Below are 132,813 nucleotides of genomic sequence, written 5' to 3' on the forward strand. Positions count from 1 at the left end.
ATAGCAAAATAAAACCTATACTTTTTTTAAATTTAATTACTTTGCACATCATGGATATCAGGCTTCTAGGAGTTACATTTTTTAAGTTTTCTACTTTTGGTTTGGATTTTGTTTAAAGTTGTTCTGAAGTGTAAATTATTGACTTACTTTACTATTTTATATTTTTAATACCATTTTGCATTTGGGCTTTTGGCCTTTTCACTTCCCAAGTTCAAAGTACCTTTGAAATACATGCTACTGAGCATAGGGGCTGACTATTGATACCAAAAACAGTCATTGGCTTGAGATTAATTTCCTTCAGTTCCTTAGTGATAAATCAGGTTACCCCTCTCTCTACCTGAAAAGTGCCTAACATAGGTCTGAAACATTCTTATTTATAAGTCTGATTCTCTCAACTATAAAACGTGAGCTTTATTTAATTACAAGTAATTAGAGCTAATGAAGCCCTCCTTTCTGCCTTTAAACCTACTCAGGTTTCCCCTTAGCTTTCATATCCTTTTTTTCTAAGTTTTCCTCAATGAACCATTTTAATGATGAAATGTACTAACTTCTTTTTTCGTTTTTAACTACTTAGTCTCCCGTTAATCCACTGCTAACTCATCTATCCTTACTGTTAAACTAAAATCACCCCTTTAAATTAATTATGGATTTTGTGGTCCAACCCAATCTTTAATATTTTTTCTGCCATGTTTTTTGATCACCCCTTGTCTCTTTGAAATTGCACACTTCACTACTGTGTGGGTTCTAACTGTATTTTTCATATTATTCTCATTTCATTTTTCTCACTCTACTATCTTCTTATGTTTTAATGAGTAGTATCCAGACCCTCTTCTGCCTCAAAATTTTTACTTCTTTGTCTTCAACAATCACCTCCGTTAGTGTATCCAGATCTGTTTCTACATCCCTGATCAGTAACCTATCTGGTTTCTCATTTAGTTAATGAGTTAGACATCCCTGGTAGCTCAGACAGTAAAGAATCTGCCTGCAGTGTAGGAGACCAGATTTCGATCCCTGGGTCGGGAAGATCCCCTGGAGAACGGAATGGCAACACACCCCAGTATTTTTGCCTGGAAAATTCCATGCACAGAGGAGCCTGGCGGGCTGTAGTCCATGGGGTTGTAAAAAGCTGGACACGACTGAATGACTAATAGCTTTTAGAGATAATAGTATTTCAGTGACTGTGTAAAAGCAAAAAATGTTAAAAAAAAAATACCGTATTTTGTTTTGTCCCATTTCGTCAAAATCATTCTTTCAGATATGCCTTCTTCAAAAATCAATCCTAATTTATTTTGCTACTTTGTATCTTTTAACCTTGGAAAACTATATAGTGTAAATTAAGTGGACTTTTCTTCTGATGTGTAGCTCTAATATCCTTGTAAAGTGGACACAGAGCATCTGCTGAAGAGTCAAGAAAGTTAGAGAACATTTGCTTTTACTGACTTAGTTCTGAATATTTATTCATTCTTTAAATTAAAAATTCCTTATTATTCCTGCTTTCTTTGGCATTCAAGTCAGAAAGAAACTGAAATTTAAAATAAGTTAAAAAAAGAAAGTAGTAGAGAAATAAAGATCACTTGTGACTATTTTCACAGAGGGTTAAGTAACTGCCAGAGAACCCTAGAGCAAAGTAGGCTGTAAATTAATACAATTACAAAAGCACATTCCGATGATGCAGACTTATAGCCATTAAAAAAAAAATCTGGAAAGAACAGATGAGGCTTTAACCTTTCTTAGGTCATTGTCCAATGCAGTTTCTTACGTGGTAATAGGATTTTTAAAAAACTATTCTCAGATCTTATTCAACAAACATGGTAAAGATGTTAATTTTTTTTCTCTGATATTTCCAAGTATAACTTCCTTGCACCTTTAATAGACTGGTCATTCTAACCAAGGCTACATGTTTTGATATTACATTTATATAGCACCATGCCCTTTGCAGAACTCTTGTTTTGTCATATCATTTGTCAGAATCCTGTGAATTAGAAAAGGAGGGTGGTAGGAGCTCCATCTTTTAGAAAAGGAAAAAGAGGCATGGAGAAGTTGAGGGTCTTGCTGAATATTTAATAAATACTTTAACTGATGCCAGACCGAATTTTTCTGTCTGCCATATCTGTGCTTGGTCAATGAAATCACCCATTGGAAAGCCCTGTTGACTCAGGTTAGTACAAATAAAAATCAGAGAAAATATTCACATAGGTAACATAGTGACAGTACAATTAACACTAATGAACTAAGATTTTGGATATCTTGAAATTAGTACCTTAAATATTTTCAAGGGAAATGAACACTTGTAAGATATTTTGGAGCATAATCTATAACTTAATATTTTTAAGTAGCTTAATTTTCTGTTAAATCTGTGATTATTCCAGTAAAGATAATAGATAGACTAATTATAAAGAAGAGATTAATGGATTTGAGATTTGAAATAACAGTTTGAAAATATTGGACACCAGATAAACTGCTTGCAATTTCTAAATAGCCATCTTTACTGTACATGTAACATGTAAATGACCATGGTTTTATTTGTGTGCATTTTTTCCATGCTTTTTTGTTTGTTTAGGCAAATGACATAATTATTTTCTCAAAGAATTCATGAATTATTATTACTCAAAGAATTATTTTCTCAAAGAAAATAAAATTCACTTTGGATCTTCTGACTCGTAGTTTAGGAATAACAGTGTGGTGTTCAAATAGATAGGAAGTGATTGCCGAAACAAAATGAAAGTGACTTAAAAACTTCAAACGTCAGCCTGATGAATCTTTGTGGTTCTTAGCCTTATCATTATTGCAATATAATTCTGGATGTTTAATTGGAGTACGTGTCCCCAACTTTCCCTCATGCCATTTGACTTTCTTTTTTAGTTTTAAAATAATTCTTTGTATATTGCTATGTCTTATTTAAGAAAATGATTTGTTAGATATTTGACCCCAAAGTAAGTCACTTCTCAGTATAGCTAATGTTTACTGATTACTTTCTGTGTCACATACTGGACTGTACTAACTTTTCTCATTATCCCTCGACAGAGTCCTTTAAGGTAGTGACTGTCATTACCCCTCCCCCATTTTATCTCTGAGGAAATTTGGGTTTTAGAGAGGTTAAGAAATATACATAAGCTTTAAAGTGGCAGATTAGAGATTCACACAGGTCTGTTTTACTCAAGCATCATTGTTCTTACAGTAAGCATATTTTCTTTCTAGCCTTTGAAAATGTTTTATTCATAAAAATGTATTGGATGTTGCACATAATATGTAGGACTGAGGCTTTTGATAGTATTTTTAAGAATACTATTAAGATACTTTATTATTTTATAAATCCTTAGTATAAAATGTTTATCTTTAATTATTAATGCCTATCTGTTAGGGTTTCTTTATAAAAGATATAAAATTTTAAATTACCAAGTACATATGTCTTCTTTGATTGGGCTTCCCAGTTGGCACTAGTGAGATTGTAAGCCAAAGGTTACTCACCATTCTGTGATTTTTTGGTTCATAACATCTGAAAACAGTAACTACTTGGCTCAAATACATCTAAGAATTAATTTTATTTCTTTCTCTTTTTTTGTAATATCAGGTTTTAAATGAGATGTTAAACTATTTTAAGGAAAAAATATGTTTGAGGTGGGATAAAAAGACTTAAACATTATTTCTTTAAAAAAATTATTTTTACATGAAAACTAGATATATTTGTGATGTGTTCAATCAAAAAATTCACTACTGTATCCCAGATCTACATATTTCAAGGTAAAAATGTTCACTTGTCAGCTGAAATTTCTGATTAGAACTAATATTTGTATATTTTTGTGCTTAGAATTTAAATTTCACAGTGGATTTTTTTTTTAAATTGACCTTTAATTAGGATGAAAGCAAGTGATATATTTATATACTATAGGGATAAAAATGGTAATTTTCATTTTTAAAAAACTACCAGTGTGATTATGTTTTTAGTTCCTTTTACTCATGTTTAGCATAGGCTTTTAAGTTTAAAAATACACTGTGGTCTGTATTGACCCAAAAAGTATTCCATAAATTAAACAAATATATGGCAAGTTTTTCATAGCTAAATCTAATTCTTCTAGAAGGAAGTTATTGCCTTCTATTTAATTACATTAATTGAAATGTGTTTAAGAGAAATGTTTTCAGCATATTTTGTATACTAAAAAACAAAAGGGGTTAGTATTGGGCCAATGGCCAAGAGGTAATGTTACTACCTTGTAGACTGTTACAGTTCAAATTGTCCCACTCCCCCCAGAATTTTAGAAACTAGAAATCTGGGAGATACTATATCAGCTGTAGTCAGTTGACTCTAAATGCTGTAAGCTGTATTCATCTTTTGTTACTGTGTGAGATGGGAAAAATGCCACATTGCAAAAGATGCATAATTTCATTGTATAATGATTTATTTTAGGCATATAGTATCAGGAAGCTTTGTCTTGTGTGTTTTGTCTTGTATTTCCTCATAGAACTAAAGTAAGATTTGGGGAAATGATTTTAAAATGCTTTCTGACTTGACATGCTTGGTCAGAAATTGTTGGCATTGGTGGGTAGGTTCTAACCAGTTATTTTAATTGTGCAATAAATAATAATAGAGTGTGAGACTATGTTTGGGCACTTACTATTTGTTTATATTAGGTATTAGCCTCCATTGTAATATACTTACTAAATTTCCAAGTTGAACAGTTCTGTAGTTAATAACTATTGTTGCTGTACCTGTAACAAAACATACTTATGACAGTAAAATGAATAGAAGTGCCCCCAAATACTATTTTTTAATTCACTTGTAACTGTTCCTCTTGTAATTGTGTATGACAAAATCAAATTTGTAAAAATTTTAGCATGAAAAATAAAATTTGTATCAGTCAAGTGTCTTGGTTATGCTTTTGAAATTGATTTTTTTCATCTGCTTCACTTCTAATTTGTTGCCTAATACTGTTTAGTCTACTCATATCTCTGAAATCTGTCTTGTAGTTGAAATCTCTGTTGCTATTAGTCCCTAGTTTTTTTACTGAATGAAGCCCTAGTCCCAACTGTGATGTTGGGAATCTTTATTTAATCTGGCCACAGCCTCCAATTCACAGTCTTTATTTCCTGTCATTGCCCCTCCCTTATGTCCCAGGCAAACTGAGATATATCCCATTCCTTGGAAACATTCCTTTCCTTTGTCCACACTTCGCTCATTCTTTTTTCCTAGAACATTATTTAACCATTTCTTTAGTCTCCCAAACTTATTTTCCAACACCCAGCTCAGGTATCCTACCCTGCTCTGCTTCTTTTCCTCCAAACTTACTGAAATATTTGGCGACATTTTTCCATTTGTGTACTTTTAAAAGAATTGCCTAATCACAAAGAATATTTGTTATTTTGTTTTTGAACTCTTTTTGTTTTGAACTGAACTTAAAACGTGTTTTAAACTTTTAATCATTATTCAAATGCATTTTGCTAGCTTAGAATTAGTGTTTTTAAAGGTTTTAAAAATCTTGTATCAAGTTGCATGATCTGCAGTTAGATGAAATGTGATCTGTAGTATCTTGGTGAAAAAGAGATTTATTATGTGCATGTGCATTTCCTAGCCAATTTCTCAAGAAAGAAGAACAAATTCATGAGGTGTTTTTTTTTTTTTTTTTTTTTTTCCCTGATAGATGTCTGTTTTTTGCTCAGTGACTTTCAGAATTTTTTTTTAAGTTCAGTTTAGTTCAGTCTCTCAGTCATGTCCGACTCTTTGCGACCCCATGAACCGCAGCACACCAGGCCTCCCTGTCCATCATTACAAAACCTATTTTTTATACAAAGTCTTATGTATAACCCCAATAGGTGGTAAAACACAGCCACTTTGATGTCATTGGGGGAAGACCCACAATCCCTCACTACCCATCTTCCACAATGGACCCTGAAACCATTGGTCTAGAGTGTGATGTTCAGTCACTTCTTTAATGATAACAGTGCAGTTTAACAAAGCTGCTCTGGCTAATGACTGAAACATATTTCATAACTGGGCAAATAAAACCTTAAATTTATGTTTTATGTTTATATTTTAAAAATAGCTTTGAAAATGACAAGGGAAAAATATATTTCAAATGGTTAGTCTTCAAAGGAAACTTTAAAAGTTTGGGAACTGTATCTTAAAGTGATTTTGTAATGAACAGTTGAACATATATTTTCATTTTATGAGTTTCAGATTCTAATAGAATATATTGATGATAATATTTTTAAAAAAATTTCCACAAAGAGTTTAGAACCACCAAGAATTCTAATAACAAATCTGTTTCAGGTATTTAATTCTTAAATATTAAAGGGTACATTCTAAATAAAACTGACTTTTTTGTCTTAATAATTTGTGAATAACTTCAGAATTAAAACAAATGCTATCTGTAAAAACCTATAAAAAGTCAAGAATGAGCTTAAAGTCAGATTTTTTAAAATAAGGTAATCGGTCTGCATTGGGATGATCCCCTAGAGAAGGGAATGGCAACCCACTCCAATATTCTTGCCTGGAGAATTCCATGGACAGAGGAGCCTGGCCAACTACAGTCCACGGGGTCGCGAAGAGTCGGACACGACTGAGTGACTTAACACTTTCATTTTACACTCAAATGTAAGCTTTCATGAATTTGAGATAAAGTCTTTTATTCCAGAAGTTATTTGTTCACATATAAAGTATAATTTTTTAAAAGTCACACTCTTGTTTATATGTTAATTTTAATTTTGTTCTTGTGGATAATCTTGTGTTTTTTGAGTTAAGTAATATGGAATTTCCTAAAATTACATTTTGAATATTCATGTTACTTATCACAATGTTAAAAGCATTGCCTTCTTCAATATCTTTTCCTTCCTAAAATACTAGCTGACTCTTTGATAAGCTGTGCATAGGTTTAAAAAGGTAGAAGCGCTTTCAACACCCTTGAACCATGGAATTCCCATTTTTTTTCTCATGCCTTTTACTTTCTTGCATAGCATCTATCTCTATGTGAAACATTATACATATTTACTGATTTTCTTATTGTCTGTATACGTATAATTAGAAGAGATATTCTTGCCTATTATATTAACTGCTGTAGTACTCATTCATCTACCACTCCAATTACTTTCCACAACCCCTGAAAGGAGTTCAGGGTGGAGAGCAGAAATGAGGCACTCTGCTTGGGAAAGGGGTGCGGTGGGGACTGACAACAGGTCTTTAGATAGTTAGATTTGTTTTCTCAGGAGCTGATTTTATGAGCCTAATTCTTACATTGCCCCATATCTAGAAAAGTACTAAACTCCTTTTCTTGGTGACAACTGTTTGTCATTACTTACAAAAGCTTCATGAGACTAGCAGAAATCTTCTGGAAAAATATGTGCTTGATTGCATGTATTCCCCCATCACCAGAATCTTACATATACTGACCTTCCTCCCTGCTGCTTTGGAGAAGTTGCTCAGAGCTATCTGAGGTGCTGTCTCCCAGGCTGTAGTTCTCATGCACCCAATAAAATTTAACTCACAACCTGCACATTACGTTTTGTTGATTTGGGCGGGCTTTTTTTTTTTTTTTGCTATGCTGGTCTATGTTTTGTGTGGGCTTTTCTCCAGTTACAGCAAGCGGGAGATACTCTCTAGTTGTGGTAAGCAGGCTTCTCATTGCCATGGCTTCTCATGTTGCAGAACACACACTCTAGAGCTTGTAGGCACACGGTTGTAGAGGTTGTGGCACACGGGCTTAGTTGCTCCTTGGCATGTGGGATCTTCCCAGACCAGGGATCAAACTCGCATTGGCAGGTGGATTCCCTGAACCACCAGGGAAGCCCACATTGTGTACTTTTTTAAGTCAAGAGGACCTAGATGGGTAGAGGAAAATTTCTTCCTCCTCAACTTTATTTATGAAGTGAAGTGAAAGTCACTGAGTCATGTCCGATCCTTTGTGAGCCCATGGGCTGTACGGTCCATGAAATGCTCTATGCTGGAATACTGGAGTGGGTAGCCTTTCTCTTCTCTAGGGGATATTCCCAACCCTTCACATATCTTTTTCTGGTACAATTCTGACTCCTGCTGTGTGAATATCTTTCTTGTTTTAATTATACAATTGATGCTATTTAATTACAGAAAAAAGAAGAACTATACACTTAATTTTATAATCGCTAATGATTACTTTGAGAGCAAATTAAAATGTACCATATAGACAGTCTTTATTATCTTTGCAATACAGATATTTAATATGTCTCTTAAACTTAGATTCACATTTTCATTTTATTCAGTGCAATATAGAACATAAAGCATACCTATTATAAAATCTATTTTCTAAATGAAGACAGTTTAATGTTTCATTTTCCATAGTAGTGAATTTCATGGAGCAAAAATCTAGATAACTTAAGGTTATGGAAATTAACTTGATACTATTTAGCCAATCTTTATATAAAGTATGCTTGCTGAAACAAACATGTCATTTATGAATTATATACAAACAGTGTAATGTAGGTGAATCATGCTGACACAGTAGAGGTGATTATAGTATTTGGATTTATGTGTGCTCAAAGAACAGAGCAGCTAAAGTACTAATAAATTAGCTGCCCTTTGTGTGAATGGCTTCCTTATGCATTAGTCATCTATCTACTGGGACTCATGATTCTAATGGCACATTTCCTCACAGAAATAATGTTAATCTCCTCTGTTGGAGACGTCTTGTTGCCTCAGAATATCCACTCTCCTCTTTTACAGAGCTCTGAGTTTTAGGTGGGTCCCTTGTCGACAAGTGAGGCTTCCCCAATGTCTCAGTCTGTAAAGAATATGCCTGCAATGCAAAAAAACACAGGAGATGTGGATTCAATCCCTGGGTAGGGAAGATCCTCTGGAGGAGGAGATAGCAACCCATTCCAGTATCTTGACTGGAAAATCCCATGGACAGAGGAACCTGGCAGGTTACAGTCCATGCAGCTGCAAAGAGTCGGACATGACTGAGCACACAAGCTTGCATGTACCAACAAGGAGACGGCAATGGCACCCCACTCCAGTACTCTTGCCTGGAAAATCCCATGGACGGAGGAGCCTGGTGGGCTACAGTCCATGGGGTCACTAGGAGTCGGACATAACTGAGCGACTTCACTTTCACTTTTCATTTTCATGCATTGGAGAAGGAAATGGCAACCCACTCCAGTACTCTTGCCTGGAGAATCCCAGGGACGGAGGAGCCTGGTAGGCTGCCGTCTATAGGGTCGCACAGAGTCGGACACGACTGAAGTGACTTAGCAGCAGCAGAACACTGCCTTTACCAGCCTGCCTTGTGCCTAGATGTGGCATATGACTAAATCTCAGCCAATAATAATGTAAGTGGAAGCACTGTATATGAGATTCATGGGTAATTTTTGAAGGAAAAGGTCCTCTTCTATCCTCTTTTCTATTGCATGGAACCCGGACTAAATGACAGGAGCTCTAGTGGCTCTTTCAGATTATGAAGTAATTGTGAATTAGAAATCAACACTGAAGGTGATAAACAAGAAATAAAGACTTGCTCAAACAAACAAACACTGAGAGAATTTGTTGCCAATAGGAACTGCCTTGCAAGAAACATTCAAATGATTTCTTCAAAGAGAAGGTACAGGTCAAAAACTTGGATCTACATAAAGAAGAACTTTAGAGATGGATAGACCTTTCATTTGGGGCTTCCCTGGTAGCTCAGATGGTAAAGAATCTGTCTGCAATGCAGGAGACCTGGGTTCGATCCCTGGGTCAGGAAGATTCCCTGAAGGACATGGCAACCCCCTCCAGTATTCTTGCCACAGAATCCCATGGATTGATAAGCCTAACAGGCTACATTCCATAGGGTTGCAAAGAGTCGGACAAGACTGACTGAGTAACACACACAAGAGAAGGAAAGGTCATTGAAGACGGTGCTGAGTTGGGAATATCCCTTGGGAATTCACTTGTGACTCCCCACATGCAGGCCCATTATGCCGCAGACCTTCTATAAGCGTTTCCCAAGAAGTGAACACCAATACCTGGAATTAGAAATCTTGAGACTCACAGTTAAGGAAACTGCCAGAGGAAGATCATCTTCAAAGCAGTGCACTTTTTCATCATTTCCTACTCTACCTTTGGCATTAGTATAAGTTCATTGGAAAAGGAAAATGGTGAGTTATACAGATGAATACTTTTACATCAGGAAATAAGCAAATAACCAAAAACTAAAGCTAGAGTTACCACTCCTTCTTCTCTTCATCCTTCTCCTCTAACCGTCCTTTATACCGTAGCCCCCACTTTAAACAAAGCCTGTGAAAATGGTACACAGTAGGTCTCTTGAGCTTTAGGCAGTTGCCATTGTTCCCTCTATGAAATAAAGTTCATATTTTATGGCAAGACAAGAAAACTACACATAAAAAATTTTCCCTGCCCTTTGGCCTCTTCTCTCCTACTCTGCATCATGTGCATTATGCATCAACTGAACCTCCTCATCAGCAGAAATGTCTGCCCACCAACATTCTCCTAACACCATCAAGATAGTTCCTTAAAAGATAACAGTTCTTCTTGATCTTATGACGGGCCAAGATGATGCTTAGCTCAGATCAGGATTGTGTAAATTGTTGATACAACATTTAATGTAGGGCCCTCTGCCTCAAACGGAGAAGGCAATGGCAGCCCACCCCAGTACTCTTGCCTGGAAAACCCCATGGACGGAGGAGCCTTGTAGGCTGCAGTCCATGGGGTTGCACAGAATCGGACACAACTGAAGCTACTTAGCAGCAGCAGCAGCAGCAGCCTCTGCCTCAAAAAGTTATTTGACTGTGCCTTAAGGCTATGGATTTTCCTGTGGTCACGTATGGATGTGAGAGTTGGACTGTGAAGAAGGCTGAGCGCTGAAGAATTGATGCTTTTGAACTGTGGTGTTGGAGAAGACTCTTGAGAGTCCCTTGGACTGCAAGGACATCCAACCAGTCCATTCTGAAGGAGATCAGCCCTGGGATTTCTTTGGAAGGAATGATGCTGAAGCTGAAACTCCAGCACTTTGGCCACCTCATGCGAAGAGTTGACTCATTGGAAAAGACTCTGATGCTGGGAGGGATTGGGGGCAGGAGGAGAAGGGGACGACAGAGGATGAGATGGCTGGATGGCATCACTGACTTGATGGACGTGAGTCTGGGTGAACTCCGGGAGTTGGTGACGGACAGGGAGGCCTGGCGTGCTGCGATTCATGGGGTCGCAAAGAGTCGGCCACGACTGAGCGACTGAACTGAACTGAACTAACTTCTAATGGGTATAAGCTTCTCAGAGCTTTCTGAGATGATACCCCTGAGTTATAATCTTCAGTTTGTCTCAAATAAAATTTTCTGTTTCTTCAATTGACTGATTAATTTGTTGTCGACACCACTGACCCTCAGCCACAGATTCTATCTGTGCTAGCCTTCTCCTAACCAATAATTTCCATGATATCACAGTTTGGTGGAGAAATCGTATTGTTTTAAAATTATACAGTCATTACATTTAAATCTACCGATGTATAGAGAAACACTGTCCTGTTCCACTGTTCACAAACATATCACACTTTGGGAAATTGGGTTAGGACTGTTCACAAACGTATCACACTTTGGGAAATTGGGTTAGGGTATTGGGCTGGTTGTTAGAAGACCAGAGGTCTAGAACTTACTCTGCCCCTCAAGGAGCTGTGCTTTTGGAAAGTATGTGTGCTTCAGTTGTGTCTAACTCTGTGACCCTATGGACTACCTGCCAGTCTCCCCTGTCCATGGGGATTCTCAGTGGGTTCCCAAGATCCAGGGGATCTTCCCAACCCAGGGATAGAACCTGCATCTCTTACATCTCATGCATTTGCCTGTGGGTTCTTTATCACTAGCACCACCTGGGAAGCCCTAATAAGCTGGGAAACATAGGTAAATGTTTCCTTGAGCTCTGTGAGCCATTCTAGCAAATTACTAAATTCAGGGAAGCACTCATGAGAACCCGTTTTAAGCCCATGAGTCAGAAGTACAGGTCACAACCAGGATTTCAGTTGGTGTCTAAAGTAGGGGTGGTCTTACAGGACTGAGCCCTAACCTGTGGGATCTGACCTATTGTTACCAAATTAGACAGCCTATCTTACAGTCCTAGCTGAACTGAAGCCTTCTGGCTTGGTAAAAAAGTTCTTAACTCCTCAGGATCATATTGCCAATAATAAAACTGAGTTTGGTGCAAGCAAGGCAGGCTTTTATTCAATGACCAGAGAATGGAGAAGGGGAGCTCATGCTCTAAAAGCACCTTCTCCTGAAGGGATGAAAGTGGGCGACTTTTAAGCAGTAAGTGGCAGACAGGTAATCAGGGCTCTAGGAAAAGTGTGGAGATTTCCAGGGGCAGCCGCGGGCAGCCCGGGCTTTTGTAGTCTTCCAGGCTCCAGGCATTCCTGTAGAGAAATCAGGGCTGGTTGAGGGTGGTTTACCACTGTATATCTCTGAAAGCACACCTCTCTCAAAGACAAGTGCAAAGCATCTCTGCCAAACACCAGGTACATTTGAAATGAACACAGAGATGAATCAGGGCGTGTCGTTCAGTTCTTAGGGGTATAGAGACAGAAAGAAAATAAATGAAGGCAAGGGATATGCTGACAAAAAAAACAAGCAAAAAACCAAAAAGCAACCCACAGATCTGTGGCCCGGGCTGCACAGTACAGGTGATACCATCTCCGGGTGATACTATCTCTATTTCTCTGTTCATGAGACATGGTGTTGGGAAGCAAACCATGCACTGATTACTTTGCATCTCTCAACTATTTTGTCTCTACCCTGTATCTCTAGAAGGAAGCAAGATGGCCTTTCACCTAGAAGGCTTGCTAAAAGCTGGGTGAGCCCTATTTCTACTATGCTACTTTCCACTATCCAAAGTGGATAATGGCCAGTAATTCACAAGAGACGATCCTAAGAAAAATGAGCTAATTTTACAAAGCTGAAATGTGAACTCTCAGATACTGAATATTAAAAAGCCGATGCTTTCTGCAGGAGCCATTCAGCGGCACTCCAGGGGACACTTGATTTGTCTGAATAATAATAAACTATAATGATAATAGCCAAGAGCACCTCACAGGAGTACTAAGCTTTAATGATTCAATATTTGTGGAACCCTTTGAGCACCTCCAAAGTTATGTAAGCACAAATGAATAGGTAGGGACACCATATACCATTGTTATTTCTACATTAAATCTCTCTTGGTAATTTCCTATCTTATAATGTCTTGTAAGGTAGGTACTGTATGAGACTAATATATGAACAAAATTATGGAAGAAATAAAGTATAAAATAATATATAGTAGTGATTTCCAATGAAATTATTATAATTTCATATTAGTGAAAGAGAATGGAGTCGTTAATAGCATCTCTAAAAAGTCATTCCTAGGTTGTAAAATAGAAAAATGAAAATCTGGAATAGACCCTTAAGATTTAAATGTCTGAAAAGAGTTTGAAGACACACTTGTTATTTTTTCTTATGAAGGAGACACCTAAGATTTTAGTTGGTTTTTTTTCCACACTGAAGAAATTATAATGATGTTTTCTCTGTTTATTTCCTAGTAGAAATTGTACACATTATTTTCATACATCTGTCTTTTCATCTTCTCCTCCATCACCAGCATAATTTATGCAATGTGATAGTACATTTAATATTCCTAGTTTAAAAAATATATCTTCACAATTCTGTTATCCTCATATTTTCCAAAATGCACCATTGTGATTTTGATACTGTCCCTAACTTCCATGAGGTAGCTATGTACAAACTGCATTGACCCAGTCTCCAACAAATTTTCCTCTAATACCAGATCTCCACCAACGAAAGACTCATTTCTTCCAGTGAGTACTGCCTATAAAAACTCCTCTCAGAGGACACCGTGAAAGAGAGTGTTCTTCCTGTCCTTGCCTTTTCCCTTTCACCTAGCTGACATCACATTCTTTAAGACCCAGGGTGTTTCCAGGGGTGATGAGGAAAGGAAAAAAGAGCAAGGTTACCTCTTTGAGGAGAGTAATTCTGAGTAGGACAACACTGCACCAGGTTTTGAACAGGTTCCTCATCCTGAGAGAGGGAAGAAGGGACAAAGAGAGGTTGTCGCCGCTACGTCGCTTCAGTCCTGTAGGACTCTGCGCGACCCCATAGATGGCAGCCCACCAGGCTCCCCCGTCCTTGGGATTCTCCAGGCAAGAACACTGGAGTGGGTTGCCATTTCCTTCTCCAATGCATGAAAGTGAAAAGTGAAAGTGAAGTCACTCAGTCATGTCCGACTCCTAGCGACCCCATGGACTGCAGCCTACCAGGCTCCTCCATCTATGGGATTTTCCAGGCAAGAGTACTGGAGTGGGTTGCCATTGTCTTCTCCACAAAGACAGGTAGGAGGACATTAATACAAAACCCACATGCTTTGTGTTCTAAGACCATGTGATGGCCTGCAAGCATCGGTCATAGGATTATTTTCCATTCACTGAATATTCTTGTCAATGTTCTGCCTTTTCTTTACAGCATTGATATTTTGTACATAGTTAATATTTTTACATCCTAATACCCCGTTGAACCTCCTAAGTTTTGTCATTCCAGTAGTACTTTTTTAAGATAGCCATTCTCTTATTTATTATATATGCATTTATTTACTGGCCTGGGCCGGGTCTTAGTTGCGGCACTCAGGATCTTCTATCTTTGCTGTGGCATGGGGGATCTTCTTAAACTACCTCATGTAGGATGGTTTTAGATGCTGAACCTCTGTTTTAGCTGGAGCATGCGAACTTTTGGTTGCAGCCTGTGAATTCAGTGGCAGCATGTGAGATCTAGTTCCCTGACCAGGGACTGAATCTGGACTCCCTGCATTGGGGGCACAGTCATAGCCACTGGACCACCAGGGAAGTCCCAGTCCAGTAGTACTGGGATCAACACAACTCTTAGACTTGGACAAGAGGGGTGTCTATTCCAGCACATACAGAAGCTGCCATTTTCCACGTCACAGCCCGTAGGACCAAAGGTATGTGACCACTCAGAGACGGTGTTCCACCTTCTAAACCATACCATGGTACCTGGGACTCTGAATTGTCTGTTCTACAATGCCTGAGCCCATTCTTCATCTCTATGGGAGCTCTTTCCTGGAGTCTCTCTTCCTGTTGACCTGCTTACAGTGGACGTCTTCCTCCCTAGACACTAGGGGTAGAGAGACAGCTGTTAGCAAAGATGTCTATGGATCCTAGTTGTGAGGGTGCCTTGTGGGCATTGGAGACCCCTCAAGTGTGAAGTGATACTGGGGTGGGAAGAGACAAGGAGGAAAAATGGATGGTGGAGTGGGGAGAACTGGAGGCAGGGGACATGCCATCATCATATTCAGTTGTAGAACACAGAAAATTCTGAAAAGTCTCAATTAAAACCTTACCTCAGCCTCAGACTTTTTCCACGAGTTTTTAAAATGAGTCCTGGAGGTAGGATCTGAGCTCATCATGTGGGCAGAAAATTCCAGGAATGTACCAGATAGCATGGGCTTCTCGAGTGGTGCTAGTGGTAAAGAACCCACCTGACAATACAGGAGATACAAGGGATGCGGTTTCTATCCCTGGGTCAGGAAGATCCTCTGGAGGAGGGCACAGCAATACACTTCAGTTTAGAATTCCATGCACAGAGAGGCCTGGCGGGCTACAATCCACAGGGTAGCAGAGTCTGACAGGACTGAAGTGACTTAGCACGCAGGCAGCAGGTGGCATAAAGAGAAACCTCATTGCTTTTTTCTCCTTTCCTGCCTTTCTTTTTCTCTTTTTTCTTTTCTTCCAGATTCTCTCTCTTTTTTCTTTTCTTCCAGACAAAGAAAAGCTTCCTCTTTTGATCAAAGAATGGAGACGCAAGCACCTGCTTTACAATATGTGCTCTCCCTGACAGGCTGCTACGGGGATCCTTTACAGGGGTCTTGTCAGCAGGGTGATGCCATCCAACCATCTCATCCTCTGTCGTCCCCTTCTCCTGCGCTCAATCTTTCCCAGCTTCAGGGTCTTTTCTAATGAGTCGACACTTCGCATCAGGTGGCCAAAGTATTGGAGGTGCAGCTTCAGTCCTTCCAGCGAATATTCAGGGTTGATTTCCTTGAGGATTGACCGGTGTGATCTCCTTGTTAGCAGCAGGGAGGGGCGGAGTTCTTGCCGATTGGCCCGGGCGTGCTGTTGGCTGCTGGAAGCTCCCGGGAGCGCAGGCGCAGCACCTCTTCGCACAGCCCACCGCGGCCATCTTGAACTGAGGTGTCCGGTGTCGCCATTGCCGTCTGAGAACTCTGGACCAAAGTGCTGGGTGCGAGGCCTCTTGTACACGGCTTCCTTTGAGCAGATCAAACAAGACTAAGCCAAAAGGAAAAGAAAAAAAGGTTAGACTTTATTTTCTCACCCACGTTCTATTTTTATTTTCTGGGTATTATTAATGGGCTTTGCTAGTGACAAATCCCCCTTCTGCCTTTTGCCCTGCCCCTCATTCTTGAGGGGCACTGAGGGGCACGGGTTGTTTTCTGTAAGTGCTTCCTGTTGAGTGTAGACGTTGTCATCACCCCAGTGGAGCAGCAGAACTTTCCCCCAGCTGCCTTTAGATATGTGTGATGGTCCCAAGGCCTCAGCCAGAACTCTCTATCCCTGAGCGACCACCTTTTGTCTTACCTTTTGGAAACAAAGGGCATCAGACAATTTAAGATACTTGGCCCAAATAATAAGAGAATAATGGTCATATGTCATATTTTCCTTAAAGTGAAGGTATCTATGTCTTTTACCCGTAGGCAAGTGTCCCCTGACATTGAGACTCACTGCTGTGGCCAGAGTATCCCTGGTCACACTTGGGTTCTGTTCTGGAAGAGAAGCTTCAGATCAGAAAGAGGTTCACATGCATACTCAAGGCGAGTCTGTTGCCCCAGGTTGTTTCACTGGAGGTTGGGGCTCAGGAGCCTCTTCCCTTGAGTTTGATGACCCCCCAGGACAGAATGGGTGGTTAGCATCACCAGGTGGGGGCCTCCTGCCTGGTATCACTTGTGCCAATAGAATAAGACTGAGTGGTTCAAAAGCAAACAAAAGTTCTGTGCTTTGATTAGAGAATGGAGAAGTGCAAGCTTGAGCTCTGGAGGACAAGCTTTCCTGACAGGCACCCAGTCCAGCTGCTTCATATTGTTCCCTTCAGTGGGGACAGGGCCAGAGTTCTGGTATGTGTGTGTTTGGGCGGGTGGGGAGCAGTTTGCTGCTCAGTTCTAGGCTGCCTGTCTTCATCATGCTGTTTGTCAAGAAATAAAACTAATTTTGAAATTGTGCTATTAATTTTCCTGTTCCTTTACCCCATGAAAAAATCTTGTTGTAAAGCTATATCTGTTTTTTAACAAAAGTAGAAAATATTTAACAGTTTGTAGTTTTGTTTTTTGTATCTTTTATATTTGGACAAGCTGGATCTAATTATGTAACAGAGCCCTCACCTCTTTCCAGGGTACAGTTTTTCGTATAGGATTGAGAGGAAATTAGGGGGCTTCCCAGATGGCAATAATGGTAAAGAACCCACCTGTCAATGCAGGAGACATAAGAGAGGCAGGTTCGATCCCTAGGTCAGGAACATACCCTGGAGATGAGCATGGCAACTCACTCCAGTATTCTTGTCTAGAGAATCCCATGGACAGAGGAACCTGGTAGGCTACAGTCCATGAGTTGGACATGACTGAAGCGACTTAGGAGCAGCAGCAGCAGAGAAGAAATTACTGGTTTAGATGAGTAGTTTTATAACCAGACGCAGTGTGCAGCAATGAGAATAATGTAGTCAGTCTCTATGCTAATCAAAATATAGAATATTTTCATGCTACATATGAAAAAGGGAGAGAGAATGGAGAAATCTAATGCATACTATGATGTGTTCTTTTTCTTTCTTTTATTGGGAATGGGGGAACAGAAAACCACAATTTATTAAAGAGGTTTAAATTTGTTATGTAAGTTGTAACAGTGATCTATGACCACTATAAGGCTGGATAGCATGCTCCCTAATATCTGGTGGCTTAATACAAGTCTAGGCCTAGGGACATGAAAGAGAAGTAATGAGGATTCCAGAGCTGCACTAGTAGTTTAAAGAGAAGCCCCAGAAGCTATGATGTTTTCTTAAAGTAGGGGGTGCGTGCATGCTCAGTCATGTCCAACTCTTTGTGACCCCATGGACTGTATGTAGCTCACAAGGCTCTTCTGTCTATGGAATTTTCCATGGAAAATTCCCCTTCAGAATACTGAAGTGGGTTGCCATTTTCTACTCCAGGGGATCTTCCCAAACCAAGGATCAAACCTGCACCTCTTGCATCTCCTGCATTGGTAGGCAAATTCTTTACCACTGAGCCACTGCCACATATAGCAAAATGGCTCTCTTTTTCTCATAGTTAGCAAAGAACTCATCTATGCATGAAATGAAAAGCTGATTAAATTTCTAATAAGTGCACCTATGTAAGTGACTACTATGGAGAAATCATGATATGGTACATTAAGAAGTTATTGTGGAACTTTCTCTAAGCAATAGAATGGAATAACTTTAGAAATAACACTTTACTTTGTATGTAGAAGGAAGTTAAAAGCTTCAGCCAGTGCTCTGTAATTAAACAGCGTTGATGCCAGATTCGTAATATAAGGAGCTTTCTGCTATAATCACTCCCAAATGACTGATCCATCATTATTAATACAAATCCCCAAGATGAAAATTGATATTGTGTACATGTTGTATTTCTGTTAAACTAATGTAAACTTCCCCTTGTTCCATATCTCTAGATTCCTGGTTTGCTACACTGTTGCTAAATTGTTTAGCTGGAATTGACTGACTAAGCAAATATTCTGCAAACTTAAGGAAAACTATATACAAAGGGTTAACTGGTAGTTATGATCTTTTGTTCTTAATTAAAGGACTTGTCACTAGTCAATGAGGGGATCACCAAATTAGACATTTTAGTTGGAGAACAATATTGCAACGGAAACTTCTATTCAAACTAGAAATGTGTTTGCTTTAAATCTTTGACTAGTGTCACACTGCCACTTCTCAATATTTGACCAAAAAAAAAAAAAAGTAAATAAATGGAGGAGATGGTTCTGTATAACTTGGCAGGAGGTAGATTCAGTTTTTTACAACATGAACAATCAAAAGGAAGCTTAATGTTATTATTATGAAAAATAATATTAGCATTTAAACTTCAAAGAAAAATATGCTTTATATTTTGAAGATAATATTTCTCTTTGGCCTATGCAGCAAGACAAAAAAATTGATTGTTCGAGGAGCAAAGATTTCAACCTTATATTTATTTCAGTTGATTGGAAGTGGCAATGTATCTTTTTAAAAAAATTGGGATATAACTTACCCAAAATAAAGTGCTCAAATTGTAAAGATACAGTTGATATAGTTTTATACGTTGATTCATTCATGTAACCACTACCCTAATCAAGATACAAAACACTGTAGACTTCCTTGAAAATTCCCTCCTGTCACTAACCAGACAGTACTCCCACCACACACGCACCACCATCCTGATTTTATCACCATTTTAGTCTCTTTTTGAACTTCCTGTAAATAGGCTCATACATCACATACTCCTGTGTCTGACTCGACATTTTCTTAGATTCATACAGGTTGTTGGGTGTATCAGTAATAAGCTGTTTTTCATTGAAATTGGTAGGTTGAAGATTATGTTTGGCATTTGTTGGAAAAGGTAGATATTTTCCCAGATTGCTAATACCAGGAAAAGTTCTGTTTGCTCCACACCTTCACCTATTGTCTTTTGATATTTTTTAATTTACCTATTTTGGTGGATATAGAGTGGTTTTAACTTGTAGTCCTCTGAAAACTAATTTTTTGAGGATCTTTTTATATACATTTATTGGCCACTTTGATATTCTCTCTTTTAGGAAGTATTGTTAATGTCCCATTAACAGTTGAATGGCCTCTTTCTCATTTAATAGGAATTCTTCTTATGTTCTGGAAATGAGCTTATTGATACCTATATATATTGAGGTTATTTTCTTTCTGTTTTGCCTTATCTTTCATTCTCTTAATAATTTATTTTAGTGAACCAAAGTTCTTAATTTTAGCAAATCTCGTTATTTTTATAGCTACCATGGATATATTTTACTTGTATTCATGTAGAGGCTTGTTTGTTTTAGCTTTCACATTTAAGTCTGTGACCCATATTGGAGTAGTTTTGTATGTGATTTAAAATACAGCTCCAGGTTCTTTTAAATTTAAATATGCATTATTGAGAAGATTGTCATATGAAATTGTAGTAGAGACACATGAAAGAATCGAGTATAGACATAGTATTTCCTTTGGATGAGATTGAATCTCAAAAAAAAAAAGAAAAAGGTAAAAGGGACATTCTGAGAAATGTCTCTTTATTTGATATTAGGGACATTTTAGTTTTGGCTTAAGAGATAAATTCTGAAAAAGACATATTAATGTTATAAAATAAAAATGTTTATTTAAAGATGTATGCAGATTTCCAGTTTCAACTCTGACATGCAAGGAAATTAGAAGTCATCATTCTTACCCTTATAAGAAAAATGATGGGGAAAAAAATCTGAAAATCAATGACTTATCATAGGCTTATCAAAGAATTGAGGTTACAGGGCAAAGTGAAAATTGAAAGTGTTAGTTGCTCAGTCATGTGCAAATCTGCGACCCCATGGACTATAGCCTGCCAGGCTCCTCTGTCCATGGGATTTCCCAGGCAAGAATACTAGAGTGGGTTGCCATTTCCTTCATCAGAGGATCTTCCCAACACAGGGATGGAAACTTGCAAACCACTGACCAAAACCTGGAAAGATATGCAAACATAAAAAGTCATAGATAAGATAAAGTTTCCTGGGACAGAAGCTGCTGTAGCTACAAGCTGGTTTCAGAAACACTTAAATGTCACTTTTGATGAATTGTGGGAGGCAGACCTAGTGTGAAAAGGAGAAACTTCTGAAGGCCACAGCCTTAGAGAAGATCCCCCACACTTTTTTGGAGGGGTTAAAAGAGCTTCTTGATGAGGGTGAAAGATGAGAATGAAAAAGCTGGGTTAAAACTCAATGTTTAAAAAACTAATATCATGGCATCCAGTGCCATCACTTCATGGCAAATAAAAGGACCATAAGTGGAAGCAGTAACAGATTTTATTTTCTGGGGCTCAAAAATCACTGCAGAAGGTGACTGCAGCCCTGAAATTAAAAGACTGCAGCTCCTTGGAAGGAAAGCTACGCCAAACCTAGACAGCGTATCAAAAAACAGAGACATCACTTTGCCAACAAAGGTCCAGATAGTCAAGAGGAAAGTCACTCAGTCGTGTTTGACTCTTTGCTACCCCATGGACTATACAGGTCATGGAATTCTCCAGGCCAGAATATGGAATGGGTAGCCATTCCCTTCTCCAGGGAATCTTCCTAACCCAGGAATCGAATCCAGGTCTCCTGCATTGTAGGTGGATTCTTTACCATCTGAGCCACCAGGGAAGGCTCGACAGTGAAAGCTATGGTTTTACCAGTAGTCATGTACAGATGTGAGAGTTGGACCATAAGAAAGGCTGAGCACTGAAGAACTGATGCTTTCAAATTATAGTGCTGGAGAAGACTCTCGAGAGTCCCTTGGACTGCAAGGAGATCAAACCAATCAACCCTAAAGGAAATCAACCCTGAATACTCATTAGAACGACTGATGCTGAAGTTCCAGTACTTTGGCTTCTTGGTGCAAAGAGCCAACTCATTGGAAAAGACCCTGATGCTGGGAAAGATTGAAGGCAAAAATAGAAGTGGGTGGCAGAAGATGAGATGGCTAGATAGCATCACTGAATCGGTGTACATGAATCTGAGCAAACTCTGGGAGATAGTGAAGGACAGGGGAGCCATGCTGCAGTCCACGGGATCGCAAAGAGTTGGCCATGACTTAGCATGACAACAGTCTCTATACTCACTGATCTTGTCTTCTCTGTTCAGTGTGCTGTTAAAGTTATTCAATAAGTTATTAATCTCGGATACCATATTTTGGTGTTCTGTTGTTCTAAAATGTCCATTAAGATAATTTTATAGACTTTAATGTTCTAAAAAAGATCGTTTTTCATTCCTCATTATTTTCTATTATCTTTAATATATTACTCACAGTAATTTTGAAGTTGTTTTCTGCAACTCCATTTCCTTAATCATTACTGGGTTTGAACCTACATCTTGAATATGAGCAACTACCTGTTGTTTTTTGCTTGTTTAGTAATTTATAATTGTTTATAATAAATATTTGAATTATTTTATGTGGGTGTTTATGGTTATATATATCCACCTATATTTTGTTATATTTTGCTCTGGCAAGGAGAAAATTACCAGCCTCTACTTTGAATGGCTTAATTTAAGAACTTATAGTCCTGGTCTATGCTAGTTATCCTTTTACTCCTAGCTTTTTGTCCTCAATTGCAAGGCTGACCTTTCTAGATGAAAAACCCTGTTTGGAAAAAATTTCTGTTCTAATGGGTCCAAAATCCAGTCTGTGAAGCTTCTAAAATCTCTACTCAAACTTTCCATATCCCAACCGCTATTCTCTGCTAGATCTCCCAGTGTTTCATAATAAACATGCAAACTTTATGAGTTGGCCAAAGACCAGAAGAATATGTTTTTTTAAACTTTTTATTTTGTATTGGGGTATAGATGATTAACAAACAATGTTGTAATAGTTTCAGATGAACAGCAAAGGTACTTGGCCATACATATATATGTATCCATTCTCCCTCAAACCCCCAGCCATCCAGACTGCCACATAACATTGAGCAGAGTTCCAAGTGCTATATTGTAGGTTCTTGTTGTTATCCATTTTAAATATAGCAGTGTGTACATGCCCATTTCAAACTCCCTAACTATCCCTTCTCCCTATGCTTCCCGCTAGCAACAATAGGCTCGTTCTTGAAGTCTCTGAGTCTGTTTTTGTTTTGTAACTTCATTTGCATCATTTCTTTTTAGATTCTGCATATGGGGGATGTCATACGATATTTCTCCTTCTCTGTCTGACTTACTTCACTTAATATGACACTCTCTAGGTCCATCCATGTTGTTGCAATAGCATTATTTCATTCTTTTAAATGGCTGAGTAAAATTCCGTTGTGTATGTGTACCACATTTTCTTTATCCATTCCTCTTTGAATGGCTATTTAGATTGCTTCCATGTCTTAGCTATTGTAGACAGTACTGCAATGAACATTGGGGTGCATGTGTTTTTTGGACCATACTTTTCTCCAGATATATACCCAGGAATGGGATTGCAGGGTCATATGGTAGCTCTATTTTTAGTTTTTTAAGGAACCTGTGTACTGTTCTCCATGATGGCAACGGCAGCCCACTCCAGTGTTCTTGCCTGGAGAATCCCAAGGACAGAGGAGCCTATTGGGCTGCCGTCTATGGGGTCGCACAGGGTCGGACACGACTAATGCAACTTAGCAGTAGCAGCAGCATGCTGTTCTCCATAGTGGCTATACCAATTTACATGCCCACCAACATTGTAGGAGGGTTCCCTTCCCAGAGGGAAATTTTAATGCATATTTTTGGCCTCCTTGTGTTGGTCTTCTCTTTAGTATTCTGATCCTCTAATCCCAACCAGTTATGTAACCCAGAACTCTGATTTTTATTTTCTCCACCCAGTGAAACAGCACTCTCTGATTGTGTTCTATTTTCCTGGCTAACAGTTTGGAAAATGCCTCACTGAAAAAGCCATTGAGTGTAGGGCTCACCTCATCCTCCTCTTTTCTCTCAAGGACCATAAATAGCCCTGGGTGGTAGCTTTTCAAGGCTTACAAATTTTTTATATATATGTAAAATTTTCCAGTTTTATTGTATTCATGATATAAGTTTAAATTTGTTCCTAGTTACTCCATGGTAGCCAGAACTAGTCATTAAAATTTGAAAATGAATCTCCTACAAGAGAAAATTTATTTTAATATGTATTTTCAATCTGATAGTTATTTTAGGTATTTTGAATCTTTTGTGTTTTAGTCAATGACCTTTTTCCTCCTAAAAAACTGTAAGATGAAATAGAGAACAGGAACTCAAATTTTCAACAATAATGCAGAGTGTTTGTTTCCTTTGAAATATAAAACAATTATAAGAAAATGTCATTTTAAAACTAGGTCTTCTTATGAAAGATTAATTTTATGTGAATACTTGGCCCCAAACCACTGAAGTTCTTGAGAAGATAAATGGGTGTTTGAGCTAGTCAGTGGCCTAGGAGGAAAATAATAAAGTAATACATCCAAACTGGGTAATTTGTGGAGTGTTTAAAAAAAAATGACTGTTTTTGAAAAGCATGTGGATAAAGTATAGGGAAACCACAAGAAGTACTGCACCTGAGACTGGTGAATCATGGCACTAATACCACCCTTAGGGCAGAAGGAACAAAAAAACAAAAAGGGCTATTTCGAGAAAAATTCCTCAATAGGAGCTGAGGTCTTTAGTCAAGGGGCTTGCCAACACATTTCACTCCACAAGAAAGAAGCCAGGAAGAAAAAGTACGTTCAGATCTCATTTTCCTCACTTACCCTAAACTTCTGCTGGGCTTACCCAATTGAATAGAATGTCAGAGGACAAGGGAGCTTGTTAATGTAATCCACACAAGTTCAGTATTTCAGAATGTGGAGTAGGGTGGAGATAAGTAAGGAGTATCTCTAGTTCAGCAAACAAAGACTGTCCAACACAGCAATGACAGTGTTTTCCGCCTTAACAATAATTCCAGCTTGGATTTATTTTTCATCTCAAATGAAATAATAAATTTACAACACACCTGTGTAATATTTGTTACACCTCAGTTAAGTAATTAAAATGAAGTTTAATTTGGGAATATAGTAGCTAATTATTTAAGAATTTATTAATTACCCACTGAACTAAACGGTTTTATAAACTGAAAATGAGAATTGCTATTTATCCTATTTCAACTTTCTAGCTGATTTGAAGTTGTCAAAATAGTTAAATATTCTTTCACCTTACTTTTGACCTCTCTCTACTTTTCCCTTTTATTAAAATCTCAGAGATTTGAGGCCTGAGCCCAGTGGGTCTGTCTCTTCAATTATAATCTACTCAGAGTCTTAATACTTCAGGAAAAGACTTCCTATCCTATAAGGTCACTTAAAATACAGAATTACTTTCACAATACAAGTAATCTGTATAGAATATTTTGTACCTAAGAAAAAGATTTCACAGGAGGACAAATCCTTATAGCCAAGGATCCCATTTTAGTGGAGTTTAAATTGTTCTCCAAAGTGATCATAATTTGTGTTGAGACATCATATTAAAAAACAAATCACTCTGTGATTCTTTTGATTATATGGAAAGTTCCAGGTTTTTTTTTTTTTTTGTAGTCTTCAATACTTCTCAAACTGTTTTTTATCTGCTCCTTTAAATAAGGAGAGAGTATTCTATTCAAGTTCAGAATCATCAGGGCCAAAGCCATTATCAAATGGAATCTATTAATTAATACGGTTATTTTGTTTTCTTATATTAATTTCTTTACAATTACAGTCTATTAAGAGCAAATTCCACCTGTTTAACATGCTTTGAACTGATTTCTCTCTTGTATAGATTTAAGTAAAATAAGTCACTTTAAAGAAAATTATTAAGTTAATAGTAGTATAGACAGCATGAATATATATGGCAAACGTTATTAAGGTGATAATGAATGACTAAGGTTTCAGGGAAATGGGCAGAGTCTTTGTTCTTGTTCACTGTTGAATTCACAAGTCTTTGAACAACCAACACATATTTTGGTGACTGAATCATTAATTGGAATTTAAGACAGAGCAGCAAGTAGGAATGTCCTTGGAGAAACACCCTCAAACTATATCATATAGACTAATCTATATTTTTTGTGTCCAAGAGATTGATCCTACTTGTTAAGAATGTATTGCTTATCTTCAAATTCTGTCTCACTATATAATTAAAAACATTTTTGAAATATAACAAATTTGAAATTTGTGCTATTACTAGGGACTTTTTAATACCCCTTAAAGTTTAATAAGTAATGTCTTACTTAACTGACTGTTTATCGGAGTAACAAAATATGAATTTTAACAATTTATGTTAAAAATAATGACTTTATAGATTATTTTGATCATTTGCAAGGTAAATCACTACATATTTCCATTACACCTAAGCTTTTATTACTAAACCACAAAAATTAGCAGACTGTTTGACTACAAAATTGAATTTTATTTCTTATAGTCATAAAATGATACAAAAATTAACTGCATGAGAGGGCCTTATTTTATCTTTAATTAGGCATCAAAATATGTTTAAATTAGGAAGACAAAGCCTTTATAGGTCATTAAAGAGCAATGAATTTTCAGGGCTTTATACTAATTTATCTATTAGTTAAAGGATTTTTTTAAAAAGAAAAAACCAAATGGCCAAATGTAACCTATCCTGTAAATATATATTATACTGAGGATGCTGTCAGTGGAAGGATGGTTAAAACACACCTGTCTTTTCTTTCATTCCCTGTTTGATACAGCTAACATTTCATCAGTGGTTTGATGAATTGAACTCTTTCTAGTAAATGATATTAAATATGAGATATTTCTTACAGCATTCATGAGAAATTAACTTTTGATTGTGTTAGACTACTTAGATTTTACCATGGTTTATTCCGACAGCATTGCTAAGTCTATTTTGACTTATATAGTGTATGTAATATAATCTAATATATTTTAATAGTTAGAGTAAAAGACTTGGCCCAAGAGAAACCTCATACCCATTAGCATTCACTTCTTATTCTTTACTCCCCTTGGCCCTTGGCAACCACTAATCTAGTTTCTGGTAATATAGATTTTTTCTATTCTGGACATTTCATGTAAACAGAATTATTCAGTATGTGACTGTGAATGACTTATTTTACTGAGAATAGTTTTTAAAGGTTCATTCGTGTACTTCATTCCTCTTAGAGCTGAATAATATTCCATTTTATGCATATATTACATTTTGTTTATTCATTTATTTATGCACATTTGGATTGTTTCTATTGTATTTTTCAAGTTAATGCTTCTGTGAATATTTGAGTACAGTTTTTTATATGAACATATATTTTCAGTTCTTTTGAGTCTATACTGAAAATTGGAATAGCTGGGTAATACAACTCTAAGTTTACTTTTTTTTAAAAAAACAATGAAGCCATTTCCAAAGCATGTGCACCATTTTACATCCCCAGCAGCAATTTATGAAGATTCCTGTATTTCCACATTATCACTTACACTTGTTACTGTTCACCCTTTTAAATACAGACATTGTGGTAAGTGTAAAGTGGTATCTCCTTGTGGTTTTGACTTTGCATTTCTCTAATAACTAGTGGTATTGATTATCATTTCATGTGCTTCTTGGCTGTTTGTATATCATCTTTGGAAAGATACCTCTTTTGATCTTGTGTCTACATTTTAATTGGGTCATTTACCTTTTAACCGTTGAGTGGTATTTTTAAAATGTATTTTGGATACTAGTCCCTTATCAGAGATGTTCAATAGAAATATTCTCTCCCTGTAATTTGATTTTAATTATAGAAAAACTTAAAAAGTTAGCGTGGGTGATGAGATGGGAGCGATGAGGGAGGAAGAAGGAAAAACAATTATGACCTTACTGGAAAAGAGAGAAGTGACGAGGCAATAGTGATACAAATGGAGAGGAAATGGGGGAAATTTTAGAGTTATTTTTCTATAGGATTTGATAATAACATGAAATAGATAAAAAAGCTGGCTTTGTTGTGACACAGTCTAAGTTGTAATCTTTGCTGCTCTGCTTCCTAGCTGAATGATCATGGTGCTTATGGTGTTTGGAGAACATAAGTTGTACTCACAATTTTTATCTTAAAAATGGCTCATAAATATTACTTTATTGTTCAAATTTGCTCAAATAGTGAAGTTTGTGGGACATTTTAAGAAAAAAATTCTGAAGTGCTATGAGCAAATTTTAATGAAAACTATGCTTCTGGGAATTTTGGAAGAAAAAGTGTATGTAACACCTATGTTCACCTCTGACTAGCTGTGTGATCTTGGGCAATTAATTAAATATCTTTGGAAATCAGTTCTCTCATCTGTGAAATTGGATATTTCTCCCATATGGCATTAGAAAAAGTAATGTGGTAGTTAATAGCATCATTTTTGAACTCAAACTTAGGCCAGCTATGATCTGTGTTAACTTTGGGAAATTAATAACTTACTGTACTTCAGTATCACCTGGAAAAGTGGAAATAGTGTTTAACATCAAAGTGATGTTATGAAGACTGAACAAATAAAAGTTAAACTCAGTATGGTATATGATAAATATAATTCCTGATGAATATTAACTATTATTATAAATGTTACATAAAATAAGTAGAGTACTGATTTTAGAGTAATCAATACATGCTTGGTGCTATCCTTACAATAACCATTATAACTAGATGTCAGAGAAAGAAAAATTGAGAGGTTGGGGATGAACATGGATTCTAGTTTGATAAAGATCATGCTGTCATTTGTTATTAAAGAAAAGTAGCAAGCTGAAAAGAAAATAAAGACAATGTTTGAGCATATTAATTCAGATAACTTGGTAAAATGTCCAGTAGACAGCTGATCATATTCATGTAAGGTATACTTAAAAGTAGAACTTTAAGACCACTTTAAATTTTTCCAAATTAGCAGATTTGTCATTCTAGGCTTTAGTTGGAGAGAGGGCTAATGTAATGGGAAAATACAGTATGTATGATCCTTGGTTCACTTGGAGGAAACGGGGAGGATGAGAGGGGAGAAACACAAAAAAAGAAGTTCAAGGTAAACTGATCATAAAAGTGATATGAGGAAGTAGGGAAACTTCTGTTCGAAACTTTGGTCATCCATCCTGGATTTATAGGTGAAGGAGTGTGTGTCCAAGGAAGTTAACTGTAATAATTGTAAGTTATGAATTCAAAGCAATTATTGGCCTTTATAACTTTTCTAGCTTTTGGGGCTTCCCTGGTGGCTCAGCGGTAAAGAATCCACCTGCCAAGTAGGAGACGTGGGTTTGATCCCTGGATCAGGAATATCCCCTGGAGAAGGAAATGGCAGCCCATTCCAATATTCTAGTCTGGGAAATCCCATGGACAGAAGAGCCTGGCAGGCTACAGTCCATGGGGTTGCAAAGAGCTGGACCCAGCTTAGCAACTAAATAGCAACATGTTTTTTGTAATAGGGAAAAGAAATATACTTAAAGTAATTATGTTAGTCAGGGTCCTGGTAAGACACACATGTGGATTCAAGTTTGACAGTGAAGGAGAATTTAGCAAAATGACTCTTTAGAATGGTGAAAAATCTTTAGAAATATTTAGAAAATTTTTAGAATTTCTAAAATTTAGAAAATTTTAGAAAATTTTTAGACTCTTTAGAAAAATCAAGGTGGGGCGGGGGCGGCGGGGGGCGGTATGCTATGCTTATGCAACTAACAACCAGAGTGCCTTTACTAGCCATAGATTGAAAGAGGTAGGGGAAGTAGCAATGATCAGATCCTGGAGAAGGAGGTTTATAAAGAAAGTGATGTGTCTGCTGATCACAAACAACATGGGGGAATATGGAAGAATGAGTATCTTCACACTAATCCCTGCCCTGCTCCCAGCTCTCTTGCATCTCCTGGCTTTGTCTCAATGGCTGAGGCCAAAGCCTGTGGGCAAGGAAATTGATGCCTACTAGGTTCAGCTCCCTGGGCCACAGAGAAAGATGGAGAAGGTATCTACAGAGATGTAAAAGTTAGTCAGCATAGCAATGGAAGCAAAACTTCAATATCTAAAACAAATTCCTGCCTCACACAGGAGAAAATCAGTTCAATGTGTTAAAATATACAATAGTGGTTTAAATGAGGTTTCAAATTAGGTTTAATTTACTTTACCATACAACTCTCATGTGTCCCACAACTGAAAAATAAATTCATGGGAAGATTTAATCAGAAATACGAAAATTACTTTAGAAAAAAATCAATCTTCTTAATGGCTACATAATAAGCCAACAGACTTTAAAGTGTGGCTGCATAATAACCAACATGCTGTGATTGTCCAAGCACTGCCGGGTTCAATATGAGTGCTGTGAAGTGGAATGAAAGGATATGGTGAAACAGAATTGATTTTAATAACCTTTGAAATTAAAAATAGATGTTCTCTAACAAACAAATTTCTCAGTTTTCTATTAAAGACTTATTACACTGTAGTTTTTCAAACAAGTTCTGGTATTAAAGAAAAGTGGATTTGTATATACAACTTATCTCATTTTTATTGTACAGTATCCATAACCCATTTTCTAATTTAAAAAATCATATTCCATAATGATAATGGGTTATCATATAATCAGGTAAAGTAATAAGGATAACAATTAAATTTCTATAAATTTTGATTGAATTTAGAAATAGTTTTTCCTTAGTATCTTAAAATTGTTTTTATCAATCTAGCATCACACTTTTCAGTTTTTCCCTTACCCATGTGATGACTGATTGTGCATGGTTTATTGTCCATTCACACTTACCACTGGAGATGATGAGGCAGGAAGAGATACCCAACAGAACCATCTAAATTTCAGACATATTTTTCCCTGTGCCTGTCACTAGCACCAACCTTACCACTTTATGATAACCATGTCCCATTACTTTTCCCAGGATAGTGACTTTCTCTTGCCTGCTTGTGTTTTGGTACCAGGAATCCAAAATGTCCAGGTGGCAACCAAAGCTGTAGATTTAGTGGCAAACCCTTGCTATGTCCCTGATAGAAGCATTCCATCTCATACGCCTTCTCAAACCAGTGTCTGTAATCCAGTGGAGGCTAAAGTTGTGGGAGAGTTGAGCAAACATTCCCCAAGTGGGTTAGTAGCAGTGATGATGAGGGAGCCGATCGTTATGCCCATACCTTGGCCCCAACCCTAGGTATTAAGCTTTTGAGAAAATATCACCACACAGTGGCTTTTAGCTTAAAGTATATACTGAATCTTGGGAATTCCCTGGTGGTCCGGTGAATCCATGCTTTCACTTAAGAGTTAGGACTCCACTTAAGACTCCATGCTTTCACTTCTGAGGGCCCCAGGTTTGATCCCTGGTTGGGGAACTAAGATCCCACATGCTGTGTAGCTTGAAATGAAACTAGTATATATTGAATCTTGAAGAACAGTATCCCAACTTCCAACCACTCAGAGTGATTGGGCATCCTGGCTGAAGACTCAAGTTGGGCATTTAAGAGGCCATTAAAAATGTTACTAGCTTGGATGCTTTTAGGTGATAAGGTATATAGTAGGACCACTGGGGTCCATGGTCTTATGCTATCTACTGTACCTCTTATGCCACAAAAAGGATCCTACGTATCAGTTACAGCTCAACCCTATAATTATTACTAACAGTCCTTGAAGAACTGCCATTTTCCACTTCTTTCCATGTGCATCTTTATGGATACTTGTCATGGATCCCTCTGGACAGACTGGGGGATATCTCCTATACCTGCTGTGGTGTGACAGAGTCCTCCCTTAATGTTACCCACTATCCCTTTCAATTGGGAATGAGAAATGGCTTAGGTCTAGAAACTGAATAATGGATCAACAAGTTTTCCATTATTGCAGCTGACATCAGCCTTCTTGACACATGCTTTTGATATTTCTGGATTATATATCAATAAATCAAGAAGTGCTATTACTAGTTGTTCCTCAATCTTGCTCCTAGAACTACCATAATATATAAGCCCTACTTCTGATCATCAGCATGTACATTTATTTGCCAGAGGAATTTTTCTGGCTTCTTTACTTTGCCCATGCAGACTGGAATGCAGGTTAACTAGTGCTTGTCTCTCAGTCCCCATAACATTCTTCAGACAATGACTACAGTAGTGGGAATTTGTAGATAAAGACCACTGCCCCTTGGGCTTCCCTGGTGGTATAACGGTTAGAATCCATCTGCAGTGCAGGAGATGCAGGAGTCATGGGATTGATCCCTGAGTCAGGAAGATGCCCTGGAGAAGGGCATGGCAACCCACTCCAGTATTCTTACCTAGAGAATCCCATTGCAGGTTACAGTCCAAAGGGTCACAAAGAGGCAGATATGACTGAGTGCATACTCACCCACCACTGCCCTCTCAGTCTCTTTTCCTTTTTTCTTCTCTTTCTCTCTCTCTTTTTTCGTGGTGGCAGCATGCAAGGTCTTAGTTCCTCAACCAAGGATAGAACCCAAAACCCCTGCAGTGGAAACACAGAGTCTTAACCACTGGACTGCCAGGAAAATTCCTCATATTTTTAAAGAATAAGTTTTAACTGTGAATCCACTCTGTTAGATCAGGCTCCAGGTGACTGCAGTAGTAAATTTCTTAGTTAACTTTTCTTCGCTGTCTCATTTTTCCACTGAGCCTAAAGGTATTCATGGGTCCACCTCCCGGTAGACTACTAGCACTGAAATCCTTGTTTTAGGGTCTACTTGGGTTGAAGAAAAGTGAAATTAAATGCCAACAGGGTCCCAGTGCTGGTGACAAATAGTGCCTGGGATTCTGTAGCATCACCAAGACTTTCATTTGTGGTGAACTGGGATGACATTCAGGTGGAAAGTGATGCGTGGGCTTATATAATATTACTAGCACTTGAGAGATACGAGATACATTATTATAAAGATTGTGGGGCTTGTTAATTGCCATTAAGTTATGGAAGGAAGAAAATGGCAGCCTTACATCATCCAGTTCTTAAAGCATTGCATAGTGGAACAACTCAAAAGTATTTAAAAGAACTTCACCTCCCATAACGGAGAAGCCAATGGCACCCCGCTTCAGCAGTCTTGCCTGGAAAATCCCATGGAAGGAGGAGCCTGGTGGGCTGCAGTCCATGGGGTCGCTAAGAGTCGGACATGACTGAGCAACTCCAATTTCACTTTTCACTTTCATGCATTGGAGAAGGAAATGGCAACCCACTCCAGTGTTCTTGCCTGGAGAATCCCAGGGACGGGAGCCTGGTGGGCTGCTGTCTATGGGGTCACACAGAGTTAGACACAACTGAAGCGACTTAGCAGCAGCAGTACCTCCTATGAATCTATTTTGTGTCATTTCTTTCCATCGTGGTACTGAAAAAGCTCTAAAAAATACCAGTGGACAACCACACTAAAACTTAAAAGTTGTGATGATGATATGCACAAGGCACAATAATGTGAAAGAAAAGATCCCATGTCAATCAATATGGCTAGGACAACGCTCTTAACTCTACATCACCCATTATAAAGATGTAAAATAATCATTTCCTCTTCTGATGTAGAGTGAACTGTGTACACATAAAAATTTTTTGCAGCTTCTTTTTGCAATTGTCTACTCTAGGGTACTTTAGAACCTAGAAACAGCTTTTAGTTTTTGTCATTGATAGATAACACTTTGTATCTAAAAATTGTTGGTATTTATGTTTTGTCCCTCTAATAAATAGTTCCCAGTCCCAGGGAGAACAGAATTCATATAAAGTGATTTGTAATTTGACCTCAGAGTCTTTGTGACAAAAATCCTACATGCTTGTCAGATTTTAGTATGATCACAATAAGCCAACAATTTGCACTGGGTACCTGAGAATCCTGCCTCTTTTAAAAACCTGTAACAACATTTGAATGAGTAAAAGTTAATATGAGAATCACCTATATTTTTTCTTGTAAAAATTACAGCTAGTTTCTAGAAGTTACATAATATGTTTTCTGAAAAAAGAATGTGATACTCTAAAGATTAGCATTAATTTATCATAATAACCAAGTGCTTATTAAAAAAGTACTAATTTAAAAAAATCTTGTGTCGGTTTTAGTATAGTTAAAATGCTCTGCTGATTCCTTCATGAATCCACGTGACATTTTCTGATCATCTCCTGTATATGAGGCTAATGATTAAATAGAGTATGACACCACAGACATTGAAAATATGCACAAGGCTCTAGAAATGCAGATACTCAAGCTATCTGGAGGAGTAGTAAATTACTATTAAGAAAATAAAACGAGCCCAAATTAAAAGGGCTATAAAAGTTGGTCAGTGGTTTTTCAGTAGCTCAGCTGCAAGTATTAATAGTTCAGCCTGAGAGGATGGAGGAAGAGAGAAACCTGGAGAGGAAGGAGGACACCTGACTATTTGGACAAGATCTGAAGGAGGGCATACTATGTCAGAGAGCCTGCACTATCGGAGAGCCTTCATTATTCTCCTTTTCCTGCCTTGGACAGTTCTGCCCGCCACGTCAGGAGTCTGGGCATTAGCCTTCCACAACTTTCTAGGGTTTACCTGAAGATGTTTCATTCCCCCTATATTTGGATATTGAAATGTGGGCAAACAGCTTCCGCAAATTCTTGACTTTGATCCCAATGATTTCCTTATGATAACTGGCCTGAGAAATTCTTTCCTACCACTCCATTTTTTGGGCTACTTGCTAATAAAACCTAGCTTCTCTTCTACCCAAGGCATGATTTTGCCAATAGTTTTTCCCCCTCAAATGAAAATGGGTGAGAAATATATCATGTGTGATAGACACATTGTTCCTTTTGGTTTTATTCTCTTCTGAGTGGTTTAATAAATATATATATTAACTCCATTGTTTTGATTTAACTTAGAGTTATGTAATTAGCAATTTAGTTAATTGATTTTAAAAATGATATTAAAAGACTAGGTTTTAGTTTTTCCTCTTCCCTTCCATGAATAATTATAAATGTTAAAATAATTATAATGTTATAAATATGATATAGTTCATAATTATATATGGTATTCTATATTTATAATTAAATATTATTCCAGAGAAACTTATCCTTCTGCGATAATATTCAGTGCAAACAAAAATGTGAAAATAAAGCTATTCATATATTTCAAAACTAAATAGCAGTCACATTAGAATTTTTAACATAAAGATGCTACTTTGAAATGTGAAACTTAGCTGGTTAGCAAAATGCAAGAAAACTTTTAAAGCTTAATAAAAAAGTCAACAAAAGCTCTTCTCAAATTAGAAAGCAAAGTGCAGATTAAAAAGAAAAAAATCACAAGTTTCTGAAGAATTTTCTAGGACTTTGAAACTCAAGTCATCAGATGGGACTTAAAAATACAGAACTTTGTATTAGAAGTAGATTTTTTTTTCCCCTGTAAATGGAAGGAACATCTGGGCAGACTCAAACAAAAACAGAATGCCACAATCAGCTTATAATACAAGCCAATTCAAATGGAAAGAGACGATTCTCAAAAAAGAAAACCCATTTTGAGAATAAAGGAACATACTCAAAACCTACAATTTATTCTTAATGATGTTTCATTTTTCATTTGCTGTATAGCAGCCTTCTACCCAAGGGGCAAAGATTGACAGACTATTCCTTAGTCCCTTAATTTTAGCTGTCCCCTAACTATGACTCTGGGGCTGGAATGCACAAATAGAACAATAAATCAAAGGAACAAAGAACCTTTAAAACTATAAGGCAGAGGGGAGAAGGAAAGTATACTGAAAAATTCCCTTTACATGCATCCTTAATAATTGATAAAAAGTATCTAGTTTGCTGAGTCTAGTTATACATTTTTCAAGACAGATACATTTGTTCATTGTTTTCCCTAACTTTCAGCAACACAGAGAGTGCTGTTTCACATTTCCTCTTTCATGTTTTACTCTATCAAGTTATATAGAGTTGGAATATGTTGGGTTTGGTTTTATAAGTATTCATATTTGCCAAGTCCTCAGCACTTCAAGACATAAAGTGTACACCTTGTAGGTTAGAAGCAAACTTTCATTTAAATGTCATCTTTTATAAAGAGATAAACTGACGCTTTCCTCTTGAATTTAGGATTTCTCTTTAGATAAATGTAACACTCTCTGATTGCCAGGAGAAATATCAACAACCTCAGATATGCAGATGACACCACCCTTATGGCAGAAAGTGAAGAGGAACTAAAAAGCCTTTTGATGAAAGTGAAAGAGGAAAGTGAAAAAGTTGGCTCAAAGCTCAACATTCAGAAAACGAAGATCATGGCATCTGGTCCCATCACTTCATGGGAAATAGATGGGGAAACAGTGGAAACAGTGTCAGACTTTATTTTGGGGGGCTCCAAAATCACAGCAGACGGTGATTGCAGCCATGAAATTAAAAGATGCTTACTCCTTGGAAGGAAAGTTATGACCAACCTAGATAGCATATTCAAAAGTAGAGACATTACTTTGCCAACAAAGGTTCGTCTAGTCAAGGCTATGGTTTTTCCAGTGGTCATGTATGGATGTGAGAGTTGGACTGTGAAGAAAGCTGAGCACCGAAGAATTGATGCTTTTGAACTGTGGTGTTGGAGAAGACTCTTGAGAGTCCCTTGGACTGCAAGGAGATCCATCCAGTCCATCCTAAAGGAGATCAGTCCTGGGTGTTCATTGGAAGGACTGATGGTAAAGCTGAAACCAATATTTTGGCCACCTCATGTAAAGAGTTGACTCATTGGAAAAGACTCTGATGCTGGGAGGGATTGGGGGCAGGAAGAGAAGGGGAAGACAGAGGATGAGATGTCTGGATGGCATCAACGGACTCTATGAACATGAGTTTGGGTGAACTCCAGGAGTTGGTGATGGACAGGGAGGCCTGGCGTGCTGCGATTCATGAGGTCACAAAGAGTTGGACACAACTGAGCGACTGAACTGAGCTGAACTGAACTGAACACTCTCTGAGGCCAGATTTGTTTGCCACCTCCAAAACATGAACAACAGTGCTTTCTAGACTCTTGAATTGTTAGAGACCAGATGTCGTTAGACTTTTTCCTGATTTAAGTGTTTTATAATTTAGTAGTTGAGCCGTGTTTTATATGTGCTGAAATATTATAGTTTGCTTTATACAGATAATAAAGTATCCTAGACCTAATAACTGCTGCTGCTGCTAAATTGCTTCAGTCATGTCCGACTCTGTGTGACCCCATAGACGGCAGCCCACCAGGCTCCCCCGTCCCTGGGATTCTCCAGGCAAGAACACTGGAGTGGGTTGCCGTTTCCTTCTCCAATGCATGAAAGTGAAAAGTGAAAGTGAAGTCGCTCAGTCGTGTCCGACTCTTAGCGACCCCATGGACTGCAACCTACCAGGCTCCTCTGCCCATGGGATTTTCCAGGCAAGTGTACTGGAGTGAGGTGCCATTGCCTTCTCCAACCTAATAACTAGGTGCACAGATATCAAGACAAGCTGGTGTCATCCTAGTGTTCATAACTATTTTCTTTCTGTCATTGTAGGATGGTTAAAAAGCACAGTTAGGTCAGATGGAATGCTCAAGAGTAAGCTGTGGATGGTTGTTGATCTTTGGAAGCTCAAAAATTATTAGAGGTGCTTTAAATTGATCAATTTGACCTAGTTATTCACTGTTTCAAGAACCTTTGTTCAAGACTTTGACAGGTTAACATTAGTAAAATGATCATTGGATAGAACTGGGGAGTCTTGGTTAAGATTTCCTGCTACAATCTCAAAGTAGGAGTGTTGAGAATGAGAAAAGATGCTCTGGAAATTATATACACACGTGTCCACTGAACTTTTCAGGGAAACTGAAAATAAGTGTGGACTATGCCAGTGCCCATTCTCAAGTTTATTATAAATTTAGCTGGTTAGGGAATAATTTTAAAATATAAATTGGGTGAAGAACTTTTGTGCCAATGCAGTGATTTTTGTGTACAGTATGTAAGTAGTTTCTTTAAGAATTGTTATTCTTAAATTTATAAGTTAACTCACAATCTCTCTATGTTATGTATGCCATTAATGTTGTAGTCAGATCAGATCAGTCACTCAGTCGTGTCTGACTCTTTGCGACCCCAGGAATCGCAGCACGCCAGGCCTCCCTGTCCATCACCAACTCCCGGAGTTCACCCAGGCTCACGTCCATCGAGTCAGTAATTCCATCCAGCCATCTCATCCTCTGTCATCCCCTTCTCCTCTTGCCCCCAATCCCTCCCAGCATCAGAGTCTTTTCCAATGAGTCAACTCTTCGCATGAGGTGGCCAAGGTACTGGAGTTTCAGCTTCAGCATCATTCCTTCCAAAGAAATCCCAGGGCTGATCTCCTTCAGAATGGACTGGTTGGATCTCCTTGCAGTCCAAGGGACTCTCAAAGAGTCTTCTCCAACACCACAGTTCAAAAGCATCAATTCTTCGGCGCTCAGCCTTCTTCACAGTCCAACTCTCATATCCATACATGACCACAGGAAAAACTATAGCCTTGACTAAACGAACCTTTGTTGGCAAAGTAATGTCTCTGCTTTTGAATATGCTATCTAGGTTGGTCATAGCATTCCTTCCAAGGAGTAAGCGTCTTTTAATTTCATGGCTGCAGTCACCATCTGCAGTGATTTTGGAGCCCCAAAAAATAAAGTCTGACACTGTTTCCACTGTTTCCCCATCTATTTCCCATGAAGTGATGGGACCGGATGCCATGATCTTCGTTTTCTGAATGTTGAGCTTTGAGCCAACTTTTTCACTCTCCACTTTCACTTTCATCAAGAGGCTTTTTAGTTCCTCTTCACTTTCTGCAATAAGGGTGGTGTCATCTGCATATCTGAGGTTATTGATATTTCTCCCAGCAATCTTGAATGTTGTAGTAGTTGCATGTAAATAAGTAATAAAATATATGGAAAAGTAGCAAAGCATTTTTATGATTATCATCTTTTATTTCAGATGGGAAAAAAAATCATGTTAGCTCATAAATTCCTTTTGGCAGTTTTTAGTTTTTCCTTTTCTGAAAGTTTTACATCACATTATGCCAAATCTCTAAACATTTTTTTTTCTTTCTTGTAATCAGATTCTCCATCTTCATTCAACAATTCCCATTCTGTTACCAGATGTGATACATCTAAAGAGAATTGCTCTGCTTCTCTTCTTTAGATTGGAAAAGGATTTGCTTATTTATCTTTAACATTCTTGAAGCAATTTCACATAAAGTACTTAGTGATGATGGGCATGGTAATATTTAGATGAGGCAAAATGATTTGTTTTTCATGGTTATTTTGGAATTGTCATGATTCAGAAGAAAGCAGTTCAGTATTTGTTTAAGAAAAAATACCTTTTGTGCCTTTCATATACCAAGAATAAATCCCAGCTTCATAACGAAGTAAAATGTTAACTCTCTCAAAATGCAAGTGTTATGATAACACAGGGAGACAAGAGGGGACTCAGTACCTGACGTCTCCCTCCTCTTCCTCCTGAACTTAGGTCTGCTGCTGATGGCTCCCCTTGTACTGGCTTCGCCAGAAACTTTAGGGAAGGAGCCTAGGTGGGACACTGTAAAGATCAAGTGCACTGTGCAGAGTCAGGCACAGAATGCCTAATCAGCAACACTTGCAGATGAAACAGCAGATTAGACAAAACCCAAAAGATAATTAGTGATTCAGAGATAGATCTGCAAAATTACCCAGCAGCACATAGAAGCAAGGATTTGGAAAATAGGAAAGTAGTTAACTGACATTTAGACTGGAATGGACAGGTGCTTTACATTCCTAATGGGTGTCCTAGAGGAAAGAATACAAGTAATGGCAGTGGTGGCGGGCAATATTAAGGAGAGGATAATAAAAGTTATCATTATTCAGTAACAATAAAACACAGACATGGTATCAATTATGTACAAAGTACTGTTCACAGCACTTGACTTTCATTAACTAAGTTCATGCTTGTAACAACCTTATGAGTAGGTATTGGATGAATCCATAGATACAATAAATATAATACTTACTGAGCAGTATAAATTAAAAATAAAATGACATTTTGACACCTTGTAGTCAAACTACAGAACAAATAAAAAAAAGAAGAATAGGATAAGAACCAGAATAAAACAGAGTAACAACAATTAGGTTGATAATATAAATTTTAGAAACAGTGAAATAATAGTTTCAGTGAATAGAAGGAAAATAACCATAAAACCAGAATTAAGTATCCAGCACAACTATTTTCAAGTAAGAGGGAATCATAATAGTACTTTAACATAAAAATAGAATATTTACCATCAATAGAAATTTACTAAAGGAACTTGTAAATGAATGTGCTTTGGGAGAAAAAATTTGATTCCAAAATGAAGGTCAAGAGGCAAGAAAGAATGAAAAGCAAATTAGTAAACACTTAATCAAATGTTGTCTTTATAAATAATAGTAATAATTTCTAAATTAGAGTATAAAGGAAGATAAAATTAAACAATAGCATGTAACGTGGAAAGAGACTGACAGGAATTAAACTGTTGAAAAAGTTAAATTTTTTGAAATGAGAGTGAAGAGTGACTTATATTTTGTTTTTCAACTGTGAATTTCAAAGGCAATAATCATAAAGATCAAAATATATATTATGCTCAGGCCAGTTAAAGGGAAAAGAGGAAGCAAAATCCAAACAAATACAGCATCTCAATCAATCCAAAACAAAGTATGAAGAGAGAAAAAATAGCAGAAGTGGAACACCTAGGAAAAACCAAAATGATAAGAAATAAGTCAAAATATTTGTAATTCATGATACACAATTTCTCCAATTAAAAGGCAAAATGACTAGTAGTTAAAAAAAAAAAAAAAAAATCAGCCTTGCATTGAATTCCAGAGGCACACATAAAACTTAAGGCTAGAGAAGCGTTGAAAGTACAGTAGAAAATGATTAGCCAGATAAATATATTTTTTCAGGAAAATTTAAATAAAGATGAGTAGCTTTCAAAATAATTTTTAGGTAACCTTTAATAACCATTCAGTAAAAAGCATTAGGGATAAATAAGTCACAACATATAGTGATTTACCAAGAGTTGTATGTCAACTATTGTTGTCTGTGTAAAAGTATCAACTTGTTTAAACTACATTTAAATCCAACAGATAGGTATTATTTATATTTCCATTTTTTTTAAGATGAGGAAATGAAGGGATGGAGGTTAAATAATTTGCTTCAGATCACAGCTTGTAAGGAATAAGATTAGGTTTCAAATGCAGAAGCCAGTTTATCCCCAGAGTCCATCCACTTAACCAGCATGTTATGCCACCTAAGAAAAGGCCTGGTATACTAGAAACGTCTAGGCATCTAATTTAATGGCCTCAAGTATATAAAGGGAAATTTGATAAAATTACAAGGAGAACTAAGCCAATACAAAAAAGGAAAAAAAAAAAAAAAGATTTCAGTACCTTTCTAAATTATAGAAGATTAGGCAGATAATAAATTCACAAGATGAAGAATAGAGTTTAAAGTTTGGATTTAACAGAAATTAATAAACTTTTTGCTCTGTATCAAAACTTTATAAAGGTAAGGATAAACATTTGTTATCTAACAAGTTATTCCAAAAAATGGTGACTCAGAAAAACATGCTTTTCTTACATCACATTACCTGTGGGTCAGGAATTCAGGTGTGGTTTAAGTGCTTTGGCTCATGGTGTCTTTAGAGGTTTCAGTCAGGATGATGGTGTCATCTCAAGGCTTGACCTGGGGATGATCCACTCAAAAATCACTCTTGTGGTTTTTATCAAGATTCAGTTCCTCCTGGGTTGTTGGCCTCAGCTCTTCCTGGGTTGGCTGGAGGCTTCCCTCAGTTCATTGCTATATAGGCCTTCTTATGGGCAGACTGGTAGCATGGTAACTGGCTTTTCTCAGAGATGAAGAGAGGGAAAATGAGGAGAGTGGAAGGAGAGAGAGAGAAGGGAAAGGGGATATGAAAGTAGGGAGAGAAGTTAGGTATCTTATAACCTAATTTTAGAAGTGACAGTCATTCCTTCTATCATATTCTGTTGGTTACAAATGAATCACTAAGTTCAGCATACCCTCAAAAGAAAGGGATCACATAAGGGTATTAGTATCAGGAAGTGGTGGTCATTGGGGATCGTCTTAAAGGTTGCCTGATACGGTGCTAGTGGTAAAGAACCCAGATGCCAATGCAGGAGACATAAGAGATGCAAGTTCAGTCCCTGAGTTGGGAAGATCCCCTGGAGGAAGGCATGGCAACCCACTCCAGAATTCTTACCTGGAGAATCCTATGGACAGAGGAGCCTGACAGGCTATAGTCCACGGAGTCTCAAAGAGTTAGACACGACTGAACCGACTTAGCATGCATGTACAACACAGGTTATGAACTCAAAATACAGGACAATAATTTGGAGTGGGGAGAAGCAAGATTATAAAAGGAGAACAGAAATAGGTGCAACTGTTTTGTCATTGGCATATTTCTGAATTGATTGAGTTGTAGGTGTCCATTTTGGTATTCTTTATCACTTCAGAGATACAGTGCCATTTTCTTTTGTATGTATCAAATATTACATATTTTTTCAAAAAGAAAGATAGTCGTCATTTTCTGTAACAAACTTATAAGTAGAAAATATACTTTGTGGATTTTTGGTCCCATGAATTTAAGCACATGTAAGCTTTTTACTTGAATTATTCAAGTAGTAAACTCAAGTGTTTGTTGTAAGTGTGATCTCTAAATGTTAGAACTATTGCAAACAAAAGAACTTGGTTCCATCGTTTTTATATGGAGGTTTTTTTTTTCTGCCCACCCACTTGCCTGGTATTATCAGAAGACAGTTTGATAACAAGAATCAAGCTAATAACATTAGCTTATGACTGATTAGCTGTCCAGTTTGGCCTCAGCTGAAAATTCTGAGCAATTAATTTTAATCTTATGATTATACTCAGAGGACTGTAAACCATTCTCCTTAATTTAAATACAACAGTTTACAACTTTAATCCATATGCAATAATGAGTTAGGAAAATTTTTTACTCTGAAAAAAGTACCACAACTGAAATTTTCTAAAATAACATATTAAATTTTTAATTAATTTTAATTGCCCCTTTTCAGTTAAGATAAACTGCAGTCCTTTGATTTTCAATTCATATTATTCTGAATGTCTCTTTCTTGGTATTTCAAGAGAGCAGCATTGTTTGAAGCTAATTGAAGATTCTGCAAAAGTATACATTACAAAATTAAGATCACTAAAAAATTCTAAGCAGATGGTACAAATATATATAAGAAGTAATAAGTAACATCTATATAAATCATTCCTCAGCTCCTAATCATACTTTCTTAAGGTAACCAATTAAAAAAAATTATATGTCTTCATAGAAATTTTGTTATTAAAAACATATGTGCATGCAAACACACATTTTAAAATGAGTGTAGTAGGATTGTCTGGAGAAGGCAATGGCACCTCACTCCAGTACTCTTGCCTGGAAAATCCCATGGATGGAGGAGCCTGGTAGGCTGCAGTCCATGGGGTTGCTAAGTGTCTGACACGACTGAGCGACTTCACTTTCACTTTTCACTTTCATGCATTGGAGAAGGAAATGGCAACCCACTCCAGTGTTCTTGCCTGGAGAATCCCAGGGACGGGGGAGCCTGGTGGGCTGCCGTCTATGGGGTCGCGCAGAGTCAGACACGACTGAAGTGACTTAGCAGCAGCAGCAGTAGGATTGTCTAAAAGTTTGCCTTTTCATATTTTTCATTTAATATAGCCATCTTTCAAAGATGTAAGATTAAGTTCTGCATGACTTACTGTTTCATATGGTCTATAGAAATTTCATAGCTGAATATGTAATAACTTTATTGATGTCACTTAAAATATTGTTATTCAAAGAGTAGTATATCAGAGGTTATTATTTAAAATTTTTATGTATTCTCTTAATTGGCTATATCTCTCAAGATTTCCACTGACAGGTCCCGTTTTGTAGCACTGCTCTTAAAAGTGGATGTGATAATTCTTTAAATTTGGATCTCAATGAAATATTACAAATCTTGATTTTAATTTTCATTTAACTCAATTATAATTACATGTTAGCTAAAGTATTCATAACAATATGTCAATTTCAAGTCAAATGAACAGCTTAAAAATAACAGTTCGTCTTAAATATTTTATCTATTTTAGCATTAAAAATTATAATATGGTAGTGTTAGAATGTTTACTCTTCTCTGACACTTTTGTAATTATGATAAAAAATTTGCTTTTTGAAAAATAATGAGTAGCATCTTAATTAATTGCAATGTGGCTTTTACAAAGAGCTTGAGGCCTAATTAGTTAAAATCTCACATATGTATTTTCAGCACGAGAATTCTGTCAGAAGTTACAAACTGCTTATCCATCATAGTTTCAACCATGCTTGCCAGTGTAGTTTTCCCTGAGGGATGGGGAATGAAACAACTCCCTTTCTAGTCAGTTGTCTCACTAGGTTAGTTAGGGCTGAGTAATATAGACTGGCAAAGCCTGTTATCAACCTGCCTGTATGGGTTAATGAAGGAATTTTCTGTTTCAGTGGAAACTCAATAGATACTGGTTTGGAAGACTATCATGATGTTCAAACAATTAGAAACAGGACATTTCTCTTAATCATTTGGTTTAACAGCGACTGGAAGGTAAGGTCATCTAAGCAGAGCTGACAGGTAGTACAGTCTGGGATCCTTGTTTTCTCATTTCAGGAGAAAAACACCTCAGTGCATCTCCTGGCAGCCCCCTCCTTTTCAGTGAAAATCTAATATTGGAAACATTTTAGAATATATTATGCTTCAGGACTTTATCATTACCCATAAACTGCCTTCTGTTTGCTTTAACTCATTGCCCTTCTTGATTCCAACCATATGGCTCTAGAAAAATCCCACTCTTGCTCTGCAGAGCCAAGCACACAGCCGTATGCCAACCCTCAAAATGAGCAATTCAAGTTTTATTTCTGGTAAGGTCAATTTCCATTTCCTACAGCTGTTTCTTCTTTTCTGGGGAGAAAAAGAAAACTAAAATATTTTTCTATCACTCATGTGAGACATGATACAAACGCTATGAGAAGGTGCCCCAGTTTTGTGTTTTTTTTTTTTTTTTTTACGAAGTTCTGCTACTGCTTTATGTTTTTTTCTTGGTTTGAACCATTCTACTCTTCTTTGCAGGCCACTGTGTAGAAAATGAAGGAGTCAGACTATCCATAGCATTTCTGATGCTTGCTTTATTTCACTTGTAATGCTGCAGGCAAGGTGCATTGATGATGACTTCGCACTGAAAATGGCTTGAATCTTTAATATGGGGAGATAGATTTCAGGTCAGCTCCAAAGGAAGAATTGACTGTTGTCACAAAAAAGAATTTGAAAAAAAAGTCCTGTTTATTTCTGGAGTCCTCAGAAATTGCAAGTCATCAATGAGAGTGCATCAGCAGAGGACACTGATATGGCAACAAAGGGGTTGCTTCATAGATGAAGCACCTTGAAGCTGCCGTCTCCATAAACTAACCTAGGGGATATCATCAAGATCGTCCTTAGAAAAGAATGGCAGGTCTTTTTTTTTAATTTATTTATTTTAATTGGAGGCTAATTACTTTACAATATTGTAGTGGTTTTTGCCAAACATTGACAGGTCTTTATGGCTAAAAACACAACTTGGAGGCATGGAAACACAAACTCTACGAATTTCCTTTGATTCATAATCAGAGCCCTCAACCAAGAGAGAACATCTCAGCTCAGGCAGAATTGAACCAAAGCAGTAAAGAAAATGCAGACAAAGATCTCGAGATCTTAGAATGAGAATCAAAACTAGATCCTAACAGTATCTCTTGGTCACATTAGCAAGGGCCACAGTTACTTGGTGAGCAAGATTTAAGTTCGATATCAGAGTCTACTATATATATGTATAGTAAATGATCTATTTATCTTTCTGCCTATCTGAGGGAGTTGGGAAATAAAGTGGAATTACTTTCACTGTACTGTTTTTGTCCAGTAAGTCTTAATACTTTTCTCAAGTTTCTAGTCTTTCAAGTCAAAGACTTTCCAGGTATTGTCATATGTAAGACATATAGCTGGGGGGAACCTGCTTACTTCAGATAAAATTACAGTGCCAAGAAGGAGTATATTCAGAAAACCATCATCCTTTACAAAGCCTTTTTTTCTCTCAGGGTGTACCACATATGGGACTTATGATTATTTGTCAATAATAGGAGAAAACATTATAACTTTGAAATACATGAAAGTACTGGCCATTTGCATTTCTAGACTCTTCCAAGTTCAATGTACATATGAAAAACAAAGGTTTTCTGCTTACCCTAATAATTCTCACAGCATTTTAATCTCATATAGATGGTCACTAAATCTTCAAATGTAATTCATCCTTTACTAGCACAATGGGAATTGTTAACTGCAGTCAGCCAAGTGGCTGAAATTATTGATTTGGTGTAACAGATTATTGGTGTAACAGATGTCTAGGTCACAAGAAATACCGATACTGTGTTAGCAAAGAAATTTATTTTTGAAAGATATCATGCCTGCATTAAATGTTTAATAAGCTGTCTTACCCAGTGGTCGTTTTGCATTGCGTGTGTGCTATCTGGGAACTGAGGATCTAGCACCATCTGCAGGTGAAACTCTGCTAATTCCATCTGGCAGTTACAACATTTTTAAAAGATTGACAGCTGAGGTTAGTTGGTTTTCACATTGATGGACAAGACTGTCCTCAATTTTAAATAACTGTATGCCAGAGTTGACTGAAAATTTACATCCCCTTATTTTATCTTGCTTTTGACTCACATATTGTTTAATCAGTGCTTTTTAAAAGTAAACTCTTTAGTCAGAAACAAGAAACACCAATATACAATAATCATTGGAAAACCTAAAACCCAAATAGAGGAGTCTGTCATCTTTTCCTCAGCCTAGTGGTTCCACTAATTCATTTTTAGCAACATATAATAACACTCATATATTGGGCATTTATTAGGTGACATTGTGAAAAATTATTTATAATTATCTCATTTTAAATTAAAAATTATCCACTAATCTCTGAAATGAGAATTATTTATCCCTATCTTACAAATGAAGGAATTAAATATAGAAGCTCTTTGTGCAAGTCCACATAACTGGGAAAAGATGGCATGAAGATTTGGGGTTGAATTAAAACCCAAGTCTCCCAATTCTAGAGGGTCAAAGAAAGGTTAAGAATATTTGATAATTCAAATATTTCATTTAAATGTTAACACGAATAAACACAAAATAGCCAAGCATATTAAACAATGTTTAAGATAAGAATTCATTTTTGGAAGATAACATAAACACTGGAACTTACACATGTTGAAGTACTTTTGCCTAAATTCTCAAACACATTATCTTCAAAATATTCTCCAAATAGATTTTGGATAAAAGATTTTTCAAGTTAATAGATGTGAAAATATAACCAAGAAATAAGAAAAACTTAAATTACTTCTCCATAAATTTATCAAATTACTTGCTTTTCAAAGTTCACATTATATTTCTGAAAATTACTTCTATTTGCATGAGTCATTAGCTTTCATAAGGAATGCTTTTATATAAAATCTGTAAGCTGTAAACCATAGCATTTCTTCATTATTAGCCTATACGGGTCCATTACATCTATTATAAATGCATAGTCTACTGATTAATATTTTAATTGCAGCTTGAGAGTCTTGGTGTGGATCTAGAAAACGTTTATAAAGATTTTAAAATCCTGGTTTAGACATTTCAAGATAAATACTTGAGCTATTATAACTTTTTAACTATAAAAAATATACATTGAAGATCAGCTTAGTAAGTTACTAATAAAATTGCAATACTGTATACTGAGCAAAGAAGGCAGAAGCAGATATAAAAATTATAGCTATTTCATTATGACAGCTTCTATAGGATTTTTAATTCTAGTTATTAACTTTAAAAAATTGTTCACTTTCATCTAAAGTACTTTTTTCTTTCTAGCACTTATTTTCACAACAGATTACAAATTTAACCACATATAAATTATTAAAGGTTTATTTTGCATTTGTATTTCTATATTTTTGGTAATAAAATAAGACATAGTAAAACATGTTATATTCTCTTAAATGATTCTTTATCTTTCAGCAAAGATGAAATGATAAAATCTCTTTAATTCTGACACTGAATGCATAGATTCTTATCAAAGTTAGGCAATAATTTTATTCTAACAATGTCTTACTTTGTCTTGTAATTTTAGACATGGCCTAGGACTGCTTAGTCTTTCCATTTAAAAAAACAAAATGAGTTTTGTAAACTCATATGATTTAATAGGCATGTTCAAATTAAAATAAAATGTTTTTTGAAAAAGATAATGAAGTTTGAGGTCAAATATAATAGAGAAAAAGAAGTGTTATAACTCTAGTTAATGTATAATTATTTGCATCTGTGAAATAGAGCTTTCAGTTATTTATATATTCTTTGTTGACATTCCCACTTCTTTAACAATCATGTCAATCTAATTTTCTTTTATGAAGTATTCAAATCTCTTTTGATATTTATAGGCGGATTTGATTTTGTGACAGTTTCTCTCATTTCTGCATCAAAATAGATGATGGTACCGAAAAGAATGGATGAATAAAAGACCTTTTCACAGAAAACACAGAAACCAAGTGAGTCTTTTAAAACTCCAAACTCCATTATTTCTTCCCCGCTCTCCAGAAATGGTACACGTCAGAACAGCAGAAAGAGTAGAGATGAAAAATAAACAGACCAAACTAAACATGGTTTTTTATCACTGAAAAGTAATAACTTCATCTCCAGAATAGAGTCCAAAGGAGTAAGATGCAGAGCTTTCAGTATGTGCTGTGGGAGCTCGCTTTTGTTCCCTTGGCATCCCTGTCACTTCCTCCTAAGGGTAGGAGCACATTTTCCAGAACCCCTTCTCTGTGTGGTTCTGGGTTAGAGTTCACCATTGAAAAGAGCCTTCCAGAGAGTTAGAAGCTGGGCATGAATAGGAAGCCATTATTTCTTCAAAGGTGTTTGCTGTTAGATGCTTGGAATTCAAGTGACATCTTCATTCTCAATTTTTCTGACCTTCAGCAGCTGCTTTCCTGACCTCTTCCCTAGCCTCCCCCATCCCCATCAAGGCTCTTCCAACAGTCCTGAGAGTTCCTAATTTTGCATTAACACTTTATATCTGGATATGTCATATGCCTTCTATGATGCCGACTGGTCCCAGATGATAAAGACACTGTCACAGTAAAGACAGGGAAAATATTCAGTTTATTAAATATTGTGACTGTCAGAAACATCATTTCAATATGTTAATAACAAATCACATGTCAAAGTAAAAATATGATTATCTGGATTTCTCCTTTCCTTTTCTCTAACAATGACAACTAAGACCAGTCTGTTTATTAGTTTCTTCAACCTTTAAAAGAGCTTTAAAAATGATGTTCAAATAAACTTCAAGTATTAATAGTTAACTTCAACTTCTGAATAAAAATGTCCATTCTTATACTTGATATTACTCAATATTTGACCTGCAGTAGAAAGAGGGAAATCAAGTTTCAAAGAATATTAGAAAACTAGGTAATTCTGACTTATTATTTGCTACCTTCTTCCTCCTGACATAAAGCACTAGAGACTAAGAACTGCTCTCACAAAATTGAGATCTAATCAAGATCATATTTAAATGTCAAAATACTTGTGACTTAATGGAGCTTGCATACAATTGTATATGATTCCATCGTGGAAGAGGGTTATATTCAAGAAATATCCATGCTCAATAAAACCAAATAAGTATTTTTATATTCTCTAGGAAAAGACTTTTGACATTCATGTATTGCAAAATTTCCTCTCAAGTCTCTTTGTCCATCCTTTTCTTTCTCCACCTCTCTCTATTCCTCTATTCAGTGTAACCACCAACAAACTTACATAGTGTTCTCTACATGCCAGGCACTGTTCTAGGTACTTCACATATTTTAACATATTTACTCCTATGACAACGCCATATAAGCTCCATATTACAGATGAAAACAAGTAAGGCTCAGGGTGGGGTGTAACACCTTGCCCGAGGCCACAGAGCAAACAAGCGGCAGGGATGAGGGATGGAGGAAGCACACTTGGCAGGTAGGCAGCAGGTTTTGAAATCTCTCAAAGCTGTTCATCACACTACCCTCTTTAGCACCTCCCTTCCCCATTTCCTCTTTCTCCATGTCTTCTTCCTAGCTAGTAATTCTTTGTCTCTTTCATTGAAATTCTAGCAACCCATGAGAGCTTGGGAGAGCAGGTTACAACAGAGCAGGACATGTGGTCCTTGAGCTAACTCTTCTTGTTTCATCTGCCCCGTGACCTCATGTTTTTTCTTTCCTTAATATGGTCCAGACGGATCTCAGAAACATAAATGGGGATGATGATCTGCTAGTAGTCATATGAGGAAGGATTCCAATAGTAAAGAAATACATAAAAATAGAACATAGACAAGTAGTTTAGCATGTCAAAATGGACTCAAAAGCTTTTGAGGTCATAGGCTTTTCTGTGCCATAAAAAAATCTCAAAGTATATTCAGACTGCCTTAACTCAAACTTTTATATTAAAATATTTATTTTTCTCAATAATAGCTGATCAAATACTCAGTAACTTTTGTTTTCTAGCTTTCAAACCATAATACTATTATGATCTTGTTTTTCTCAAAACGGAGATCATATCCTTCCATGAGGAACACCAGTTCTAGGAGAAAGATAAATATACATATCCACTTTGCCACCAAGCCCGTCTGATTCAGTATCTTCAGGAATAAAATTCCTTATCATTTTTCAAAATATAATATACTCCAGAGTACTTTGATATTCAAGACCCTTGGATTTTTTGAAGTGTTAAATAGCATATAATTGCTTTTTAAAAGGAAATCTAATAGATAGTAGCTCAGTTGATAAAAGAATCTGCCTGCAGTGCAGGAGACCCAGGTTCGATCCCTGGGTCGGGAAGATCCCCTGGAGAAGGAAATGGCAACCCGCTCCAGTATTCTTGCTTGGAGAATCCCATGGACAGAGGAGCCTGGCAGGCTACAGTCTGTGGGGTCACAAGAGTCGGACACAACTTAGCAACTAAACCAATAGATTAAGAAATTTTTGGAGAGTTCTGCAATTGCGATTGTGTAGGAATCAGGACTGAAAAAATACCTTGGCTGGTGATATTTAGAAATTTAAAATTGGAGGCCTAAAAAATTCAATTTCATTTTACTAGTGCTGATACAATCATAGAAACTTTTAAAATAGATGTTTACATAGCACTGTCTTTATAGTTTACATGGCGGGGGGACAGCTTCAGAAACTGCAAGAAAGTCTTATTGCTTTATTGATTTTCAAAATACAAAGAAATCCTAATTCTAATGATATGAAGAGTTTTTAAAATTGTTTTCCCTGAAATGGTTTTTTGGCAACCTGCTCCAGTTATTTTTGCCTGGAAAATCCCATGAACAGAGGAGCCTGGCGGGCTATAGTCCACAGAGTCACAAAGAGCAGGACACAACTGAACATACATCAAGTAAATGAAGAGAGGGGCTTCCCAGGTGATGCTGGTTGTACAGAACCTGCCTACCAATGCAGAAGACATAAGAGATGTAAGTTGCATCCCTGAGTAGATGTGAGTTGCATCCCTGAGTTGGGAAAGTCCCCTGGAGGAGGGCACAGCGACCCACTCCAGTATTCTTGCCTGAGAAATCTCATAGTCAAAGGAGCCTGGCAGGCTACAGTCCATGTTTGCAAAGAGCCAGACAGGACTGAAGTGACTTAGCATGCTTGCATGCAAATGAAGAGAGAGAACTATTATCAAGGAAAGGAATGAGGATATTCAATGCTTCAGTGGCATATGATCCGCCGAACATGTTTAGAAACACGCCTCCCCCCATCAATGAAGTAGTGATTCCCTGATGTAAAGGTGGTGAAATTTTTTTAAAGGGTGAAGGTGGTCTTTTTAACTAGTATTTGACCAAATATAAATTATTGGTGTCTTTTTTTTTGTACTTTATAAATTTTATTTTATTTTTAAACTTTACATAATTGTATTAGTTTTGCCAAATATCAAATCTATATTGTGAGATACTTGCTCTCTTTCAGCTCTGGTGTCATGAAATATTATATAATGTTTGATGGTTGTTATCTACACGCTGAAATTCCATAAGCGCACATGAAAATTCTACAAGATAACTCTATAATGACACAAAAATGATACGATTTCTAGTTTTAGAGGAAAATAGTAAAATCTTGTATATTTTCTATTTTAGAAGTAAAAGAACAAAAAGCATTAACAGGTATAAATTACTGTATCTATCAACTGAATATCCCAGTTGATGGCAGGTGTCAATGTCTAATACAATCTTTGTTTAAACTGTAAAATACCTGTATTTTCTTTTCACATTTGACTCCAGAATATCCAGTGCGGCAAGAACATATGTTGGGGAGTACACATATGCCTCCATAAAGACACTTTTGATTGCAAATTGCTGTAATACACAAGTTTTTACAGTTACTGTCTTTTAACACAAATGCTTCAGACAATTCCAAAGGCCTGAAGCAGTTCAGCAACTTGGCTATAAAATAGTCATAAGAATCAATGAATGACCAATTGCACTACTATATTTCTGCAACCAGTGTGCAACACAACAGTTTTACTATTTCATAAAGATATCAATATTATTAAAGCAAACATTTTCATTGGCTATATTTTAAAGTATTTAAAACAGATCTTTTTGTTTTCTTTAGAGAGGAGATTCAAATCAGCATTCATAATTTGCTTTTTAATAAAACTTTTTTAGCAAAAATTTAAAAGGGGCAACTCAGTACTGACCAACATATAGAAAAACAGACAATTTTATGTACTACTAATGGAAGTTTTATGTACTACTGATGGAAGGCTTCCCTGGTGGCTCAGAGATTAAAGCATCTGCCTCCAACATGGGAGACCAGGGTTCAATCCCTGGGTTGGGAAGATCCCCTGAAGAAGGGAATGGCAACCCACTCCAGTATTCTTGCCTAGAGAATCCCATGGACAGAGAAGCCTTGTAGGCTGCAGTCCATGGGGTCACAGAGAGTTGGACACAACTGAGCAACTTCACTTTACTTCACTTCAATGGAAGTTTAATGTGAAACTACTCTATTGGAAGCTTCCTAAAGATTTTCATATTATCTGTACTAGAAATTTCTTCTTTAAAATCTCTTCCTATGCAGCTTTAAAATACCTATATCTATTTGAATATCTGTTTATCTTTTGTCTTTTTTTCCCCCCATCATTTACCTGCCTACCCACCTATAGAGAAAAATTCTTATGATAGTAGCAGTTTGTAAATAACAGAAATGTTCAACATGAGAGGAAAGGTCAAGTGAATTATAGTATTTATATTATGGAATTTAGTATATCTTTTAAAATTATGTTTCTAAGGACTCTGAAACACTTCTAAGTAATACTGACTAAATATAGGCATAATGTAAAATTGTATACAATACAGTTATTTTTCACGGGAGAAGTATCTGTTTAAATAGCTCATATTTGAAGCTTGCACATATAAGAATAATACTCCCTTTAGTATAAATGCAACATTGAAAGGTATGTTTTAATCAGAGCTATTGTGTACAGCTGAGCAGGTCGTGTAAAGGATGAGGTTCCACAGCTAACTAAACACTGTTCATATCACAGACATCATAGATTTTAATATTTATTACAACAATTTTTCCAGAAGATGGCAGTAAAACAACTTGTATAAATAACATCATCAATATTTAGACAGTTTCCAGACAGAAGTAAAGCATTTTGAGGAAGGGGACTTTTAAAAACTCACACAGAAGCTACAAGGTGCAAAAACAGGGTGCACATCTTCAGACTGTGCTCAGAGGACCTGAGTTCACAAGCACTGGAGCATATTTTCACATTCACGTGCTTTTAGTGTCTTATCATTCTCTCATAGTCCACACAACCCCTCTCCAGAATGAGAAGGCCAAATCGAGGTTGAGTGTTCCTTTTTTTAGCATTTTATCACATCTAACTTTCAATGTGAATTACTGATTTTTGAGCACATATTTCTTACATAAGTACTAGCACTTAATTATTTCTTTGAAAATATTTTACTAGATTGAGAAGTGAGTAGTGATTAATAATAAACTATAAGAGTCATAAAAATTATATGCAGAATCTCTGACAAATGGAAATGAGTGGTTCAAGCATACTGAAAAGCAGAGCAGGTATTTTTAGTAAAAAAAATACAGTCATTTTACAATTGTATAATTTCAGTTTATAATACATTTGCATTACCAGTTTTTATATTATGTAGTTATTGAACATTTGAAAGTACTTTGAGGAGATTTTCTGTTTTTCCCATTAAGTCAATATTTGTTAATATTTTAAGATGTTATTTCAAGTTTACATAAGTTTCAAAACTGCATAAAATTTGATTTTTCTCTTTAGCATGAAATCCCATCTATGTAAAAATTTATGACTAAAAGTGGAAATAGCTAAGATGATAAAATCAAGGCAGAAACTAGTTCTGGGTGAAGGAATTTGGAGAGATTTATTTTTTAAAAATTTTTCATATTTTCTCTGATTTCCATGATAGATATATATCTACCCTATAATATAGAAAAACATTTAAACTGTGTATTAAAACCTTCTTCATCTAATTCCCCCTTGGAGGAAAGCAGTCAAAAGTTACAGACTTCTAGTTAAATAAGTACTGGGGATGAAATGTACAACATGATAAATATAATTAACACCGCTGTACATTATATACAAAAGCTTATAAGAGAGTAAAATTTCTCATCACAAGGGAAAGATACTTTTTAAAAAAATTCTTTAATGTTGTACCTATATGAGATGAATATTCACTAAACATTGTGGTAATCATTTCATGATGTATGTAAGTAAAATCATTATGTTGTACACCTTATACAGTGCAGAATGTCAATTATATTGCAATAAAACTAGAAGAAAAAGAAAGAAAGATCTTTTAAAATGAAAAACAAAAAATTCTTAAGACCACCTAAGAGGAATTCACTGACACCCCACAGACTACTTTGGATCTTTCTAAGTTACACAAAACATTAATATAACATACCATACATTCCTTTTTAAATAGGTATAGAAATGGATAAGACATCCCTCCATTTCTAAAACTTTAATGAATCAGCATACTGGGATTTATATTTCTATATATATTTCTCTTAAAGCTATACTTTATTTAATAATTAGAATAGATTCAAATTCAGAACACAGAGTAGAAAGTGAGTTCTGTAGGCTTAGGTGTTTGACAGTGTGCTCCTGCCCGTGTGGTAGGACGATGGCATATGCTGGGAGCAATACATTCACCACCATTTTTACATTTCTGAAAGCAGATTGCTGCAAATGGAAATATAAATAAGTTTAAAACTTAATTTACTAGTCAAATCCTACCATAGGCCACAACAATTTTCATTAAAGAAAAAAGAGAAATGGTTAAAACATCAATGATTAAAGAATTTTTCCCCTTACCTTTTTCCCATTGTTAGACTTTTGTGGAAAAAATGAAATATTTGAATGAGAACTGCCATCATCTCAAAAACTAGATTGAAAGCAATAAAACCTCTCAGGAGGTTCTGAACTGGTCTGAGACAGGGCCAAGAAATCAGTAATTTTTTAAAAAAACTTCCCCTGACTCCTACTTATAACTGAAACCAAGACTTAAATACATGCCATTTATCCTGGGAACTGTATTGGCTAGACTGGAAAATACAAGATACCCTGTACCTCTGCTAATTAGAAAGACAGAGTTCAGAGGAACTGGCATTTTACTCTATTTTTAAAAGATATATATATATATTTTTTTTAATTAAGTGATTTATTTTGATATAAGGCAGAGGAGTTTGTTTGATGTTGACATTCCAAGAGACATTTATGGAAAACAGTTTTAAAGTTGAAACACTGATGCAACTGATGCTAACTGTATTTCCTAGGAAAGCTTATACATATTTTGTAATATGAAATTAGGACCTTTTTGATTTAGAAGTTTAGGCAAGTCCAGTAATAAACCAATGGAAGGAGGATTGCTTTGCATTGGGAAATGGAAGAAGAGTGAAATAAAAAAGATTAATTCTAAAAAAAAAAAAAAAAAGATAAATTCTAAAGTAGGACTAAATAAGAAAAAATAAAGCAAGGAAACAAAAAACAAGGAACACGCTCTTTGTCTGAAGTCCTGCTTTACGTTCCCATGTGGACTTTAGCATTTTAAGGGCATTTCCCTTACATGTGTTGCACTGTTTCCCTCTCCAGCCAGAAGGACAAGAGCAAAGGCTTTGTCCCACACACTTTCTTCCATTAATGCACATGGGAACACAGAAACCTGGAGATAAAGGGATGAAGTATTAGTCCTTAAATATCAATAGTTTTGCTATTAATACGTTTGCTTTACCTGTAGCTGGCAAACATATTTAGTAGTGTCTTACTTTTTTGGCATCTCCTACCAGTGTATCCTTCAGGACAGACGCACACATTATTTCTCATGCAGTGACCACCATTCTTACAGGGAGGCTGGCAGATAGCTAAAATAACATATGGCAGCAATCTGTGAATATCACATATTCAATTATTATATGTTGCATTATGTGTGTGTGATCTATGGGGACATAAGGCAGAGAAATGAGATGGTAAAATAAAAGATCACAACTGCAAGTTGTTAAAACCATCATTTCTAAATCATAAAATACAATACTTATAGCCATACGTTGCTAGTGGGTTAGCCTTCAGTATGATAGTACAAATATTATGAATCTAATCTTATGTTTCACCAAACTCTGAAGTAAAGAGTGAAATGACCTGGGCAAAAAACAAGAAAATAAGTCAAAACCAAGCTCAAAATAAAACCTGTTCCTATGGAAGTTAGAAAAATTGGTCATACAATTGGTCATATGTTTATAAAAAACTTTAAAGTTACTTTTAGGTACCTACTGAGGTCATAGAGACAGAGCTTTATATGTGACTTATTCCTGTCAGGGCCTGGGAAAAAATCTTTTTAACAATAAATCCTCGGCTTTTTCAAGAATATTTATTGGATAATCCTGAATACAGTATACTAGTAACTTCTATGTATATGGTTCTGTCCCATGGAGTTCAGAAATTGATGTTTGTATCTTCTATAGGATTTTTCTTGCATCATACTTCTTCCTGATGTGACAATTAAATTCAGTTATTTAAAAATAGTAATTCAAAGGCAAACTTGCCTGTAAATTTTTAAATTTAATTTTCCTTAAGTGATGATTAAGTGGATTTTAGTTTTTGTTGTAAAAGTGAATGCCCAGTTGTTTTGTTTTGGTAATAAGGTATTTGTGGACAGATTCCTCTTTTGAAAACTTCCAAACACTAAGAAAAATTCAGCTGATTTCAAGTAGATTCATAGGTGAAAATAATGTAACACTTTTTGTATAAAAACAATATAACTGAAAGATTTTAGCAAATGAATAATATCCATTATTTTAGACTGAGCCTTTTTTGGTTAATGATTGAGTTCCCTTTCTCTGGCATTTTTATTGGTACTTTTTATAATGGAGAAATGATCTTAAGTTTTCTGCTTTCTAATCCTTACACTGGAGAAGGAAATGGCAACCCACTCCAGTATTCTTGCCTGGAGAGTCCCATGGACAGAGGAGCCTGGTGGGTTACAGTCCGTGGGGTCACAAAGAGTCAGACACGACTGAGCGACTGAACAACAACAATCCTTATTGAATTTAAGATTATTTCTATTATTCATTACAAAAACACCACAAGAAATACCTGTGGTTAGGAATTTAACACTTAAAAATAAAAAGAATAAAAGACCTTTTTATAATGGGCAGTACTCATATACTCTATAAAACTTGATAGAGATAAATACTACATCTATACAAAAAAGTATATATAATTAAACTAATACAGAGAAATGGCATAAAACATGGACTTCATTGTGCCACCCCGAATCCCATTTCAAGAAAAGGAGGTTTAGGAGAATACCCAGTCATGTATATATATTTATGAGATTCTCCAGTCTCAGATGGATCTTCCATCAAACTCCAAAATGAGCCAAGTAATCTGGCCTTACTTTGTATATGGAAAGAGCTCATGGCATTTAAGGGATGAAGGAAATTGGAAGATATGAGGCAGAAATATCAATAACCTCAGATATGCAGATGACACCATCCTTATGTTAGAAAGTGAAGAGGAACTCAAAAGCCTCTTGATGAAAGTGAAAGAGGAGAGTGAAAAAGTTGGCTCAAAGCTCAACATTCAGAAAATGAAGATCATGGCATCTGGTCCCATCACTTCATGGCAAATAGATGGGGAAACAGTGTCAGACTTTATTTTTGGGGCTCCGAAATCACTGCAGATGGTGACTGCAGCCATGAAATTAAAAGACGCTTACTCTTTGGAAGGAAAGTTATGTCCAACCTAGATAGCATATTCAAAAGCAGAGACATTACTTTGCCAACAAAGGTCCATCTAGTCAAGGCTGTGGTTTTTCCTGTGGTCATGTATGGATGTGAGAGTTGGACTGTGAAGAAGGCGGAGCACCGAAGAATTGATGCTTTTGAACTGTGGTGTTGGAGAAGACTCTTGAGAGTCCCTTGGACTGCAAGGAGATCCAATCAGTCCATTCTGAAGATCAGCCCTGGGATTTCTTTGGAAGGAATAACGCTAAAGCTGAAACTCCAGTACTTTGGCCACCTCATGTGAAGAGTTGACTCATTGGAAAAGACTCTGATGCTGGGAGGGATTGGGGGCAGAAGGAGAAGGGGACGACAGACAATGAGTTGCCTCATTGGAAAAGACTCTGATGCTGGAAGGGATTGGGGGCAGGAGGAGAAGGGGACAACAGAGGATGAGATGGCTGGATGGCATCACTGACTCGATCGGACGTGAGTCTGAGTGAACTCCGGGAGTTGGTGATGGACAGGGAGGCCTGGCGTGCTGCGATTCATGGGGTCGCAAAGACTCAGACACGACTGAGCGACTGGACTGAACTGAACTGAACTGAGCCTCACATTTTGGGCTTCCCTCATAACTCAGTTGGTAAAGAGTCTGCCTGCAATGCCGGAGACCTGGGTTTGATTCCTGAGTCGGGAATATCCCCTGGAGAAGGAAATGGCAACCCACTCCAATATTCTTGCCTGGAGAATCCCATGGAGCCTGGCAGGCTACAGTCTATGGGGTCCCAAGAGTTGGACACAACTGAGCAACTAAGCACACACACAGCCTCACATATTAAGTCTTGCTTATTAATAGTTAACCTTTCGTGTTGTTTTCAGCTCAGTGTCTGTCTCCCTCTTTTGAAATGCTATAGAATACACAGTATATGCTCCTTATACTTATTTTAACCATATTCTGCCTAATTTATTCAGTGGCTTTCAATATGTATACCATCTTCCCTTCCCTCTATTTGGGCTCAGAAGGGATATGACTTAATAAAAATAAAGATCATATTTTTTTCTTGCACTTTCTATAACGTGTCTTATAACAATAATACCATTACTTAATGCCAAGTGCTGACTGTACTTGTATATGGTCTACTGTGGTCTCATTCACACTTGACAGCAACTCTCTAGCTCAAACTTGAAAGTAAAGAGGTCTGAGGCCTGGAAACTATAAATTTGCCGTATTCATGCCACTAGGACATTGTAAATACTGATAACTCCAAAAATTTTAACATGACATATGTTCATTAGACAATTTTTAGTTCAATTTAGTAATTTAGAGAGTCCCTGCTTTACTTAGTTATATAGTTGGCATATACATTTTAGAGAGTAAATTTTCTTACTAAATCTTACACCTATTGCAAATAGCATTAGAAGCATAGCTTTTTATTTCCTTTCTCACATTCTCCACTCAAAACTCTACCTAAAACTCTTAAACATGCATTTAGTAATAGTCTCCTAATTTTCAAGATCTGCCTTAACCTAGTCTTTGCATTCTGTGTTCATACCCTAGCTCCTTAACAGAAATCTGAATTAGAAAAACGCATTTTGAATGCTTAATATATCTAGTATTAGAGTGATGGTTTCTTCTCCATCTCAGTGTCAATCTTAGAATCCTAACCTACCTCTAAGTGAAAAAACAAAACAGAATTGAAGTCAAACTGTAACATGACAAAGAAAGTTTGTATTTTAGAAGTTAAATTATCACATAAAATAAAAAAATCCACTCTATATTCATATAGGCTCAAAACTACTAAGATGCAGAAAACAGATTTAAAACTTCATTTATTGACATTATTTCATGCCTGTGTGCTCAACTTCAGGTCATGCCCATTATTCTGAAAAAAAAAAAAAAAAAAACAGCTTATAGCATTAACTCTATGAGTGAAAGTGTTAAAGTCATGGGCCGTAAATGGGGTAAATGGTACATCTTTATGTCTCATATTACTGGGCACACTGCTGTGTGTAGCTGGCTCTTCATAAGTGTTTAATGAAACTAAAGTCAAGAGAGATCATGAGATAAAATTAGTAGTAGACATTAGATTGACTGTAAATAAAACATTTTTGCACAGAAGGCAACAAAAATGACACCATTGCACACGAAAGACTGCAAGAGAGCTTGCTTATTTGTTTCACACCTTGGTCCTACAAATGTGCCAAGGTTGTGAGCCTAACATAAGTTGAATAAGTAAACATTTTACACAATAACTCATATATTTCTGTGAATTGGTAATTTGGTGATCAAAACTGCAATGTCACAAGAAATAGAGAAAATAAATAAATAACATCTTCCCCTTTGAAAATTGTCTTATGTTTGTTTACTCAGAGCTCTGTTTGTGTCTAACTTTTCCTTTGCCTTTTTATTTATAAAGAAAGAATAATTATCATTCTGACACTGTGTACCAAAGAATCCATTTGGACAGGAGTTGGTGATGGACAGGGAGGCCTGGCATGCTGCGATTCATGGGGTCCCAAAGAGGCGGACACGACTGAGTGACTGAACTGAACTGAACTGAACTGAAAGTGTTTGGTTTATTACAGGAACCACCATTGAGGCAAATGGGGTTACACAAAGCTGGTAAACAGTAGGAGGGAGAAGGACCATAAAAGTTTTATTATTTAAAAAATGGAAGCTGCCCTGAAGTACAGAATCGTGCATAATGAAATATTTTATTTTTACTGCCATTTAAACCCATAACCTATAATTAATTAGACTTTTCCAAACATAAGAGGAGAGGAATGACCAGATAATAGCTTTGAAAGTTTGTTCATTAAGTTAACAAATACTACCAAGCAAGAATGTAGAGGCTGTTGTTAGAATTTAGAATGCCCTTGGTAAGCATTGTTGGTAAAACAATTGGAAGTTAAGAGAAAGCAATTCGATAGCACAAACAGGATAGTCTGTAATCTGCTCAAATACATTCAGTCATGATTTTAAGTCATCTTCCCAATTCAAATAGGAACACTGCACTCAAGTCCTAGCACACTCGAAAGCACGCTTTGTTTTTGCTTCTTTCCCTTTGTTCCACTTTGAAAGTCACCCCAAATTCCATTTTTAATCCCGATTTTGCCAATTCTCCAAAGCTTACAATTTTATTCCTAACTGCACCTGTCAGAATGAATTTCTCTTTCCTCTGCTTCCAAAAAGGTAAACATTTATTATGTCACTTGTTACCCAACTTGTATCATAGTGCTTTTTATAATTATAATCTGTATCTCCTTCACTAATGATATGCTACTTGTAATGGGAAAAAATCAAATTGATCTTTATTTCCCTTTGCATCATGCTTCACACATAGTTGTCAAGCTATAAACACTGAATTAAATTTATGTTGAGAAAAGTCCTTAGATCACAATGGATTAAACAGATATTGGCAAACACCACTGCCAAGGAATTAAGCCTGATACTGTAATAAATAGAATAACATTATGATGTCCAGTTAACTCAGAAGTGCTTGAATATTTAATGAAACAATGTCTGCATTGTTCCTTTCAAAGAGACCTGAATATGCAACACAAATATGTTTCTCTCCACCGTAAGGCAGAGTATGAGGGAAAAATAAAAGCCAAAAAAGAAAGTATTGGTTGGGTTGGATAAGATTAAAGCTGGAATACATTCTATGATTGTATACAAAGATAAGGAATGAAGATGAGAGACAGAGTTTTAAAAATCTATCTGAAATAAAAACTCTATACCAATCTCATCTGATTAGTTTTATGTTTTGCAAGTCCTTATCCTTAAGCCATTGATGCACCTTAAACCACTGATGCACCTTAAATTTCTTTCAACTGACATATTTATTGAAAATATTTCTGATTTTACCTGTGCTACAAGTAGGTCCATACCAGCCGGCTTACACTCACAGACATCTGGTTTAAGACATTTGCCTCCATTTTCACAGTGCCTGTTACAGACAACTAAGATCATAGGATAAATTAAAAGAAAGGTAAGTTAGATGTGGTACTGGTCATATTATTGGCTATGACTTCAGTTCAGTTGCTCAGTCGTGTCCGACTCTTTGCGACCCCATGAATTGAGGACCCCGTGAACAGTATGAAAAGGCTATAACTTAGTTGCTCATAACTGCCAACCACAGTCTAATGAATAAGATTAAAGAGAAAGATAAAAAACATTTTATTTTTTGGCTTTAAATAGTTTGCAGTTTTCATATTCAGTTACCTTTATTGTTTGCTGCTGTTAATAGAGATGGAGAAAGTAGAAAATCACTGAGATGAATAGTAAGCAAGAGTTGACTATTTGTGAAAACTGTTACTAATGAAAGTAATAATAGACATAGATTAAATGAGATCAATTTGTATACAAGCCAACAAATTAGAGGGGCTTCCCAAGTGGCACAAGTGGTAGAGAACCCAGCCACCAATGCTGGAGATGCAAGAGACATGTGTTCAATCCATGGGCTGGGAAGAGCCCCTGGAGAAGGAAATGGAAACCTACTCCAGTATTCTTACCTGGAGAATCCCACAGACAGAGGAGCCAGATGGGCTACAGATCATGTCGCTACATACTTGCTACATATATGTCGCAAAGAGTTGGACATGTCTGAGCGACTGTGCACACACAACAAATTAGAATTCTTATTATCTCAAAGTAATGGTCATGGACTGAGTCCAGAAAAGAGTTGTTTCTAACAACAAGCTTCTTTATCTTACTTACTACTGGCACCCAGTGCTCTCAGTGGTATGCAGAATGGTAATCATCATAGCAAATCATGAAGGCATATATTTTGCATAGGGTTTGGGTTTATCTCAGCATTAGAGCAATCAACTCTTCAAGGAGCAATTTCATTATACTAGACTGCAAGAGAGCTTTGCTTACTTGTTTCACACCTTATTCCTACAAAACCATACGGGCAAAAGCGGAGGTTTCCAGCTAAGCAGGTGCCACCATGTTGACAAGGTGGTCTACAGCCTTCTGCAGACACAGATTGTGTTAAATCAGCTCCTAATTTGGAAAAAGTCAGTTTATGTTTATGAAGCACAAGCACAATAAAACCTTCTGCTATGAGCAATTTGTAGTAAACTTAGTTCTATTTTAGCATGAAATCTAGTTCTGTGGGATTGACTATGAGGTCACACTCTGTAGACAACCTATAAATCATCAGCATGTTTTGGTTTATAAAACTTTTGGTTAACTGGATGGAAATACACAATCAAGGTTTCTTCTGAAAAGTGAGACTTGGAGTTACACATTCTTGCCCTACAAAGAGAACACTTCTATATTTCTATAATTATTTTCATATGCTATTCATACTGTTTCTGTTAGTTCATTCTGTGTTTACTGTAATTTGTTAATTTGTGCCTTGCTTTGCCATGAAAACACAATAGGCTCTCAGTTTATTAATAATTATATATGTACAACCCACTAATATGTATTCTTTAAAAGTATCGCTTAAAAAATAACGATTTTTTTCTTTAAAGTATTATCCATTTTAGGAATGCCATTTCCTAAACTCTCCATTTAAGATTTCAACCAAGGCAATGAAATTATATGGCTATAAACATGTTTTTTAAAATGATTTTTTAGGTTTATTTTTACTACCTGATACCTTCTAATTATATGGTAATAGCAGTTCCTTGGACCCATGTTTGAGAAATTATTCAATAGGCAGATATCCTTTGTTTGAAGCTAAAATATTTATAGGGATATGGTTCCATATAACTAAATATCAAAAAAATATTTCTGCAGATACTTTTACCAAAGATGTATGAGCTATTGCTTTTTGGCTTTCTGATTTGGCAAATTTAAATTTTTTAAATCTTCAATAAAATGTTTTTAATAAACATTAACAAAACTTAGACTCCCTCACCAGCATTAATACATATTAATATGTACATATTAACATATACTGTGTACATATTAATATGTACACAGTAAAGCTGAATTACCTTTAAAACACTTTTAAAAGATTGCATTATTTTGGTTTTATTATTTGATTTTTAATTTGAATTATCACCTTCATCACAGATTGTTCCATGTCCTGGGGAACATTCACAAATGTTAGGCTTAATACATTTTCCATGGTTTTTGCAGTCAGGATGACATACAGCTGTAAAAAATAAAGCTCATGGCTTAGAAATATTACTTATCAATTAAATTCATTATGCAAACTAATAAAAGCTATACTTAATCAGTTTGGCAGTCAGAACCAGTGTAACCAGGTTTGCATTTGCATATGTTTGTGGCAACACACTCTCTGTTTCTTCCCCAAGGATGTTTACAAATGGCTGAAAAAATCAAGACAAAAAGGCTGAATTGTAGATACAGTGTATACACATGGCCTGTAAACTTAATTCTGTAATAAAAGTAAAATTCTCTGAAATTGAAAAATTTGAAATTGCTATTAAACAATAATGACTGCAAACATTCACAAAATTATTTTTCCCCTTATATTTGTTTTACTACCAGGATGACTGAGGTAAATGATTAATAGGGTAAGAAAAACATACCATACGAGGAAGTTAGTCCCATAGAAAATCTGCTGTTGGACATGGCTGCTAACCATAAAAGGGATTACAGTCTTTCAGAGAGCAGTTTAGTGTCAGATACTAATTAGCTAAATGCTGGTGAATGGCAGGGAGAATCAGAATGTCAAAGAGCAAAATGCCAGCAACACATCGTAAGCTTATATGTTCTTATTTCTTAAGCTTCTTTGACAACCCAATATACTCTATTAGGCATTTAACACTTTTTGAAGTAACTGAAATGATTGAGGTTGTTTTACTTGCTAATAAAAAGGAGTTTTATGTTATAAACATGTAAGAATTACAGGTTATTATCATTATTCCTACAGAAAAAAGAAAACAAAGTTCCTCAAGGTAACTCAGAATAAAGGAACACTCTAACAGCTCTGTTTCTTAAGCTGGTCTCAAACAAATCAAAACACACACACACACACACACAAAACAAAATAATATGAACACTAAAAAGTAACTTCTATGCCAGAAGTTTTATTTGTATCAAAGAAAACTATGCTGATGATTGTGAAAAGAAGTAAACAGTCCTTTCAAAATTAAAGTGATGCCTAATTTGTTTTATTGTTAAGAGCTGGAGGCATTACAGAGAAACTTAATTTATACAAATAATGCAGGATTAGTCATTTAAAGGCTAAATACCCTCTGTGAGCTGAAAAGAACCCAGACCACAGTGGTATTCATACTGTTATTTTATATCTAGCTGCTTGCTACCAGGAGTGTCGGTTGGCCCTGTACAGTTGTGCTTTCTTTTCTGTATAACAGGAAAAATAATACCTAGTACATGGTGTCCTTGTGGATTATATGACATAATAGAAATGAAATATTTCCAAAGGCCCTAGAACAAGTAGGTATTTAATTTATATATTTGTAGTGTGTTATATAGTTATAATGTTTTTTAATACCAACATTATTAAAAATTTGAGCAACACTTGTGTTAATTTTTTTGAAATGTGAAGAGAATATACCCAAATAATAAATAAAATGAGTAGAAGTTAGTGAACTAAATGGAGTAAACAAAATGTAATATATAGAAAGGTGTATCTTCTTAAGCACTTAACAGTGAGTAGACAGTTTTCTTTGTGACATTTGAAGAGTTGTCACACTACCTCTGCAATTGCTACCTTCTCCGTAATATCCAAAGGGGCAGCGTCCACACTGGCAGTGACCATCTGTGGTTGGCACACAGGAAATACCAAGAAAGCAAGGGGATTTCAGCACAACTTGATCTTTTGGTCAATCCAGGCTTTTCTGGCAAAACATTGATGGCTGTAGTAAGTGATGATGTAAACCCATCCTTTTATACTGTGTATAACCTTGGCAGACCTGTTAGTTTGAGAATTATACTCTCCTGCCTCTGTTTGGATGAGACTCTGGGTAATACTTCACCATGAGAACTGTTCAGGTTAATGCTTAAAGAACTATGGTTGTTTGTAGGAACTGCCAACTCCTCCAGGAAGAGGTTTGCACTAGGGGTATAAGCCACATATTCAAATCTGATATCTGATGGGAAATAGCCTTCTTTGAATGATTAATTTGAGCTGTAATTGATTTTAACGAGAAGTGTGAGAGGTAGTTGGTTGCAGCCAAGAACATTTTCGTAGTTGCAGGACTGTGGATTGACTCGCACCAAGTAGTGAATGTTCTGTTGACAGTTGATGCAAATTTATGGCTAAACAACCAAAAAAGAAAAATGTTAGTCACAGTTAGCATAATATTTATTAATGTTCTGCTCTACCTACAGAGGGCTTCTCTGGTGGCTCAGACAGTAAAGAATCTGCCTGCAGTGCAGGAGACCTGGGTTTGATCCCTGGGTGGGGAAGATCCCCTGGAGAACAGAATGGCTACCCACACCAGTGTTTTTGCCTGGAGAATTCCACGGACAGAGAAGCCTGGCCTGGTACAGTCCATGGGGGTGCAAAGGGTTGGACACGACTGAGTGACTAACACTTTCTGTAGTATTTAACATTAGGTATTTCATTCCTTAATTTGAAGTCTATTACATGTACATCACTCATTATTAGAGAAATGCAAATCAAAATTACAATGAGATAGCACCTCAGTTCAGTTCAGTCACTCAGTCGTATCCGACTCTTTGTGACCCCATGAATCGTAGCACGCCAGGCCTCCCTGTCCATCACCAACTCCCAGAGTTCACTCAGACTCAACGTCCATCGAGTCAGTGATGCCATCCAGCCATCTCATCCTCTGTCGTCCCCTTCTCCTCCTGCCCCCAATCCCTCCCAGCATCAGAGTCGTTTCCAATGAGTCAACCCTTCGCATGAGGTGGCCAAAGTACTGGAGTTTCAGCTTTAGCATCATTCCTTCCAAAGAAATCCCAGGGCTGATCTCCTTCAGAATGGACTAGTTGGATCTCCTTGCAGTCTAAGGGACTTTCAAGAGTCTTCTCCAACACCACAGTTCAAAAGCATCAGTTCTTCAGTGCTCAGCCTTCTTCAACTCTCACATCCATACATGACCACTGGAAAAACCATAGCCTTGACTAGACGGACCTTTGTTGGCAAAGTAATGTCTCTGCTTTTGAATATGCTATCTAGGTTGGTCATAACTTTCCTTCCAAGGAGTAAGCATCTTTTAATTCCATGGCTGCAGTCACCATCTGCAGTGATTTTGGAGCCCCAAAAAATAAAGTCTGACACTGTTTCCCCATCTATTTCCCATGAAGTGATGGGACTGGATGCCATGATCTTCGTTTTCTGAATGTTGAGCTTTGAGCCAACTTTTTCACTCTCCACTTTCATCAAGAGGCTTTTGAGTTCCTCTCCACTGTCTGCCATAAGGGTGGTGTCATCTGCATATCTGAGGTTATTGATATTTCTCCCGGCAATCTTGATTCCAGCTTGTGCTGCTTCCAGTCCAGCATTTCTCATGATGTACTCTGCATATAAGTTAAATAAGCAGGGTGACAATATACAGCCTGGATGTACTCCTTTTCCTATTTGGAACCAGTCTGTTGTTCCATATCCAGTTCTAACTCTTGCTTCCTGACCTGCATACAGATTTCTCAAGAGGCAGGTCAGGTGGTCTGGTATTCCCATCTCTTTCAGAATTTTCCACAGTTTACTAAAAAGGAATGCATTTGAGTCTGTTCTAATGAGGTGGACAAAACTAATGCCTATTATACAGAGTGAAGTAAGTCAGAAAAAGGAATATAAATATCTTATACTGACACATTTATATGGAATCTGACAAAATGGCACTGATAAATTTATTTTCAGGGAAGCAATGAATAAACAGACATAGAGAACAGACCTATGGACATGGTGGGAGGAGAGGAGGGAGAAGGGGAGATGTATGGAGAGAGTAACATAGAAATTTACAATACCATATGTAAAATAGATAGCTAATGGGAATTTGCTGTATGACTCAGAGAACTCAAACAGGGGCTCTGCGACAGGCCGAAGGGTGGGATGGGGTGGGGAGGTGGGGGGAGATGGGAGGGAGGTCTTGGAGGGAGGGGACATGGGTGTACCTGTGGCTGATTCTTGTTGATATATGACAGAAAACCACAAAACTCTGTAAAGCAATTATACTTCAATATCTGATCCCAAATTAAGCAACCTTCTCATTCAAGGCATTCATCCTCGTATATAACCTAAATTCAGGATTCTTTGCAATGTTAGCATATTTTCTCTGCCTTTGATTCTCTTGTTAGAGAATCATTCTAATGAGGTAACTAGTTTCTGTTTGGTAACGTATTAGCAACCAATTCCAGATCGTTTGTTTTCATCTAGATGTGAGGTCTTTCTTTTATTCCCCCAATAGTCAGGACACTGGTGTGAAACACATTTGGGAACTTGATTTGTATAAGAATACCATCTTTAATAAGATACTGCTCATCCTTTTCTTTTGGAGAAGGAAATGGCAACCTACTCCAGTATTCTTGCCTAGAGAATCCTGTGGACAGAGGAGCCTGGGGGCTGCTGTCCGTAGGGTCGCACAGAGTCTGACACGACTGAAGCAACTTAGCATGCATGCATATTTCAATTAAAAATTTTTTGTTTAAGTCTATTACATGTATAAATGCTATTCTAGGAGTCTTACAGCATTAAAAAGTCAACACATGATTCCTGCCCTCTGAGAACTTGTAATATATTTAGATACACAAGATAACACAGAATATAAAACAGTATAGAAGTATTTGTTTAAAGTTTTAATATTTCTGCATAAAAAGACAATATAGATAAGGTAGGCCATAGAGATAGAAAAGATACTTTCAAGTACACATTATGTAAAGGATCAGTGGCCAGAATAAACTCTTACAAAACAACAAAAAGTCAAAGAAAAGTTATAAACAGATAAACAACAGAAAAGCAAATTTCAATGATTATTTGAAAAAAAATAATTTGATGACTTTTGGCAAGTTCTATCCAAAAACAAACAATGGAAAGATAAAACTAAGCAACTCTGTAGATAAGAAAACAGAAAAGATACATACATGAAAGTAATTTTAAACTATATAATAATACATATAATTTTAAACTAAGAATTTGAAATCTCGAGTTTTTGCAAAATATAAATGAACTGAAGAAGATAGAGTAGATGACAGAAAAACTACATTGAAAGAAATAGAAAAACAATCTAAAATAACCTCCTAAAATGATGTCAGGACAGCTGATCTAATGGAAAAAAATTTTTACCAAATTTCAAGGAAAGACTATTTTGCAAAACTGTTGGAACATGCACAAAGAGATGAAACATCAACATTTTATCAGAGTGGCATAATCTTATAGTCAGCATTATTTTTGAAAATACACAGAAATTTAAAATGAAATACTACCCTTTTATTTAAGATAAATCAAGTGCAGCTGTGTAGTTATATATTATCACATCAGGATGAAATAGACTTGTATCTCAACTAACAATTTATTAAGATACAAGTGAAAAAATTAATGTTAAAAAGTAATTTGATACACCCATTTTTGTAAAAAAAAAAATTCTGAAAGGGCTTCCCTGGTGGCTCAGTGATAAAGAATCAGCCTGCCAATGCAGGAAACATGGGTTCAATCCCTGTTCCTGGAAGATCCCACATGCCATGGAGCAACTAAGCCTGTACACCACAAATATTGAGCCTATGCTCTAAAACCCACAAACCACAACTACTGAGTCCACACACCACAACTACTGAAACCTGATTGCCCTAGAGACTGTGCTCTGAATCAAGCAAAGACATTGCAATCAAGAGAAGCCTGGGCACCGTAACTAGAAAGGAGCCTCTACTCTCTACAACTAGAGAAAAGCCCCCACAGCAACAAAGACCAAGCACAGCCAAAACTAAATAAATAAAAAAGAAAATTATGAAAACATTCTGAAAAAGTTAATCCAGGGGACAGACGTTATAGCACATAGTTATGATAAAAAGCATTTGATAAAATGTAAAACCCACTCCTGACTTAAAACCAGAGAATTCTGAGAAAGCAACCAATAAAAGGAAAATTCCAGCAGAAACCTGTAGTGATATCATACTTAGGGGCAAAACATGGAAGAATTCCCACTAAAACCATTAAGAAACAAAACTATTAAGAAACATTCCTGCACACTTTGCACCGGAGGTCCCAGCCACTACAATCAGAACATAAATTTGAGAGCTGGAGGAGGGCTGTTAGATTGCTCAAGTTCAAGTTTTGCCTCTGTAATTTAAGAACTCTGTAAACATATTGCTTAACCCATCAGTGCCTCTGTTTGCTGTTGCTGCTGCTAAGTCGCTTCAGTCGTGTCCGACTCTGTGCGACCCCATAGATGGCAGCCCACCAGGCTCCCCCATCCCTGGGATTCTCCAGGCAAGAACACTGGAGTGGGTTGCCATTTCCTTCTCCAATGCATGAAAGTGAAAAGTGAAAGTGAAGTCGCTCAGTTGTGTCAGATTCTTAGCGACCCCATGGATTGCAGCCTACCAGGCTCCTCCATCCATGGGGTTTTCCAGGCAAGAGTACTGGAGTGGGATGCCATTGCCTTCTCCTGCCTCTGTTTACTCATTTGTAAAATGGAAATGAGTTACTATATATAGCTATTATGAGGATCAGATGAAATAATGTATTAAAAATATTTGCTTAGTGTCGGTACATCATAAAGTTAGACTAAATCTTAGTTACTATAAAAAAGTAAATAGAGACACACTCACCATTTGCAAAAATACTATGTTTTACCGACAAAATCAAGACAAGAATAAACCATAGAAGAGTGTAAATAGCATTAAATAAGGCAACTGGGTGCATGAATAACTTTAAAATTAGGATACATTTCCTATATTGCAATAATCAACAATACCTTGCAAAATGAACAAATGCAATATCTTGGAAGATAAACAGCTGACATCACAGTATGCAAAGGCATAAAGAAAAGTAATTAGAAACATGCAAGAATAATAGAGTGTTACTGAATAAAACAAGAGTTATAAAGAAAGCACTGTGAAGAAGAAAAGGTCTTATGAAACAATGAGTTTCACATTTGAGTAGGGTTTGAGTAGATGATGAATGACCAGGAATTTATAGAATATGAGTTTGGAATGATCACTTCCAACCCTAAGTTTCTCTAAAATCACCTTAAATAATTACATAATTTGTTTCTAATACAACATGACTCATTTATCTAGAATATAAACCAGAGAATTCAAAAGATTAGCAAGAAAAAGGATAATCTGTAAAATGCATTATATAATCTTAGAACTTTTTGAAAATAAAAATTCCTGAGGGGTAAATATGGGAATCTTCTGAAAAACAAATGAGAGATAATAGTTGTCATTAGAGTTTAACTAAAATAATTACTTAATAAAGGCATTTCCATTTGTTGGCTTAACATTCCTCCGTCTCTGGCATATATACCATCCTCTTCCTTAGTTACACTGTTGTCAGACCTTGTGAGAACCACAGTATGTGCAATAAATTCATTTAAAAAGCGTGTTTCAACTATAAATGTATAAATGAAAAACAGATCAGAGTTAAACTTATGAAACCAAAGCACTGTGAATAAGAACATATAAAAATGTCATGTGCATTGAACTCCTTGCAAATTACACATCACCTCTTCAGCAGATGCTTCTCTAAGGGACTGAATTGTGTTCCCCAGAATTCATTCGTGGAAGCCCTAAACTTGAATGTGGCTGTATTTGGAGATACTTTTAATGAGGTGAATAAAGTTGAATGAGGTCACAAGGCATGAATCCTATAGGACGTGGAGAGAAGCCAGAAACCAACCCTGCTGGCAACTTCATCTCAAGCTTCCAGTTTCCAGAATTGTAAGAAAACAAATTTCTGCTGTTTAAGGCACCCAGTCTGTGGTATTCTTTTATGGCAGCAGAGCTAACAGATGTTCCTATGGTCACACTCACCCAATCAATGTCAACCACCTGTATTCTTTCCTAGAACTTTGTTCTTCACACGTATGTGTCTCTTTCCTACACTACTTAGGAACTTCAAGAATAAGAACTGCAATTTATTTACTTTTATAGTTACTGATTTTTGTGTCTACCACAAACTAAGTAAACAACAACCAACAATAAAAGATCAAGTTTGTATTAACAAGCATCATGGAGTACAGAATGAAGCAGGGCAAAGGCTAACAGAGTTATGCCAAGAGAACGCACTGGTCATAGCAAACACCCTCTTCCAACAACACAAGAGAAGACTCTACACATGGACATCACCAGATGGTCAACACCAAAATCAGATTGATTGTATTCTTTGCAGCCAAAGATGGAGAAGCTCTGTACAGTCAGCAAAAACAAGGCTGGGAGCTGACTGTGGCTCAGATCATCAACTCCTTATTGCCAAATTCAAACTGAAGTTAAAGAAAGTGGAGAAAACCACTAGAACATTCGGGTATGACCTAAATCAAATCCCTTATGATTATACACTGATCTCAGTAGCATATTAGGCACCTACCGACCTAGAGAGTTCCTCTTTCAGTATCCTATCATTTTGCCTTTTCATATTGTTTCATACTGTTCATGGGGTTCTCAAGGCAAGAATACTGAAGTGGTTTGCCATTCCCTTCTCCAGTGGACCACATTCTGTCAGACCTCTCCACCATGACCCGCCCGTCTTCTGTGGCCCCATGGGCATGGCTTAGTTTCACTGAGTTAGACAAGGCTGTGGTCTGTGTGATTAGATTGACTAGTTTTCTGTGATTATGGTTTCAGTGTGTCTACCCTCTGATGCCCTCTTGCAACACCTACCATCTTACTTGGGTTTCTCTTATCTTGGACGTGGGGTATCTCTTCACGGCTGCTCCAGCAAAGCGCAGCCACTGCTCCTTACCTTGGACGGGGAGTATCTCCTCACCACCGCCCCTCCTGACCTTGAACGTGGAGTAGCTCCTCTCTGCCCTCCTGTGACCGCGCAGCCACCGTTCCTTGGATGTGGGGTTGCTCCTTTCGGCCGCCGCCCCTGGCCTCGGGTTGGGGGTAGCTCCTCTTGGCTGCTCCTGCGCTGTCGCAGCCTGGCACTCTCAGCTGTCGCCCCTGACCTCGGATTTGGTGTAGCTCCTCTCAGCACGCTTCTGCCGGGTCCGTCGCAGCCGGCGCGCTTCTCCAATATGCTACTGGAGATCAGTGGAGAAATAACTCCAGAAAGAATGAAGGGATGGAGCCAAAGCAAAAACACCACCAGGTGGTGGATGTGACTGGTGATAGAAGCAAGGTCTGATGTTGTAAAGAGCAATATTGCATAGGAACCTGGAATGTTAGGTCCATGAATCAAGGCAAATTGGAAGTGGACAAACAGGAGATGGCAAGAGTGAACGTCAACATTTTAGGAATCAGCAAACTAAGATGGACTGGAATGGGTGAATTTAACTCAGATGACCATTATATCTACTACTGCAGGCAGGAATCCCTTAGAAGAAATGGAGTAGCCATCATAGTCCACAAAAGAGTCTGGAATGCAATATTAGAATGCAATCTCAAAAACGACAGAATGATCTCTGTTCAATATCACAGTAATCCAAGTCTGTGCCCCAGCCAGTAACGCAAAAGAAGCTGAAGTTGAACGGTTCTATGAAGACCTACAAGACCTTTTAGAACTAACACCCCAAAAAAGATGTCCTTTTCATTATAGGGGACTGGAATGCAAAAGTAGGATGTCAAGAAACAACTGGAGTAACAGGCAAACTTGGCCTTGGAGTATGGAATGAAGCAGGGCAAAGGCTAATAGAGTTTTGCCAAGAAAATGCACTGGTCATAGCAAACACCCTTTTCCAACAAGACAAGGGAAGACTATACACATGGACATCACCAGATGGTCAACACCGAAATCAGATCGATTATATTCTTTGCAGCCAAAGACTGAGAAGCTTTATAGAGTTAGCAAAAACAAGACTATTTAAGGGACTAGATCTGGTAGAGTACCTGATGAACTATGGACAGAGGTTCATGACATTGTACAAGAGACAGGCATCAAGACCATCCCCATGGAAAAGAAATGCAAAAAAGCAAAATGGCTGTCTGAGGAGGCCTTACAAATGCTGTGAAAAGAAGAGAAGCGAAAAGCAAAGGAGAAAAGGAAAGATATAAGCATCTGAATGCAGAGTTCCAAAGAATAGCAAGGAGAGATAAGAAAGCCTTCCTCAGCAATCAATGCAAAGAAATAGAGGAAAACAACAGAATGGGAAAGACTAGAGATCTCTTCAAGAAAATTAGGGATACTAAGGGAACATTTCATGCAAAGATGGGCTCAATAAAGGACAGAAATGGTATGGACCAAACAGAAGCAGAAGATATTAAGAAGAGGTGGCAAGAATACACAGAAGAACTGTACAAAAAAGATCTTCACGACCCAGATAATCACGATGGCATGATCACTGACCTAGAGCCAGACATCCTGGAATGTGAAGTCAACTGGGCCTTAGAAAGCATCACTATGAACAAAGCTAGTGGAGGTGATGGAATTCCAGTTGAGCTATTTCAAATCCTGAAAGATGCTGTGAAAGTGCTGCACTCAATATGTCAGCAAATTTGTAAAACTCAGCAGTGGCCACAGGACTGGAAAAGGTCAGTTTTCATTCCAGTCCCAAAGAAAGACAATGCCAAAGAATGCCCAAACTACCGCACAATTGCACCTATCTCACATGCTAGTAAAGTGATGCTCAAAATTCTCCAAGCCATGCTACATCAATACGTGAACTGTGAACTTCCTGATGTTCAAGCTGGTTTTAGAAAAGGCAGAGGAACCAGAGATCAAATCACCAACATCCTGGTGGATCATCAAAAAAGCAAGACAGTTCCAGAAAAACATCTATTTCTGATTTATTGACTATACCAAAGCCTTTGACTGTGTGGATCACAATAAACTGTAGAAAATTCTGAAAGAGATAGGAATACCAGACCACCTGACCTGCCTCTTGAGAAACCATGGACAGAGGTTCGTGACATTGTACAGGAGACAGGGATCAAAACCATACCCATGGAAAAGAAATGCAAAAAAGCAAAATGGCTGTCTGAGGAGGCCTTACAAATGCTGTGAAAAGAAGAGAAGCAAAAAGCAAAGGAGAAAAGGAAAGATATAAGCATCTGAATGCAGAGTTCCAAAGAATAGCAAGGAGAGATAAGAAAGCCTTCCTCAGCAATCAATGCAAAGAAATAGAGGAAAACAACAGAATGGGAAAGACTAGAGATCTCTTCAAGAAAATTAGGGATACCAAGGGAACATTTCATGCAAAGATGGGCTCAATAAAGGACAGAAATGGTATGGGCCAAACAGAAGCAGAAGATATTAAGAAGAGGTGAGGAAGCAACAGTTAGAACTGGACATGGAACAACAGACTGTTTCCAAATAGGTAAAGGAGTACGTCAAGGCTGTATATTGTCACCCTGCTTATTTGATTTGTATGCAGGGTACATCATAAGAAACACTGGGCTGGATGAGGCACAAGCTGGAATCAAGATTGCCAGGAGAAATATCAATAACCTTAGATAGGAAGATGACACCACTCTTATGGCAGAAAGGGAAGAAGAACTAAAGAGCCTCTTGATGGAAGTGAAAGAGGAGAGTGAAAAAGTTGGCTTAAAGCACAACATTCAGAAAACTAAGATCGTGGCATCCGGTCCCATCACTTCATGGCAAATAGATGGGGCAACAGTGGAAACAGTGGCTGACTTTATTTTTGGGGGCTCCAAAATCACTGCAGATGGTGACTGCAGCCATGAAATTAAAAGACGCTTACTCCTTGGAAGGAAAGTTATGACCAACCTAGATAGCATATTCAAAAGCAGAGACGTTACTTTGCCAACAAAGGTCCGTCTAATCAAGGCTATGGTTTTTCCTGTGGTCATGTATGGATGTGAGTTGGACTGTGAGGAAGGCTGAGCACCGAAGAATTGATGCTTTTGAACTGTGGTGTTGGAGAAGACTCTTGAGAGTCCCTTGGACTGCAAGGAGATCCAACCAGTCCATTCTGAAGATCAGCCTTGGGATTTCTTTGAAAGGAATGTTGCTGAAACTTAAACTCCAATACTTTGGCCACCTCATGCGAAGAGTTGACTCACTGGAAAAGACTCTGATGCTGGGAGGGATTGGGGGCAGGAGGAGAAGGGGACGACAGAGGATGAGATGGCTGGATGGCATCACTGAATCGATGGACGTGAGTCTGAGTGTGAACTCCGGGAGTTGGTGATGGACAGGGAGGCCTGGCGTGCTTCGATTCATGGGGTCGCAAAGAGTCAGACACGACTGAGCGACTGAACTGAACTAAACTTCCCCTGTATGTCCTTATAATACTGACTGATTTTAATTTCTCCACCTTTCAATATGGGGGTCTTGGAACAGATAATTCAATGCCCTTTATATCTTTGAACATTGTGAATTTATGATGAATCAGTCATAACAAAGCCATTAAAAACAGACACCAATTCAGAAGTTACATTGTGTTTCTCTTATTTCTTGCACTAAATTCTTCCCCACATTTCTACTGTCTTCCCATAATATCCCAAGTCTTGCACCTGAGCAATGACTCATATGGTCTAACACAGTAATGAAATTTGCACATTCAATAACGTACATGGTGACATTACAAAGCACTATGTAAATATAAGGCTTTATGACTCCTTAGATAAAATTACATGGGACCAGGGAGTAATTATATCTTGTTGTATTTTGTGATGCCTGTCCTTATTAAAAAAGAGAATGTGAGAAACACCTATGTCGAATCATACATGGCTATATTTAAAGAAGTAAAGAAATTATATGGTACATGACTATAATTTGGGTAGTTTTTTTAGGTGGAACAAAGCATCCAGAAATCATCCATACCCAATATTATGCTCAGAATGTCACAGAATAATAGCACTGGGTTTGTGTTCTTTATTACATATTAAAATAAAAATCCCATATCTATTGTACTACAATCATAGAGATTATATATAATGAAAACATTTCATCTTATATTTCCTTGCAGCAAAATAAATTATGCAATTAAGAAAAATCCTAAATTACACAGTATTCATCTTAAAAAAACATTTATGTAACCCATGATTTTAAATTGTTTTTAAATATTTGGATTAAAAAGAATAACTTACTTTCTAAAAATGAACATGTAAATTTTGAAATTTTAGGTCTACAAATTGAACAAGGGCTGGTAGGATTTTTATCCCCTTCAATGTAGCAGAGTCCATTGATAATGCAAACATTTTCCTAATGGAGATATTTTGAAAAGGAAAACACCAATCAAGATACAACTAGTTAGTGTTTAGGAAAAAAAAAATACACAATACATAAAAGAAAGCAGCATATATGTTGATGATTCCAACAAATGCAATTTATAAGTCTGTATTGATTAGCAAACTTTTTTTTCACTTTCGAAAACATTTTTTTGTATATTCTGATCATAAATGCATCTTAGAAAACAAATAATTTCCTCTATGTGTTAATGGAACTGATCAATATGAAAGGAATAAGAAAATGCATATAATTGTACCTCTGTACAATTATAACAATTTATAAATAACATGGGAATAAAGCATCACTTTTCTTTCTATCTTTTTACTGCTAAACTCACACAGGAAGTGTTTTATTTACAAATAAAAACAGACTCTTTTCCCCTGCATATCTAGGAATCAGATTGGTTTATAGTTATTCTCCCTTCCTCCAGGAGCCCACTAGTCCTTTGAACATGGCAAGACTAAACTAGATCCCTGGCATAGTCATCCATACTTGCTAATGGATGCTATTACACAAATAGTGGAGAGAGATGCTGACATGCAAAGAAATAATCATAAATGTAGAAATCATTTTTAACTTGGGAAGAAGATCAAATTTTGTCCAGGATATATAAACTTGCTCATTCTACCAAATCTCCTTGACATCACTTGGAACACTGCACAAAAATGAGAACAAAATAGCCCCAAGAGGTTAAAACAACTGTGAATAACAACATTTGAAGAGTAATTATTTCAGGACATATGGAAGTGTAATATTTGGAGGGAAAGAAAATCAAACAACTTCTCAAAAACAGAAATTTCTTATTGATGTGATCTGATTGTTAATCTCAAGAAGAAAATTTTAAAAATCTGAGGAAAGGGAGGCAAAGGATGAGGTGGTTATAGTATTACCAACTCAATGGACATGAATTTGAGCAAACTCTGGGAGATAGTGAAGGACAGGAAAGCCTGGCGTGCTGCAGTCTATGGGGGCACAAAGAGTCAGACATGACTTAGTGACAGAACAACAGATACATAATGTATCTGTTGTTCTGTCACTAAGTCATGTCAAAAATAAAATAAAATTTAAAAAAAAAAGAAAGGAAAGAATAAAAAAACAAAACAAACAAAAAAAAACTATTTTATATGCTTCTTAGTTCTGAAGAGCCAGGTGATATTACACACATGGTATCACTTAAATCAGCAACTGACATAGAAAAGAAACCTGTTGAGAAGCCTAGTGGACTGGATATAGGTTAAAAAGGATATGGGTGAGAAATTTCAGCCCAGGCTGTGCTGTTCTGTTATCCCGCAAGTGGTAGATATTTGCATGGTTCAATGAGCTTAGCGGCCACAGGAAACTCCCTTTGAAAGTGTTACCTTCACATTTTACAAACTCTGTCTAAATGCATGTCACTTGCCAGAAAGAAGATAAAGTAACCATAAGGCAGCAGTTTATTGGAAAATCACTATTACTACTTTAAAAATGTATGTAGGAAAGGAAATTCAACCTGAACCTCTTGTTCTGATGTTTCAGGAGTAAACCTGTCACTTCAAAATTTTTAAGGCAGAAACTCAGCCATTTTAACAGGAGTTATAGGCAGAAGAACAATTTTGATTTAATCTTGAATAACCTTGAAGAAGGCTTTTCTCTATTAGTATTTGTGATATGAAAGTGAAAACTTACATTAATATTCCAGCAGCACAGGAAATGAAAAAGCTATGATGCAAATGTGAAAATAATGGAAAAGTTACATACCTGGCGGCTGTGATGGGCGCACCATAGCGCAGGCGGCTGCGATGGGCGCGCCACGTCTGAAGTCAGGGGCAGAAGCCGGGAGGACCCCATGCCTGAAGGGCGGCGGCCAAGAGGAGTTACCCCACACCCGAGGACAGGAGCAGCGACCGAGAGTACCAGACTGCGACGGCACAGGAACGGCCGAGAGGAGCTACCCCGCGTCCTAGGTCAGGGGGGGCGGTCAAGAGGAGATACCCAGAGTCTGAGGTCAGGGGCGGCAGCCGGGAGGAGCTACCCCACGCCCAAGGCCAGGGGTGGCAACGAGAGGAGTGACCCAGAGCCGTGGCTGCGCGGGCGCAGGAGGGCCTAGAGGAGCTATCCCACATTGAAGGTCAGGAAGGGCAGCGGTGAGGAGATACCCCTCATCCAAGGTAAGGAGCAATGGCTGCGCTTTGCCGGAGCAGCCGTGAAGAGCTACCCCACGCCCAAGATAAGAGAAACCCAAATAAGACCGTAGGTGTTGCAAGAGGGCATCAGAGGGCAAACACTGAAACCATACTCACAGAAAACTAGTCAATCTAATCACACTAGGACCACAGCCTTGTCTAACTCAATGAAACTAAACCATGCCCATGGGGCAACCCAAGGCGGGCGGGTCATGGTGAAGATATTTTGACAGAATGTGGTCCACTGGAGAAGGGAATGGCAAACCACTTGAGTATTCTTGCCTTGAGAACCCCATGAACAGTATGAAAAGGCAAAATGATAGGATACTGAAAGAGAAACTCCCCAGGTCAGTAGGTGCCCAATATGCTACTGGAGATCAGTGGAGAAATAACTCCAGAAAGAATGAAGGGATGGAGACAAAGCAAAAACAATACCCAGCTGTGGATGTGACTGGTGATAGAAGCAAGGTCCAATGCTGTAAAGAGCAATACTGCATAGGAACCTGGAATGTTAGGTCCATAAATCAAGGCAAATTGGAAGTGGTCAAACAAGAGATGGCAAGAGTGAATGTCAACATTCTAGGAATCAGCGAACTGAAATGGACTGGAATGGGTGCATTTAACTCAGAAGACCATTGTATCTACTACTGCGGGCAGGAATCCCTCAGAAGAAATGGAGTGGCCATCATGGTCAACGAAAGAGTCCGAAATGCAGTACTTGGATGCAATCTCAAAAACGACAGAATGATCTCTGTTCGTTTCCAAGGCAAACCATTCAATATCACAGTAATCCAAGTCTATGCCCCAACCAGTAACGCTGAAGAAGCTGAAGTTGAATGGTTCTATGAAGACCTACAAGACCTTTTAGAACTAACACCCAAAAAAGATGTCCTTTTCATTACAGGGGACTGGAATGCAAAAGTAGGAAGTCAAGAAACACCTGGAGTAACAGGCAAATTTGGCCTTGGAATACAGAATGAAGCAGGGCAAGACTAATAGAGTTTTGCCAAGAAAATGCACTGGTCATAGCAAACACCCTCTTCCAACAACACAAGAGAAGACTCTATACATGGACATCACCAGATGGTCAACACTGAAATCAGATTGATTATATTTTTTGGAGCCAAAGATGGAGAAGCTCTAGACAGTCAGCAAAAACAAGACCAGGAGCTGACTGTGGCTCAGACCATGAACTCTTTATTGCCAAATTCAGACTTAAATTGAAGAAAGTAGGGAAAGCCACTAGACCATTCAGGTATGACCTAAATCAAATCGCTTATGATTATACAGTGGAAGTGAGAAATAGATTTAAGGGCCTAGATCTGATAGATAGAGTGCCTGATGAACTATGGAATGAGGTTCGTGACATTGTACAAGAGACAGGGATCTAGACCATTCCGATAGAAAAGAAATGCAACAAAGTAAAATGGCTGTCTGGGGAGGCCTTACAAATAGCTGTGAAAAGAAGAGAAGCGAAAAGCGAAGGAGAAAAGGGAAGATATAAACATCAGAATGCAGAGTTCCAAAGAATAGCAAGAAGAGATAAGAAAGCCTTTGTCAGTGATCAATGCAAAGAAATAGAGGAAAACAACAGACTGGAAAAGACTAGGGATCTCTTCAACAAAATCAGAGATACCAAAGGAACATTTCATGCAAAGATGAGCTCGTTAAAGGACAGAAATGGTATGGACCTAACAGAAGCAGAAGATATTAAGAAGAGGTGGCAAGAATACACAGAAGAACTGTACAAAAAAGATCTTCACGACCCAGATAATCACGATGGCATGATCACTGACCTAGAGCCAGACATCCTGGAATGTGAAGTCAAGTGGGCCTTAGAAAGCATCACTACGAACAAAGCTAGTGGAGGTGATGGATTTCCAGTTGAGCTATTCCAAATCCTGAAAGATGATGCTGTGAAAGTGCTGCACTCAGTATGCCAGCAAATTTGTAAAACTCAGCAGTGGCCACAGGACTGGAAAAGGTCAGTTTTCATTCCAGTCCCAAAGAAAGGCAATGCCAAAGAATGCTCAAACTACTGCACAATTGCAGTCATCTCACATGCTAGTAAAGTAATGCTCAAAATTCTCCAAGCCAGGCTTCAGCAATATGTGAACCGTGAACTTCCTGATGTTCAAGCTGGTTTTAGAAACGGCAGAGGAACCAGAGATCAAATTGCCAACTTCTGCTGGATCATAGAAAAAGCAAGAGAGTTCCAGAAAAACATATATTTCTGCTTTATTGACTATGCCAAAGCCTTTGACTGTGTAGATCACAATAAACTGTGGAAAATTCTGAAAGAAATGGGAATACCAGACCACCTGATCTGCCTCTTGTATGCAGGTCAGGAAGCAACAGCTAGAACTGGACATGGAACAACAGGCTGGTTCCAAATAGGAAAAGGAGTATGTCAAGGCTGTATATTGTCACCCTGTTTATTTAACTTATATGCAGAGTACATCATGAGAAACACTGGACTGGAAGAAACACAGGCTGGAATCAAGATTGCCGGGAGAAATATCAATAACCTCAGATATGCAGATGACACCACCCTTATGGCAGAAAGTGAAGAGGAACTCAAAAGCCTCTTGATGAAAGTGAAAGAGGAGAGTGAAAAAGTTGGCTTAAAGCTCAACATGCAGAAAATGAAGATCATGGCATCCGGTCCCACCACTTCATGGAAAATAGATGGGGAAACAGTGAAACAGTGTCAGACTTTATTTTTCTGGGCTCCAAAATCACTTCAGATGGTGACTGCAGCCATGAAATTAAAAGACGCTTACTCCTTGGAAGGAAAGTTATGACCAACCTAGATAGCATATTCAAAAGCAGAGACATTACTTTGCCAACAAAGGTTCATCTAGTCAAGGCTACGGTTTTTCCTGTGGTCATGTATGGATGTGAGAGTTGGACTGTGAAGAAGGCTGAGTGCCGAAGAACTGATGCTTTTGAACTGTGGTGTTGGAGAAGACTCTAGAAAGTCCCTTGAACTGCAAGGAGATCCAACCAGTCCATTCTGAAGGAGATCAGCCCTGGGATTTCTTTGGAAGGAATGATGCCAAAGCTGAAACTCCAGTACTTTGGCCACCTCTTGCGAAGAGTTGACTCACTGGAAAAGACTCTGATGCTGGGAGGGATTGGGGGCAGGAGGAGAAGGGGACGACAGAGGATGAGATGGCTGGATGGCATCACTGACTCGATGGACGTGAGTCTGAGTGAACTCCGGGAGTTGGTGATGAACAGGAAGGCCTGGCGTGCTGCGATTCATGGGGTTGCAAAGAGTCGTACACGACTGAGCGACTGATCTGATCTAGTACACAAGTCCGTTTCATAGAGACCACAAACTTGACAAGCTCCATCATATATGATCATTATTTTGGGATTACTGAACCTATAACCATTGTTAGATACCTGCAAGATATATGTAGTTCTATAATCAGATAATTTGTTCTAAGTATAATATTATAAATTCATTATGAAATTTTAATACATACATATTTTATTTATAAATATGAGGATATCTTTTCTTTTTTTTAATTTTATTTTATTTTTAAACTTTACATAACTGTATTAGTTTTGCCAAATATCAAAATGAATCCGCCACAGGTATACATGTGTTCCCCATCCTGAACCCTCCTCCCTCCTCCCTCCCCATTCCATCCCTCTGGGTCGTCCCAGTGCACTAGCTCCAAGCATCCAGTATCGTGCATTGAACCTGGACTGGCAACTCGTTTCATACATGATATTTTACATGTTTCAATGCCATTCTCCCAAATCTTCCCACCCTCTCCCTCTCCCACAGAGTCCATAAGAGTGTTCTATACATCAGTGTCTCTTTTGCTGTCTCGTACACAGGGTTATTGTTAGCATCTTTCTAAATTCCATATATATGCGTTAGTATAGTGTATTGGTGTTTTTCTTTCTGGCTTACTTCACTCTGTATAATAGGCTCCAGTTTCATCCACCTCATTAGAACTGATTTGCCACTTCATGATTGGTTTCTCACCCATCATATCTATGGTACTAGACTGCTGAACATCAGCGGGCAACTGACAATCAACAGTCCTGCTGTTTTGAAAAACAGTGTATGTGTAGAGGGCTTCTTCAAGGACCCATTTACTGCTATTAAACTGAAAGCGTAATGAAAAATCAATTAACCTCTGTTAGATCATGGGAATGCTTTGCCAGTGAGTTACATATAACCAAAATATAAATTTTAAAATATGTGCCTGGTATAATGGAATGCATAATGAAGAAATAAAACTGACATTGACAGTTTTATTCAGAATACATATGCATCCGAATTTGATATAAATTGCTTTTAATGACTCACACATTTCTTGTGGGTTCAAATCAAATAACTTACCAATATTAGCCATAAATAATGGATCCCAAGTAATGACTTTTGTAGCAAGAAGAAACATTTTTGACTATGTAGTTGACACATAGCAGACTGGTTTTCTACCCAGAAAATCCTTCACTTCTCTTGATCCCATCTTCTACTTGAAACCACCCTTTCTGCCTCCATATACATGGTTTTCAAAGGGCTTCTCTTTTTCTTACATGACCCACCTCCCTTGACTACATCTGACTGGTCCATAGGTGGACCAAAGCTATGCCAATGCTTATTTCAGATGTTTTAACTTCGTACCATAGAGGATGTTAAGACAGCCTGGAGGCTTGAGTTACAAGATAAAAAGCTATGGAGCTGTTGATGGCCATGTTTACCACTACTTGGAGAAAGGTAATACCTAGTGAAAGGGAAAAATGAAGCTGACAAACAGAGACAAGCAGGACCATGACAGATACACACACACATACAAATGCAGACAAACTGAGTCTTCATGGTGTTTAAGTCCCAAGTTTAATTCTTTTTTTCCTGAGAATTCAGCAGTCAGGTTCCTATTGGGATTTTGTGAAAAATGCATTTTCCTCATAATATAATTTTTGCTCAAGCTAGTTCAATTTATGTAACTTAAAACGAAATAAATTCTAACCAATTCACCACATTTAATAACTCAACATCATATCATACTTAAACTTTAAATACTATTTTCAGTATTGAATTGCATTGGTATCTAAAGAAGTAAAGAAAGAATAATGTTCTGGTATGTAACAACACAGAAAAAGGATATATTTTATTACTAAAATTTAGGTTCAGATATTTAAAAAGTTTATGCCTTGGAATGTTTTTAAGGGCTCAGAAATAGGAGTATACTGATGTTTCAATATTACAGGTCAGCAGGGAAAAAAAAGCAAGAACATACTAGTCTGTGGCTAACAGAAGCTATCTTGCTGAAAGAGTGAGCCCCATAACACATGTCCATGTTTAAGGGACTGTGTACAGTCTGGCCTAGCAGATAAATGAGTGGTTCCCTTCCAGCAGAGGGGGATGACAACAATCATCAGAGGGTAGTCATGATATTGACACTTAGATGGATGTATGGACTCTTGTTTTGGTTTTGGGTGTTGAAACAAGACTCCAGGCAATGACCAGGAATACAGGGGTTATTTCCACTCTTCTGTTTAGAAAGCCTACTCCAAATGAAGAATAAACAGGGTTCTCTTTCTTTTCCATTCAACAGTATTTTGTGAGCATCTGTATGGAATCCCGAGTGGCTCAGACGGTTAAGAGTCTGCCTGAATGCAGGAGACCTGGGTTCGATCCCTGGGGAAGGGAATGGCAACCCACTCCAGAATTCTTGCCTGGAAAATCCCATGGACCAAGGAGCCTGGTGGGCTAGAGTCCATAAAGTCACAAAGAGTCAGACACAACTAAGTGACTAACACTCACTCTCTTTCATATGGAATGAGAATATTCTAAAAGAAAGAGATCACAGAGGAAAGAAAAACAAAATACTTTCTTATTGTTATAACCAAGATTCAAATAAGGTGTAATGAGAGAAAGAAGCCGCTAAGTCTAACTAGCGTGGTCAAGGAAGGCTTCAAAAAAGGAACAGCACTTCTCTTGAAAGTGAAAAAGGAGACTGCCTTTTGGATACTGGGAGCAGAAATAGATGAGTGCAATTTAGGAAGCCTGGAGGGGGATACCATGTGAAAAAACAGTAATGCAGGAAAAAGCATGGGATTTTCCTAGAGTACAGGAAGTTCACACCTGGAAAAACAGACAATAGCTGGATCATGAAGGGTCATTTGTTTCTAGGATAGCAACTTAGGTTTAATCCTATCAGTAAGTGATGGGATTCTTAATTCTGGATAACTTAAGTGATCCAGTTCTTAAAAATTGGATTCTGTAAAGTCCTAGATGCTTTTAGAGTGAATGAAGAAAATGACTGGGTGGATGGAGCTCTAGACAAAAACTTGTTAAAAATGACTACTGCAAAAGTAAAAAAGAACATCTGTATTATGCTACCATTCATAGGAAAAAAGAAATTTACATTCTCCTCTGTGCAAAAGAAATACAATAAGAATAAACTAAAAAAACAATGGATGCTTTCCGAAAATGGATGGGAACAGGATGGAAAGAAGGAGCAATGCGGAGAGGAACACAGGGATGAGAAGAAAGTGACACTTCTCTGCAGTGTATACCTTTTGTATGGCATCAACTATTAGAACCACGATAATATATCACATACCTTCCAAATAAGTATATAACTAAAATCAACCAGAGTGTGAAGGAAATTCAAAGTGGAATACAAATACTATAAAAAGAAATCCAACAGTATTACAAATAAAATACATAAACATTCTAAACAGTGTGAGAAAGAAAAGTTAATGTATGTAATTTTGATTCTTGTTGATGAATATATATATTTTTTTCTATAGTTCTGTATAGAGTTAGAGAATTCCAGAGTATACTCTTTATCAGATATTTGGAGGAGGGAAGTAGTATGAGAAGAAGTATCACAGTAAAAAGTATATCTGAAAGAACAAAATGTACTTTCCAAGAGAATATAAACCTATAAAATTCTCTCATCAGATGACTTAATTGAAGTGTGATGATCACATCTGATGTGATATGATATGATGTGATGATAACGTGGTTTATTCTGCCAAGAACAATATAATGACAACTTCCGTGAGCAACACTAAAGTGAATGAAATAATATATATTACATTTTCTATTACATGTCTTATTATTTCACTGAGGTTAAAATAGTTCATGGCTCATTTGGAAAGGCTCTACTCAAAATCTTGCAATAAGCATAACTCTTACGTATAACTATTTGACAAAGACACATACAAAAGTTATTTCCTCCTTAAATTCTCAATCTCAGAATGAATTGAGAGAAAAGTAAAAAAAAATGCTAAATTATGATTTACTATTGTAAGCTTCTAGCTTACCCAACGTAATAAGTACTTTATAAATTTAAAATGCTCTTTAAAATTCCACAAATAAAAGGAAGATCATATAAATATCATCAAAAATAAAGTATAATTTGATGCACTAATATTAAAACTGAGTGACCATGTCTGTCTTATGTGGCTTCAAGAAAGAAAAATACTTTTTTTTTTTTTGCAATTTTCCCATATGAAATCCATAATAAGGGAAATATAAAGGATGAGCACAATTATTCCTAATTTTGGGGTTTGTAAAAGGGAATTGTTCATATCTCTAAATCCTATAATTTAAGCAAAGTGTCTTCGATTAAAATGACCTCCATTCATTGTGTTTTTACATTTCAATAAAGACGCTGATATCATTTGATATTATTTTAATATTTTATTGAGACTGAAATAGTGAGCTAATGCCTCAATAAAAATGATAAAAAACAGGAGAAGCTTTATGGTTAAGCAACTTAACAGTTTTCCTGTTCAGCTCTCTGAGGATATGACATCCTTTGAGATTATGTTGCTAATTGATACTCCAAACTAAAGAAAATTAACCTGAATAACTCATGAACTTAATTGTTTTTGACATTATAATTAACATACCTTCAGTTTAGTAACTTCACATTTAATTGAAGGTGATTCTTTGAAGCCTTGACCAAAAACTCTCACCATCACACAGTTATATTTTCAAATATTACAGAATCCAGCATTCTCAAGTTCTATAATCTCAGGAACCTTGTCTTCAGAAAAAAATGATTAAAAAAATAGAACATATTTTCTTTAACTCCAGAAAAAATTATTTTCAAGGCCAAAATTAAAATTGTAATTTTACATATGTAAAATAATATTTTAAAGTCTATCCCCAATATTATTTAGCACATTAATTAAACAGTTACATGTTAACTGTAATCTAGTATTAAAAGAAGTACTACCTACTATTCAGCCAATAGAAATAGCATTACAGATATTATCAGTGTCCAATTATACAGGTTTAATTAATATTTTAATACTTGATACCAAATAATACAAGTATTAACAAATTACTGCCACCTTGCGTATGTTTTGCTTTTGCCATTTGGTTTATGTCATAGAGACACATTACAGAAAAAATGCTCTTATAAAAATAGGTTATGAAAAAATGCCCTTGTAATAAGATAATATATTTAGCAATGCAATGTATTAAATTAAAAAACAATTCTTAACATAAGTTTTAGGAAAGAATTATCAAATTTTGTGCATGCTGTTGTCCCAGTATTGTTGCTATTTTTATGTATTATTGCTATCATACTTGCTACCATAATCTTAGGTATACTTCTCAGTCGTAGGAGAAAATAATTTCTTTATCAGTCAGAGTCAAATGACCTTCTTATGGTATTTCTCTCCTTCTGGTCATGGTAAGATTATTCATTATCTCTATCAGTAAGATCTAGTGGTTAAAATAGATAAATGCATTATCTATTAAAAAAGATAAATGCATAAAGTCATTGAATCCTTTAAGAACTGTCAAGATCTATGTGAATATAACTTTAAAAGCAATAGGATATAAAAATCCTGCTATTTGTATTTAGAGTTCTAAAATATTTATGAAAATTTAGAAAAATAATATTCTTTTATATATTCAGATGTTTACACAGCAACTTCTATTTTTCTGCTGTTATTCTAAATGTTGGAGATATAATCACGAACAAAATAGTCTTGGCCTTCCTGATACTTACATTCTATTACTGGAGGACAAAAAAGAAAAAATAAATATGAAGTGTATCACATAAGGCAGTGGAGGAAAAAGTATATTTTCAAGACAATGGAGAAAATGTATATTAACTATTAATACATTAAGGGAGATAAATGCTATGGGGTTGTGTGAGAAAAACTATTTTATTTAGAATGACCATGGAAGGATTTTCTATGATAATATGATATTTGAATAGAAAAGACAAGGAAGTCAGTCATGAAGATATGTGGAAGAATGTGTCAGTGAGAGGGAATGATAAGTCCAAAGGTCCTGAGGTAGAAGCAGGCTGGCCTTTACTAGGAACAGTAAAGCTTCCACTAGAGAACACTGGAAAGTAATGACCTATGGAGGAATGGTGGATGAGTTCAGTGAGAGAGGAGTCTCAGATTATACACGGTCTTCTAAGCTATAGTAGGGCCTGTCAATTTTACTCTGAAAGTGATGAAGAGCCAACAAAGGGATTTAAGCAGAGGACTAATACAGTCTGACTTATATTTCAAAGGAATCACTGCATGGAGAATAAACTTTAAGAGAATCTAAAATAATTAAGGGAGAGATAATGGTGGCTTGGACTAAGTTGGTAGCAGGGAGAGAGATAAAATTCTTTGATACTAGAGGTGAATTTGCTTCTGATGGATCAAACATGAGGCTTGATATAAAAAGAAAAGTCAAAGTGACTATGAGTTTTTAACATGAACAATTGAGGAAAGAAGTTTGCATTTACTGAGATGGAAAAGAGCAGGTTGGTGGTGGTAGGAGGAAAATCAGGAGTTATTGGTTTAATGATTACGAGAATCAAACTGACTTTCTAATGTCTTCCTCTAATTTACTGGGACAAAATAATGAGTACCATTTAGACAGATTAGAAAAAAAAACTAAGCATATTAGTAAAATGACCAAAATATAAAGTTTTATCTTAATATATTTTATATATTGAAGTTTAATCTCCATATTGATCCTTTCACTGAGATATTTTGTTTATGCTCCTTTTGTTAAATAATTTACACTAAAGCAAATATTTTATACAATTAAAACAGCTAGAAATGTTGAGGATAATATTTCCAAAATAATATCTCTGATAATAATTATTTCATGTAGAGCTAGATTGCCGAGTAATTAATTTACACAGATAAATATAATTCCAGAGGAGAACAGATTCCTGTGGGTAATCAGTATTCTCTTGCAGTCAGTAGGTAAATAGAATCAGAAGCCAAATTATACCAGAAAGTTGCTTGGGCAACTGGGAATGGGAGCAAGGGGGTTTCTTGAATCATCTTAAGAGCCTATGTCATCCATGAGCCTCCTCACAGGAGGATCACCCCTCATCCAGGTCAGGCGCTTTGGTGCCTGTGTTGAAGATCACTGAAAACACACCACCTGTGTTTTGTTCCTCTGACTCTCCTTCCCTTTTAAAGTTTTAAATTTAAAAACAGAGCTTTTCTCCTTTGTATGAAATCAGTTAAATGTTCACTGCAGAAAAATATTATAAAAGCAAACAAATTTTACAGTACTATTCAATCTGAGGTAGCTAGTATATCTTAATGCAAGTGCTTTGTAAACCTCTCTTATATTTCATTAATATCTTCTTCACCTGTCAATAAATCCACATTTACTCCAAAATTTTCATGAGTACAAAACGTTCTATTATGTGACAGCATTATATTTAGGGTTTTGGTTAAATGGTTTTATTCATCACTCATTAATTGTACTTTTTCCCTCTTGGAAAAATATAATGAGTATCACTAGGGTTCTGTACATCCTTGATTATTTTACTTTGACAAATTTTCAGAACTAAAATTTCCTGAAAAAATGGCATGCACAGGTTCAGATCATAATATATGAATAATACATATGTTCTCTGGAAAGTCTGTAACTACATGGTCTACACTTGGTCTTGCATGAGAGGTGTTTGATCTGCGTTTCTTTGATAAACTAATGAGGTTGACATTTTCATATTTTTGTTGATTATTTGTACTTCTGGGTATATTAGTCAGTTTTATTTCTTTGTGAATTGCCTATTTATATTTTCTCATTTTAATTGGAGTGCTGACTATATATTAGTGAATAATGAGTGCTTTCTATATTAACTATGCTTTATATGTAGCAATATTTTCCCTTTTTGATTTGCATTTTGGTTTTTAATGACAATTCAAATATATAAAGCTATGTTAAAAATTCTTACTCATCTCAATGCTATAAAAACATTTACTTAAACTTTCTGTTGCAGCCTGGCAGAGCAGAGACCAGAACCTGCCCCATGACTCGAGGGTGCGGCAAACCGCGCCCTCGTGATTGTCCTAGTAAGCATGCCGACCTGACATTTTTGGGTCAGGAAGAGCTCTCTCTTCCGCTCCACTGCCTAACCCTGTGTCCATCTCCATGGAAACAAAACAAGTTATTCCTGTATTCCTGATCAACAGCAGAGCCTGCTCTAATCAAACTCCCCAGTATAGCTATTCCCTAATGATCTCATGTGACTTCTGCCAATAAAAGTGAGGGCTGGAAGGAGCCATTTTGTCTTCCTGCCATGGACAGCAGGATGGCCCCCTGACTCCCCACTTGCCAAATTATATGGGTCTGTCTTCATTACGGTGCTCGCCCGTTTCAGGTCTTTCTCACCGGCTGTGCTGGACCTGGCAACTTCTACTACTTTGATTTAAATTTTAAATTTCATTCACCTGGAATTTACTTTTTTGGAAGATGAAGGGAAGGTGACCTTAAAATGCAAATAATCAGTTCACAGATATTAAGTATTATTTTAAAATATATAACCTTGGGTCTATTTCTTGATTTTCTAATCTCTTTCATGTATCTACCAGTTTATTCCTGAAGCAGAATCATCTGTATTCATTTCAAAAATAGTTACTCGTGAATATTTATTCTTAATTATGTATTTCATCTCTGCCTAATATACTGTTTATTGGATGTTATAAAAATATTTTTTATGAATAATCCACTGTTATCATACTGAAATCTTAAAATAAGGCACTTAGATTTGACAGTTTGAACTTTGTTGTGTCTATTTGTATGGTAAGTGAAAAAAAAAGTATTCTGAGATCAGTGTTAATTGGTAAGTTATTTTCTTAAAAAAATTAACATTGGAAAATAATAGCACCTAATTTAATATAGATGAAATTCAGATTTGAATCCAAAATCAGTAGAAAAAAACAAAAAATACTTTTTCAGTGAAGAATCATACATACTGTGACTTTTCTTCCTAACATTCACTTATCTTGATATTGCTGGTTACATCTTGGCTCTTTGCAAATAAATATGGCTGTGATTCATGTAGCTGACCACTGCACATATCGAAAGTAACTACATCCCCTTCTTCTTTGGCAACAAAGCCGCAGTTACATGACACAGGATAGTGAAAGCTTCCACAGTCCCACTGACGTACATGGACTTCAAAATCACGTGACATACTCTTATAAAGCACGAATGTTCCAGTCTTTAAGTTATCATATATCCTATCATTAACAGAAGTCAATTGCATTAAGAATTGGTATAAAATATCACAACAGTATGTTATAAACTAAATATACATATTAAATGTATTTATATGCATTCAATATATTTTGATGCAAGAATGGAAAATCTGTATTCTAATAGCTTTATACATCACAACAATTATTTGTAGAGTACTAAATGAAACAAGGTAGTAATAAACACCCAAATCTCTCTCAGTGCATTTTTCTTCTGTGTCATCACTTCAGTCAGTCCCCACTTTCAGCCTTCTCTTTGTGACACTGCTTCCTTTCCCCTCAGATACACTACACCTTTGTCGTGCGTGTCTCTCTCCACCCATACAAGCGTAAGCCTCATGAGGTCAGGGGACGTTTGTCTGTTTGTGCACTGCCATACTCCAGCGCTTAGAGTGTGGTTTTCCACTTAGTTGTTACATGGTTAATATTGTTGAATGATAACGAATTAAATTAATAGCCACTATGCTTTCTCCAGGTTTTTCCACTAAAGCTTCTAAGTTTAGTTATAATCATAAAGAATTTAATTTAATTTAATTATAATCATAAAAGATTGTTGTATGTGGGTTACCTCCTACAACCTTTCAATACCTTTTCAGACTTTTGGAATTTCACTTGTTATTGGTGGGGGGCTCTACATATTCTTGCTGATACTAAATAATTTTATTAACAATGATCACATTATAATTTTTTAAAGAAGAAATGACCTTCTATCACAAAGAATATTATGACTCAATGAGGTGGTATTCTTATTATTTCTTTAGCAACATCTTAAAATCATGTATTTCCCAAAACAGTATAACTGAGTTTAAATCCTTCTATGCAGGTATTAATAGCAAGCTAGTTTAGGTTACTGTTGGGTCATTTTGCTCAGTTTACTTTAAGTTCCAAAGGCAGACATCCAGATATTCACGATAGCTACAACAGTTTTTCCCCTGAGTATTCTTGCAATGAATTAGAAGTGGTTAATTTTTGAAATAATTATATGTGTTAGCTTAATCATCTTACCTAAACATTCAATATTATTATTTCAATATCATGTAGAAATGTGATACAGTACATGTCTCTAGAATAGATAATTTAATCATTATGATAAGTAAATGGTCAAGCTAAAATTATTGTATTTATAAGAATCTTCATTTTTACAATCTCAGCTTCACAATTATTCTGTATATTTACAAAGAACTAGATTTTAGGGCAAAAAACATTTCACATGAACAAATATTTAGAAACAAAACAGTGATGTCCATACATGCCTTCCTTTTTAATCTTTCAGTGAAGAGGACTAAGAAAAAAAATAGTATAATGTTTAAAACAAAGCAACAAAATCCAAGAAAAACACAAACTACCAAAGGAGAAAGCTTTCAGGAACCTACCTGCTATCAAAGGTGATTATATGTGGATCAGCAAATGAATAGCAGTAAGCAGTTGGGACATCTTTCACTCTGATCTTAAAAGCAAAGAAATTTTCCCTAAATATTACTATTAATTGTTATTTAGAGATATACAATACATTTTCTAACAAACTCAGTGAATTTTTAATTAGCTACTGTTTTATCATAGTTATTAAGGTAGGAATCATTTAAAAACTGAAATAGCTCATTAAATAATTTTGAGATGAAAAGTTTATAAGGTATATTGATAAAATACATATATTTTTAAAGCTTAGTTTATAAAAAGATTTTTATAATTTGTAAACCTGGATGCTGTCTGGAATATAGCTGTTCCACAGGAAATTCTCATGAACTATAGGTTCTACTACAATATTTGTGACTCTATTCCCATCTTGTGAAAAATGTGTAACTGCAGTATAGTAGACAAAAGCACGGCTGCAGGTTCCGTCAGCACAGGATGATGTCCCACAAAGGTCCACGTGACGGGAAGACAGTGCCAAATTTAAGCCTAGCTGTTCTGTACCTATTTTAGTGAAAAAAAATACACAGAAAATTTTCCTAAGAGAAACTACCAACCAAAATCCACAAAGAATTCAGAATTTATTCTTAAATTATTTCCTCTTTCTTAAAAATATATTGGTAATTTCTGTCTGAATAAACCAAAGCTATTGAACTCTACCTGATCTTTACAAATAGTTAATCAACATGTGTGTAAACATATATACATACATATTACTATTTTTCATAGGTTATAAATTCATATGCTCTTGGAAATAATTTAGAAGCAATATAAAATTTATTTTTGTTTCTGTAAAGAAAACAATGTAATTCTAACACTATGAAACATAATTAATTTTTTTTTTCTAATTCTTTTAGGCCTTGGGTACAGATAAATCTTAGGGCTTGAATTTACATTCTATCTATCCATTGTTGAGGGATAGCAATGATTACTGAAACAGAGTTCACCAAGCAGATTTAATTATTGATACAGAGTTCATCATTTTAAAAAACAGAAAAATCAAAACTAAGTAATTCCACACCAGAAATAAATCCTCAATCTCTTTTCACCTTCCAAATGTCCCAGTATATTCAGAACCTTGAGATGCTTTTTGCCTTGGAACAAAAAACACACAGAGAAATAAGTTGGAAAGAAAAGAGGAGGAAGGAACTCTAGAAATTTGTATAACTAAACAAAATGGATAGAGTCCACCAAAAGTCCATCTGAGATAGGCTCACTGCATGGATTCTAAGTTCCTGAAAAAATTTTCTCTTCATACATTTTTTTTCCCTAGGAATATATACTTTTCCCATATACATAATAACAGAAACATCTAAACTCTTAGCCATCTCCCTAAGGTGAATATGAAATATATCTTGCTTAGATAGAACCACAGACATAATTTCTCCTAGTCTATGACATGAGGGCCAAGTACTGTTCTTTTTAAGACTGTGAAAAAGCAGTGGGGTCTTTCTAGAAATATAGTGCACGTGTGTGCTCAGAGACGCAACCATCTTTGACTCTTTGCAACCCTATGGACTGTAGCCCACCAGGCTCCTCGGTCCATGGGATTCTCCAGGCAACAATACTAGAGTGGGTTGCCACTTCCTTCCCCAGGGGATCCTCCTAACCCAGAGATCGAACCCAGGTCTCTTAAGTCTCCTGCATTGGCAGGCCAGTTCATTACCACTAGCTCTACCTGAGAAGCCCAGAAATATGGTAGGAGACACCAACTTCTGCTCTATAGGAGTAGAGATATAATGAAAATATACTTAAAGAAGATGAGATGAAGACTACCAGGATGAAACAAATTTTATCCAGAAAAAAAGGAAATTGTTTTTAATTGACAAATAACAGATAAATTTCTAAAATGTAGGAATATATTTAGGCTGTTTTTGTATTATTTTAGCAGTGCTTATCGTGTTGAAAGAATTTAGAGCAAGCAATACTTTACACTTGGAAGAAAATCTTTGCCTAACACAATTTTGGAAGATGTCAATAACACCACCCTCTTCCTATTATTCCCCATAAACTTTAGTAAAATTTGCATATTATGCAAAAATACACAATAAGCAAATAGCTTGAGGTAGACATGTCAAACAGCCTAGAAGAGAGGGTTTAATTTCCTATTCTGGGTTGTATTTAAAAATAAAGTATTGCTTATGTTGCTCCTGAAATCCAAGGGAATAGTTGGGTGTTACCTAAGCCTGTTGAGTGTCAAGCATGTTGGGATAGCTTCTTTTGATTCTTTTTTCTATCTCTGTAGTCATCTCTTTTTCTGGGTGAGTACTTCCTATAAGGCAATCTCTCTTAGCATTTTTATCCTTTTGTTTCTCTGATTTAATTAGGCGCAATACAGATGTGAAGACCTAGATACATTGCACTTGGTGTATTTAGTAAATAAAATTTTATGCCCTATGGTGGAAAAGGTATTATTATATGAACAGAGTTATAATCTCTCTTGAAAATTATTTTATTTATATTTTACTTGATTGGTCCCAATATCAGAGGCTTAAGGGAAAAACAAAGAACCCAATCAACCCAGTCACTGCTATAGACAGTTTGTGCTCTCATAGCCTGTCTTGTTCTGAGGGGGAATTTCAGCTCTCTCTGTGGCGGTGGCAGTGACATGCCTGTGACCGTGTCATACAATCTCCATAACTAGTAATTCAAATGGAAGAATTTGAGAGCAAAACATCTCAAACATGAGCTTACATTAGAGAGCAGAGTGGGAAGAAGGCATTATGAGATTTGTGTTACATAAGCTTGAACTTTTAGCATAACTTAATCACACCTTCCTCATTAGGGATGACTTGGAAGATCTTAAAGACCCGTGTGTCCCTCAAGCTCTGAAAACAAAACAAAGAGAAGAGTAAATGGAAGGATGAGGAGAAGGAGAAAGAGAAAAAAGAGGAGGAAGAGAACGATAACAATGTGGAGACTGTTTATTATTGTCTTTTTTTCCTAACTTGTGCTTTGAGCCCTGGAGGGATGAATGTGGACTGCAATATAGATTGCTTTGGCAATCATAAATTTGGCCCAGTATTATTAACATGATTGAGTTGTAAAATGATGTAAACATGCAATATAATTAATTATATGAGTGCACTCCAGTGACTTCCTGAAGGGAAAAAAGGACTGGTTATTATTTGAAATCTAATAATGAAATGGATTTAGCTTATTACCTTGATCAACAGTTGTCAGTTTTAATGAGATTTTGCACTCCTGATCAAGCTCACTGAATCTAGTAGGACAAACAATAGGAACTGTGCTCTCTATCCTCAACTGGTGTTCATTCCCATCTTCAGATACAGTGCTCAGGTTGTAACTGGTGTAAGAAAACATGTAAAGCAATCATGTTAAAATATAATTTATTTCTAAGATATAATAATTTTGAAAGGGCATTCCCCTCTGTAGCTCCTGTTTTGCTGAGTGAGCTGATGATAGCAATAAACACTAGAATTTTTTAACTAAACAAGATCAATTAAAACCAAACCCTTAAATACATCAGCAATGCACAGAAGAGTTCATGGAGTTGCTGTAATGTTTAGAGTTTAGGCACAGTTTGGTTCCACAACACATTTTGGGCAGTCTGGTTGAAGCCTGCCTTCATGATTCTGGTTCAAGGCAGACAGAATTTTTTTCTAAAAGAAAAAAAAAAGGCAAGTTTATTCCAACTGTAGTTCAGTAACAGGCCCTTAGAGCTCACTGGCACTGGAATTATTTGAGCTATTTCTCAAAAAATACAAACTCCTGGGTCTCAGCATGGAGTCTGTGATGTGGTTCTGGAACCAGCAGCCACAGATCACAACGTGGAAAACACAGTTCCAGAGGAATAATCTTTCAAATCTACACCCACTGCTACATACCTTAATGCCGGCAAAAAATTCTCGGCTTTCGATGGCTAAACTTTGTACATGTGGGTTCTCCAAGAAAAAGACAGAAGCGCTACAAAATATCTATAAATACAGTTAACAAATAGTCATTTACCAACACAATTCTGGAAGACATATGGATAAATTATTAAAATACTTAACTTTAACTTTTGGTAGATTGTGCATAAGATATAATAGAAAAAAGTAATTTAAAAGCTTGCTTGAAAATTGAGAAAAAGTCCATTATAAAATATTAATTATTTAAACCTCAACATAAATCAGTGTTTTGTAGACTTTGTACTTAAGATGTTTTTAAAGGTGGATAATAAATGATATTATCATTGAAAAAATAGAAACTTTTTTCCAGAATAAAATTATATTTTAAAACAAGAAAGGGACATAAATTCATAAGGGTTCATTGATAATAATCAGTGAATTACTAAAGCAGATACTCATATAAAGTCACTAAGATTACTGATTAATCCAGTTATCACTGGAGTTGGCACAACTTCCAAGAAAAAAATTAAAAGAAAAACATTGTGCTTTATATCCTGAGGATAAAGCTTATATTAGAATATATATATATATTTTAACATTTTTGTTTTTCATTTTTCTTGGAGTATAATTGCTTTACCATGCTGTGTTAGTTTCTGTTGCACAATGAAGTGAATCAGCTATAAGTATACATATATCGCCTCCCTCTTGGACCTCCCTGACCCTCCTCACCCATCTAGGTCATTCAGAGCACTGAGCTGAGCTCCCTGTGCTTTGTAGCAGGTTCCCACTAGCTATCTATTTTACATGACTATATATGTGTCAATGCTAATGTCCCAATTCATCCCCACTTCCAATTTTAAAATCCATTTTTTAAAATTAACACATTTATGAAAATAAAAGAAAATCCAACTTTTTGAACATACCCTGTCTCCAAGTCTGAGATTTATACCATCCAATTCTAAAAGAGAGAATGCCTGAACTGTGGTCTCTTGTTTCAGCTCTTCTTTGATTTCTTGAGAAGAAAGCCTAGACCAAGCTATGTGAAATCCCACCAAGTTGTTTGTAGGGAAAACATCAAAAGCACACCTACAGAAAAGCCTGGACTCAATAAGCTCCACCACAACCTCTGGCCTTCCTGAAGGTGGTGGTAATGAGACAGACAGCTGACCTGGTGGGAGAAAATTTGTAGTTGCTCATCTTAAAGAGTTGTTATGGGAAAGCTCATGAAAACTGTAACTCAGGGATTTATATTAAGGAAAAGTAAAATACATTTAGAAAAATAATTATTCTCTAGCAATCAGCAAAGTACCATATTCTTACTTTGACTCATAATCTCATAGATATTAATAGCAGAGAAATATGTCAGCTTATCAAGCTTGTATTAATGCATGTTGAATATGACTACTCTTGAAAAGTCGAGCTCTTGAAAAGAAAAGGAATTTACTTTCTGTTAAGCAATTATCTTTTCTAAAAAAAAGGAACAAATAAGATTTCTACTTTATAATTTCCTGTTATAAAAATAGTCATGATGATGCAAAATCAAATGCTTTACCCTTTTACTCTTATAAATTACTCTCATAACCCAATCCATCATTACTCTGGGTTGAAAGAGATGTTCATTACAGAAGTGATTATACGATGTTAGTGGGAAATATTCGGAGAAGGAAATGGCAACCCACGCCAGTATTCTTCCTTGGACAATCCCAGGGACAGAGGAGCCTGGTGGGCTGCCGTCTATGCGGTCGCACAGAGTCGGACACAACTGAAGCGACTTAGCAGCAGCAGCAGCAGCAATAGTGAAAAATATCAAGTGTTAAACAATAGTCATTCTTTTCATTTTTCTGAGGTTAAAAAAGTTTAAAGTTTCTCGAGGAACTCAGGAAGATTTTACAATTTTTAGCCCTGGGCATTGTTAAGATTAAATCGGGGGAATCTAAATGTTTCAAAATAGCTTTTGATTTTTTTGTTGTTGTTCTATTTTAGAAAAGAGAAAAATATCTGACTGATAAATATTAAAAGTAAGATTTTTTAAATGTCCTAAAATATACAAATATTTTCTATGATATGCACTGTAATTAATTTATGATAATCAAAATAATTTTCTCAATTCTGTAATGTAGATTTTGGAAAATTCTGAGACCTTAGTCTAAATGTGAGGGGAACAAACTTATGTAATCTCAGATATTTTAAAGTATTATTTGTTAGACATCTAGTTACAAAATCCCAATAACAAATGAACCATCTTCAAATTAATCTCAGTAATAATTATTTTGCCAAACATTTTAAACATTAGGCCAAATCATTATCTAGATTTGAAGGAAATAATAGACTACTTTGGAGTATATATGATTTTTGAAAAATTACATATCTGAATGAAAATTTTCTATTAAATAAACTAAAAAAAAAAATGTTGAATTTATTTCCAAATAGGGAAGAACTATCTATGGAAATGATTCCTAGGAAGAGATAACAAATGACTGAAAAGAAAATAAATCATGAAATTAATTTTTGAATCAATTGGCATCCTCTATTTGGGTAAGCTAATCACTGTTTGCAACAATGTAGATCAAAAAACATTTGCTAAAATATAAAGAAAAAGATTCCAAAAACAACAACAGATAAATTATTTCTGCTTGAAAGGCACAATTATCACTTTGTCAATTCTAACAAAGCACCTGCTGTAATGTATTCTCTATTTTCTCCTGAAGCTGTATCTGTTGATTTTTGACTCAATATTTTCATTCAAGTGTTACTTTCTCAAATTGTGTGTGACTTTGTACTACAATTTTTCCAATTAATTACACAAATATTCTGAGTATCATAACAGGTGGCTTAAATTTATTGTTTATTCAAGAGGGAGAAGAGATTTTACTTTAATATAAGTGTATCACAAAGAAAATCCAAGTCTATAATGCAGAAAAAATTATACTTTATGGTTAATGTTTCTATTATTAAGGATATTATTTTATTCTAACAGGGTCTAATCAAACTGAGACTTTGGGATACAACAATTGCTTGTTTAGAGAGCACTAGGAAAATGGGCTGGAAAATCCATTTGCAAAGGAAATAGGGCATAAAAAAACAACTTTGAGGATTATTCTAGTACCACTTTTTAAAGACAAAGAGCTGGTATCTAAATTTTATATTATTTATCCTGATTCATTTATTGTCAATATGGTTTATTTCACCATTAAAGATACTTCTTTCAGATACATTAATTATATGTCAACAATTCCTCTTTCATTCAGTATATCACCATATAATTATCAATATATTTTATCAACAAACCACACAAAAAGGCTAATGTTTCAATAAATAATTTTAATTTCTGCCCCCTATTAGCTAGACATCATAAATTTTATTAGATGAACTATTTAGAGTTTTTTATTACAGGAAGGGGGCCTTAACATTTGAAATAACTTTTAAAAATTTAAATTAGAAAATGAAAAGTATAGATTGGGTGGGACAACCATGAACATTTTTGGGTTTATCTTTCAAGCTTATTTGGTACAAAGTACCAAGACTACTACTAAGGTCAAAGTATGTATTCTTGCATTATAATAGAGTTTACAGGATATTTTATCATAATGCATTCATCAAAAATATTGAATTAACCAGCAGGAACTGGATATGTGCAATTTTTTTCATATTATTTGAAAAATGCTCCTATAACTAACTTTAAATATTTCTTTAGGTAGATTTTGAAAGTGGAATTCCTAGAAATAAATACATGTGAATTTTTAAGGCTGTTGAGATGAATTGCCAGATTTTCTCATGAAAAGATTCTACCAATATACACATATTTCTGTAGGACATGAATATACCCAACTCTCTATACCTCTGCCAGTTCCAAGACTATTTCTTAAAGGCATAATAGAGTGATTTTTATTTTTGATATCCACTAGACTATTTGTCGCATATTACTGTAATTCAACACATAAAGTAAGCTACAGAAAATAAAAACCTTTTGAAATTATTGGTTTATAAATACATTGTTAAAAACAAACTGATACAAACACAGTCACCTTCAATTTCAGTTTCATCAGGGCCACATGAATATAAATTTGCCTCAGAAACAGCTGCAAAAGGATAAGGTTTATAGATTTATCCAACTGATAAGATAAATAGTTAGGTGATAGATATCTAAGAGGACAACTTTTTGAGAAGTATGTTTTAATATAGGTTAAGATTTACTAGTTCTTTTTGATATTTGGCAAAACTAATACAATTATGTAAAGTTTAAAAATAAAATAAAAAAAAGATTTACTAGTTCTCATTTTTCTAATACTTTTTTTTCTCTTTTCAGGGTGAGATCAAATGAAGATCATTTAGAATCATATTTTGAAACAGTTTTAGTGTTCATATCTTGAATTCTAAATTTTAGTCTGCATTATTAAGTAATGAAACATTACAACTCCAGAAATTTATAGCAGTCACCTGGACATCCCTTCCTTAGGAATTGCCTCCTCCATAGTCATGCACAGGATTATAAAACTGAGTCTACCACCATCATGGTAGTACTCATACCCCAGTGCCAAGTTCCGCACATTATGAACAAAGATAGGCTCATCAGATTGCTTCCCAGAAGAATTTAGAACTAAACAGAGATGAGGAGTTGAAAGCTGAGACAGGTTAATAATGGAGCTCTATAGGGATGTCTGTGTGCGTGCTTAGTTGATCAGTCGTGTCGGACTCTTTGCAGCCCTCCCTATCCCCCATGCGCCTTCCACCCAATGGACTGTAGCCAGTCAGGCTCCTCTGTACATGGGGATTCTCCAGACCAGAATACTCGAATGGGTTGCCATGCCCTCCCTGAGGTAATCTTCCCAACCTGGGGATTGAACCCAGGTCTCCCACATTGCAGGTGGATTCTTTACCGTCTGAGCCACCAGGCAGATTCCTACAGCTAAGATTATGGAGTTGCTCCCTTGCCCACACTTTCTGAGGGATTCCATTTAACTCTTCCTCAGATTCAATGACGTATCCTAAAACCTTTTAGTGTTGATTTTCTTTTTACATTATTTCTATTTGTTTTCTATTATTTGCAACCCAAATCACCATGTGGTTTTTTTCATGTGCAATTTGTTTGGTCATATGTATTTATATTCATGAGGGATGTTGCTCCATAGTTTTCTTGTAATGCCTGTATCTGGTTTTACTTTTGGAATAATGCTGACATCACAGAAGTTTAGTGGAAACCCACTCCAGTACTCTTGCCTAGAAAATCCCATGGGTGGAGGAGCCTGGTAGGCTATAGTCCATGGGGTCGCGAAGACTCAGGCATGACTGGGAGACTTCACTTTCACTTTTCACTTTCATGCATTGGAGAAGGAAATGGCAACCCCCTCCAGTGTTCTTGCCTGGAGAATCCCAGGGATGGGGGAGCCTGGTGGGCTGCCATCTATGGGGTCGCCCCTCTCAGACACGACTGAAGCGACTTAGCAGCAGCAGCAGCGCAGAAGTTTAGCTGTCCCTTTTCTATATTTTTCGGAAGAGTTGTGTAAAATTGGTAGTATTTCCTCCCTACTTGTTGGGAAGAATTCCTAAGTTATCTGGGCATGAGTTTTTGTTTCCTTGTTTTGTGTAATAGATTTTAACTAGAAATACAGTTTATTGAATAGACATTAGGTCGTTGAAGTTATTTTGAATGAGCTTTCATTTTGCGTATTTCAAGAAATTTGTCTGCTTCATTTATGTTGAGTTCATTGGCAGAGTTATTCATAATAATCCTTTCTTGTAATATATGTAGAATCTGTAGTTATATTATGTCCGTTATTCTATCTTCTCTTTTTTATTGATTGAATTGGCTAGGAACTTATTAATTTTCTCGAATTTCTCAAAGAACTACCTTTTAATTTTATTGAGTTTTCTGTTTTGTGTATTGTTTCAGTGACTTTCACTCTGATCATTATTTCCGTTTCCTGCTTACTCTGGGTCTCATCTGTACTTCTTCTAGGCTCAGTGTATAAGCTGAGGTCTTTAATTTGTGACTGTTTTTCTTTTCCAATATAAATGTTTAGTAGGTTTTTCTTTTAATTAACTTCAAACTTTTTCTAATATTCTCATTTCCTTAATTTAGAGCCCGGAATGTGTTATATCTCAGTAAATGCTTCATGTACAATTTGTAAAAAATACCGATTGCCTAGCCTCCTCCAATTTTGCAATTTGTAGATAATATGGATTTTCTAGTCTCCTCCACTTTTGCTATTGTTTCTATATGCTCAATTATTGACAGATGGGTATTAATCTCCAACATAGACTATAGATTTGTATATCTCTTCTTGAAGATGGATAAGTTTGCTTCATATATTTTGAATCTCTGTTATTAGGTACATTAAGGATTTAGATTTTTATGTTCTGTTGTTCAAGTGACTCTTTTATCATTAGGAAATGAATGCTGTCTTTCCATGTAATATTCTTTGCTCTATAATCTTTGTCTATTAATTTAGCCACTCATATTCCTTGTGATTTGTGTTACCTAAGTAGATCTTTTTCTGTTCTTACACTTCCAACCTCATTTTTAGAAATCTTTAAAGTTGGTTTTTCTAGGCAGCCCATAGTTGTGTCTTACTTTTCTATCCAATTTGACAATTTCTGACTTTCAGTTGAGACTTTAGACCATTTTTGTTTAATTTATTATTGATATTGTTTAAATTTAAGTTGATAGGGTTTAAATTTACCATGTTGTTGTTTTCTGTTTGTCTTATTGGCACTTTTCACATTTTTCTGCCTCAAACAAACAGTATATTTTATGATTCCATTTTATCTCCTTGTTGGTTGATTAGCTATGCTATTTTATTTTTTCATGGGTGCTGCAGGCTTTCTAGAATACAATCTTAATTTCTCATAGCCTATTTTCAATTGATATGTTGCTTCTTCATGTATAGCTCAAGGACTATTTTGCTAACTATGAAAATGTGAAAAATATTTTTCCATGCATTATTCTAATAAAAGCTTTCAATCTTTTTGTTTGAATGACACTCTTTACAATTATAATCTTAAATCAATGTTTCTTTTCTTATTTGGCTTCTAAAAATCACTAAGGGTAGATAAATTGTGTGAAAATGACATATGAATTATAAAAAAGAAAACCTAGTCATGAGAATATACTATTAAAGTGAGATTTTTTTTCTTAATTTTTGCTTTTTTGATGGTTTTTAAGGTAAATATGACTGACTCTTGCCTACCCAATCACCATAGGTTTGGGGTAGAAATACATCCAAGTTAAAAAACATTTCATAGTCTCACTGAAGATGAGACTGAGAAGAGCCAGGGAAATCTGAAATACTTGTGATAAGGTTTTTCCCAAATAAGCTCCTTAAAAGGGGGCAAGTTTCAGTTACCACCAGCCCTCTTTCAGCCTTTGGGTTTTTCATTTTATTCTGTCTAAAAGCAGATAAAAAGGTTAAACCTGGACCTTCACCCTATCACCGTGCAGGAAGAGCCTAGAGACTCACAGACACCGCAACCTGGCATTGAAAAGTGGCCAAATCACCATCATTATTGAACATTTGTCCCAGATTCCTGCTAAGCACGAAAAAGAAATTCTTAAGAGGATTAAGTGACATTTTTGTTTGCTATCTATGACGTTTAACTGAAGTCTAAATGGTACTTCAAGGTAAGCTTTTACTGGCATATCAGAGAGGATAATTATGTATATGTATGACTAACTTGTATATTAAAAGTAAAAAATAACAATCATCTCCCTTTCCCTAAAACCAGTAAGAGGACTCAAATATGGAGAATGAGAGAAATAATTCTGAATATTCAGGCTTGAGAAAGTGAATGAGTAGTAATATCAATTACTACTTTGAGACTTCCCTGGTGGCTCAGATGGTAAAGCGTCTGTCTACAATGTGAGAGACGTGGGTTCGATCCCTGGGTTGGGAAGATTCCCTGGAGAAGGAAATGGCAACCCACTCCAGTACTCTTGCCTTGAAAATCCCCATGGATAGAAGGGCTTGGTCCAGGCTACTATCCATGGGGTCGCAAAGAGTTGGGCACGACTGAGCGACTTCACTTCACTAGTAATATCAATAAAACAGGAAATATTTCTTACATTTTAAGGGCATGCTGTGAAATGCAAATTTTAAATACTGAGTTTCTAAATTCAATGCAAACAATAACAAAATTTCTGTTGAAGTAATTATTTGTATGTTATGCTATTCTCTGGAGTAAAAGTTTTTTGTTTTTTTTTTTAAATTTTAGACAGTTGCCACTATGTCTTAAACTGATGGGGCTTCTTTTATATAGGTCAGTCAGTAAAGAATCTGCCTGTAATGCAGGAGACCCAGTTTGATTTCTGGATTGGGAAGATCCCCTGGAAAAGGAAATGGCAACCTACCCCAGTGTTTTTGCCTGGAGAATCCCATGGACAGAGGAACCTGGCAGTTTATAGTCCATGGGGTAACAAGAGTTGGACACAATTTAGTGACTAAACCACCACCACCACCAATGTTGGTAAATTGTTGGTTCTTTCCATGGAAACATCTGCAAAAAATATATATATATATTTATTTACATAAATATTTGATAACATTATTTGAAATTTTATAAAAAGTATGTTAGTCACTAAGTCGTGTCCGACTCTGCAACTCCATCAACTGTAGCCTGCCAGGCTCCTCTGTCCATGGGATTCTCCAAGCAAGAATACTGAAGTGGGTAGCTATTCCCTTCTCCACGGGATCTGCCCGACTCAAGGATCGAACCTGGGTCTCCGGCATTGCAGGCAGATTCTTTACAGTCTGAGGTACCATGTGTAAAGAGTGCTGAAAAAAATATGGTGTAAAGAGTACTGAAAAATACTTAAAAAAGAAAACACACAATATTTTTCAAAATATCTTAGCTTGACCACTGAGTGAAGCTAATATGTCTCTCTGGATTTTCTCCTTTCCAGTGAAAGACACGAGCTTTACTAGCTGAGCAGATGCTACCCTTCCCTACTGAACATACGCCTGCAGCCAGGTTTAGTTGGCCAGCAGCTGTGTAAGGAATGTGAACATTTACAAACTAACTCTCTCAGGATAATTCTCCAAAGACTTTTCAGTGCACAGAGAATGAAATGCAGAGCTCCTTAAATATTAGGCCCCACTGCCCTTCCAAGTACATGTTTTATTATGTTCTCACTTGCTCACTGAGATCCAACATCTTTGTCCTGCCCTTACTCTTGTGAGTATACCCTATCCTAATCACATTAAGGCCATCCATGTATTACTGTTGCTATCTGGGAAGCTCCTTCCCTCAATTTTTATCTGACCAAGAGCTACTCACTTTCAAACTCTCAGTGTCAGTGCCCTGTGCTCAGAAAAGCTTTCTTTGACAACACCACATCATAAATTTTATCCTCTCCTTACCTCCAGTATTTACAACTTTTAATCTTTTCGATTGTAATTTACTGAAATTAATTGTAATTTATAATGTATATTCTTTGCCATTGTTTTGCTGTATCTGTGTCATTTGGGGTTTTCTAACTTGGTGAGTCTAGTAATCTCAGGATGAAAATGCCATGCGTGTGTGTGTGTGTGTGTGTGTGTGTGCATACTGTCATTTCAGTGTGTCCAACTCTTTGTGACCCTATGGACTGTAGCCCATCAAGCTCCTCTTTCCACAGGATTCTCCAGGCAAGAATACTGGAGTGGGTTGCTGTGCCCACCTCCAGAAGATCTTTCCAACCCAGGGATCAATCCCTTGTCTCTTAAGTCTCCTGCATTGGCAGGTGGGTTCTTTTCCACTACTGCCAACCTAGGAAGCCCAGATGTTACCCATACAATTATTATTTACTGAAGCAATGTTTGCTTACTGATCCACAGCAGTATTTCCCAGCATTTTCAGTCTCCTACATATGGATGAGATCAGATAATAAATCAGAAGGGGACTGGTTTTCCCCCATAATCTGGTCACATATCAGCACACTACCCCCTATCTTCCACCAGGAATAAATCCCTCCTTTATCAGCTTCATACTTGTCTAAGCCCCCAAAGTAAAAAAAAAAAAAAAAATCACCATTATGTGGTTTCTATTTTTAGTTCCTTGCAGCTGAATCAGGCCACTAGTTCTATTACATACTGCTATTGATGTAAAGAGTACATTGTCTATTTTCAAAGAATTCAGAGTCATAATTTAGCTATAAAAAAAGGAATGGAAAAATTCATTAGTTATCAATTCTGAGCTCCATGACAGTATATTTTGGGGGCTCCCAGTAAGGGTCCTTATTCTCCAGTATCCTTAGTCAAAACCATGATCAGTGTCAAGGTCACAAGTCTGATGTGTATTTTACATCTGTATATCTCAGGCCCCCTCTTAGATAACAGGCCAAAACATAATTCTTGATTCCTCTCTCTCTCCCCAGCCAGTGTGTTTGTACTCAGTCTGTCCCATCCCAATTACTCAAGAAAAAAACCTAGATGTTGTTCTTGGTTTCTCTCTTTCCATCTTCTCCCATATATAATACATGAGCTTCCACCTCTAAAAGACATCTCAACTCAATACCCTCTTTCCTTTTCCACTAGTCTAAGCCATTTTCACCTCCCCCAACCCCTAAGCCACCACCGTCTTTCTACTGAATGCAATAGCCTCCTAGATAGAGTCTTCTACAGGAATAGTAGCCTTTTGAATACAATCCTCAGATCACATTATTCACCTATTTAAAATCCCATTAGACTTTATTGCAGCTATGACTAAATGTAAGTTCTTACCATGGTCTACAGGCCCTATAGATTCCTCCTTCCAAATTCATCTCATCTGATCTCACCTCCTAGGGATCATCCACTCAGTGTTTCTGCCATGTTGTTTCTCCTTCAGTTCCTCGAGTGTCCATCTTTACAACTGTCTAAGGACATTCGCATTTGTTGTTCTTTTTACCTGGAATGCTTATTCCCACCTTTCTCTTCATTCAGAGTTCAGTTCAAGTTCATCACCCATTCAGAGAGACATTTCCCAGGTCAATCCCTATTGCATTCAGTTTTCTTTGCTTTCCAAAATAATTTTGGTTTGTTTTGTGATAAGCATTTTATTTTTAAATGATTTATATTCACACAAAGTATGCAAAATAATACACAGCTATCCCTTATAATCTTTATCCATGTTCCACTAATGTTCACTTATTAAAAACCGTGATACATTTGTCAAAACTAAGAAATTGCCTTTAGGACTCTACTCGTAAATAAACTGAAGTCTCTGTTTAGATTTTTACCAGTTTTTCATGAGTGTTCTTTCCTAAAAAGTTCTAGTTACTCAGTCCAGGATATCTTTATAATGCATTACTCATGCTTGCTTAGTCCTCTCCAATATTTGACAATTTCTTACTCTTTCATGGTTTTCTTTGATTTTGACACTTCTAAATAGTACTATTTACATGTTTTGTAGAATGTTTCTCAATTTGGGTTTATGTGAACTTGCTGATGATTAGACTGGGGTTATGACTTTGAGAAAGCTAAGCGCTGAAGAATTGATACTTTTGAACTGTGGTGTAGGATAAGACTCTTGAGAGTCTCTTGGACTGCAATGAGATCCAACCAGTCCATCCTAAAGGAGATCAGCCCTGGGTGTTCATTGAAAGGACTGACACTGAAGCTGAAACTCCAATACTTTGGCCACCTGATGCGAAGAACTGACTCATTAGAAAAGACCCCGATGATGGGAAAGGTTGAAGGCAGGAGAGGAAGGGGACGACAGAGGATGAGATGGTTGGATGGCATCACTGACTTGATGGACATGAGTTTGTGTAAACTCCAGGAGTTGGTTATGGACAGGGAAGCCTGGCGTGCTGCAGTCCATGGGGTCGCAGAGAATCGGACAGAACTGAGTGACTGAACTGAACTGAAGAATACCATAAAGGAGAAAGGTACTTCCTACTGAATGTTATTAGTAGATAAATGGTATTACCATTGCTGATATTAACTGTTTACACTTACACATTAACAAATAATTTTGACGATTTAAACATCTTGGCAAAACAACCCTTAACAAATCTGACCAATTTAAACCAGAAATTTAGCCTCATTTTAGCAATAATAGTAAATGATATATCTTACTGAGATTTACATTAGCTCCATAAACCCCATCCAGAGGGTGGCACAAACACACGAATACACAGAGTTCCAACACTAGCAATTCATGTGCATTCCATGTGTTTTCTTACCTTCTGCACAATATCCCATGCATCCTTGAGTGGGTTGTAGGAAGTACACAAAAAACTTTCAGCAGTTTCTTACAGAAACCAGGATTTGAAAAAAAAGAGCAGCCTTTCACAGTGCTGAACAAAACTGCCATGTGGCACAAGCTGTCAGTTGCTTGATTTCCCCAGGTGGAGGCAATGTTTCTGAATCTTTTCAGAGACAGCCACATGGGGGCCAGATGAACCACAGTGGTTCATCTTTTGAAGCAGAGAAAACAAAAGTGGAAACACCAATTTGTTTTCATACATGCTAGATATGTCAATTTTACATCTTCTTTTAAACAACCTTTAAAATATTAAAGTTCAGTTCAGTTCAGTCGCTCGGTCATGTCTGACTCTCTGTGAACCCATGGACTGCAGCACCCCAGGCTTCCCTGTCCATCACCAACTCCTGGAGTCTGCTCAAACTCATGTCCATTGAATCGGTGATGCCATCCATATTTTAATATTTAATATTTAAAATATTAAAGTATCAATCACCAAAAAAAATCTAATAACTTGTGCCTGTACCATAAAAGAAAAGATAAAGTCATAAATAGTATATTTAAGGGTATGTGTTTGTGTCCTCAGTCATTTCTGATTCTTGGTGACTCCATGGACTGCAGCCTGCCGACTCCTCTGTCCATGGAATTTTCTAAGCAAAAATACTGGATTGGGTTACAATTTCCTCCTCCAGGGGATCTTCCTGACCCAGAGATTGAACCTGCATCTCCTGCCTGCATCTCCTGCATTGGCATATGGATTCTTTACCATGTGAGCCACCTGGATAGCCATAAATTTAAGGGTAGCTTTCTCATAATTAATACAATCTTTTTTCAATTCAAATACTTTTTATTACATTTATTATTATTCATTTATATTGTGAACAAGAGAAATTCAGTATCAGTGAATTTACTGAATAGCTGATACATCTTAAGACAAGTCAACCTGAAGTTATCTTAATATATAGCACAAAGATAAACTGATCTTGGAGATTTCTTGAAAATTTTCTGAAAATAATATGTGTAAGATGTTAGTGCAGAGTAGAGAAGGCATCAAAAAATCAGGGGAGAAAGAAAGGATTGCTCAAAATCTGGTGATAGACCAACTGGTTAGCAATTAGGGGAAAAAAATGAAGGTAAAGCCTCACTTGAAGCCAAATTTGGATATCTTTCCCAAGTTCTTTCTATGTTACATACCAAAAAAAGGAAAATAATTCCCACTTTAAAAAAATTTTTAAATGTGGGTATAATAATTTAAAATGCTGGGTAACGATAAAGAAAGGACTTCCCAGGTGGCTCAGTGGTAAAGAATCCACCAGCCAATGCAGAAGATGCAAGAGATGTGGGTTCAATCCTAGTGTTAGGGAGATCCCCTGGAGAAGGGCATGGCAACCAACTGCAGTATTCCTGCCTAGAGAATCCCATGGACAGAGGAGCCTGGCAGGCTACAGTCCATAGGGTCACAAAGAGCCGGACATAACTGAAGCAAGTTGGCATGTACACACGCAATGATAAAAAAAAATGACATTTATATTAAGACATAATCCTTCTATTAAGCAGGCAAGAACGCAGGCACTTAAAATAGGCAGGATTTTACTATTTGCAAGTTACTGAGGTTAAGTACACAAACCTTGGAGATTGACTGCCTATGATCAAAACTTGGCTATTTGACCTGCTATCTAGGTGACTCTAGAAGTGTTAACCCCTAAAAATATATTTCTTGTATTATATGGTGAGAATAATGATGATAGACTGTCTTCTATAAACATTGTAAATAAAAACAATTGGTGGACTGTTGGGCATTACACTAACTATTATTATTATTGTCAGAATAGAGAAGTATGGGAATACTCCCTCAGATTAACTTAATCTTGATGAAAAATTAAAATATTGCAGTGTGAGTTATAAATTGGTTGTAACAAGATTCAATCCTTATAGCAAAAAAATACATAAGAAAAAGCACATGGAGCTAACATTAATGAGTTGATACCTCAACACATTTGGTCGGCATCTCAGCAGGTCTATCAAAGAGCAGAAATCGATACCATCCAGGAGAAAGGGAATGGTCACATATTAGGTCTTGAATGGCTGACTATTGGAGGTGCAAGGAGTCAAAATGGACATTTTTATAAGGGCTCTGAAGAAACTGGTGTCCCCCAGGAAAGCACTCCCAAGCAAGATTGGAAAGATAGATGTCTTTATAAATTTTCTTCATTGACATAGTTCAGTCCTCAATTAAAATTGATTCCCAAAACAAAAACAGAGCAAATAAACCTACAAATGCACATAAGACCATCTGATATATATCATGATCGCTTGCTAAAACAAAAATGACTTAATATGCCCTTTCCATAAATACGATCAGCTAATCAACAAATTCTGTATAATGTGTTTTTGAGATATTTGAGCTTCAAGGACTTTATTTTCATTAAATCCATTGTTCTGAGGGGTTTTTTGGCCATGCAGCATGTGGGATGAGATACCCCATGTCCAGGGTAAGAGAAACACAAATAAGATAGTAGGCGCTGATAGAGGGCATCAGAGGGCAGACAGACTGAACCCACGATCACAGACAACTAGCCAATCTGATCACACAGACCACAGCTTGTCTAACTCAGTGAAATTAAGCCATGCCATGTGGGGCCACCCAAGATGGATCATGGTGGAGAGGTCTGACAGAATGTGGTCCACTGGAGAAGGGAATAGCAAACCACTTCAGTATTCTTGCCTTGAGAACCGCATGAACAGTATGAAATGGCAAAAAGATAGGACACTAAAAAATGAACTCCCCAGGTCAGTAGGTGACCAATATGCTACTGGAGATCAGTGGAGAAATAACTCCAGAAAGAATGAAGGGATGGAGCCAAAGCAACAACACCCAGTTGTGGATGTGACTGGTGATAGAAGCAAGGTCTGATGCTGTAAAGAGCAATACTGCATAGGAACCTGGAATGTTAGGTCCATGAATCAAGGCAAATTGGAAGTGGTTGAACAGGAGATGGCAAGAGTGAATGTCGACATTGTAGGAATCAGCAAACTAAAATGGACTGGAATGGGTGAATTTAACACCGATGACCATTGTATCTAATACTGTGGGCAGGAATCCCTTAGAAGAAATGGAGTAGCCATCATAGTCAACAAAATAGTTTGAAATGCAGTACTTGGATGCAATCTCAAAAACGACAGAATGATCTCTGTTTGTTTCCAAGGCAAACCATTCAATATCACAGTAACCCAAGTCTATGCCCCGACCAGTAACACCGAAAAGCTGAAGTTGAATGGTTCTATAAAAACCTACAAGACCTTTTAGAACCAACACCCAAAAAAGATGTCCTTTTAATTATAGGGGACTGGAATGCAAAAGTAGGAAGTCAAGAAACACCTGAAGTAACAGGCAAATTTGGCCTTGGAGTACAGAATGAAGCAGGGCAAAGGCTAATAGAGTTCTGCCAAGAGAATGCATTGGTCATAGCAAACACTCTCTTCCAACAACACAAGAGAAGACTCTACACATGGACATCACCAGATGGTGAACACCAAAATCAGATTGATTATATTCTTTGCAGCCAAAGATGGAGAAGCTCTATACAGTCAACAAAAACAAGACCAGGAGCTGACTGTGGCTCAGATCATGAACTCCTTTTTGCCAAATTCAGACCTGAAGAGTGTAGAGAAAACCACTAGATCATTCAGGTATGACCTAAATCAAATCCCTTATGACTATACAGTGGAAGTGAGAAATAGATTTAAGGGACTACATCTGATAGACAGAGTGCCTGATGAACTATGGACAGAGGTTCATGACATTGAACAGGACACAGGGATCAAGACCATCCCCAAGAAAAACAAATGCAAAAAAAACAAAATGGCTGTCTGGGGAGGCCTTACAAATAGCTGTGAAATGAAGGGAAGCAAAAGGCAAGGAGAAAAGGAAAGATATAACCATCTGAAATCCAGAGTTCCAAAGAATAGCAAAGAGAGATAAGAAAGCCTTCCTCAACGATCAATGCAAAGAAATAGAGGAAAACAACAGAATGGGAAAGACTAGAGATCTCTTCAAGAAAACTAGAGATACAAAGGGAACATTTCATGCAAAGGTGGGCTCAATAAAGGACAGAAATGGTATGGACCTAACATAAGCAGAAGATATTAAGAAGAGGTGGCAAGAATACACAGGAGAACTATACCAAAAAAGATCTTCATGACTCAGATAATCACAGTGGTGTGGTCACTCACCTAGAGCCAGACATCCTGGAATGTGAAGTCAAGTCGGCCTTAGGAAGTATCATATGAATAAAGCTAGTGGAGGTGATAGAATTCCAGTTGAGCTATTTCAAATCCTGAAAGATGATGCTGTGAAAGTGCTGCACTCAATATGCCAACAAATCTGGAAAACTCAGCAGTAGCCACAGGACTGGAAAAGGTCAGTTTTCATTCCAATCCCAAAGAAAGGCAATGCCAAAGATGCTCCAAACTACCACACAATTGCACTCATCTCACACGCTAGTAAAGTAATGCTCAAACTTCTCCAAGCCAGGCTTCAGCAATATGTGAACCGTGAACTTCCAGATGTTCAAGCTGAACCAGAGATCAAATTGCCAGCATTTTCTGGATCATCGAAAAAGCAAGAGAGTTCCAGAAAAAACATCTATTTCTGCCTCACTGACTATGCCAAAGCCTTTGACTGTGTGGATCACAATAAACTGGAAAATTCTGAAAGAGATGGGAATACCAGACCACCTGACCTGCCTCTTGGGAAACTTGTATGCAGGTCAGGAAGCAACAGTTAGAACTGGACATGGAACAACAGACTGATTCCAAATCGGAAAAGGAGTACATCAAGGCTGTATGCAGAGTACTTATATGCAGAGTACATCATGAGAAATGCTGGGTTGGATGAAGCACAAGCTGGAATCAAGATTGCTGGGAGAAATATCAATAACCTCAGACATGCAGATGACACCACCCTTATGGCAGAAAGGGAAGAGGAACTCAAAAGCCTCTTGATGAAAGTGAAAGTGGAGAGTGAAAAAGTTGGCTTAAAGCTCAACATTCAGAAAACGAAGATCATTGCATCTGGTCCCATCACTTCATGGCAAATAGATGGGGAAACAGTGTCAGACTTTATTTTTTTGGGCTCCAAAATCACTGCAGATGGTGACTGCGGCCATGAAATTAAAAGACACTTACTCCTTGGAAGGAAAGTTATGACCAACCTAGACAGCATATTAATAAGCAGAGACATTACTTTGTCAACAAAGGTCGTCTAGTCAAGGCTATGATATTTCCAGTAGTCATGTATGGATGTTAGAGTTGGACTATAAAGAAAGCTGAGCGCAGAAGAATTGATGCTTTTGAACTGTGATGTTGGAGAAGATTCTTGAGAGCCCCTTGGACTTCCATCCTAAAGGAAATCAGCCCTGGGTGTTCATTGGAAGGACTGATGTTGTAGCTGAAACTCCAATATTTTGGCCACCTGATGCAAAGAGCTGACTCATTTGAAAAGACCCTGATGTTGGGAAAGATTTAAGGTGGAAGGAGAAGGGGACAACAGAGGATGAGATGTTTGGATGACATCACTGACTCAATGGAAATGAGTTTGGGTAAACTCCAGGAGTTGGTGATGGACAGGGAGGCCTGTTGTACTGCAGTTCATGAGGTCGCAAAGAGTCGGACACGACTGAGCAACTGAACTGACTGAACATGGATCAAACTCGTGTCCCCTGCACTGGAAGAATGGGTCTTAACCTCTGGACCTCCAAGGGAGTCCCTATTTTCATTTAATTTGGACAAGGGCTTCCCTAGTGGCTCAGTGGTAGATAATTTGCCTGCAATGCAGGAGACACAGTTTCGAACCCTGGATCAGGAAGATCCCCTGGAGAAGAAAATGGCAACTCACTCTAGTATTCTTACCAGAGGAGCCTCTCAGGCTACAGTCCCTGGGGGCGCAAAGAGTTGGGCACAACTTAGCCACTAAAGAACAAAATTGCTGATTGCTTTGTGTCAAGATTTGTTTATTCCTACAACTGGGTCTTCCGGGTTTGAATGCCATAACTGACACTCCATGACCTGCTTTCTGTCACAGTAGCCAAGTTCACCCCCAAATCCCACCTCTGCCAGGTCCTGAAATGCAACAAACTAATCTAATCTTTTAACACTAGTATAATTTTTATAAAATGCCCTCATACTAACGTTTCTTGCATTTTTTTTCTAGTGCAGAAAAAAATATAAAATTTTAAAATTTTATTCATTTTTAAATATAAAAGTATTGAAGTTGATTTTCATTTCTAAGCACAGGAAAATGAATGACGTGCGGGGGAACAGTTTCGAAGGAAATACAAGAGAAGAAAATGGAGGAAGAGCTAGTTCTGTAGCTTTTTAGGAAAGCCATTTTCTGAGCAGAGATTGTCTTGGAAGATACTTTTTCTGTCAAATCCGCAGAGAGAGAACATAAAGTGCCTCTTCCCAGCAAGAAGAGAGAAGAGAAAGCAAAGAAAACAGTTATCCTGGAAATACAGCTCTAGTTTGAGGCTCTTGTCTCTTATATAATGAGAAACACATGAAACTGCCTTTATTTGGAGTATCTTATTTACACAGTAGGCAGAAAATCTCCGAACATTGGGTATTCTATTTGTTCAAGGAAAACACTACAGTAAAGACAGTATCCTTGAAATAGAAAAGGGGAAGAAAAATTTAACTATTATTAAAGTATCTCCCTATGGAAAAAGTCTATCTAACTGAATAAAACTCTCAAATACTTACTACATTAACCTAAGGTTAGAGTGTTGATAAACAAATATCAGTTTCCAAACAAAACAAAGAGCACAATAAACTAGAGATATTAATTTGCATGTCAGTCTCACAAGTGTAGCTTATACAATTTTTTACTTTTGTTTGTAGTTATAGCAATTAAACTGGAAAAAAAAAAGGTATTGTTTTGCAAGATAAAAGATCTCCCTAAAGAATTTTTTTCAGTAACAGATTTTCGGAATGACCACAAAACGTTCTTTTTCCTTTTGTCTGTAGTTTCACCAGTTATAAATGTCCCCAAAGGCTCTAGTGACTTTGTCAATCTCAATTTGTCAACACTAGATAAATATTTTATAAAACGTATGAGAGTAGAAGTCAGAGGATCTGCTGTCATTTGATTTAATTTTGAAATAATTCTAACTCCCTGTCATTATCAGAAAATTGCACGTGGTTAGAAACCAAGGAAAATATTTAAAACGAGTGAGGTTTGTGTGAATTATTGAAATGTTTTCTCTGAGCTTATCCTGCAATAGAATTTTATCTTGGGGGAAAAGTCAATAACTCCATGTTTATTCTGTGCAGTATTTCTTCTTGCTAAAGACTTCTGAAGTTCTCACATTTCTTTTGATTTTGCTGCTTAGAGTAACTGTTTCCTAATCCAAAACTAATGATGTCATAAATGTAGAAGCAACCACGTTATGACACTGAGAGTACCAAAGACCATATAATATTTGAACAGAAATTTTTAAATTTTCACTTGATATTTATTTTAGAGGAAAATTTTTAATTGTATAATTAATAATAGCTCATATTTTGTATTATTTATTTCACAATTTTCCCCTCCAAACCGACTTGTCACTCTTTCAATGTTCAAGGTCTCTGCAGAAAAAACTTAAGTCTTATTTGCAATGAACAAATGTCACTCTTAAAAACCTCATTGCAACCTTAACTCTAGAAGGGACCATAGTTAACTGTGGCTGGTTCGGGCTGCCATTTGGGAATCAGAAAGCCTAGCTCCTCAAAGTACTAAAAGAATAACTCTACAAGCATATCTCACTCATAAGACAGTGTCATGACATGAATGATGTGTGAAGCTTTCTAGCAAATGTACAATATAACATTTTTCCCTTAAAACAAAAGTACATATAAATACACATTAAAACTTACATTTCTATCTATTTTGTCTTCTCAAAGGGATTTAAAGAAGCTGGGTAGTATATAATAGAATCTGCAATATTTGGGTTTCAAATACTTTGGGAAAACATGCCAAGTTATATATAATGATATATAATTGATTATATATATATTATATATAGATATAATATAGATATATAATGATACAATATATAAATAGTTTTCTAGTTTTGTTTGTAGATATAAGTAACCTGTATTATGTTAATATATTGGTTAATACAATGGCTAAGACTAGCTTACTTACTAATTCATAACTGGGTGACAGACAAATATGATAAGAAACTAAATTATTTTATTTTTAATAGATAAATATATTTATATGCCTAAAGACAGGCATTTCATAATATCTGAGTTTATAATTAGAAAAACTTTGGTATACTGGAGAAGAAAATGGCAACCCACTCCAGTATTCTTTGGAAATTCCATGGACAGAGGAGCCTGGTGGGCTATATACTCCATGGGGTTGCAAAGAGTAGGCATGACTTAGCGACTGAGCATATTGCTCGACAGGAATTTCAAATATTTGTGAATTAAAAAAAAAATTATATAGCTTTCCCAAGGATGTGGGAAAGAGAAAAACCACTGTTCAGCTTCAAATTCAATGAGAAATAAAAAGTTAATATTAAGTTAATAATATTAAAAGTTAATATTAAGCTTCTAATATTCAAAATTGTATTATGGATTCTACAATGACACAAAAGCATGAAAAGCAAGGTCAAATAGAAAGGTGATGAATCTGCTAAATCTCTTTACTTTGTCCTCCTTTATATATTAAAAGTTATATAATCTTTTAATTATGAAGATAATACAAATAGATTGAAAGTAAAAGAATGAAAAATAACATCAGGCAAACAGGAGCCACAATAAAACTGGACTGGCATACTAATATAAGACAAAATTATTTTAAAATTAAAAACAAGTTACTAGAGATACAGAGAGACATTTTATAACTATAAAAGTTTCAATCCACGAGAAAGATATTATAAACATACAGACACCTAATAACAGAGCAGAAAAATACATGAAGCAAAATCTGACAGAAACAAAGAAAAACAAATACTTAACTTCAAAGGCAATAGTTGGGACTTTAATACCCCACTTTCAACATGAATAGAAAAATAGGCAGAAGATCATAAATGAAAAAGAGCCGGAACAACACACTTTAAACCAACGTGACCTAATAGACATCTATAGAACACTATGCCCAACAATGGAAGAAAATAAATTTTTCTGAAAAGCGCATGGAACATTTTCCAGGATGGACAATACATTCGACCCTAAGACAAACCTCAATAAATTTGAAAAGACAAAATCATACAAAATATGTTGTCTAACTGTAATAGAATGAATATATGTCAACAGCTGAAAGAAATTTAAGTAACTTACAAATATGTGGAAATTAAACAACTAGAAAATCAAGAGGTAAAAGAAATGAAAATGGGAATAAGAAAATACATGGAAAAGAATGAAAATAAAGATACAACACACCAAAATTTGTGAGATGCTGCTGAAGTAGTGCTTAGAGGAAAATTATATTAAAAAAGAAAAGATCCCAATATAATCAACTAACCTTTCACCTGAAGATTTTTTAAAAAGAGCACACTAAATCTAATGGAAAAAAGAAAGAAATTTGAAAGACTAAAGAAGAAATTAATGAAACAGAATAGAAAAACAATGGAGAAAATCAGTGAAAACAAAAGATGTTTAAAAAAACAATCAAAGTTGATATAGTTCTAGAGTTGCCAAGGAAAAAGGAGAGAAAACTCACTTGCTAGAATTAGAAATGAAACAGGGCACACAACTACATAGCTTATTAAGCAATACTATTACAGTTGCATGCAAATACATTATATAGCCTTTATATAATTGACAAATTCCTGAAAAGACACAAAGTATAAAACTGACTCAAGAAAATAGCAATCCATATAGATTTATATGATGTGAAAAGATTGAATCGGTGAAAAGAGAAGACTCAACTATCGAGAAAGAAAAAGCCAGGTCTAGATGGCATCAATGCTCAATTCTACCAAACATTCAAAAAATAATATCAATTCTTCATAAACATTTCCAAAGACAAGAAAGAGATGGAATACTTTCAGACTGATTCTATGAGCCTAGTATTACCCTGATATCAAAGCCAAAAAAAAAGATAGCACAAGAAAAAAAGAACAAAATATGAGGACTCACATTTTCTCATTTCAAAATTCACTGCAAAGCTACCGTAAACAGCACAGTGTAGTGGCGGCATGAGGAGAGGCACAGGCTGGTAAAGAAAACCAACAGTCCAGAAACAAACCCACGTGCCTGAGGGACAGATGACAGTTTTTTCAACAAAACTGAGGAGCCACATGCCCAAAAGTGAAATTGGACTCTCTGGTTATACCATATGTGCTAAGTCACTTCAGTTGTGTCCGACTCTGTGCGACCCCATAGACGGCAGCCCACCAGGCTCCCCCGTCCCTGGGATTCTCCAGGCAAGAACACTGGAGTGGGTTGCCATTTCCTTCTCCAATGCATGAAAGTGAAAAGTGAAAGGGAAGTCTCTCAGTCGTGTCCGACTGGTTATACCATATACAAAAAATAATTCCAAATTAATCAAAGACCAAAATATAAGAACTAAATGTTAAGACCTAGGACAAAAATCTTAGGGTAAATCTTCATGACATTAGATTTGGCAATGGATTTCAAGATATGATAATAAAGCACAGAAACAAAGGACAGGCACACAAGGACTTGCATGCTTCAAAGGACATGAGCAAGAAAGTGAAAAGCGACGGAATGGGAGAAAACAACTGCAAATCCACATAACTACTAAGAAATCTGTACCTAGACTATACAAAAACTGACACAACTCAATAACAAAAAGGCCAACAACCCAATAAAAACATTGGTAGAGGATTTGAGTAGGTATTTCTCCAAAGAAGATATGCAGATGTTCAAGCACATGAAAAAAGATGCTTGGACATCATTAGCCACCAGAGAAATGCAAATCAAAGCACAATAAGACATCATTTCACATCTACTAGAATTGTTAGAATCAAAATTTCAGATAATAACCAGTGCTGATGAGACTGTGAATACATTAAAACCTTCATATACTGCTGCAGGGATGAAAAACAGTGCAGTCACTTTGGAAAAGTAATTTGGCTATTCCTGATATGGTTAAGCACAGAGTTACCCTATGATCCAATAACTCCACTCCTAGGTATATTTCTAAAAGAAATGAAGGTGTGTCCATAAAAAAACCTATACCCAGATATTTATAGCAGCATTATTTACATTAGCCACAAGGTGGAAACAACCCAAATCATCTACTAGTTAATTTATATACAAAACATAGTATATGCTTACAGTGGAATATTATTCCATCACAAAAAGAAATTACTGACACGTTAGAACATGATGAACCTTGAAAACATGCTAAATAAAAGAAGTCAATCTATTATATGATTCCATTTAGATAAAATATCCAGAATAGGCATATCTATAGAGCAGAAACCTATATGCAGGTCAGGAAGCAACAGTTAGAACTGGGCATGAAACAACAGACTGGTTCCAAATTGGAAAAGGAGTACATTAAGGCTGTATATTGTCTCCCTGCTTATTTAACTTATATGCAGAGTACATCATGAGAAACACTGGGCTGGAAGAAGCACAAGCTGGAATCAAGACTGCTGGGAGAAATATCAATAACCTCAGATATGCAGATGACACCACCCTTATGGCAGAAGGTGAAGAGGAACTCAAAAGCCTCTTGATGAAAGTGAAAGAGGAGAGTAAAAAAGTTGGCTTAAAGCTCAACATTCACAAAACTAAGATCATGACATCTGGTCCCATCACTTCATGGCAAATAGATGGGGAAACAGTGGAAACAGTGACAGACTTTATTTGGGGGGGCTCCAAAATCACTGCAGATGGTGACTGCAGCCATGAAATTAAAAGACACTTACTCCTTGGAAGGAAAGTTATGACCAACCTAGATAGCATAATGAAAAGCAGAGACATTACTTTGCCAACAAAGGTCCGTCTAGTCAAGGCTATGGTTTTTCCAGTAGTCATGTATGGATGTGAGAGTTGGACTGTGAAGAAAGCTGAGTGCCAAAGAATTGATGCTTTTGAACTGTGGTGTTGGAGAAGACTCTTGAGAGTCCCTTGGACTGCAAGGAGATCCAACCAGTCCATCCTAAAGGAGATTGGTCCTGAGTGTTCATTGGAAGGATTGATGCTAAAGCTGAAACTCCAGTACTTTGGCCACCTCATGCGAAGGGTTGACTCATTGGAAAAGACTTTGATGCTGGGAGGGATTGGGGGCAGGAGAAGGGGACAACAGAGGATGAGATGGCTGGATGGCATCACTGACTTGATGCACATGAGTTTGGGTGAACTCCGGGAGTTGGTGATGGACAGGGAGGCCTGGTGTGCTGCGATTCATGGGGTCGCAAAGAGTCGGACATGACTGAGCAACTGAACTGAACTGAACTGAACTGAATAGAGCAGAAACTCTATTGATTAGTGATTGGTTAGGATTGGGAAGGTGGAGAGTTTGGAGGAGGGTATAATGGGAATATAGCTAGAGTAAAGTATTTCTTTTCAAGGTGATAAAAATGTTCTAAAACTCACTATAGTAATGGTTGCACATATTGTGAATATAAATAAACCCATAGATCATTTTATACCATAATAAACCACTGTACACTGTAAATGATTTGCATGGTATATGAACTATATCTTGGTAAAGCTATTTGAAAAAAAAGTATATTCCACTTGTCTCCCCTTTTATCTCTGCTATAGGACATAAATAAGTTTATCATAAACTTTATTTTCAACTTTACCATGCAAGGAGCTTAGAACATGGTAACGGTTAATATTCACCTTCAGTAGAGAGGTTGTGCATGCTAAGTCGCTTCAGTCTTGTCCAACTCTTTGCGACCCCATGGACTGTAGCCCACCAGGCTTTTCTGTCCATGGGATTCTCCATGCAAGAATACTGGGGTGGGTTATTATAAAGGGCAAGAAGGGGTAATGTGGGCTATAGTAAACACTGAAGCAAATTCCTCTGTAAATATTGGTCATTTTTCTGGAAACATTATCTAAATGTAAGAAGCACATATTAATATTTACATTTTATTACATGTATTTTGAACAGTTCTTAATGAAGATCTACTTAATGTGTAAGCAGCCAAATAAAGCATGGATCAATGATAGCTTGTTGAGGCCTATCATTTTCAGAAATACCTTAATTGGGTTCTAATATTCTTTTTACAATTTTTCATGGGAGAGTGCTTGCTCTCCCTGTTTTACAGAGCAAACTTACCTTAGTCAACTGGATGAAGAACAACAAGCTGATTAAGTAAAATTATGCACTTATCATTTATAAATGTTGACCCAATCTTTGTTTTAAAAGCTGCAGATAATTTTACACTGATTAATTTCTGGAAAACATATGGAAACTTACAACAAGTAAGTTTTATTTAATTCTTCTATCTGTGTAAACACAAAACAATCAGGAAGGACAAACGAATGTTGTTTTAACTTACTGTATTTTAAACCAAGTGTTCTTTGTCCTGGGTTGAAGTGATTTCTTCTCAGAGATCTATTTTACACTAGCAAAACTGATTTTAGCCGATATACGAAAGATATCATACACAAAACTTAATGAATTATTGTTAGGGTAAAATGTTAATTTATTATTTCCAGGGGTAGAGAAGAAGTGGTGTAGTTTGGAATTGAACTCCTTTCGGATTATTTCAAATCCAGTTGTCGCCTAGGACACCTGGAAGATTCAGCAAAAGTTTCTTACAGTAAATTAAAGGGACGTTAAGAAGCGGATATCAGCAGGAAACAAAAGGACAAAAACGGAACGGAGGGTCTTAACAGCAGAAGAGAAGGCAACAATCGCTTGTGCGCAAAGGAAAACTGACGAGCACCAAGGCTGTAAAGTGACCATTTCAAAGAGGGCAGAAGAATAGCGCAGAGGTCGGTATGGGACAGATACTGGATGCGGCCGTGTAGATGCACAGGCACGCTCCACGCGTCGTCCGGGAAGTGAACCATCCTCCTCCAAAGGCCCAAGTGGCGCCCCTGAGCTCCCATCCGCCAGCGCCCTACCTGGCCAACCTTTCCCGGGGACCAAGAGCATCCACGCCAGCGTCAGCACCCAAACTCCGCCAAAAGGGAGCACCCAAACTCCGCCAAGCATCGCTGGCTGCCACAGGTGGGACAAAGACGTCGCTAAACCTGGCCGTAGGTGCGGGCAAGAAGGTGCCACCGCAGCTCCTCCGTCCTCCTATCACAAGACAGTCCGTTTCTGCTAGCCCTTCAGGGTCGTTGCGCGTCCTCGCCATAGGACCCCGGGGTCCTTTCCAGTTATAACGCCGAGAGCCTGGTGGCTCCTCCTTTCCAAACCCCGCCCGCCCGCCGGAAAACCACGCCCAACTTGTCCCCGGACCCTGCCGTGCGCCCCGCGGTGTCTTTGCTAAGGCTGCACCACCCTGGTTGCCAACAGCAGTCGTACTTTCAGGGAAAAGACTCCCAGGTTGTAAACTTGGAATCTCGATCTCGCTGTTCTAACAAATGCTTTAGAACTTTGTAATCCCAGAAACTCTTCAGATGGACCTCCAAAAAAAAAAAAAAAAAAAAAAAAGCCTTGTAGGGGTCTGTTGGAAGGGGCAGTGCCCCTGATTATACCGACAGGTGGGCTGTTTACCTGATAATCAGGTGTGCTGGTTTGTCCTAAAAGGTGCTTCTCAGAAGTTGCTCCTGCCACTTTAGGCCTCAGTGATGAATGATGGGAGGAGGAAGTAGAGATTAATGTTTCACCATTAGTAGTTCTCTTCCTGTGTTTATATGGCAGGTTTTTCAGAAGCAAAGAGGAGAGCATTTAGATATTTAAATGAAACATTACTCTCATGGTTTTTCTCTGGTATTCTCACTTCTTGAATCCTTTCATTCATCAGCTGGGGCTTCACCCTCAGAACCAGTACCTAGGGGGAAAGAAGACACTGGTCTACAGATGGTAGTCCAGGAGTTCTGGTGGGCATCAGGGTTCAGGCCATAGTTCCATCTATAGTTTTGGAAGATTGAAATGTGGACTATGCACAGTGATAAAGGCAGTAGGTGCCCAAATGAATAAAGAAGTTCTTTTAAAATTTGATTATAATTTGTTTGAAAGAAATTTCCATTTAAAAGTTTGAAACCAGTTTAAAACTTCAAGATGAGTATTCATCTTGGAAAAAACAAATTCTTAGTGCTGAACAAAACTTGTGTTTAGGCCTCTTTTACATGCAGAAGAGGCACCCAATCTTGTAGAAAAAAATGAAACATAAGTTTGTGGTACAGATGGACAGATGAGTTTCATCTTGAAGTCTAATCGCGGAACAATTTGATGTGAGCAGGTTGAAAACCCAGAGATTTTTTAGTCTGCATCTTTTGTTTGAGCTTATCAGAGGCCTAATAACACTGGGACAGAAAAATAAACATTAAGTTTTCTCAATCTATTTGTGAAATTATCAGAAATGAAGTAATGATTATAGTCAGAATTAAATCATATCAGACTTTTTTGGTAAATTTATTGTCCAGCAATATCTATAGAGGGGCTTCCCTGGGAGCTCAGCAATAAAGAATCTGCCTGCAATGCAGGAGATTTGAGTTCAATCAAATCAGGAAGATCTCCAGGAGAAGGAAATGGCAACCCACTCCAGTATTCTTGCCTGGGAAATCCCATGGACAGATGAGCCTGGTGGGATGCAATCCATGGGATCTCAGAAGAGTTGGACATGACACAGCAACCAATACAACAAAATCTGTAAAAATGCAGTCAACGTTTATACTTTTCCTGGAAGACACCATCACTTAACATAACTTTCAGCAAACCCAGGGCATAAAAATTTAAAGTAAAATGGGTCTCATTTTTCATTTCACTTTTGATTGATGAATACCAGTTTATGAGTTTACAGTAGATCTGTAACAGAGGACAAAATTTCCTCCACACTAGTGAGTTAAGTGGAAAAAGCTGAAAATAACTTAGTTGTTTTCAATGGAAAATTCATCTATACTGACTTAAGTCTGCAAAAATAGGCTGAATAAAAACTAGTTACAGTACTGTGGGAGAAACAAAAGGTAATAAAAAGCATGTTTTAACATACATTATTTAGTGAGGTTCATAAAAAATTTGATTAATATTCATATTAAATTTTTTATTTTTGAAATAGAGAATAACCAATGGAGGCATGGTACTCTAAATACCAGTGGTATATGTAAAATGCACTGTGTAAAATATCACTGAGAGAAATAATACAGAATGCCTGTATGGAGGATAAAGTGAAGCCAAGAGCTAGTAAGTACAATACAACTAAAGTGAAAAGAAAAGTTTTTCTTTTTTCTATCAAGAAAAAATTTCAGACGATAATGTCCTGGAAAAAGGAAACAACTCAGTTCTTTTCAGGTTCATTTGCAAAATTATGCTGAACTTATATGGGCAAAACCTCCAAATTCAGGGGACAGAAGGACAGTGATAAGTGCACAAATCCTGAGGTCAGGACACCTAGGTTCTAAGCCTAGATCTGCTACCTGTTTACTAACTGTTACCTTGGATGGCCACTTAACTCCTCTGAACCTCATTTTTTTTGTGCAGTGAGATTGATGGTACTAAAACCCACCCCATAGAGTTTAAGAAACAGTAGTGTAAGTATATGTGGCTGTGGGAGTGGAGGAAGAGAGGTCTGCAGAGAGCACTTAGGTAGTGTGTGACACAAGGTAGCTAACATGAAATATATATAATAGTTTGCAGATAATAAAACCAAGATGCAATATCACATAATTATACTTTTCCTTTTATCTTTTTATTATAACATTATTTCTCAGAGTTATCCTCTTACAGTGCTGAGTATAATTTGGAGGAACCTTATTGAAAAAACGCACATTTGCAAAATACATGAATTCTTTGGCCCATGTAAGTTTTACTAAATGAGAGAACCTGGTTCTCACATGGACACATCTGTTTGTTTGTTTGTTTGTTTGTTTTCCCCTGGCAGGGGGAGGAAAAGTTTGATAGAAATGGCGTTGGAGAAGAGAATAGCATCAGCAGATCAATTTTTGAGCTTTGCAAATTAATCTCGAGGCTCTGGCACTGAGTTTATATTCAGGAGGCATTGCTTCCAGACACAGAAACTAAATGGGACAGACATTTCATTCCCAACAACAGTAAATACCTTTTTCTTAATGAGGAGTCAGCTGGAAACTTGACATATTAAAAACAGTTCATTGAGAGCAACCATTAACTGTGACTTTTGTAATGTTTATTGTAGCACGCCTCTAGGAAACAATATAAATAAGCTAAGAGCAGGGAGCTGCATGCCTGGAATGAGAGCTTGTTTTAAGAATGAATCTACATCCATGGTCATAGCAATTACATTTTTCACAGTAGCTAAAGCATGGATTAAACACAAGTGTCCATTGATGTATGAATGGTAAGCTAAATGTAGTATATATTAATATGTACAATACAGCATTATTCAGCTTTAAAAAGGACATTCTGACAATGAAGTTTGCTAAGTGAAAGATGCCAGACACAAAAGGACAAATACTACATGTTTCCACTTATATGAGGTAACTACAGTAGACAAGCTCACAGAGACAGAAAGTAGAATGGAGGTTGCCAGAAGCTGGGGGAAGAGGAGAGGGCAATGGGGAGTTATTGTTTAATGAGAACAAAGTTTGAGTTTGGGAAGATGAAAACGTTTTGGAGATGGATGATAGTGATGGTTGCAGAACAACGTGAATATACTTATTGCTACTGAGTTATACATTTAAAATGGTTAAAATGGTAAATTTATGCTATATATATTTTGTCACAATAGAAAAAAGTAAAAGAATAAGCTAAAGAAATCTTGAGAAAAAAAGGACAAAGCAGGAGGTCCTATGTGCCTTGGCTTCAGACTATACTACAAAGCTACAGTAAACAAAAGACCATGGTACAGGCACAAAAACAGATAAAAATCAATGAAACAGAATAGAGGGCCCAGAAATAAACTCATGCACTTATGGTCAGTTAATCTACAACAAAGTGGGTAAGAATATACAATGGAAAAAGACAGTCTCTTCAAATAAGTGGTGCTGGGAAAATTAGACAGCTACATGTAAAAGAATAAATTTAGAACAGTTTATCACACCATATACAAAATAAGTTAAAAAGGATTAAGGACCTAAATGTAAAATCTGGAACCATAAAACTCCTAGAGGAGAATGTAGGCAGAACCCCCTTTAAATCATAATAATATTTTATTATTATTTTATTATCATAATATCATAGTAATATTTTGGGGGGGCCTGTCTGCATGCTTAGTTGCTTTAGTCGTGTCTGATTCTGTGTGATCCTATGGACTGTAGCCTGTCAGGTTCCTCTATCTACTAAGGGAAAACAAACAAATGAACCTAGTTAAATGTAAAAGCTTTGCACAGCAAAGAAACCATCAAAAAAAAACAAAAAGACAACCTACTTGGGAGAAAATATTTGCAAATGAAATGATAGATAAGGAATAAATATCCAAACTATATAAAGAGCACATACAACTCAATATCAAAAAACCAAATAATCTGATTTTTAAAATGGGCAGATAAACTGAATAGTGGAAACAGTAACGGATTTTATTTTCTTGGGCTCCAAAATCACTGCAGACAGTGACTGCAGCCATGAAATTAAAAGATGCTTGCTCCTTGGAAGGAAAGCTATAACAAATTTAGACAAAATATTAAAAAGCAGAAACATCACTTTGCCAACAATGGTCCATCAATACAGTCAAAGCTCTGGTTTTTCCAGTCGTCATGTACGATGTGAGAATTGGACCATAAAGAAGGCTGAGCACTGAAGAATTGATGCTTTCACATTGTGATGCTAGAAAAGACTCCTGAGAGTCCCTTGAACAGCAAGGAAATCAAACTAGTCAATCCTAAAGGAAATTAACCCTGAATATTCATTGGAAGGACTGATGCTGAAGCTGAAGCTCTAATACCTCAGCCACCTGATGTGAAGAGCTGACTCTTTGGAAAAGACCCTAATGCTGGGAAAGACAGAAGGCAAAATGAGAATAGGGCAGCAAAGGGCACAATGGTTAGATAGCAGCACTGACTCAATGGATATGGGTCTGAGCAAACTCCAGGACACGGTGAAAGACAGGGAAGCCTGGCATGCTGTAGTCCATGAGGCTGCCAAGAGTCAGACATGACTTAGTGACTAAACAGCAACAACCTGAACAGACATTTTTCCAAAGACTATATACAGATGGACAAAAGGCACATGAAAAGATGCTCAACAACATCACTAATCATAAGAGAAATGGAAATCAAAATCATAATAAGATGGCACATCACACCCATCAGAATGCCTACCATCCAAAAGTCTCAAATAACAAATTTGCTAAGGATGTGAAGAAAAGGGAACCTTAGTACACTGTTGATGGGAATGTGAATTGGTGCAGTCACTATGCAAAACAATATGGAAGTTCCTCAAAAAAATAAAAATAGAACAATCATATGACCTAGCAATTCAACTCCTGGGCATATATCTGAAGAAAACAAAAACACTAATTTGAAAAAGTACATGCAGCTCAATGTTTATAGCAGCATTATTCACAATTGGCAAGACATAGAAGCAACCTAATTGTCCATCAACATAGAAATGTAAAAAGATATATATCTATATCCATGTAGATATATATAATGGAATATTACTCAGCCATGAAAAAGAATTAAATTCTGTCATTCGCAATAACATGGATGACCTAGAGGGTAATATGCTTAATGAAATATGTCATTCAGAGCAAGACAAACACTGTATGATATCACTTATATGTGGAATTTTAAAAGTTAAACAAATAAATGATTATAGCAAAACAGAAATAAACTCACAGATAAAGAAAAAAGAAAAAAAAACTAGTGGTTATCAGTGGGGAGGAGGACAGGGAGAGGGACAAGATAGGAACAGGAGTTTAAGAGGTACAAACTACTATGTATAAGCTAAACCAGCAACAAGGATATATTGTACAGTATTGCAGGCAGATTCTTTACTGTCTGAGCCACCAAGGAAGCCTCTATTGTACAGCATAAGGAAATATAGCCATTATTTTGCTTCTCAGTCTTTTGGCTAAGATGGTGACAGCAGCCATGAAATTAAAAGACGCTTACTCCCTGGAAGGAAAGTTATGACCAACCTAGATTGCATAATGAAAAGCAGAGACATTACTTTGCCAACAAAGGTCCGGCTAATCAAGGCTGTGGTTTTTCCAGTGGTCCTGTATGGATGTGAGAATTGGACTGTGAAGAAAGCTGAGCACCGAAGAATTGATGCTTTTGAACTGTGGTGTTGGAGAAGACTCTTGAGAGTCCCTTGGACTGCAAGGAGATCCAACCAGTCCATTCTGAAGGAGATCAGCCCTGGGATTTCTTTGGAAGGAATGATGCTAAAGTTGAAACTCCAGTACTTTGGCCACCTCATGTGATGAGTTGACTCATTGTAAAAGACTCTGATGCTGGGAGGGATTGGGGATAGGAGGAGAAGGAGACGACAGAGGATGAGATGGCTGGATGGCATCACTGACTCGATGGACGTGAGTCTGAGTGAACTCTGGGAGTTGGTGGTGAACAGGGAGGCCTGGTGTGCTGCGATTCATGGGGTCGCAAAGAGTCGGACATGACTGAGTGACTGAACTGAACTGAAGTATAGTATTTGTTCTTATCAGTTTAATATGTTAACTTTAAATGGAGTATAATCTATAAAAATACTGAATCACTGTGGTGCGTACCTAAAACTAATATTGTACAACAACCATACTTGAATAAAAAGTAAATTAAGGTAAAATAAGAAGAATGAATCTTTAACCCATCAGCCAGAATGAAAGCCCTTCCTTTAAACATATCTCAATGTTATTGGTTTCAAGGAGGTTTCCTGGAAATGGTCAGTAGAGTTCAGTATGGTTCAACCCCTTACTAATGGGCTGCACTGATAGCTCAGTTGGTAACGAATCTGCCTGCAATGCAGGAGACCCTGGTTCAATTCCTAAGTCAGGAAGATCCCATGGAGAAGCTATAGGCTACCCACTCCAGTATTCTTGGGCTTCCCTTGTGGCTCAGCTGGTAAAGAATCCCCCTGCAATGCAGGAGACCTGGGTTCCATCCCTGGGTTGGGAAGATCCCCTGGAGAAGGGAAAGGCTACCCACTCCAATATTCTGGCCTGGAGAATTCCATGGACTGAATAGTCTGTGGGGTCACAAAGAGTTGGACATGACTGAGCGACTTTCACTTTCAACCCCTGACTGAGTTTACTTTTAATAGAAATTTATATAGAAATGACAACCTGTTTACATATCAGTCAACCATACAAAATCACATAGACTGCAACATGTGACCATGTCTTAGTACCTAAGCAGTTTTCCTTTTAATTCAGCATATTTTACAGAAGAGTGATAAATTACTACTTTTCAAAGATTTTGTTTCTGTTATTTGTATATAAAAAAACAACTTTATTTTCTATTTTTTTCTTTTCCACTTTTATTGAAACATAGTTGACATACAGCACTGTATAAATTTAAGATAGTGATGTGATTTACATACCTCATGAAATGATTCTCACAGTAAGCTTAGTGAACATCCATCAACTCATGTAAAAAGAAGTATTTTCCTTGTGATGAAAACTCAGGATTTACACTTTTAACAACTTTTGTATATAACATACAGCAGTGTTAATTGTATTTATCATGTTGTATGTTACATCCCTGCTGCTGCTGCTGCTAAGTCGCTTCAGTCATGTCCGACTCTGTGCAACCCCATAGACGGCAGCCCACCAGGCTCCCTCGTCCCTGGGATTCTCCAGGCAAGAACACTGGAGTGGGTTGCCATTTCCTTCTCCAATGCTTGAAAGTGAAAAGTGAAAGTGAAGTCGCTCAGTAGTGTCTGACTCCTAGCGACCCCATGGACTGCAGCCCACTAGGCTCCTCCATCCATGGGATTTTCCAGGCAAGAGTACTGGAGTAGGGTGCCATTGCCTTCTCCAGTTACATCCATAGTATTTACCTATTTTATAACTGGAAATTTTTATTTTTGACTGTCTTCATCCAATTCCCAATTCCCCCATCCCCAGTCTCCAATAACCACAAATCTGATCTCTTTTTCTAAGCATTTATTTCTTTGATTGTTTGAAGTATTGGTATAATTGACCTACAACATTATGTTAGTTTCTGGTGTACAACAATAAGAGCAGCTTTTAGAAAAATCATTATTTTAATACAAAAATTAACTTGTTTCAACTTACTATCTTCCACAATGTGGTTTAAAAATGAGACTAGAATACTAAAGTTACTTTAAATGGAGTAGGGAAAGGTATGTTTTCCCTGTCAATAGCCATTCATATACATAAGCAATAATGCTCACATCTAAAGTATATATTATACAACACCTTTATAATTGAAATGTCTGGTTAGTGTCATGATTATACTTGAATAGTGTTTAGATTCTTCTAGAAGACTTAAATAAAATGTTGTAGCAGATGGTAAAGCTATGTGACATTTCTGTTTTTGTTTATATAATTTATGTTGTCATCCTTTTCTAAATCCCAAAGCATTTTGAGCCTCACAATTATAACTTGTAATATGTAATTAGTTAAATTCTTTAACTCCAGAAGGAATGCTTGATAATATTGGAGCAGTAATTCCATTATTTAGGAAATGGATAGATTTACGAAGGAACCTAATAGATGTCAGAATATAACATTCACACTAGTCCAATTTGAAATAAGCTGGATTTTTATAAGGTACAAACTCATTTTTTAAAATAGTTTTATTGAGATGTATTGTTAATTTACATAAAATTGACCTGTTTTTATAGTGCGTAATTCAATGCATGGTAGCATATTTACAGAGCTGTGCAAACATTAGAGGCTTCCCTGATGGCTCAGATGGTAAAGCGTTTGCCTGCAATGCGGGAGACCCGGTTTCGATCCCTGGGTCGGGAAGATCCCCTAGAGAAGGAAATGGCAACCCTCTCCAGTACTCTTGCCTATAAAATCCCATGAACAGAGGAGCCTGGTAGGTTACAGTTCATGGAATTGCAAAGAGTCAGACGTGACCGAGCAACTTCACATGGTCACATGTTATAACAATCTAATTTTAGAACATTTCTATCACTCTAAAAATAAATCTCATGCCAATTTATAGTCTTTCTCCATCTCCAGTCTCAAGCAACAACTAATCTCCCTTCTGTCTCTACATATTTTCTTTTTTTGGATATTCCATATAAATTGAATCATACATGTTCTTTTGTGACAGGCTTCACTTTTTGATGTTACCTGTACTGTAGCTTTGTCAGTACCTTATGCCTTTTTATTGGCAAATAATATTCCATTGTATGAATACAGTATATTTTGCTTTTCCATTTAGCAGTTGATGGGCATTTTGAGTTGTTTCTGCTTTTGGGTCATTGTGAATAATGCTGTTATTAACATTTGAGTAAGTCTTTGGGTGTACATGTAAAAATCCTCAAATTTTTCGATCAAACATTATGTCTTTTGTTTTTTTCCATGACTAAATTTTGAAGCTTATTTAGCAGTTGTAACACTTAAAGCATGACTTAGAA

General features: G+C 36.7%; 2 protein-coding genes across 3 annotated transcripts in view; one reads left to right on the forward strand and one right to left on the reverse strand.

The window, feature by feature from the left end:
- TMEM106B (transmembrane protein 106B) overlaps positions 1-4,860 on the forward strand; it is a 27,363-nt gene extending 22,503 nt beyond the window's left edge. For both annotated transcript variants that reach the window (XM_006072499.4, XM_006072498.4), the window contains exon 8: positions 1-4,860. This exon is cut by the window's left edge and continues 1,224 nt beyond it. The gene's annotated coding sequence lies outside the window, so the exon portion shown is untranslated.
- Positions 4,861-16,066: 11,206 nt separating this feature from the next.
- On the reverse strand, positions 16,067-111,462 carry VWDE (von Willebrand factor D and EGF domains). The gene is given in 34 exon segments (XM_045166517.1): positions 16,067-16,265; positions 19,471-19,583; positions 46,122-46,205; positions 51,930-52,033; positions 54,820-54,915; positions 55,799-55,894; positions 55,998-56,094; positions 60,382-60,419; positions 60,514-60,570; positions 61,819-61,845; positions 61,848-61,913; positions 62,833-62,928; positions 63,971-64,085; positions 64,141-64,241; positions 71,277-71,318; positions 71,321-71,413; positions 71,948-71,981; positions 74,591-74,608; positions 76,967-77,131; positions 82,609-82,731; positions 83,286-83,450; positions 87,217-87,353; positions 91,545-91,568; positions 91,571-91,815; positions 93,204-93,277; positions 93,527-93,744; positions 96,405-96,550; positions 97,087-97,178; positions 98,015-98,259; positions 101,105-101,170; positions 109,231-109,420; positions 109,422-109,442; positions 109,444-109,464; positions 111,238-111,462. Coding segments are annotated over 34 exon segments (3,633 nt in total).
- Between the last annotated feature and the right edge of the window lie 21,351 nt (positions 111,463-132,813).

Source organism: Bubalus bubalis, chromosome 8 (genome assembly GCF_019923935.1).
Source record: "Bubalus bubalis isolate 160015118507 breed Murrah chromosome 8, NDDB_SH_1, whole genome shotgun sequence".
In the NCBI taxonomy this organism is placed as follows: domain Eukaryota; kingdom Metazoa; phylum Chordata; class Mammalia; order Artiodactyla; family Bovidae; genus Bubalus; species Bubalus bubalis.